At 51.4% G+C, this 141,873-nt stretch overlaps 3 protein-coding genes and 1 long non-coding RNA gene across 8 annotated transcripts; 2 read left to right on the top strand and 2 right to left on the bottom strand.

Annotated features, from left to right (window-relative positions):
* Positions 1–15,130: 15,130 nt before the first annotated feature.
* On the bottom strand, positions 15,131–20,147 carry LOC100847835 (uncharacterized). The gene is made up of 3 exons (NR_046267.1): positions 20,041–20,147; positions 18,038–18,265; positions 15,131–15,423 (listed from the first exon to the last, which is right to left on the bottom strand). It is a non-coding gene; the product is annotated as an uncharacterized lncRNA (long non-coding RNA).
* A 29,619-nt stretch (positions 20,148–49,766) lies between these two features.
* On the bottom strand, positions 49,767–50,813 carry CEBPB (CCAAT enhancer binding protein beta). Its single transcript, NM_176788.1, is given in 1 exon segment — positions 49,767–50,813. A coding segment is annotated over 1 exon segment (1,047 nt).
* A 27,268-nt stretch (positions 50,814–78,081) lies between these two features.
* On the top strand, positions 78,082–104,028 carry PEDS1 (plasmanylethanolamine desaturase 1). Of its 2 annotated transcripts, NM_001100315.1 has the most exon segments (6): positions 78,157–78,303; positions 86,081–86,200; positions 97,291–97,382; positions 98,835–98,979; positions 100,358–100,570; positions 102,587–103,648. In NM_001100315.1, coding segments are annotated over 6 exon segments (816 nt in total). In that variant the 5' UTR covers positions 78,157–78,179; the 3' UTR covers positions 102,709–103,648.
* A 9,416-nt stretch (positions 104,029–113,444) lies between these two features.
* On the top strand, positions 113,445–141,393 carry UBE2V1 (ubiquitin conjugating enzyme E2 V1). 4 transcript variants are annotated; one of them, XM_059892778.1, is made up of 4 exons: positions 113,445–114,050; positions 131,045–131,193; positions 138,397–138,522; positions 139,876–141,393. In XM_059892778.1, exons 2-4 carry the CDS (start codon positions 131,149–131,151, stop codon positions 140,020–140,022), a joined length of 318 nt encoding a protein of 105 aa, XP_059748761.1. In that variant the 5' UTR covers positions 113,445–114,050; positions 131,045–131,148; the 3' UTR covers positions 140,023–141,393.
* The last annotated feature ends 480 nt before the right edge of the window (positions 141,394–141,873 follow it).

Here is a 141,873-nt window from a genome sequence, read left to right as displayed (position 1 = left end):
CAGGTCTGCCCCAGACAGAAGGCCGAGCCACCTCCTCTAGTAACGGATCTTGGGGTTTCTAGATTTGTTTTAGGGCAGCTCTTTGCAAACTTGGCTGCGCCAGCCAAAGATGGCACGAGTCCTGATTCGACAGGGCCGGCGCGGGGCCCAGGATGGCATTTCTTTCAGCCTCTCAGGTGGGCCCGACTGACACTGTGGACCCAGATCACATTCGACCAGCACAAGTGTAGAGGCCTCTGTCAGCCTGAGGATCTGATCGGCAGCCTCGGATCCTCATCCAGGCCGCAGGCCCTGGGGCTCCCTCAGCCCCTTTGGGTCAGTCTTCTGTTCTCAGCGCTTCCTGTTGCTCTGCCTTCAGATGCCTGGGAATTCCCCATAAGCCAACTGCTGCGGCACACAAAGACAGCTGCACAAAGATGTCCATTGTGGCATCACTTATGGGAAAGACGCACTGGAACCACCTAAGTGTCCACCAGCTGGGGACTGTTCAATTACACCGGGATCCATGCGGCCATTAAAAATGGGGGCAGAGCAAAGCTGAAAACATGCATGACACCTGACCCACAGTTCCACTTCTAGGAATACATCCTCCAGACTCGCACATGGACACACAGAGGCTTGCACAAGGCTGTCTGTTGCAATTTGTAGTGGTGAAAGCCTGCAAGCAACTTGATGTCCCTGAATAAGGAACTGGTTCACTAAACAGTTCATTTCTATAAGGGCCTACCCAATGGGCTTTAAAAAAAAAGCAAAAAGGACAGTCCTTTATGCACCTATGTGGACCTTCTCCGAGGTCTACGGTTCCGTGAAAATAACAAGGCATAGAAACAGTGTGTAGGGTCTTCTAATATCTATAAGGAAAACAAGAAGAAAGAAATGATATGTTTTTGTTTATCTATGTGTAGGACTCTTCTGGAAAGCAAAACAAGAAAACATCTCGGCGAGGAGCTGAGGGAACAGGGACAGGCGGGACACAGGCTTTACTGAACTACTTGTACCTCTGGGATTTGGCACCATATAAATGCATCATCGATCAATAAAAATTAATAAATGTTTAAAGAAGTTTAAATGAGAGAAGAGTGCTACATTTGGGGGTGTGGGGAAATGCTTCTGATGAACTGTTGAGGGGAGAAAAAGGAGACGACCCGATCTTTATAATACAGTGTTCACATATACCCATGCGTGTAGGTACAGAGAGAAATGTCTGTCAGGAAACTGTTAACAGAGTCGCTGCTGTTGACGCGCTCTGTTAGTTCATTAATCCTCACAAAGGTGGGGGGAGGAGGACGGGCTGGTGTTGACCCCATTTCACAGGTGGGGAGACTGAGGCCCAAGAAGGGCAGTCTCCTGGCCAAGGTCTCATGGTCAGGGCAGGCAGAGTGAGATGAGCCATGGTCACTGGGCCACAGGGCCCCCTCAATTCCACTTGGGTGATTTTTAATTTTTGCTTTGAATTTTTCAGCGTTGCTGGAATCTAAAACAATGAACCTGCCTATCTGTCTGTCTGTCTCTCTCTTTCTCTCCCTCCCTTCCTCTCCTTTTAAACAAAGTTTTTAAGAAAAGGCCTTCAGAACACCCATGTTCCCACATTAGCCATCCCCCTCGCCTAGCACACATGTACCCCTGGGACTTGCCTTTGAGCCCCAGGTATGAAGAATCCCGGGGACAGCTTTTAAGAAGAGCACATTTTAAGACTTCCCTGGTAGTCATATTAGGTCTTCCCTGATAGCTCAGTTGGTAAAGAATCCGCCTGCAATGCAGGAGACCCCAGTTCGATTCCTGGGTCAGGAAGATCCCCTGGAGAAGGGATAGCTACCCACTCCAGTGTTCTTGGGCTTTCCTTGTGGCTCAGCTGGGAGACCTGGGTTCAATCCCTGGGTTGGGAAGATCCCCTGGAGAAGGGCAAGGCTACCCATTCCAGTATTCTGGCCTGGAGAATCCCATGGACAGTCCATGGGGTCACAGAGAGTCGGACTCGACCGAGCGACTTTCACTTTCAGACTGGTGCTCCAGAGGATGGGGAGTCCGCCTGCCAATGCAGGAGACACTGGTTCAATCCCTGGTCCAGGAGGATTCCACACACTGCGGAACCACTAAAGCCTGTGGGCCGCAACTACTGAGCCCACAGGCTGCACCTCCTGAGGCCCGAGCACCGAGCACCTGCGCTCCACACGAGAGAAGCCACCACAGTGAGAAACCCACGCACCGCAACAAGAGGCAGCCCCCACTCGCTGAGACTAGAGAAAGCCCGTGTGCAGCAAGGAAGACCCTGTGCGATCAAAAAAAAAATTAAGTATATTATATATCAAGCCAGGGCAGAGAGAATGTTCTGGATAAAAGGAGACCAAAGAGATCCTACCAAATGCAGGGCCTGATCCTTGACTAAAGTCCAGACAAGAAAGATAAACACACACACACACACACAGAGCTATTGAGGACACTTTGGAGCAACCTCAGTAATTTGGACACAGACTGGATACTAGGTAACGTGACCAGACCAATGCTAACTTTCTTGGACGTGATCATGGCACTGGGGTTGGGCCTGGGAATGCCTGCGCTCTTCAGAGGTGCTTGCTGAAGTATTTAGGGTGAAGGGTCAGGATGTGTGCAACCTACAAACATGTCAGCAAAAAATCATGCAGAGAGAGACCCAGAACGCCCATGGGGCCAAGTGTTGAGTGCTGACAGCTGGGGCATCTGGATGAAGGCACTTCAGCGGTTCTGTGTAAGGTTTTTGCACGTTTATAGAAAGACTGAAAATCTTCAAAATAAAAATCTGGGGGAGATCACCGGTTGTCCACACGTGGTGGTATTGAAAGAGACTGACCACAGAGGCGCACCAAGGAACCTTCTGGAGCGATGGAAATCTGTGTCTTGATCACGGCGGTGGTTATGCAACGAAATTCGCAAAACTGTGCACCAAAAAAGAGTGACCTCTGTTGTCAGTTAATAAAGTGACCTTTATAGAATTATACTTCCCAAAAGGTGACTTTAAAAAAGAAAACTTGGAGAAGGCAAACAGCCAGCTAGGCCCCAACCCACACAGACTCTGCGAACACAGTGGGTCCTGCCTTGGGCCCGCCATGCCTGAGCATGTGCTGCTGCGGACCCCGGGACTCAGAAATGCACAGAGGCTGGCTCTCCAGATACTGGGACCCGCAGCCTGGCCTCGAGGAGCACCCAGGCACCAATGAGACGCCTCCTGCCTCACCGCGTCGGCCTGACTGCAGGGCCTCAGTCTCCCCAGGACCGGTATCGGCATACTGAATAACTAACTCCCTGTGTCCCAGAGAAAGCGGGTCTGGGTGCCCCTCGTAGGAGTGAGTGACCACTCATCTTCACCACTTGGTCCACCCCGCCATCACTGGGTACAGCCGGATCTACAGGGGCCCAGAGGAGGGAAGCAACTTGCCCAAAGTCACACAGCAAGTCAGGTCGCTCTGTCTGGGATGGATCATTCCTAAAGCTTTGAGCCTGAGGTCGTCACATCCAAGCACCCCCATTTCTCAGATTGGAGGCCCGAGGCCAGAGAAAGTGTCAGCGTACAGGTGAGCCATGTCTTGGGAACCCCAGACCCTGCTGCCCTGGCCCTATTTGGTGTGGTTCCCAGATGCAGACTCCTCGCGGGGTTGCTGGGGAGGTGGAGTGTGAGTCTCCAGTCCTGACCACCATCCTTTGTCATTCCTGCAGTCCCCTCCCGGGCGTCCTCTGCCCCCACCCCACAGGGGCAGAGGGAGGAGGCAGGGGTCCCACGCCCGCCCCCCACCGCCCCAGGGAGTGCCCACATGGCAGAGAGCCACGGATTCTGCCCAGCCCACGAAACTCACCTCACCCAGAACCTGTTTCAACTCCTCCAGCTCTCCTTGGCAGCTGTGGAGGCCTCATTAAGTGATGCCAGTGCCTCCCACACACACCTGAAGAAGGGGAGGGGGCACACACCACGATGGAGCCCTAGGCCACCTTCCCCAGAGACCCCCAGGCCCCCGGAGGGCAGAGACAGCCCAGCACCCTGCCAGCCGGGGCCTGGGTATCAGTGGCCTCGCTGCGAAATGGCCAGGCCACCTTCTCCCCAGGCAGGCCTGTGTGGGTCCTCTGAGCTGTTTAACCTCCTTAATTAACTGGCAGTGATTAAGAGGCCACCTTGGAAGGCCCCCAGGGCTTCGGGGAAGGCTGGGGGCAGGGCCCCCCCAGCCATGGCAGACTCAGAGGCTCCCCGCTCGGCAAAACAGAGAAGAAGCCCCCATCCCACACCAGAGAGCTGAGGGAAAAATAGCCCATCAGCACCCCCCACACCCCCATCAGCTGTGTGATGCTGAGAAAGTGGCCTCGCTTCTCTGGGCCTCGGTTTCCACTGAGAGGAAGGCAGGGTGGCGGTGAGACCTGATTAATGACTGTTTGTGAAAAGGTCCCAGTGATGCTGCTGATAACAGGCCCAGCTATTATTCTGGGAAAGGCATCGAGGAGTGTCTGAGCCCATAATTACCAAGAGGATGAAAACAGTAAGGAACAAGGAGGCCTCGCCCAGTCCTGCCTGCCCCTCATGCCTGCCCTCCTGCCCCGGCAGGGCTCCTCCCAGTACACAGGGACCTTGGGAAAGAAGGTGTCAGACCCCAGCCTGGGCCCTGAGACTTCTGTTCCTCTTCTCAGCACTGAGAGTACTCAACTGTGTCCATCCATTTCTTCACTCATTCATTCGTTCACAAATGTTTATCAAGGAGGGCATGGCAACCCACTCCAGTATCCTTGCCTGGAGAATCCCCTGGGCTGAGGAGCCTGGCAGGCTGGAGTCCCCGGGTGGCAGAGTCAGACACGACTGGAGCGACTGAGCACACAAGCACCCAGATGTCACTCAGTACAGCAGCAAACGAGATAGACGTGGTCATGCCCACGAGAGCTCATTCTACTAGAGGAAATAAATGATAAACAAATAAGAATCCTAGAGGAGTAGGGCATTTTTTTAAGCTGATGTGATAGGGAACAACTGATCTCAAGGGCTTAAGGAGGACTTCTCTGGAGCTGTGACATTAGCGCTGGAAACCAAAGGATGAGATGGAGCTGCCACGGGAAGAGGGTTCCAAGCAGAGTGCAGTGTGTGTGCAAAGGCCCTGGGGTGAGAAACTGGCCTGTTGGAGGAAGCTGGAGCAGGGAGGAAGAAGGGGAGAGTGGTGGGAGGCGACGTCAGAGAGGTGGGCAGGGTGGGGAGCGGACCAGGCAGGCCCTGATGCAAGCGTGAGCCTGGATTGCATCCTCGGGTCAGCGGGCAGCTGCAGGAGAAGTTTAAGAGGAGGAGGGAAGGAGTGGGATCAGCTCACCGTGCAACATGGAGGGCCTGCTCAGTGCACACGAGCATGTGAAGTTAGCATCCAGACGGCTGAAGACCCCGAAGATGACGGCCTTGCCCGTCTGTAGAACCCTTTCCCACTGGGGAGTCAGAGCTTGGCTCTACCACTCCCTGCCTCTGTGACCTCAGGCCTCAGTTCCCTCTCCTGTAAAACAAAGATAACAGGTTCTTCCTTTGAAATGGGGACAGGCCCCCCCAACTCACATGGAGAGGATGATCTAAACCCCCAGACACTGACACAGCACGAGTTTCCTGAGCACCTACTATGTGGAGTGAGGATCTGCAGGATGGACCTGCCAGGAGGACTTTGAAGGGGACGCTCAGTCCTCCTGAGGGCTCTGGAGCATCAGTGCCCGAGTTCAGATTCCAGCTGTGCCCCTGAGAAGCTGTGTGCCTGACTTCCCTGGGGGCTCAGTGGACAGGAATCTGCCCGACAATGAAGGGGACATGGGTTCAATCCCTGGTCCAGGAAGATCTCACATGCCACAGAGCAACGAACCGCATGCCACAACTACTGAGCCTGTGTGCCTAAAGCCTGTGCTCCACAACGAGAGAAGCCGCTGCAATGAGAAGCCCGTTCGCTGGAACAGAGTAGCCCCCACTCACCCCAACCAAAGAAAGCCAGTGCACTGCAGAGAAGGCCCAGCGCAACCAAAAATAAATAAGTATTATAAACAAGAGGGTTCCTTTAAAAAAAGAAGCAGCAGCTGTGTGCCTTGGGCAAATGTCTTGACCTCTCTGAGCCTCAGTTTCCTCATCTACAAAATAAAGTTAATAATAGTAATAGCTACCTCATGCGGTTGTTGGAAGGATTAAATTAGTTAATATATATTATATATCGGGCTCAGCAGGTAAAGAGTCCACCTGTGATGCAGGAGACACAGGAGACGTGGGTTCAATCCCTGGGTTGGGAAGATCCCCTAGAAGAGGAAATGGCAACCCACTCCAGTATTTTCGCCTGAAAAACTCCCGTGAACAGAGGAGCCTGGGGGCTACAGCCCACAGTGTCGCAAAGAGTTGGACACGACTAAGCGACTAAGCAAACAATTGTGTATTATCCATTTCTTAAATCCTTCTTTAAGCAAGCTCCCCACCTCTTCGCCCCACCACCAACTTCCCAGTGCTGGATTTCTTGGCTCAGTCACTGCCCAACAAGTCCAGTCTCACCTCTAGACTGTTTCCTCCCAGCGACAGGAGGGATCCTTTAAATCACGTTCTGTGGAGTATTACTCAGCCATTAAAAAGAATACATTTGAATCAGTTCTAATGAGGTGGATGAAACTGGAGCCTATTATACAGAGTGAAGTAAGCCAGAAGGAAAAACATAAGTACAGTATACTAACGCACATATATGGAACTTAGAAAGATGGTAATAATAACCCGGTGTACGAGACAGCAAAAGAGACACTGATGTATAGAACAGTCTTATGGACTCTGTGGGAGAGGGAGAGGGTGGGAAGATTTGGGAGAATGGCAATGAAACATGTAAAATATCATGTAGGAAAAACAAAAAAAAAAATAAATAAATCACGTTCTGCAGAGGACTTCCTCGGTGCCACTGTGGCTCCCCACTGCCCCCAGGCCAGGCGACCTCAAGCAGACAGTGCATGTTCCCGGCCACCTCTTATCCCACCCTCATCTTCCCATCGTGCCCCCGGCCTGAGCAACTTCCGGTTCTCTGAACGCCCTGCCTCCGGCCCTTTGCACATGCTGTGCCTTTTGCTGGAATGTCCTTCCTCCCAGTATTCTGCCGGAACGAACTCTTCCTCCTATGGGAAGGCATCTGGGGCTCCCAGGGGCTGCCCCATGCTGCCCACTTAGCACCCCGTGCTCTCCCATCATAGCACCTGTTGAGGGACATGTCAGCTAGACTGGGAGGATGCTGGCAGCCGGAACTGAGTCTGGGGCCTCTCTCTTCTGCGAGGCCAGAAGGCTATCTGTGAAGGGGGGCGTGGCAAATGGAGTGAGTGTTTGAGGTGCCTAAGGTGGGTGACCTGAGCCAAGTTGAGCTGAGGGGAGTTAAATCAAGTTTCGACAAGGTGAGTTGAGGAAATGAGGTGAAGTTGAGCTGAGTTGAGCATTAAATTGAGTTGAATTGACTTGAGTGAATTGAAGTGGGTGAAACTGAGGTGAACTGAAGTAAATTAAACTGAGTTGTACTGCGAGAAACTGAACTGAGTTGAGGGAAGGGGAGTTAAGTTAGGATGAGTTGACTTAAATCAAATTCAAGTGGGTTTTAAACTGAATTGAGGAGCACAGAGTTAATGTATGCTGACTCAAAATGAATTGAGATGAGAGGAATTAAACTGTGTGAGTTTAGACTGCCGTGAGTTTTGTTGAGTTGAGTTGAGGGGTTCAGTCAAATCAAGTTTAGGTGAGTTTTAAACTGAATTGAGTTAAACCAAAGTTAACTCTTTTTAATTGCTGCCCCAACAGCATTTGTATGGACTTCCCCAATGGCTAAGCAGGTATAGAATCTGTCTCTAATGCAGGAGACACAGGAGACTCGGGTTCGATCTCTGGGTTGTGAAGATGCCCTGGAGGAGGAAATGGCAAGCCATTCCAGTATTCTCGCCTGAAAAATCCTATGGACAAAAGAGCCCGGCAGGCTACAGTCTATGGGGTCTCAAAGAGTTGGACACGACTGAGTGCCTAAGCATGCTTTCATGCATGCAAGGAGCATATTTAGACAGTTTTTTTTTTTCCTGTCTCCCTGTGAAGTTTTGATGCCTATCTTCTAATGTACTATTGTATATCTGTTTTTTTTTTTTTTTTGTATGCATATCTGTGCTTTAGACATAAAAACATTAAGAGATTTTCACCCCACAAGAATCAATTTCCATCCTCTTGGGGGCAGTATCATCCCCATCACTGCCATCCCATTGCCCTTGAGAATGTTAAGTTAGCCTGAGCTGAGGTGAACACAGTTGCAGCTCTTGGAAGGGCTCCATCTTGTCTTCCTGAAGGTAGAAGTTTCTGGGACAAGGGTTGAGACTCCTGCAAGACTGAGGCAGAGGCCAGGCCAACCTCAGTCCCAACTCCCCTTCTGCTCTGCCTAGTTCCCTTCAGCCCATTCCCTCAGCTGTGTAAAAGAAGGAAAAGGAAGCACACAGCCCTGAAGCAGAGATGAGCTCGAAGTGTAGAGCTTAGATGAGGGAGGCCCACGTGACCGGAAAAGTGAGGAGGAGATGACTCGGGGGTGGTGAGGTTCTTGTGGGACATTGGGATAATTGTGGCTTTTATCCTAAGGCAATGTGGAGCCATGGAAGATTCTGAGCAGGAGAGAGACTTGACCTGCCTGGAACTAGAGTCTGGATAGAGGCAGAATGGACTCCCTCGGGGTCCAGGATGGTGCATCTGATTGGCCAAGCCCAGTCACATGTCTATGCTCTAGCTGCAAGGGAGGCTGGAAACCTAGCTTCATATTCCCAGCATCCTTTGTGGAAAGTAGAATCTGCTCACAGAGCTGGGAATTCTCCAAACGTCAGAAGGAGATTCAGATTCTGGACAGTTGAAATAAGTGGCCCAAAGTGACCAATAGTAACAAAATAAATAAATAGAATGCAATGAGGCTGGTTGGGTGGGAGGCGAAAGGTCAGGCTAAACCTGGTAGGACCTGCGCCCGTCCCAAGACCCTGAGCCAGCCCTCAGATACACAAAGCCGCTTCCTGGTCCCCAGCCTGGGACAAGGACCCTGGGAACACACCGCTGGATCTTGGAATCTTGGGCCAAGAGTTGCTACTTGCACTGCTTTATTTAGCTTTTAAAGGCTGTTCCATCTGTAGCCATGGTGGCCCTAAGGGACCCAGTGGGACATATATCAGTAATGCATGCTCCCAGAGACATCCCCGCCTACAAGAAGACAGGCTCCAGAGCTGAGCAGACTGAAGGTCCAACCTCTGGCTAACAACTTTACGCCCCTGAGTCTCAGTTTCCTCACTGTGAGAGCAGTAGGAACATCCCACCTCAAAAGGGAAGTCACCTCCCCCCGGGATGTCAGGATGGTCTCACACTGGTCATCGGGCACGCAAAGATCCTAATTTCATCCCCCCTGACCACGCACCTACTAAGTGCCAAGCGCCAGACTGGACATCTCACACCTCCAGTCCTAAGCCCCACAGCAAGCCACAGAGGCAGGGCGGAGACTCAGCCCCGGGCTGTGGGACACTGCACCGCGCTACCAAGTCTGTGCTTCAGCTGTGTGCCTGGCCCTGCTCTAGACACTTAATCGGTGTCGGCTCACTTAGTCCTCGCCACCCTCAATGAGTGGAATGCTATGGTTATTATCTCACTTTCTAAGTGAGGCTCAGAGAGAGCGATGGGAACTTGACCATGTTCACCTACTGGGAAAGGGGGCAGAGAGGAGGTTCAAGCCCAGCTGAGCTGACCCCAACAACCAGCCCTTCATCTCCCCTCTGCACACCTGGCTCGACACACACCTCCTCCACGAAGTGTCTCCAAACCCAGTCGCCCCCACCACTGCATGCCCACTGGCGCTCGTTTGGCTTTTCCTGTAGTTGTTTGCCATGACTGTGAGCGCCATCATTCCTAGAGTTTTTCCCTTGATATCCCTCCTCCACCCCAGGTCCCCACCAGCCTGCCCCCGCACACCGCACAGGGGGCCTTGGACCAGCAGAGCCCCACCTGCTCCATAACGATTAATGAAACCCCAAACTGTGGCCTGCACTCTTGGTCCAAGCCTCGTGCCTAGTGATCTCAGCTGGCGTGGTGAGGGTGGGAGGGATGAGGAAGCAGTGGAAACATTCGTGGGATGAAGGGGTCTCCCTGCCCCACCCGCCACTCCCTGAGAGGACCTTTGGCAATCAGACAAGGCAGTAGGTTTACCAAGAAAAGGAGGAAGAAGAAAATGCAGGCAGAAGGCAAGAAGCGCATGGCAAGGGTGAATCAACACCCAGTGGGCGGTGGGTGCCTGGATACCAGCCTCTGGGGAGCGGCTGACCGAAGAGGGGATCCACAGCCCAGGAGGAGGGCCAAAGCCAAAAAGAACCAAGCAGAGAGAGGAGGGGTCCCTGAGCTCTGAGCACCGTGTGCGGCTGTTGTCCACTCAGACCTCCGTAACTCTGCCTAGCAGCCCTGCAAGGCAGGTATCCACACCCCAATTTAATGTAGCAAGACACGGAAGATCAGAAAGGTAAAGTGACTTGCCCCAGGTCACACAGCATCTAAGTGCTGGAGCTGAGACACAACCCATGTTGATGTCAGAAAAGGAGTTAAGACAAAAGCCTTCGCGTCGCACCTGGATTCCAGCGTGGGCTTCCCTGCTTGTGACTGTGTGGCCTTGGCCATGGCCCAGCTCCTCTCTAGGCCTCGACTTCCCAGCACAATGGACAGGGCAACACCCCCAAACTCATTCACTGTCGGTGACATCTGTGAGCTGGCACAAAGTCTGCCTCAAATCAGAGACGGGTACCGTGGGGCTGGCGGTGTGCACCCTATTTGAATGCCCCCATTACTGGGGAGCCCAGTCCCTTACAGAAGTGATTTTCCCCTTAAAACTTCTCCTTATTTTGAGCTAAATAAAACCTGCCTTTCCCAGGACCATCCCAGGCTGGCTGTGGAGCCCTCACTACCCTCCACTCCTCCTTTGACAACATTAAACGAGACCGCTGACCTTGCAGAGAGGGCTCAGTCACTTGACAAGCATTTACTGGGCCCCTACTGTGTGCCAAGCCTTGGTCTTGGCACTAGGGCACAGAAGTAAACAAGACCGAGAAAGTCTCTGATATCACAGGGCTGGTGTTCTATGGAGAAGAGACAGACACTAACCCTAGGAACCCTCAGGAAATACAACCACTGGGTCAGTATTCACTGGGGAAATCTAAAGACAAGACGCATCCAAACAACAGAGAACATTCTGAATTTATTATTCTGATCACCCAATTTTTAAACGACGTCATTGTATGAATGAGATGATATTCCTTCTTGGCTCAAAACCTTTCTGTGGCTCCCACTGTCTTCAGGATCGAGTCTAGACGCTGTACAAGCAACCAGTAGGGTTCCAAATGATCTGGCCCCTGTGGACCTCTCTGATTTTACCCCCTTGCTTACTCCACTCAAGCCACACTAGGCTTCTCCCTGCTCCTGGAATGTGCCAAGCTCTTTCAGCTCTCAGGGCTGCCGTGAGCAGCAAGCTGTCCCCTCCACCTGAAGCTCTGCCTCTCCTTCTCCAACTGGCCGACTCCTCCAACAGTTGCCATCCTGCACCCCAGGGAGACGCATCTGGATTCATTCTTGCCTCTGTGTTTGGCTCACTTGGCCTCCCTCCCCCTGCCCCTACGAAAATCCACGCAAAACGGAAAGAAAAATAGCCAGGAAAGAGCGTGAGTCATTTGTTTACAGGCTAATTAATTACTAAGCTCAAAAACTTGATTTCCATTCTTCCTTTTTTTCCCCTCTCTGCCCTTTGAGAATGTTTGGAATCCACATTGTTTCCCAACGCAAAAGTATGTCAAGTGTATTTTTAGCAAACGCACATGATGGCTCGGACTGTTATTCATCCCCCCCGCGTCAGTAAGGAGCCACTCCGCAGAGCGTGCGGGCAGCTGAATGCTCTTCACATGTGGCTCCGGGAGGCCAGCAGGTCTGCCATAGCCTTGATGGCCCTGGGCTCAGTGAGACCTGAGCAGGGTCCAGGACTGAAGGGCTGGGGATAGACGTTCCCGGCTGCAGTTTCTCCTCCTGACCAGGGCTGGCGCTGTGGTGCCGGGGTGGGAGGAGCGATGTCTCCCAAGCTGGCTGAGCAAATGCCTTTTTCCTGGACTAGCAAGGGGGGTAACTTGGGTATTCTGGTGACTTGTCCCTCCACTTTTTGTCTTTTGGAAAGGAGTGGGAGCAGCCTGGTTCAGTGAGGATGGACAAGCCCTCCTATTCTGTCTAGCTGATACTCCTGTGCCTTCTCTGCCCACTTCCCCACCACACACCCTCACTCCCACCCTCCACGCCTGTCAGCCGACCCTGTCACCCACTCCTGCTCTCTGAGAGCCCAGATTGGAAAGTAGGGGCGGCCTTGTAGTGGGAACTCTTCCAAGGGTTTCCTTCCAAGATGGCTGCTTCCACTTCCTGTCCCAAGATGGAGTCCAGCAGCTATGAAAAATCTACTTCCAGCTACTTCAAGGGAATAAGAAAGGACCTGTCTCCAACAGATACCGTTACCCAGCAATAAAGATGGCATTACGGCCGTGGAGAGCAGGAGACTGTTACCTCTAGAAGGCGGGATGATATCTGTCACACTCTAGTGGTTAGGGTTAGTGTGTCCCTGGGCCTGGCATACAGCAGGCACTCAGTAAAGACTCAGTAAAGGATTTGTGACCTGAGGTCTGGGCTCACGGTGCAATATTAGTTAAGTCACGCACTCTTTCTGAGCCTCAGTGTCCCATCTCGCAAATGGGTAACTGACCTCTAACCCTACAGCTGGGGTCACAAACTCAGCTGCCCGCAAGAGTCAGGGAGAGACACAAAAGTGAAACAGGTTGGGGGCAGCTGTGGCCGGGTAGGGCCCTTGGTGGCAGCCATTCCTCAGCTCCAACACACAGCATTTACGAACCCGGGGTTCCTGGATCCTCTCGTTTCTCAAGGGAAGCCAGAAGTGTGGCTGTTTCTGTGCAATGTCCTTAATTTTTAGGGTTGGCAACTCATTTCAACTTTCAGCAAAAGCACAGCATGGGCCAAACCCAATGTGCCTCGAGGCCGAGCAGGCCCTTGGGCCACCAGCTTGAGCCCTTGGTGGTTAGCGCTCGTGGTTCGGGAGGCCTTGAACAGGCCTGTCCCGCCCAAGCCTGGGACAGGGGTTTGGGATGGAGGAGGCGGTGGAAGCCTCACCCCATGTGGGAGTAGCTATTATCCCGGCTTACGGGCAGGCTGGGCTGGACTCGGTGGGCATTGCCCGCAGAGCTCTGCCTTCCACTTAATTAAGGAAGCTGATAATAATCTAGGTGGAGCGTGGAGATAGGTCGAGAATGAGTTAGCAAACTACGGTCGGTTGATTGTATCTATTGTAAAAAGCCCAGATATAATACCAGATTAGTACACTTTGTGTGCCGTTTATAACACCGTGTCATTACGGGACAGACGTGCTATAATTAAGGCCCCAGCGGGCCCCCTTCTCTCCCTGACTCGGCAGGTCCGGGCACCGTGTCTCCACTTAACTCCTTCCTGGCCAGTGTGCTCTGCTCGCGGGGTTTGTAACACAAATCTGGATCAGCCAGGCCCTGACACATCCCACAGGGTGCCAGACTCCTTGCTGGGCACTGGGGGGCAGCGGGAGAACCAAGGCAGCCATGGGTCTGTTCTCACAGAGCTCCGAGGCTGGGGGAAGGAGGGCTGAGAGTAGATATAGACACAAACAAAACAAGTCAAGTTCATGGTAAGTGCTGTCAGGGAGCTGGATAGGGGGCCCCAGGGGGAGTCGGGCAGTCGAGGAACCATCTGACAGGCTGGCCAGGGAACCGTCTCCAAATACAAGCTGAAGAGGGCAAAGCATGTTCACTGGCCCTGGTGAGGTTCACTGAGGTGTAGTCTAGGCCGACATGGCCCTTCCTGCCCACCCGTGCCCCGATTCAGCAAGACTTTGTGGTGCACCTACTGCGCGCCAGGAGCTTCCCAGGTAGCTCGGTGGTAGACAGTCTGCCCGCCAATGCAGGAGATGCAGGAGACGAAGTTTCGATCCCTGAATCGGGAAGATGCCCTAGAGGAGGAAACGGCAACCCACCCTGGTATTCTTGCCTGGAGAAGGAGGACAAGAAGAGACGTGGACAGAGGAGCCTGGTGGGCTACAGTTCATGGGGTCACAAAGAGTCAGACATGACTGAGCATACAGGCACACACGCGCTACGGGTCAGGCCTGGGCTGAGCACCAGGGAAGGACTGTGAGCAGAACAGACAACAGTCCCTGCCCTGAGGAAGGAGACACGGATTAAACAAATAAAAATATAATATGACAGCGAGTCAGGAAGAAAGAGGGGCTGAGGGTGACACTGGAGGTGGCGCTTCAGCAGGGTAGCCAGGGGAGGCGTCCCAGAGACACTGAGATGAGCTCTGAATGGTGCGCGGGATGCAGCTAGGCGACAGAGCTGGGGGAAGAGCATTCCAGATGCATGGAACAAGGACAAAGCCCTGGGGTTAGACCACACCCGGTGTGTTGGAGAGACCGCAAGGAGGCAACTGGAGTGGAGAAAAGTGAGCTAGGAAGGGAGAGTGGTGATGCGGAGGTCAGAAAGGCAACGGGGCCGACGAGGCAGGGCCCTGCGGGCCTCGGGAAGACTTTGGCTTGTGTTCTGGACGTGAGCCATGGAGGGTTCTAAGCAGAAGGACAAGATCTGACTTAGGATCCACCTGGGTTTAGCAGGATCCTTTGGGCTGTGCGGAGAATGGCGAGATCAGCAGGGAGGTGCTTTGAATCCAGGTGTGGAAGGGGGCAACCTGGTTGGGTCTGGATGTGTTTCAAGGGCAGGGCTGACAGAATCTCCTGCCAACTATTGGGTGTGGGGCAAGAGATGAAACTAGTGACCCCAAGGTTTGAGCCTGAGCACCTGGAAGGGTGGAGCCATCATTTCCTGAGAGTGGAGAGCTGTGGGTGGGCCCAGTGGCCACGTCTGCCCTCTGCCCACTCCCTGAAAGCCCCCTGCTGACTCCCAGCCCACCCCAGCCTCTGCTGGGTCAGGGCACGGAGGGAGAGAGTGAGAACTCGGCTCCACCCAGGCCTCCAGGCAGGAAAGGGGCACCCGGGGCCTGGCCGCAGGGTGACACAACAGTTAATAATTTTGCCGCTGAGAGTTTTGCAATGGGCACTCTTTATCGACTGCTAAAGCGAGGGGGATTTTGCAACCATCCCAACGGGTGATACGGCTAATGCCAGGCCAGAGGGACACGGGACCAAGCCACGGGCATCTCCTTGACCCACAGGGACTGACGCTCCAACAGGCCATCCAGGGCTGAGCCATCATGGCACCACGAAGGGCTGGCAGCGAGCTTTGGCTTCTGGATCACGAGATTCCAATCTCAGCTCGTCCACTTGGCCGGGGACCTTGGGCAAGTCACTTCCCCTCTCTGGACCTCAGCTCTTCCTTTGTAAAAAAGAGAGCAATTAAAGGGATTGTTTTCAAATTACTTTAAAACTATTACCCAACCTACCATTTAACCTTTATTGAACATTGACTGTGTACCAAGACCCATGCTTAGGCACTTCCTCTACATCATCTCATTTAATCCTCATGTCTTTTAAATCTTTTAAACTGCCGTTTTCCTATTTTACAAATGGGGAAACTGAGGCTGAGAGAGAGGGGGTGACTGCCCCCAGGTCAGCCAACCTGTGAGGAGCAGGGGCTCAGACCCAGCCTGTCTGAGTCCAAACCCCAGCTCTGTCTTAGGAAGTCACTGCGGGCCTCTGAGGCTGTTTCCTCATCAGCACACTAGGAAGCACAGAGTGAGTAGAATCGAGCAGTGTTGCCCTCAGTGGGTTAGTGTCCAGTGCTTGGGCCGCCCTGAGAACACAAGGGCCATTGGCATTATCACTAGGATTGCTGTGAGCACCACCCCTCAAGGTGCCCAGCAGCTGGGATGCCCCTCCTCCCTGCTCCATTCAGCCCTGCGGGGCACAGACAGGGCACAGGCTTTAGAATCACAGCCAAGATCCCTCCTGCCCTCTTGCTGTGACCCTGGACACATCCCCCCGTCCCCTAGGGCAATAATTCCCAACCATTCCAGGCCATTTATAGGCCAAAAGAGGCCACTGAGGCAATGATAATCCTGGTGTGATGGGCCTGCCAAGCAGTCCTATGGAAAGGGGTCGTTTACCCCATCCAGCAGAGGAGAACACCAAGGCTCAGGCTGGCACATGACTGGCCCAGGACAGCTATACAAGGAGAAGGGGCAGAGATGCTGCTCCACCACGACAGGGCCTCGGCCTGCTAGGGCGCTGATGCAGAAGCCTTCCTGCAAAGTCTCTCTCTGTTTCTCTCCCCTTCTGTATCTCCCTGCCTTTCTCTTTCCTCTGTCTCTCCCCCATGTCTCTGTCTCTCCCTCAGTGTCTCTATCTCTCCCCCATGTCTCTCTGTCTCTCCCTCTGTCTCTCTGTCTCTCCCCGTCTCTCTGTCTCTCCCTCAGTGTCTCTATCTCTCCCCATGTCTCTGTCTCTCCCCATCTCTCTGTCTCTCCCCCGTCTGTCTCTCCCCGTCTCTCTGTCTCTCCCTCATATCTGTCTCTCCCTCAGTGTCTCTGTCTCTCCCCCATGTCTCTGTCTCTCCCTCAGTGTCTCTGTCTCTCCCTCATATCTCTCTGTCTCTCCCCCATCTGTCTCTCCCCGTCTCTCTGTCTCTCCCTCATATCTGTCTCTCCCTCAGTGTCTCTATCTCTCCCCCATGTCTCTGTCTCTCCCCGTCTCTCTGTCTCTCCCTCATGTTTCTGTCTCTCCCTCAGTGTCTCTCTCTCTCATATCTCTCTGTCTCTCCCTCATGTCTCTGTCTCTCCCTCTGTCTCTCTGTCTCTCCCTCATATCTCTCTGTCTCTCCCCATCTCTCTGTCTCTCCCCCGTCTGTCTCTCCCCGCCTCTCTGTCTCTCCCTCATGACTCTGTCTCTCCCCCGTGTCGCTCTGTCTCTCCCTCAGTGTCTCCACCTCTCCATCGTTTCTCTCTGGCCCTCCCTCAGTATCTCTGGCCCAGGCTCCCTCTTCCCTACATTCGCTCTGGGCCCGCCCACCCCTGCTCCATTCCTGGCGTTATCAATATTTACTGAGGTGAAGGCGTCTGGCCATCTAATTTGCCTGACACCCTCACCCAGCCATACCTTTCCTCTCACAGACACCACCCAAGGGCTCCCTAGAGAGGGAAGGCAGGGTGGGGGACCCACAGCCTCAGTGATGCTCAGAATGCCCCCAGTTCAGAGTCCACAGCTCTGGCCCCAGACCTGGCCCCAGCTGCATTCTCTCTTATAAGTCAAGGGCAGGCTCTGCCCACAGTGCCCTGGGGGGCGAAGGCTGATTGGCCCAAGCCAAACGTGACCCTCTCTCTCCCCTTGCATTGATTGGCTGAGGTTAGTCGTGGAGTGTATCTGTGGCCAGTGAGATGGGGAATTCTGCCAAGGGACTTCTGGGAACAATTTCTTCATTCTTAAGAGGATGTATGAAGGCCTTTGCCTGCCTTGACCATAGCCACGTGAGGAAGAGATGGCAGGAGCTTTGGCAGCCATCATGGAGCTATAAGGAACTGGGCTGAGAAGAGAGGACAGAACCACGATGTAGGAAGAACCTGCGCCCTCAGTCATGTCCAGCCCACCCCAACCTCCAGCTCACCAAACCATTATTCATTCTCTCATTCGACAAATCTTAATGTTAGTGTGTGTCGAGCCCTGTGATGGGCACTGGGAATAGAGCAGGAAACAGAACTGACACGGTTCCTGCCTTGCATTCCGGAGTAGGGAATAGACCTCCACTGAATCATCGACTGAGCAAGTGTAACCATACGGCCATATGATGGCTGCAAGGAGAGATCCACGGAGATGAGACCAGAAGGGGCAGGGAGGAAAGCACTCTAGCAGAGAGCATGAGAGGGAGAGTGGCAGGAGCCTGGGGGGAACGTCAGGCGGCACCTTCGGCTTGTGATTAGAAGGTTAATCCTTATTCTGAGGGCAGTGGGAACCACGGAGACTGTTGAGCAAAGTTGCTGCACGCGGATCCTGCTTACGTTTCCTAAGGCTCCATCGGGCAGCACGTGGAGAGGAGATGTAGGGGTGAGACGGGAGCAGGAGAGCGATCGTCCAGCCTGAACGGTGCCGGGGCGGGAGACCCTGAGCAGTGGGGACTGGAAAAGGCAAGACTTCAGCAGGTGGCAGTAACGGTCTTTACTGATTGCTTCCCACCATCAGGTACGGTTCCAAGCGCCTCACAGACAGTATCCCATGTAAGCACGTCCCTGTGAAGTAGAAACTCTTACGGTCCCTGCTTCACAAGGAGGAAACTGAGGCCATCGTGGGATCAGTGTCCAAGAAATAGCTTAGAGCCTCGCTTGCCAGCACTTTCTGCCTCCACTTCAGTGGGCCTCAGGAAACCTCGGGCATCCAGGGTTCCTTTGGGCTGTCAGTCACCCTGGACTCTCCCCGCCCCCATGGGGTCACATGGGGATCTTGCCATGTGTCACCCCTTCCCTATTTCACTCTCCTTGAGAAGTCACTTCTGTCACATCCAAGGTCTCCCAGCCACAGACCCTATTTCCCCCTCGCCCCTCACTCTCTTCTACGGGGCAGGACCCCACCCCCTGTGACTTGCAACCCGGCAGAGCTCAGGGACTTGCCCGAGGCCACCTAGCATGTCCTCCATGCAGGTGCCTACAGCTGAGGTGAGGCCACCAGGGCCTGTGCTGTTATCTGCGGCCAGAGGCCAGAGCCCAGTGGGATGGCTGGGGCCCCTGATACGGTGGCCTGTGGTCCCAGCCCCCTCGATGTCAGGCAGGCCAGGCACAGCCCAGAGATAATCAGGACCGGATTCTGGCCAGTGATTCATTACAACATCACAGCCATGGCCGCCCTGCAGCTGTGAAGACTCAGACGCAGGATCTTCTGAGGCTGGAACTGCAGGAGGAGCGGGGATGGTGCAGGGAGACCCAGGGGTTCCTCTCAGATCCCTTCCTAGGAGGAATCCACACATCAGAAAATGTCCAGCTGCTTCCTGATGGTCGCTGGCTGGCTCACGGCGGGACACAGCAGTGACCAAGCAGAGCTGGTGCCTGTCCTCAGAAAGCTAACACTTGCGTGGAGGAAGCAGGCATCAGAGCTGGAGTCCCGTTAAAAGGAAGGAAGAAGAGGGACTTCCCTGGTGTTCCCGTAGTTAACACTCTATGCTTCCAGTGCAGGGGGTGTGGGTTCAATCCCTGGTCAGGGAACTAAGGTCCCACACACCACGTGGCTCGGTGAAAAAAGCAAAAAAAAAAAAAGGAGAAGAAGAAGAAAAGGAAGGAGAGGTGCAGGAGAGGCCTCCTGGTGAGGCGACTTTGAGCTGAGGGCTGAAGCACATGTAGGACAGAGCTCTGGGAAGAAGAAGAGGAAGAGAATCCCAGGAGCATGTGCGAAGGTCCTGCTGTGGGCCCAGCGTGGACCATCCGGGGTGAAAGCATAGAAAGGGAGGGTCAGGGTGATGAGGCAGGGCCAGAAACAGATCAACAGGCACCTCTAGGCCAAGGTAAGGGGCTGGGATTTTAGTTTATGGGCCACTGGGAGCCATGGAGGGCTGCAGGCAGGGCTTAGGATAGATGTGCTCAGACCAGGAGTCCAGGGCATTAGATTTGCAGGACGGCCTGGGGGCGCTGAGTAATGTCAGGTTCTCAGACCTGAGGCTCCAGGCCTCCAGAGCCCTCCTTGGTCCGACATTCAGGGCTCTGGCAGCCTGCATCAGAGGCCCAACGGAGCCATCCCAGGGACCCACAGGCAGTTCCAGGCAGCGATTATCTCAGTTTTGAGCAGTAATTAGCCCAGTTTCACCTCAGGCCTCCCCACCTCTGCTCTGAGAGGCAGCCTCCAGGTACAAGGTCCCGAGGGAAGGCTGGAGGGGCAAGAGAAGGGGCCCCCTGAGCCAGTTCCCAGAAACACGCAGAACTGCAACTGCAACCCCGAGGCGTGGAGGCAGCCTGGCTAGCGAGGCCTGCAGCAGGCTCTGCCCCGTGCCCACACCCTCCCACCCCCAAGCTCCCTGTACCTCGGGCGGCCCCAGGCTCCTGGCCACCCACACTCCTGCTCCGAGATCCCCACTGTGTCTCTCCTGCTGTCTCTGGTTCTTCACCTCTCTCAGCGGCACCTGGCTGTGTGTGTGTGTGTGTGTGTGTGTGTGTGTACACGCGTGCGCACGCGCCCGTGAGTGTGTGTGTGTGTGTGTGTGTCTCCTGCTCTCTGTCCTCTCTCTCTCTGTCTCTCCCCGTCTCCTTGCCCTCTAGCCCCAGCTTAAAGCCCAGGCACTCTCCCCTTCCCTGCTGGTCTCCAGCCCGAAGCCCCGGGTCAGGTCGAGGGAAGCCCTTCGGGTCGCAGCCCCTCGGGGGCACAGGGTGGGAGTGAGTGACGCTGAGAGGCCCTAGGCAGAGGAGTGAAGACCGTGTCTGCACTGACTGCTCCAACCCTGCCGGTTTTTCCAGCTCAGCTCCGCCCTGCGGAGCCACCCCCTCCCCAGGGACCCACCCTCCTTGCGCCAAGTGGGGCCTGACCCGGAGCGTCCTGGAAAACAGAAGGGGAGGCAGGATCAGCTCGCCTGGGCCCTCCAGCCAGCCCAGGCTAGGGCTGGAAACTTAACAACCCTAGAAGCACGTGGGGGAAACTGCGACTCAGAGAGCCTTAGGGCCACACAGCTGAATAGGGTCAGACTTTGAACCCAGGACCCAGGAAGGGATGCAGATGTAAACAAAGGTCCCCCTCTTGCTCCTGGACCCCGGGTCTCCTTCCCCAGAGGTCACCCCGGTCCCAGTTTCTTGGGTGTCCTTCCAGAATCATCCAGGCATATCCACATGTCTCTTCTTTTATGAATGTTTTAACATAAGTGGTGGAACAATAGACACTGTTCTGCACCTGCTTTTTCACTTAGCCGTATCTGGGAGATCTTGTCTTATCAAAGCCTTCTTCCTTATTTCTAACGCCTGCTGTGTCCTCCAGGGAGTAGAACAGCCCCAGCGAACTTGCCCCCCAACTAATGGACATCCTGGTTGCTTCCAGTCCTTTCGCATCCTCCCAACACACACGTGTATCCGCACAGGTTCGCACACTCTCTGGGCTGCTGACCTGTAGGATCCAGTTGTCTAGGAAGGTGGCAGTGACTGTAACCTGGGGATAAGCTCAGAAATCATCACAATTGCAGACTTCTGGATGCTCCAAAGCATCCGAAGTGGGAGCTTGGGTGAAGGACCCTAGAATCTGCGTGTTTAGCAAATACCTCCCAGAGAAGAGGAACTCATCGAGCTGAGAGGCTGTGGCAAAATAGTGGACTGTCTAGTTGTGTTTTCCAGCTGTGTTTCCAGCTCTCAGGGCCCAGGGGGACACCCTGCCCTCCCATCTCAGAGTCTCCCTTTTGTTCCATTCATGTGAGGCTCTGGAAACATCGGTGGGGGTGGTAAAAAGGACTCTGCACGGTGAAACGTAAGCAATAATGAAAGCTGAAAAAAATCAATAAAAGGGGAAACAGAGGCAAAGAGAGGCAATTGGACAAGGCTAAGATTCCACTGGCCCTCATGTTGATATGCAGCCAGGCTGAACTTGAACCAAGGTCTCCCAACCCTTAGGCCACGAGTTTTCTCTTGCATGCCACACACCCTGGTCCAATCTCCTGTCAGTTAGCCAGCACTGATCCCCCCACCCACCCAGTGATCTGCCTACCAGCCCGCCCCTCCTCCTCCTCCTGTTCACTGTTCACATCATCACGCAGACCACCCTACCCATCCATCCATCTATCCATCTAGCTCCCTGTTCACAGACCCTCATCCAGCCAACCACCTCCCAACCTCCATGCAGGATTCGGAGCACCTACCAAGTACCAGGTGCCGTTCTAAGCGCTGGCAGCCCAGGATCCACAAGACAGACCGGTTCCTGCCCCAGGATCTCAGCGCCTACGGAAGAGAGTGACCGCAGACAGACAATCACACACATCCGGACCCTGAACGGGGTCCTGGCTGTGAAGACCATGCACAGGGGTGGAAGGGAGCACATGGAGGGTCAGGGAAGTCCTCTTTGGGTGAGGACCCTCTCCAGTGAGGGTCAAGTCAGGAGTAGGCATGAACCTGGGGGAGAGGGGAGGGAAAGGCATTTGTCAACAAGGCAGCAGCATGGGCCGAGAGCAAGAGACAGAGGAGCAGAAAGCTGGGGGCTGGAGGACCGGCCCTCCAAAGAGGAGAGAGGGTGGGAGGTGAGGAGGGGTGAGGCGTAGGTGTGAGCAAGGACATGGTGTGAGCTGGCTGATGGGAGAGCCAGCTACAGGGCGTGCGGGAGAGGGATGCTGAGAGGCCTGGGGTAGGAGCCACAGAGCAGAGGACACCAGCCAGAAATCAGGCTCCCCGGAAGCCATACAGAAGAGGCCCCGGGGAGCGGTGGGGCGCCTCAGGGGACACGGTCTGCTTCCTGCCTCTACCGCCAGAGAACCAGTCACTGTGCTGCCAGCGCCCGGCTCCCTGCCAGCCCCGGCCTGGCCCCTCCTCCCACTCACCAGCCACTCCTGCCCCACCGCAGGGGGTCTTCCCCTGCCTCCCCACCACCCAGTTCATCAGGAGGCACCAAGCCTTCCGTAAGGGGTCCCCTCGGGCCTCACCCAACCTGCAAGGACTCCATTAAAGCTTAGCAGGTCACTCCATTCAAAGCCTCCACAGTACCGTGATGCTATTTATTGAGTGCCTACTGTGTACCAGGCCCTGGACTCAGCACTTCCACCGTTCTTTCATTCCAGTCTCTCCTCTCCTTGGCTGCCACCACCCATAACCCTGGGGGGAGAAATTGAATCATACCCCCCTCTGCTCAGAATGCCACGTCTCCATGACCGCATCCACGCACCACCTTCCAGCACCTCTCCTCCTTCTCCCCTCACTCCCAGCAGCCCCCAGGCAGCCTCCCTGCCGCTCCCCCACAGGGGAGGCCTGACCCCACCCCAGGCCCTTTGCACATGCTGGCCCCTGTCCCACTCTCCCTCCTCCTCCAGGCCTTTGCTTAAATACAGCCTCTCTCACTGAGGCCCTTCCTGACCTCTGTAGTTAAATGCAATGTCACACACACACACACACATACACACACACCAGCATTCCTTCTCTCTTTTTATAATCAAAGTGGTTTTTTTTTATTTAAAAAAAATTATTTTGGCCACACTGCAAGGCTTTCAGGATCTTAGTTCCTCAACCAGGGATCAAACCCAGGCCCTTGGCAATGAAAGCATGGGGTCTCAAACCCTGGACCACCTGAGAATTCCCTCTCCTTCCTCTTCTGAGGACTTCCCCAGTGGCTTAGGCAATGTGGGAGACCTGGGTTTGATCCCTGGGTTGGGAAAATCCCCTGGAGAAGGGCACGGCAACCCACTCCAGTATTCTTGCCTGGAGAGTCCTCATGGACAGAGGAGCCTGGAGGGCGGCAGGCTCTTTATTTTTCTTCACAGCGCTCACCATCTGACTGGCTGTATCTCCCGTCACGAGGGTGCAAATGCCATGAAGACTCGGTCTGGGGCTGTCTTGCTTTCTGCTGTATTCAGGGGCTTAGCCCAGGTTGTGCTCATTCCTGGAGCACATTCCTTGAGAGTCTGCTGTGCGCCAGACACGGGGTCACAGACACAGCAGAGAACAACAGGGAAACGTGGAGAGCGGCATCAGAGGCTCTGGGTCCAGGACGCCGTGCGGTCACTTCCCAGCTGTGGGACCTCCGAAGAATCCTGGAGCCCTGGGGTTCAGCTGATCTCAGAGACTGGTGCCCCCCCGACCCAACGCTATCCCGTCAGCTCCTCCAAGGACCCCGTGACACCCACAGTGTTATTCTTCTCTGGAAAACGCCTCGCTCAGCTGCTGGATGGTCTGTGCTTTCAGAGCTTTCACAACAGATGCCAGTTAACCAAAAGCCGCCCCGACGGGGCCCTCAGTGACCCAGAGCTGGGTTTTGCTGTTGTTTGTTTTTTCCTCTTGTTTCCGTGAGTTCATCTACCAACCACTTACTTATTGGGCACCAAGTGTGCGGCTATTACGGAGGATCACGGATGCTCCACTTACAGACAGGACTGATACACGAGGACTCAGGAACAGAGAGACAGGCTGGAAAATGGGGAGGAGGTGGGAAGCCACAAGAAGACACGCCCACAGAGTGGGCTTTGGGTGGATGCGGTTGGTGAAAATGTACCATCTCTTTTGAACCCAGGTTATACTTCCATAAAAGATTTACCTTTTAAAAAGTATAACAGGAGAAAAGAAAGGAAGGAAAAGACACATTGTGAAAGTGTAAGTCGCTCAGATGTGTCTGACTCTTTGTGACCCCATGGACAACAGTCCACCAGGCTCATCTGTCCATGGAATCCTCTAGGCAAGAACACCGGAGTGGGTAGCCATTCCCATTTCCAGGGATTCCCAACCCAGGGATCAAACCCAAGTCTCCTGCATTTTAGGCAGATCCTTTACCATCTGGGCCACCAGAGAAGCTCTATGAGTGTGTGTGTGTGTGTGTGTGTTAGTCACTCAGTTATCTGACTCTTTTCAATCCCATGGACTATAGCCTGCCAGGCTCCTCTGCCCATGGAATTGCCAGACAACAATACTAGAGTGGGTCGGGGATCAAACCCAAGTCCCCTGCATTGCAGGCAGATTCTTTACCATCTGAGCCATGAGGGAAGCCCCCAAAGTGAAAGTGTTAGTCGCTCAGCTGTGTCCAACTCTTTGTGACCCCATGGCCTGTAGCGCACCAGGCTCCTCTGTCCGTGGAATGAAAGGCACATTGACACACACCTGTTTTTTGGGGGGCTGCACCACACAGCATGCAGGATCTTAGTTCCCCAACCAGGGACAGAACCTGCACCCCCTGCAGTGGAAGCACAGATTATTAACCAGTGGGCTGCCAGGGAAGCCCATGTTGGCACACAGATTGAAGTAATGCATAGACCAAGGTCTGGAAGTTTGCACCCCCAAATCATAAAACCCTCCAAGGAGGGTGAGGAAGGGATTGGCTCTGGGGCAGGTGAGCCTCATCAGAAATGTTTTCACGTCTTAAGAGAATGAATGCATGTCTTACTAGCATCATTTGAAATAAAAGGCAAAGAGGTCACTCAGGGCATCAATGAGCAACTTGTACCTACTAAGCACCTACTGTGTGCTCCAGGGGCACACGGTTAGTCCCCCCCAAGCCCTAATCTTCCTGAGTTTCACCTTAGCTCAGCCACTGATGGCAGCTGGGAACCAGAACATGGAGTTCCTCTCCTGTCTCCCTTAGCCCTGCACAAAGTACTTCTACTTCCCAGGTGAGGAAAACCAAGGTCAGCAAGGTTAGTGATGGTGATACCCACACTCAAAGAACGCTCCTGAAGGTCTAAGGAGAAGCTCAGGTGAAAGTGCTCAGTGACCTCGCTGGATGCCACAAGCCCGGCTCCATGAAAATGAGGAGACCCAGCTTCTGAAACCACTAAGAATCTCAAGACGCAACAGCAGAGCATTAAACCAAGTCCGGGGCCCTCCTGAGCACAGGGCCCTGAGCGCCTGCCCGGGACGCAGGCTGGCGAAGCCCGTGCTGGTCTCGCCTTAGCTTACCAAGAACTTTCTCAAAACTCAGACTGATCCATCCACTGGTACAGAGTGAAGTAAGTCAGAAAGAGAAAAACAAATGTTGCATATTAACGCATATATAAGGAATCCAGAAAACTGGTACTGATAAACCGATTTTCAGGGCAGGAACAGAGACACAGACGTGGAGAACAGGCTTGTGAGCTCATCAGGGAAGCAGAGGGTGGGACAAGCCGAGCGGGAGCGTTGAAATATATACATATATTACCATACGTAAAACAGAGCTGCTGGGAAGTTAGTATATAACAGTGCTCCCTGGTAGCTCAGCTGGTAAAGGATCCATCTGCAATACAGGAGACCCCAGTTTGATTCCTGGGTCAGGAAGATCCGCTGGAGAAGGGATAGGTTACCCATTCCAGTATTCTTGGGCTTCCCTGGTGGCTCAGATAGTAAAGAATCCGCTTGCAATGTGAGAGACCTGGGTTCGATTCCTGGGTGGGGAAGATTCCCTGGAGGAGGGCATGGCAACCCACACCAGTATTCTTGCCTGGAAAATGCCCTGGCGGGCTCCAGTCCATGGGGTTGCAGAGAGTCAGACACGACTGAGCAACTAAGCACAGCACAGTGACAACCTAGAGGGGTGGGATGCAGGCAGGATGAGATGGGGGTGGAAGGGAGGGGATATATGTATATTTTTGGCTGATTGACACTGTTGTATGGCAAAAAGCAACACAGCATGGTAAAGCAGTTATCCTCCAATTAAGAATAAATTTTTTTTAAAAACCTCAGAGTGGGAAATAAGTGAGTTTTCTGAGTAATCTTCAGGCGGTCTAAATCAAGCTCCTTTCTCCAGAACTTTCCATCCCATGCCAGCTGCCTTACCACACTGGTGTTCCTAGGTCTAAGGGCAACACAGACTCCCTCCTTCCTGCAAGTAGCAATAACACCAACAACAGCTGCGGATCCAGTGCTTGGGACGGGCGGGCGTGGTATTGAGATCTGCACACACTGAACTCCTCGAGTCTGCTCATCGGTGCTATATTAGCTAGGTGCTCTTGTGGGCAGGCTCTGGAAGTGGAAACTGAGGCACAAAGTGGGGAGCTGCTCAGCCCAGGTCGCACCAGCAGATGAGGGCAGAGCTGGGATTGGCACCAGAGCCCACACACTGGCTTAGGAAGGAAGGCAAAGGCCGGGAGGACGTGGGCGGAGATTGGCAGGGCCACCCCGGGCCAGAGAACCAGGCTCCTGGGATGGAGTTGCAGGCGGGGTTGCCCTCTGTCCCACTGCCTCCCCTCCACACTTGGAGCCCTGAGTCTGAGCTCTGGGCTGGAACAGCCTTTGCCAGGCAGAGGTTTCATCATCCCCCACCAGGCCCCCGGGGAGCCTGTGGGAGCCCAGCAGGGCTGTCCAGCCCGCTGAGTCCAGGCCAGAGCACTGGGTAAGGAGCACACTCCAGGGCCCCCCAGACCCGGGTTCAAATCCTGCCTCTGCCACACCCACCAGGCAAGGTCATCTCTACCTCTGAGCTCTTGCGGATTTTTTTGGTTGTTGTTTTCCCTTTTCAACCTCAAGGACCAAGAAGGCCAGGTTATCCGAGTGGACTCCTCAGTTCACAGTGGTGTCTTCATTGTCCACACAAGGCTCCTCTCTGGTTTCATTTTTTATTCCCCTTAACCCCACTCTCCACTCCCTGCCCACCTCATTCTCCTATGTCCAATATACGTCTTTAATTTTTTTATTCTTTTACTTTTGAGTTTAACTTATGTAGGATAATGTGCAGAAAAGGAACTTCTCTCAACAAACTTTTGTCAATGAATTCTTATCTCAGCACCTATTTATTTATGTATAAATGCATGTGACCACCAGCCAGATCAAGACATGGAACTTCTGCAGCAGCCGGGAAGGCTGATCCATGCCCCTTCTCAGATGCTACCTCTGCCCACAAAAGGAACCAGTATTTTGACTTCTAGATTTGTCTGACCAATTCTCAAACTTCGTATCGGAGGAATCACACACAGTACGTGGGCTTTGGTGTCTGCCTTGCTTCCCTCCACAAGATGCTTTTCAGATTCATCCATAACGTGCATGAATCCACAGCTCGCTCCACACCATCGCTGAATTACATTCCATTTACAGGTGGATTACAATCTGTTGCTCTTCTCACTTGCTAAAAAGCATCTGAGTTGTTTCCAGTCTGGGGGTCCTATAAACAAAACTGCTGGGAATATGCTTACAGGTCTTTTTGTGGACATGTATTTTCATTTCTCTTGGGTATACTGAAGGTCAGCTGTTTATATTTGTTTTTAAACTTATTTTGGTGTAAGTTTGGTGTAAGTTATTATGGTGTAACTCATAAAAAATGACAAGAGTTACAGGGACTCCTCAGTCAAGCTATAACATCATTCACCCAGATTGTTTATATTTTGTCCCACTTACTTTATCACTTCCCCTCTATTTATATTTCTCTCTTATCCTGAGTCATTTGAGAGCCAGTTGTAGACACTGCTGTTTAGTCACTAAGTCGTGTCCAACTCTTTCGAGACCCCCTGGACTGTAGCCTGCCAGGCCCCTCTGTCCATGGGATTATCCAGGCAAGAATCCTGGAGTGGGCTGCCGTTTCCTCCTCCAGGGGATCTTCCCGACCCAGGGATGGAACCCACGTCTCCTGCATCTTCTACATTGGCAGGAGGATTCTTTACCACTGTGCAACCGGAGAAACCCAGTTATAGACATGCTGTCTTTTTATTCCTAAACCTCCAGCTTTATCGCCTAACCGTCTCCCCTCTCCCCGCCTCCCCATTACACACCCAGTATTACTATCAGATTCAGGACACAGCATCAATGCAGCATGACTATCAAATCCACACACCAATTCAATATGCTATAATCATCCTCTTAAGAGTCTTTATGGTCCTTTTTCTGGTCCAGAATGGTTCCTAGCTTCCCTCAGTTGTATGTAGGTCTTTCAATAGTTCCTCAGGTTCTCTGGGATGTTCTCGTCCTGCTTTTGAGGATGACAGGCTAACTCTTTTGTAATACGTCCTTCACTCTGGATTTGCTCCGTGCTCCCTCCTAGTTAGATTCAGGCTATGCATCTTTGCAGGGACATAATAGAAGTGATGCTGTATTCTTCCTGTGTGTCCTGTTACGCAGCACACAATCGTGATTTGTCCTATTGCTGGAAAATAAAGATAATAAAAGTTCCCTCCTCCTAGAGGTATTAAAAGGATTAAAGGAGACACAACCTAAGGCCTGATTTTGTAATTATTCTCTCTCCTGCCATTGGAGGGAGGGCCAGACATGGCCTAGAAGAACAAACACAGGGCTATCCCCACCCAGATCTGTCTCCTGGGCTCTAATCCTCACCTTACCTCCTGGAACTTGCAACCAAGATGCACAGAGAGATGGGAGTACCCAGGAGCCCAGAATTCTAGTCAGACCAGACTGGAGGCCCCTTTGTGCTGGTTCAGCCTGATCCTGAGGGACGGGACCCAAGGCCCTGAGTGTGCAGAGGACTTCTCCAGTGTCACACGGCAAGCCAGTAGGGACTCTGCCCGCCTCTGCACCCTCCACACCAGGGGCTTTAACCCTGGGTGGTTTTGCTTGGCAATGTCTGGAGACATTTTTGGTTGTCACAGCTGGGGGCAGGGATGCTACTAGGCATCTAGTGGGGGAGGCCGGGGATGCTGCAATACCCAAGACTGTGCCCCACAACAAAGAATGATCCCGCCTCGCATGCCAACACTGCCAAGGTTGAGAAACCCTGGTCCACACTCAACTCGTGGCAGCAGGCACCACGTGAGCCCGGCCAACTTACGCTGCCTACTTTCTCCCAGGAACCAACTGACTGCAAAGAAAGGGCAGTTTGGACCTTCAGCTATGTCTAGGGCTTAAAAAGAGGAGTCCCCGTTGCACAAATGAAGGTTTGCTGCCTGAGTCCGATTTTCCCTGAGTTCACAAGGGTTCAAGCTTCCCAGGTGGCACTAGTGATGAAGAATCTGCCTGCCAATGCGGGAGTTGTAAGAGACACAGGTTCGATCCCTGGGTCCAGAAAATCCCCTGGAGAAGGAAATGGCAACCGCCTCCAGTATTCTTGCCTGGAGAATCCCATGGACAGAGGAGCCCCGCAGGCTACAGTCCATGGACTCACAAAAGAGTCGAACACAACTTAGCATCCGAGCAGCGTGAGGGTGCAGATCAGTGCTGTTGGAGAAGGTCTGAGGCTGTCACAGCGTCTGAGGAGCTGGGTGGTGGGGGCTTACAGGGCATCAGCCAGATTGCTAGGTGGGGGTGGTTACACCCTGAGATCATGTCATCATTTCTGGGCTCTGATTTTATAGACTCTGAGTGAGCTCCAGGTGGCTCTAGTTGTTGGCAGAAAGAGACAACTAACCCTGGCATGTAGCAGATTCTCAGTAAACGATTTGTTGGCAAAATTACTTGTGATAATAACTGATCTTTCCCGAACAGGTACCATGTGCACTGCTCGAAGCAGTTTGCCTGTATCATCTCATCTAATGTCACCGAGCCTGGGTACTATTATTCCCATTTTACAGAAGAAAAACTGAGGCACAGAGAAGTTAAGTCACTTGTCCAAAGTCACAAGCTGTTAAAAGAAACATAAATGAATGAATGGATGAATGAATGAAAGGAATACCCATCCCCATCTAGATGAGCACTTTTGCTTCAAACGTTACTGAATTGAAAGTCTGGTTACAACACTTCTTGGCATCATAACAACCCCAGTTCAACACCCCTGACTCCCTGGTCCTCCCCCTCTCACTGCCTTGAGGGACTGTGTCCCCAGATCTGAGCCTGAGGCAGAGATTTATGCCACAAAGATCTGGGCACCCTAATTTAAGGGGACCCTTTTGTTTATCACACACACATATGTGTGGGGAAGGAAATGGCACCCCACTCCAGTACTCTTGCCTGGAGAATCCCATGGACGGAGGAGCCTGGCGGGCTACAGTCCGTGGGGTCGCAAAGAGTCGGACACGACTGAGTGACTTCACTTTCACTTTCACTGTTGTTTATCCAGGGCTTACTTTCCACCAAGCCTCATGCTACACAACAGGCAGGAATGTGAAAGACCCATCGCACGGATGAGGAGACGGAGGCTTAGAAGGGGGAGGGCATTTATTCCAGGTCAAACACCTAAGTGACAAACACCGAGTGAGCCACACCCACCCGAGTTGTGAGCCCCACGGGGAGTCAGCAGAAGAAAGGGCAATGAGAAAAACTGGCAGTGGCAAGGGGACCACGGAGGGTCAGCCTCAGTTCACACTAGTTTCCAGAGAGTCCCAGCCTGCCTTCCCAGGTCCCCAGAGGCTTGCCCCTCTCCAGACTATTTGAGAAATAACCCAATTGTATCGAGTTCATCTTTCCTCTCCGCCCCCACCCCCCCCCCCGGAATAAAGTCAACAGTTATAGCACACAGTTCAGTCAGTCAGTTCAGTCGCTCAGTCGTGTCCGACTCTTTGCGACCCCGTGAATCACAGCACACCAGGCCTCCCGTCCATCACCAACTCCCAGAGTTCACTCAGACTCACGTCCATCGAGTCAGTGATGCCATCCAGCCATCTCAGCCTCTGTCGTCCCCTTCTCCTTCTGCCCCCAATCCCTCCCAGCATCAGAGTCTTTTCCGATGAGTCAACTCTTCACATGAGGTGGCCAAAGTACTGGAGTTTCAGCTTGAGCATCATTCCTTCCAAAGAAATCCCAGGGCTGATCTCCTTCAGAATTGACTGGTTGGATCTCATTGCAGTCCAAGGGACTCTCAAGAGTCTTCTCCAACACCACAGTTCAAAAGCATCAATTCTTTGGCGCTCAGCTTTCTTCACAGTCCAACTCTCACATCCATATATGACCACAGGAAAAACCATAGCCTTCACAAGCATCACTATGAACAAAGCTAGTGGAGGTGATGGAATTCCAGTTGAGCTATTCCAAATCCTGAAAGATGATGCTGTGCAAGTGCTGCACTCAATATGCCAGCAAATTTGGAAAACTCAGCAGTGGCCATAGGACTGGGAAATGTCAGTCTTCATTCCAATCCCAAAGAAAGGCAATGCCAAAGAATGCTCAAACTACTGCACAATTGCACTCATCTCACACGCTAGTAAAGTAATGCTCAAAATTCTCCAAGCCAGGCTTCAGCAATATGTGAACCGTGAACTTCCTGATGTTCAAGCTGGTTTTAGAAAAGGCAGAAGAACCAGAGATCAAATTGCCAACATCTGCTGGATCATGGAAAAAGCAAGAGAGTTCCAGAAAAACATCTATTTCTGCTTTATTGACTATGCCAAAGCCTTTGACTCTGTGGATCACAATAAACTGTGGAAAATTCTTCAAGAGATGGGAATACCAGACCACCTGACCTGCCTCTTGAGAAATTTGTATGCAGGTCAGGAAGCAACAATTAGAACTGGACATGGAACAACAGACTGGTTCCAAATAGGAAAAGGAGTTCATCAAGGCTGTATGTTGTCACCCTGTTTATTTAACTTATATGCAGAGTACATCATGTGAAACGCTGGGCTGGAAGAAGCACAAGCTGGAATCAAGATTGCCGGGAGAAATATCAATAACCTCAGATATGCAGATGACACCACCCTTATGGCAGAAAGTGAAGAGGAACTAAAAAGCCTCTTGATGAAAGTGAAAGTGGAGAGTGAAAAAGTTGGCTTAAAGCTCAACATTCAGAAGATGAAGATCATGGCATCTGGTCCCATTGCTTCATGGGAAATAGATGGGGAAACAGTGTCAGACTTTATTTTCTGGGCTCCAAAATCACTGCAGATGGTGACTGCAACCATGAAATTAAAAGATGCTTCCTCCTTGGAAGGAAAGTTATAACCAACCTAGATAGCATATTCAAAAGCAGAGACATTACTTTGCCAACAAAGGTCTGTCTAGTCAAGGCTATGGTTTTTCCTGTGGTCATGTATGGATGTGAGAGTTGGACTGTGAAGAAGGCTGAGCGCCAAAGAATTGATGCTTTTGAACTGTGGTGTTGGAGAAGACTCTTGAGAGTCCCTTGGACTGCAAGGAGATCCAACCAGTCCATTCTGAAGGAGATCAGCCCTGGGATTTCTTTGGAAGGAATGGTGCTCAAGCTGAAGCTCCAGTACTTTGGCCACCTCATGCGAAGAGTTGACTCATTGGAAAAGACTCTGATGCTGGGAGGGATTGAGAAGGGGACGACAGAGGCTGAGATGGCTGGATGGCATCACTGACTCGATGGACGTGAGTCTGAGTGAACTCTTGGAGTTGGTGATGGACAGGGAGGCCTGGCGTGCTGTGATTCATAGGGTCGCAAAGAGTCGAACACGACTGAGCGACTGATCTGATCTGACCTGACTAGACAGACCTTTGTTGGCAAAGTAATGTCTCTGCTTTTGAATATGCTATCTAGGTTGGTCATAACTTTTCTTCCAAGGAGTAAGTGTCTTTTAATTTCATGGCTGCAGTCACCATCTGCAGTGATTTTGGAGCCCAGAAAATAAAGTCTGACACTGTTTCCACTGTTTCCCCATCTATTTCCCATGAAGCAATGGGACCAGATGCCATGATCTTCATCTTCTGAATGTTGAGCTTTAAGCCAACTTTTTCACTCTCCACTTTCACTTTCATCAAGAGGCTTTTTAGTTCCTCTTCACTTTCTGCCATAAGGGTGGTGTCATCTGCATATCTGAGGTTATTGATATTTCTCTCGGCAATCTTGATTCCAGCTTCTTCCAGCCCAGCATTTCTCATGATGTACTCTGCACATAAGTTAAATAAACAGGGTGACAATATACAGCCTTGACGTACTCCTTCTCCTATTTGGAACCAGTCTGTTGTTCCATGGCCAGTTCTAACTGTTGTTTCCTGACCTGCATATAGGTTTCTCAAGAGGCAGATCAGGTGGTCTGGTATTCCCATCTCTTTCAGAATTTTCCACAGTTTGTTGTGATCCACACAGTCAAAGGCTTTGGCATAGTCAATAAAGCAGAAATAGATGTTTTTCTGGAACTCTCTTGCTTTTTCCATGATCCAGCGGATGTTGGCAATTTGATCTCTGGTTCCTCTGCCTTTTCTAAAACCAGCTTGAACATCTGGAATTTCATGCTTCACATACTGTTGAAGCCTGGCTTGGATAATTTTGAGCATTACTTTGCTAGCGTGTGAGATGAGTGCAACTTTACGGTAGTTTGAGCATTCTTTGGCATTGCCTTTCTTTGGGATACACACATACACAAAATCCCTCCATCAGTCACCCCAAACTCCATCTCAGCATTCAGACAATCCACCGTGCACAGAGGCACATTCAAGGACATCATTACAGTGTTTGTGGCTTTGGGGACTTGGAAGCTGTATCAGTGTCCATCATAAGGGGGAGGGCACATTAAAATGCGGCCGACACACCACAAGAATGGTATGCATCTGAGCAAAAGGCAGTGAAGGGACCAGTGCAGCATGGAGACGTCTCTAAAACATCGTCTGCCAGAACAGATTGGAAATGGTTGTCCGTTGAAGTATCGTCTGAGCTAGAGAAAGGTGGAGACAACTTGAATCTCCATCAAAAGAGGACAGGCTACATGACTGTGGTGCATCCATGCAATGGGGTACTGTGTGATCACTAAAAAGATCGAGGCAGCTCTACATTGCTGATATGATACAGAGCTGGATGAGAAAAGCAAAGCACAGCCCACAATGGCAAGCGGTGTGATATGATGTGTGATGTGAACACGGGGTGCACTCCAGCTCACACAGCCATCTGAAACAAGAAACACTGCTGGGAGCTGCAGTGGCCTCTGGGGAAGGGAACTTAGAGTGTGAGGGCTGAAGTGGAAGGAGGACCAGCTCTTCACTGCAAACTTTTTCATATCCTTTGAATAATGAGCATATGTTATATATTCATATATAGAGAGAGTTTTGCCAAGAAAATGCACTGGTCATAACAAACACCCTCTTCCAACAACACAAGAGAAGACTCTATACATGGACATCATCAGATGGTCAACACCGAAATCAGATTGATTATATTCTTTGCAGCCAAAGATGGAGAAGCTCTACACAGTCAGCAAAAACAAGACCAGGAGCTGACTGTGGCTCAGACCATGAACTCCTTATTGCCAAATTCAGACTTAAATTGAAGAAGGTAGGGAAAACCACTAGACCATTCAGGTATGACCTAAATCAAATCCCTTATGATTATACAGTGGAAGTGAGAAATAGATTTAAGGGCCTAGATCTGATAGACAGAGTGCCTGATGAACTATGGAATGAGGTTCATGACATTGTACAGGAGACAGGGATCAAGACCATCCCCATGGAAAAGAAATGCAAAAGAGCAAAATGGCTGTCTGGGGAGGCCTTACAAATAGCTGTGAAAAGAAGAGAAGCGAAAAGCAAAGGAGAAAAGGAAAGATATAAACATCTGAATGCAGAGTTCCAAAGAATAGCAAGAAGAGATAAGAAAGCCTTCTTCAGCGATCAATGCAAAGAAATAGAGGAAAACAACAGAATGAGAAAGACTAGAGATCTCTTCAAGAAAATCAGAGATAGCAAAGGAACATTTCATGCAAAGATGGGCTCGATAAAGGACAGAAATGATATGGACCTAACAGAAGCAGAAGATATTAACAAGAGATGGCAAGAATACACAGAAGAACTGTACAAAAAAGATCTTCATGACCCAGATAATGACGATGGTGTGATCACTGACCTAGAGCCAGACATCCTGGAATGTGAAGTCAAGTGGGCCTTAGAAAGCATCACTACGAACAAAGCTAGTGGAGGTGATAGAATTCCAGTTGAGCTATTCCAAATCCTGAAAGATGATGCTGTGCAAGTGCTGCACTCAATATGCCAGCAAATTTGGAAAATTCAGCAGTGGCCATAGGACTGGGAAATGTCAGTCTTCATTCCAATCCCAAAGAAAGGCAATGCCAAAGAATGCTCAAACTACTGCACAATTGCACTCATCTCACACGCTAGTAAAGTAATGCTCAAAATTCTCCAAGCCAGGCTTCAGCAATATGTGAACCGTGAACTTCCTGATGTTCAAGCTGGTTTTAGAAAAGGCAGAAGAACCAGAGATCAAATTGCCAACATCTGCTGGATCATGGAAAAAGCAAGAGAGTTCCAGAAAAACATCTATTTCTGCTTTATTGACTATGCCAAAGCCTTTGACTCTGTGGATCACAATAAACTGTGGAAAATTCTTCAAGAGATGGGAATACCAGACCACCTGACCTGCCTCTTGAGAAATTTGTATGCAGGTCAGGAAGCAACAGTTAGAACTGGACATGGAACAACAGACTGGTTCCAAATAGGAAAAGGAGTACATCAAGGTTGTATATTGTCACCCTGCTTATTTAACTTATATGCAGAGTACATCATGAGAAATGCTGGACTGGAAGAAACAAGCTGGAATCAGATTGCCGGGAGAAATATTAATAACCTCAGATATGCAGATGACACCACCCTTATGGCAGAAAGTGAAGAGGAACTAAAAAGCCTCTTGATGAAAGTGAAAGTGGAGAGTGAAAAAGTTGGCTTAAAGCTCAACATTCAGAAGACGAAGATCATGGCATCTGGTCCCATCACTTCATGGGAAATAGATGGGGAAACAGTGTCAGACTTTATTTTTGGGGGGCTCCAAAATCACTGCAGATGGTGACTGCAGCCATGAAATTAAAAGATGCTTCCTCCTTGGAAGGAAAGTTATGACCAACCTAGATAGCATATTCAAAAGCAGAGACATTACTTTGCCAACAAAGGTCTGTCTAGTCAAGGCTATGGTTTTTCCTGTGGTCATGTATGGATGTGAGAGTTGGACTGTGAAGAAGGCTGAGCGCCAAAGAATTGATGCTTTTGAACTGTGGTGTTGGAGAAGACTCTTGAGAGTCCCTTGGACTGCAAGGAGATCCAACCAGTCCATTCTGAAGGAGATCAGCCCTGGGATTTCTTTGGAAGGAATGATGCTAAAGCTGAAACTCCGGTACTTTGGCCACCTCATGTGAAGAGTTGACTCATTGGAAAAGACTCTGATGCTGGGAGGGATTGGGGGCAAGAGGAGAAGGGGACGACAGAGGCTGAGATGGCTGGATGGCATCACTGACTCGATGGACATGAATCTGAGTGAACTCTGGGAGTTGGTGATGGACAAGGAGGCCTGGCGTGCTGCTATTCATGGGGTCACGAAGAGTCGGACATGACTGAGCAACTGATCTGATCTGATCTGATCTATATATTCAGATTAAATAAAAATTAAAAAGAAAAATGCATAAAGAACATGAGGGAATGGAACTGAAATCATCCACAAGATAGGTGACACGGCGAAGGGCCAGAGGAGGCATCCAAATGGGGCATGTAGGGTGGCGGCGGAGGGCGGTGTGCAGAGATAGGAAGTCGGTGACATGCAGGGGGCCGTCAAATAAGGAGATATACTGAGGGTAATGGGAGCCAATTTTCTCCCTGTTGAAAAGAGAGTTCCCAGTTCGAGAGAGACAAACAGAATCAGTGTTGTGGTGCTGGAGTGGAACTAGAGTTATCAGTTGGAAACTCATAGTCTTCTAATAGATGATAGCCGATGATGATGATAGACAGGTGCAGAAATAGTGATAATATGTATGTAAATGTATGTCTATATACATACATAAGAATGTAAATATACATATGTGTGTGTGTATATATTTATAGACACACAGCCCTAAGACAGCCTGGGAGTAGACAGACTCCAGCAGCGATAAGCACACTTCCTGCCAAGATATTGGCTTCTACTGTTCGTTACAAAAAGGAGCCCAGGATCCTTGGAGAAATGGCTGATTCCAGGGCTGGAGCAGGGAAAGCACTATCCGAATCCGGAACACCTCCTGCTAACAAGGCTAGTTCAGTTCAGTTCAGTTCAGTCGCTCGTGTCCGACTCTGTGCGACCCCATAGACGGCAGCCCACCAGGCTCCTGGGATTCTCCAGGCAAGAACACTGGAGTGGGTTGCCATTTCCTTCTCCAGTGGCTACAAGGCTGGGGAAGTGCTTAAAGAATGGTGCCAACAGGTGAAAAGGGCAAGAAACTAACAAAAATAAATTAGTAATTGACAGCTTGATGAGCAATGGGATAGTTACGTGGTTTCAAAGTGCCTCCCCTCAAACAATTATCAATGGCAAAGGGGAAAAAAAGTAACTTCACAGACATTCATTGTCACACATAATCTCTTCAAGTGATGGAAGTAAGCACCACCATCCTCACCACAAGGAAAAAAATGTTATAGCCATGTGAGGGGAGGGGTGTTAACTTACTGTAGTGATCATTTTATAATATATGGATGTATCAAATCATTCTGTTGTACACCTTTAACTTCAGTTCAGTCACTCAGTTGTGTCCAACTCTTTGCAACCCCATGGACTGCAGCACGCCAGGCTTCCTTGTCCATCACCAACTTCCGGAGCTTACTCAAACTCATGTCCATTGAGTCAGTGATGCCATCCAACCATCTCGTCCTCTGTCATCCCCTTCTCCTCCCACCTTCAATCTTTCCCAGCATCAGGGTCTTTTCCAATGAGTCAGCTCTTCGCATCAGGTGGCCAAAGTATTGGAGCTTCAGCTTCAGCATCAGTCCTTGCAATGAATATTCAGGGTTGATTTCCTTTAGGATTGACTGGGTGGATCTCCTTGCAATCCAAGGGACTCTTAAGAGTCTTGTCCAACACCACAGTTCAAAAGCATCAAACCTTTAACTTATACAATGCCATCCATCAATTATTTCTCGGTAAAAGTGGGGGCAAGGGCTGGGAGTAAATACCATCAACCATAGGACAAAGAAAAGAACACAGCATCACTACCGTGATTTCTCTGCATGGTGTGAAGAGGCATGACCTGACTCTAACTACAAGGAAACAAGAGACAAACCCAAGGTGAAGGATATGCTACAAAACAGCTGGCCTGTCAACCTCAAGAGAGTCAAGGTCATGAGAATCGAGAAAAGACTGAGGAGCTGTTCTAGATTAAAGGAGACTAAAGAGACATGGAAGCTAAATACAGCATGTGCTCTGAACTGCATCCTCATACTGCACGTTATTAGGACATCTGGTGAAACCTGAGTGGGTCCGAGGGCCTGGCAGTAATGCAGAATGTTAATTTCCTAATTTTGATGGTTAAATGGTGGTTATATAGAAAATGTCCTGTTTGTAGGAACTATACATCAAAGTATCAAGGGGTGATCAGGCAATAGGTCAACAATCAATTCTCAAATAATTCAGGGAGGAAAAATGTTCTTTTACCATATTGGTAACTTTTCTATAAATGTGAGATCTTTTTTCAAAGTAAAAAGTGCTATAAATTCATGCATGGAACAACCCACTCCAGTCTTCTTGCCTGGAGAATCCCAGGGAGGCTAGTGGGCTTCCGTCTGTGGGATCACACAGAGTCAGACACGACTGAAGTGACTTAGCAGCAGCAGCAGGTATTTAGAGGGAGGGCCTTGAGGAGGTGATTAGGTCCCTTTAGGAATGAGATTAGCACCTGTGAGGACCCAGACTCTAGGAATCAGGACCTCACCAGACACCAGATCTGCCGGCAACTTGAACTTCTCAGCATCCAGAACTGTGAGAGAGAGATTTCTCCTGTTTAGAGGTCACTCAGCCTATGGTATTCTGTTATGGCAACCAAACCGACCAAGACAGAAAGTATTTTTAAAACAGAAAAAAAAAAAAAAGAGAGAGAGAGAGTTAAGAAATGGAATCAGAACTAGGACTGAATATGACTACCAGGAATTAAAGCACATACTCATAGCATTTCCTATGACTCAGCAAGGAACTCCTGGGTATATGCCCAGCTGAAATATGCACACATGCTCACCAAAAGACATGTATTCTAGAATGTTCACCACAGCCTCAATCCTGAAGACCTAAAAGCTGGAAACAACCCCAATGTCCCTCAGCAATAAAATGGGTAAAGACGTCGTGATATTTGGTGTCCATGCAGTAACAAAAAGGAACAAACGCCAATACACACAGAAACTTGGATCAATGTTGCAGATACAATACAGAAAGGAGTCAGACACTGGGGCTTCCCTGGTGGCTCAGCCACAGAGAAAGAATCCACCTGCCAATGCAGGAGACAGCGGTTTGGTGTCTGATCCAGGAAAATACTAGTTGCCGAGAACCAGCTAAGCCCGTGCACCACAACTATGGTGCCTGAGCTTGGCCACAAGAGAAGCCACCACAGTAAGAAGCCCGCACATCGCAACTTGAGAGTAGCCCCCGCTCGCCACAACTAGAGAAAAGCCCGCACAGCAACCAAGACCCAGCACAGCCAAAAATAAATGAACAAATTGCTTAAGAAAGAAATCACACACACACACACACAGAAAGAAGTCAGACACAAAAGAAGGCATATTGTGTGATCCCGTTTATACGAAGTGCAGAAGCAGGCAAAATTAGCGTTTGCTGTTAGAGAGCAGGACGATGATTGCCCACAGGTGGCGGAGGTGACGGGCGTTCTGGGCAAGCCGTCTGGGGGTCTCCATGCTGGTCACACACGGGTCCGCACGGGGAAAGCCCACTGAGCTGCGAACCTGTGTCGTGTGTACTTTCCCGTATGTGTATATTTCACTAGGAAGAAAAGACACGAGACGATGAGATGCATGAATAAGGATAGATATTAACCACATTAGGTGGGGGTGGGGGGGGAGGTGTGCGTTGAGAAGTGGGTAGAATGGATGCGGGGAAGCCAGGATGGAGGCAGAAAATGAAACACAATGCCCTGCAGAGCTGGAAGGGACTGACGGCAATCTCACCCCAAGAACCGGGAAGCGTGACTAGCTAATGTGCTACACCGGAGTTTGAAGACGAAAGGAAAAAAAGACATCACCTGTGTGTCCCTCCCCAACCGGCAAGCGATCTTGATGACTGGCCCCACTTGGCACGAGAGGCCCGAGGCCTGGCTTGCGTAAGGCGGCCCGGGCGGCCCGACTCCTCGCCCAATTCTGTCTCCTCCACAGCCTACTGACCCCCACCCACTGGTCTCTCCGGGGGGCTCGCCTCCTCCCCGGCCACCTCCCACCTCCAGGGCTCCGCAGGCCAGGGCCCGTGGGGCAGGAGTCTGGGGACAGCTACAAAAGTCAAAGCTCGCCCGCCCAGCTCCGTGGCCTACGGACTCACCTCGCAGAGACCCCAGCCGGGCCGGCCCCGGGCGGGCTGGCTGAAGTGCCTTTCGGCCCTGGCGGACCACAGGTTCAGTGGGGCAGGCAGGGGCGGCCGCTCGGGGCAGAGGGGTTGTTTGGGGTGGTGTGGGGTGTCTGGCCCCAGCGCAGCTGCCGGCAGGCTCTGTGAGCTGCAGCGGGGGGCTGGCCCTCTCCGTTTCCAAACAGAGGGCCTCCTGGTGGCTCATGTGAGGACAGCGTGGAGCCGGGTGTGAGCTCACTGGGTTCAGTGGAAGAGACTCCGTCCATTCCCAGGTCCCGATTCAAGCCTGTCCGAACAGGCGCTGAGGTTCAGAGTCTCAGGGGAGGCACCTGAGGCTGGGAGAACACTTTCCTGACCGATTCCTTCATGTGTTACTTCCGCAACTGAAACGAATCGAAAGAAACCCTGCCACCCCATTGTCTGCTGTTCAGTTGCTAAGTCATATCCAACATTTTTTGTGACCCCATGGACAGTAGCCTCGCCAGGCTCCTCTATTCATAGGATTTCCCAGGCAAGAATACTGGAGTGGGTTGCCATTTCCTTCTCCAGGGGATCTTCCTGTCTCAGGGATTGAACCCCTGTCTCTGGCATTAGCAGGGATTCTTTACCACTGAACCACTTAAGAAGCCCCACAATTTAGGAAAGTGCAGTTTATTCTATTCCAGTTATAAACCAATAAAGCTGTTAAGAGAGAAAATGGTTCCACATAAAAATCTGGATCTCCCATTTCTTTGGGAAAATCAACCAACGCTATATTGACACAACCATCTCCCACTTTCCGTGTCTTGGTAGGGGCAAGCTTGCCGCCATAGCACCTGAAATTGGGGAACAATTAAGTCCATGCCTACCGAAACACTGGCTGGGTCACGGACCCATCCAAGACCACAGAGAATCCCCCACATTGCACGGAGATTATTCTTTCTAAGCAAAGAGCAACCTCCTGCTTTGAGATCATGTGCAATAGAATGTTCTCAGACAAGGAAACACTGGGGCATCACTAAGAAATTCAAGAAATGCAGGTCACAAACAGCCCACACAGGTTGATTCCGTTTTGGCAAACGTATCAGTTAGAAATAGATTCAGCTGCTGGTAATGGGAGGCCAAAATGTCAGGGACCTCAATAAGCACAGATTTATTTTCCAATCATGTAAACAAGTCCAGAGCGAGGCAGGCAAGGACTGGTGTGGCTGCTGCGTTACCATCAAGAACCCAGATGTCTTTTATCTTTTGGTTTCACCACTCTCAGCGTGTGTCTCCCAGGCTTCAATGTTTGCCTCGTGTTCAAAGTGGTCCTTGAAGCTCCAGCTATCACATCTGAGTTCTAGGCAGGAAGCAGAAAGAAATGGGAGTTGGAGGTAAAAGGGGAGGTGTCTCAAAGCTGAGTCAGCCCACTTTAAGTCTTCCTGGAAACCTCACCCACGATCTCTGTTTATATCTTATTGGTCATCCCTAACTGCAAAAGAAGCTGGGAAATGTAGTCTTAGTAAGGCCACTTGCCCCTAGCAATAGAGAGGTCCCACTGTTAAGGAAGAAAGGGAGGCGGTGCACATCAAACAGACATTTGCTATATTGAAGAAACAATACACACAGAACAAAAATTCTGGAAGAAAATAACTGCTGCGTACAGAAGTCTCTATCTACAAACACCCTGCACAAATTAACCTGTTAAAACTTTACAAAACGCTATAAAGAATATTATCCTCTTGTGACAGATGGGGAAACAGACACAGCGAGATACAGTCACTTGCTCCAAGTCACACAACCAGGAAACCGTGATTTTGGAACTAGAATTTTGTTGTTGTTCAGTCGCAAAGTCAAATCCGACTCTTTGTGACCCCATGGACTGCAGCACGCCAGGCTCCTCTGTCCTCCACTCTCCCACAGCTTGTTCAGATTCATGTCCATTGAGTCAGTGATGCCATCCAATCATCTCATCCTCTGCCACCCCCTTCTCCTTTTGCCTCCAGTTTTTTCCAGCATCAAGGTCTTTTCCAGTGAGTTGACTCTTGGTCTCAGATGGCCAAAGTATTGGAGCTTCAGCTTCAGCACCTGTCCTTCCAATTAATATTCAGGGTTGATTTCCTTTAAGATTGACTGGTTAGTCAATTGATCGACTCCTTGCAGCCTAAGGGACTCTTAAGAGTCTTCACCAGTACCACAATTTGAAAGCATCAGTTCTTCAGTGCTCAGCCTTCTTAATGGTCCTAATCTCACATCCATACATGACCATTGGAAAAACCATAGCTTTGACTAGACGGATGTTTGTCAGCTGGGTGGTATCTCTGCTTTTTAAAAGACAGTCTAGATTTCTCATAGCTTTTCTTCCAAGGAGCAAGCGTCTTTTAATTTCATGGCTGCTGTCACCTCCACAGTGATTTTGGAGCCCAAGAAAATAAAGTCTGTCACTGCTTCCACTTTTTCCCCTTCTATTTGCCATGAAATGATGGGACCAGAAGCCATGACATTAGGTTTCTTAATGTTGAATTTCAAGCCAGCTTTTTCACTCTTCTCTTTCACCCTCATCAAGAGGCTCTTTAGTTCCTCTTCACTTTCTGCCATAAGAGTGGTGTCATCTGCATACCTGAGATTGTTGGTATTTCTCCCCACCATCTTGATTCCAGCTGTGATTTATCCAGTCTGGCATTTTGCATGATATACTCTGCACATAAGTTAAATGAGCAGGGCAACAAAATACTGTCTTGTCATACTCCTTTCCCAATTTCCAACCAGTCAGTTGTTCCATGTCCAGTTCTAACTTCTGCTTCTTGACCTGCATACATGTTTTTCAGGAGACAGGTAAGGGAGTCTGGGATTCCCTGGTGGCTCAGACAGTAAAGCATCTGCCTGCAATGCAGGGGACCTGGGTTCAAGCCCTGGGTCAGGAAGATCCCCTGGAGAATGGAAATGGCACCCCACTCCAGTACTCTTGCCTGGAAAATCCCATGGACAGAGGAGCCTGGCAGGCTACAGTCCGTGAGGTTGCAAAGAGTTGGACACGACTGAATGACTTCACAAGAGGGTCTGGTACTCCGAACTAGAATACAGGGGCCAAATTCTAGCATCTGGGCTCTTCACCCACCGAGACGGTAATGATGTTATAAATAACACCATTGTTATTGTTAGTGATGATGGCTATTTCTGACTGTGTGCTGGCACCGTTCTAAATATGCTGCGTGGATTAACTCATTTAACTCTCGCCACAACTTTACGTGACAGGTGCTATTATTATTCCGTTCTATAAACAAGAAAACAGAGGCTCAGAGAGGTAAACTAAATCCCCCAAGGCCACACAGCAAGTGTCAAGAGGGTCTGTATTTCTGGGTAGGAGAATGACGGGTGCTTTGTATTCCCTTCTCCTACTGACACTCTGTGTGCTCCAACCCTCCTACCACGATCATATGCTACTTAGGAAATCAAGTAAGAAAACACTCCTCCTGGAGTCCAGCTCTCGCCTCCCCTCTGACCGCCTACTGCCCCCCCGGGCCGCTGGGAGGCCTGCCCACCCCCCGCCATCAGCGCCCTCTCCCCTGCTCTCACCGCTTCCCAGAGAACTCTCCCTCTCTTGGCTGCCTGCCTCCGCTCCTCCCAAGCCCCACTCCTGGCATGGCCTTCCCCTCATTCCTGCCTGCTGAACAGCTCCCAGTGGCTTCAGGCCCTGGGTCAGAGGCTCCACACCAGCAAGGTCTCCCGGGCCCCGGCACACAGCCTCCGTGTGCCCTTCACCCACTGCACGTTGCCTCACCCAGAGGCCGAGGGACATGTCTCATTCCACCAACAAACTTGTCAAGAGCTTTCCAGGTGCCAGGCCCTGACGGGAACATCTAGCTGTTCATCCCCAGACAAGCCCTCTGAGCCTCACTCCACGGCACTGCGTGAGGGACCCAGCCACCCCCGTCTCCCCCGCCCCACCACACCCCTGGCTACCTCCACGCCAGCCATACAGGCTTGTCACTGTTTCCCTAACACACTGAGCTTGGTCCTGTCTCAGGGCCTTCGCACCTGCCGCTCCTTCTGCCTGGAATGCCCTGTAAACAGTCTCCCCGGTCACCCTCTACCACTTTCCCCCAGGTCTTCATCGTGCTCTGAAATTAGCCTGCTAACCCATCAACCAGCTCCCCCAGCAGAAGGTCAGCCCCAGGGGCACAAGACCTGCCTTGGGCTCACTGGGGGCTGGCTGAGTACATGAACCACACTGGTACTACTCTCTGTTCATGGGGGAGGAGGCCCCAACCCACAATGGTTGAGCATCTTGCAGGAGGTCACCCAGCAAATAAGGGACAAAACTTGGAGGCTTTTTTCTCCCCCTGCCTCTTACTCAAAGATGGGCTAGAGAGTACAAAACCGAGGTCTGCCCATCTGTTCCCCCACATACAGCAAATAACTCACCACAAAGTGGCTTAGCCTGGGTCTCAGACAGACATGGATTCAAATTCTAACTTCACTGCTTTTGGGCAAGTGATGTCCCTTCTCAAAGCGTCAGCTCCCCACTCTTTGACGTAGGACTCCTACCTCTTGGCCTCAGTAGGCACCTGGGAGGGGCTCCAACTCCAGTAGGCTGGAGCCTCAGGAACTCCCCGATTCCCCAGCCCTCTCTAGCCCCCATCACCCCACTATACGTGGCCATGGTCAGTACAAGGTTGAAAACCCCTAAGGAGGGGCGGCTAGCAAACTAGCCAGCTGGGGCCACTGGGACTCCACCACTGGTCATCCAGGTGGTCAGCCAGGCTGAGAGAAGACTAAGTTTGTGGGGGGGCAGGTTGTCAGGAGAAGAAAAGAGCAGAGGAAAGCTTTGGGGCAGGGAGAGGGAAGCAGGAGAAGACTTCATGCTATCACTTCCCAGCCACAGGGCCAGTGCCTTCGCCTCTCTGGGCCTGTTTGTCCAACCAGAGAAGGGGTTGTTAAGCAGCACCCGAGTCATTGGATTAGCGCAGATAAAAGGCACAGGTGGTGATGCCTGGAGTAGGGCGAGGGCTCTGAAAACCGAGGCTCTTCCCGCCCCCCATGCCCCACCTGACCCTGGCCTCTGCGGATGCCTCCTCCCAGGAGAGGCCTTCCCGGATGACCCCACGCCGCCCTGCCCTACCTGCCTTCCCTCTGAGCCCTTGTCCCCATCTGTCATTATCTTGTCCTCGTTGTCTGCCGCCCGTCCCCAAAACTCATCATCTCCGTTTTGGGAATGTGTCCCCAGCACCCAGCATAGGGCCTGGCACAGAGCAGGTGCTCAATAAATGCTTAAGGAATAAGTGAAAAAAATAAAAATAAAACTAGTGTCTCAGAAACAGGGACAAAACAGTCCCAGAGAAGTCTAGATAGGATTTAGGGGGAGGACACATTCCTTAGGTGTTTAGATGGGGAAGTCCCCCTTCCCTTTCCCATCCTGACTGTCACGATCCTTAGCTGTGCAACCTTGGACAGGTCACCTCCCCTCTCTGAGCCAGCTTGATTGGCAGGAAAATGCCAGTAACAAAAGCCAGGGCCTCCAAGAGGCTGATAAGCCAGTACGTGGTGAGCAGAGGGTCCGGCGCCCACCAGTGTCTCCAGCTTCAATTTCTGACACTCACTTCTATCCCTGGTAAAAATCGCCCGGCTGTGGGGCAACTGCCTAAGATTACAAGGCACCAGTGTATTCTGTCAACTCTCCTGTCCTAAGCAAACATTGGTGAGGGTTTCCAGCTAGCCTCAGTGGTCAACCCCACTAAATGGGTCTGTGGTTAACGTGACCAGGCAGCTGGGAGAAACCAGCAAATCCATCTGTGCGTAGGTCTTGCTCACTCTAAGTACGAGTGTGCACCCACTGTGATTCCCGCTCTTTGAGGCACACCCCTGGCCTCCTCCTGCTTCACCCCATCCTGTTCTCTCTGTCTCTCTCTCTCGTTTCCCAGCTTTTGAACAGACCCTCCCTCTTCCCTGTGAGCCTGCAGCCTGGCGATGCACACGCATACAGTGGGTGTCCCCCATTTATGACATCCCCAAGTCCTCTGGGCACAGCTCTGTCCACAGTGCCCTCATGTGCCGCCTGGAGCACCATCAGAGCCCTCAACCTGTTAACTGTTTCTCCAAGCCCTCTTCAAGGGCCGTCAGATGGCTCGGGTTTAAATTCCTTTAATGCTGCTTCCGAACTGTGAAACCATAAGCAAGTCACTAAACTCCGGCATTCGAGGTGCATGAGCTGGGGGGCAAGGATTCCTCCAGGCAGGGCCCAGGACTTGGGTGGGGGCTGAGGTTACCAACCAGGCTTTCATCCCCAAGCTTTCCCCAGAGACTTCGGAGCCGAACTTGGCTAACTGGCTCCACCCTTGTTCTTCCTGAGCAGTAACCCCGCTACCATAGGCCTCAGTTTACTTTTGTCAAACCAGTGTAGCCCCTTCCCCGGGTGCTTGTGTCAATGATAGGAGGGTCTGAGTGTGTGAACAGTGACACTCCACACTCGCTGTGCAGCAGCGCTCAGGAAACAGGAGCTTGGGGCCACTCTCTGCCCAGACTTCTTGCCTCTCACCTCCTTTGCATCCTCTGGTGACAAAAAATGGGTGAGAAGTGGCAGTAACCAGCCAACTCTTCACGAATGAAGGAGCGAGGATTGGAGAGGTTCCCTCCTAAATGGCGACTTCCTCCCCCCACCCCCCGAGCCAAAGACTGAGCTACCTCATTCCCGAGGTCAGCCCCCCACCCACTCTGCCCCTCAGCAGGTAAATCCCAGAGGCAGGAGCTGATGTGCTGGTGCTGGTACTGAGCGGACTTTGACACTGCGGCTTCCCATCAGTCTTCCGGCTGCCCAGGGCCTAAGTTACGTGTGCCCAGCGCCCAGGCGACAAGCGGGGTTAGGGCTGCCCAGGGCCTAAGTTACGTGTGCCCAGTGCCCAGGCGACAAGCGGGGCTAGGGAGGTGGCGTTTGCTTTGGTCCTTGGCTCCGTAACGGTGGGGGCTGAGTGTCTGTTTCCCACAGGCTTCCACGGGGAGGGGGGGAAACATCCAGGCACCCAAAGGGCAATGGAGAGGAAGCACATTGCCCCTTCTCAAACCACGGTATCACCAACTGCTCCTGAGATCCCAGGTCCTCAGCAAACTCATCTACAAAGCCCCCCTATTCCACCCTCCCTCAACCCCTGAATTCCTAAAGCAGGGCTCCCCCCACAAACATATTTCTCACCCTTACGGGTGTGACAGCCAAAAGGCAGATTCACAGCTCTGAAAGCAGGCCATGTAATGGTAGCAACCTCTTTGAAGGTGGCTGTGAGATTTAAATGAGATGGGCAGGTCCAGGGCTTACTGGACACTGGCCCCTGGCGAGCGCTGGCCACACTCGCGCTGCGCTGAAGATTCAAGTGCCAAATGCCAGGAGCCTCCCAGCGAAAAATAATAACAAGAGCAAACGCTTATATAACACCTCCTGCATGCCAGGCACCGTGGGACGCTGTAGGGGTATCCACAAACCCCTCCGTCTACATCCTCAACTCTCAGGAATGCCATCCAGGGCTGGAACGGGGGTGCAGGAGCCATGCAAAGGGGCAGGCAGGAGTGTAGCAGGGGGCAGGGAAGACGCAGCCTTGCCCGGGGCCATTTCTGTCACAGGGAATCAGGGACGGCAGTCCTGGGTTCACACCTGGGCTCAGCGTCCTTGAGCAGGTAAGCCTAGGCCTCAGTGTCCACCGTAGGTACAAGCAGGACAGGTGGTGCTAGGAAAAGGAGTGAACGTATAGGAACCCTTCCCCCGCCTCCCCAACAGAGCCCGATTCTGGATTCTCCCCTCCCTCTGGCCAGAACACACAAACACAAGCTCACCCACACACCCAGGCTACTCTCTTAAAAATATACATACGCACACACACTATTTTCTAAACACCCTGCCCGGCTTCACTTTCGAAATAGTCTGCTCCGACTTGGGTTCAGTAGGACCAAGACCTGTACCCCTTCTCTTTCAGAGTCACAGTCCCGTGGACTGGGTCCCCAAGCACTGTGCAGAGATCAGAACCCGCCAAGCCCCTCCAAACCCAAGCCCTGCACTCAGGACCAGCCGGAGGCCCTGCAGGCCCTCCCCAAGCAGGGCTCCTAGTCACTCCTCCCCAGCACTCAGCGGGACTGAGTCACCCTGAAAGCCTGACCCAGCACTCCTCTGCCCCTCCCCCGAGCCAGGCCTGATACCCCGATCTCCAAGCACAGGCCCTGGGGGCGGGGCTGGGGGGCGGGAGTAGCAGAGGAGAATAAGCAGCTGCAACACCCCCACCCAACCACCTAAAATGCCAAAAATAATAGCAGCTCTCTCTCTCTCTCTCACACACACACAACAACAACAACAACCCCACACAACAGAAAGGCAACTATAAATCCAAAATAAAGGGGAAGAAAAAAAAAAAAAAGCCAACTACTGCCCCCAAAAGGCTTTTTAAACAATCTCAAAAAAAAAAAAACAAAACAAAAGTTTATTAAAAGTGTTCTTAATGCTCGAAACGGAAAAGATTCCCAAATATACAGATGCCTCTTTTCTCATAGAAATAGATTATTTTTTATGATACAAAAAAAAGGCCAAAAAAAAAAAAAAAAAACCAACAAAAACAAAAAACAACATCAACAGCAACAACCCCGTAGGAACATCTTTAAGCGATTACTCAGGGCCCGGCTGACAGTTACACGTGGGTTGCGTCAGTCCCGTGTACACACGCGTTCAGCCATGTTTAAACCGATTGCATCAACTTCGAAACCGGCCCGCCCGCCGGCGCCCGGAGAGGGGGGTGGGCAGGAGGAGAGGCAAGAGTTTATCATTCATCTGTACACATAGACATCTCTTCTTTAAATAACACCGCGGGCGGGCGCCCCGTCTGCACGTGCGGCTGGTGTGGACAAAAATATAGATAGATATATATAATAAAATATTAAAATTACCGACGCGCTCCCCGCGCTGCCCAGTGCCCCAGTGCCAAAGTTCTGCCGGCGCCGCCAGGGGCGCGGGCGGGCGCGCGGGCGCTCCCCGGAGTCTCGGCGGCCGCGGCGCGCCCGGCAGCGCGGGGGCCGGCCGGCCGGCCGCGGGGGACGCGCGCGGGGGCCGCGCTAGCAGTGGCCGGAGGAGGCGAGCAGAGGCTCGGGCAGCTGCTTGAACAAGTTCCGCAGGGTGCTGAGCTCGCGCGACAGTTGCTCCACCTTCTTCTGGAGCCGCTCGTTCTCGGCCGTGAGCTCCAGGACCTTGTGCTGCGTCTCCAGGTTGCGCATCTTGGCCTTGTCGCGGCTCTTGCGCACCGCGATGTTGTTGCGCTCCCGCCGGATCTTGTACTCGTCGCTGTGCTTGTCCACCGTCTTCTTGGCCTTGCTCTTGACCTGCGAGGGCGCCGGCGCCGCCCCCGCGTAACAGGCGGCGGCGGCCGGGGTCGCCTTGGCGTCGGCGGGGCTTGGCGTGCCGGGCGGGCTGGACGACGAGGACGTGGACAGGCTCCCGCTGCTGCCGCTCGGCACCGCCTGGTAGCCGAGGTAGGCGCGCAGCGCGTACGGGAAGCCGGCCGCCATGCCCGCGGCGCCGCCGCCCGGAGCTCCGGCCTCCTCCTTCCGCTTGCAGTCCGCGGGCTCGAAGCCCGGCTCCGCCTTGAGCTCGGCCGGCGGCGGCGGCGGCGGCGGCGGCGGGTGCAGGGGCGCGAAGCAGCCCGGGTGCAGCGCTCCCTTGGCGGCCCCCAGGCGGCCCAGGCTCACGTAGCCGTACTCGGCCGCCTTCTTGCAGTTCTTGCCCCCGTAGTCGTCGGAGAAGAGGTCGGAGAGGAAGTCGTGGTGCTGCCCGGAGGAGGCGGGCGCGGGGGCGGGCGCGGGCGGAGCCGCCTCGAAGGTGTCCGAGGCCGTGGTGGGTGCCGGGGCCTGCGGCGCGCCCAGCGGCTCCAGGTAGGGGCTGAAGTCGATGGCGCGCTCGTGCTCTCCGATGCTACCCAGCTCGCCGGCGGGGGGGCGCGGCCCGGGTCTGGCCGCCGGGGGCGCCGCGGGGGCCGCCTTGCCGCCGTACGCAGCAGCCAAGCAGTCCGCCTCGTAGTAGAAGTTGGCCACTTCCATGGATTTAAAGGCGGGCGGCGGCGGCGGCAGGGGGAGACATGCTGGGTCCCAGGCCACCAGGCGTTGCATGAACGCGGGTGCCCGGGGAGGGGGCCTGGGGCTGCCCGCGCCGGCCGGCCCGCAGGTGGCGCGGCCTCCCGGCTCCGAACAGTCGCTGCTGTGTCGCCGCCGCCGCTGCTGCCGCCGCCGCCGCTGCTCCGGGGTGGCCGCTATCAGTGCAGGGGGCTGCCGGCCGGACCCTCGGGTGGGTCCCCTTCCCGGTCCCGTGCGCGGCTCTGACTCGCTAAAGTTTCTCCCGAGCCCGTTTATTTATAAAGGCGGGCCATAGCAACGGCTGCGTCACGCCCGGCGGCGGCCCCTCCCTCCCCGGGCACGCAGAGGACACGCCGCGGCCGCCCGGGACCCCCGGGCGGGCGCCGGCGGGCCGGCCTGGAGACCCGAAGCGCGCCCCCGGGGGTCCCCCGGCCTGCGGGGCCGGGGGGAGAGGCCTCGGCCCCCCCTCCCAGCCCACTCCCACCCGGCGGCCCCGAGATGGCGAGCGCGGAGAGGCGCGAGCCCGCCCCCGGACCGCCCCCTCTGGGCCGGCCGCCGGACGAGAAGGGAGGGGGAGCCCCGGGAGGGGGCCGGGCGGCCGTCTGCTCCCACCCCGAACGCGGCCGCCGCCCGCCCCCTGCTGGAGGAGGCGCTGGCCTTCGGGAGCCGCGGCCGCCGGGCCTGGCTCTCCAGGGAAGGGACGCGCCCCCCTCCCCCCAGCCAGGGATGCTGGAGACCCCAACACCTCCCAGCTCGGACTCCCGGAGGGGTGAGCCGCCTCCACAGCCCTTCCCCGAGTGCGGCATCGCCCCTAAACTGGCACCCCTCCCCAGATCTGGACAGGAGGGACTGTCAGGCCTGCGGTGACTCCCCTTCTGAAACAGGAAGACCTGGGGTTGGGGGCTTGGGGAGATGCAAGCGAGGGGGCAAGCGCCCCTCCCCCGGCCCCGCCCCCCGCACCTGCCCGCCTCCTCGAACCACACCTGGGTCTTCTCCAGCCCCACCCTGCGCTGACCTGGGGCCTTCTCCCCGGAGGGTGGAACAGGGGTGGGGTGCCCCCCGACCACACGCTGTGTGACCTTGGGCTAGTCACTTGGCTTCTCCAAGTGTCAGTCTGCGACGGTGTCCTTCCTGTTTTCTTTATTAGTTGTATTAACTGTCTCCAACGCAGACTCCCAAACGCTCACCACTCTGGGACGCACATCAGAAAGCAAGGCCTCCTCCCAGGGTACAAAGAGGCCCAGAGGCCCACAGCACACCCAAGATCACACAGGTTCATGTTCCCCACTGTTCTCAAAAGAAAAGCCCTTATCCGGGCACCCTCAGAGCTGTTTGTCACCCCCCTCCCAAAGCACCTGTATCTGAGGCTGGTGGGTGGGGGTCCAGGCAGGACCGGGGTGGGGCGGGGGGGGTGGGGGGGAGTGGCATGCAGAAGAGAGGAAGGAGTTCTTCTCTTTCAGCAGGCCCCTGCTGTGCGGTGAGAGGGGTCCGGACCCAGAGCTTGCTTTTTCACCCTGCCAGGAGGATGCCCTCGCGGCCCCTGGTTCACGGAGAGGGAGACGAGATGGCCCACCAGGATGGGAACGCAGGCCCCAGGCCCTCCCTGCTGAGTGGGTGCCAGCCGCCCCGGCCCTCTCATGCACCATTCCAAGGCCATTTCAGCAGCCCCTGGGCCTACCCCTCTGCCACTCCCAGCCCCCAGCGCCCCAGGCAGGAGCTCCCAGCCTGCCTGGTGCTGACCCCCGACCCACTGACCCCAGCCCTGGCCCTGACGGGCAGGCGGGCATTGCTCAACTTTCAGCGTTATCTGCTGAGCTGGGGTGACCTCCGCCCCGGAGAGCTGGAGAAATGACATCTCTGAGTGCCCTTGGGGGGTGGGGGGCAGGGAGGGACAGGGTGAGACACTGGCCCAGCCTGCTGGCTTTCTGGGCCTTCCCAGCAGCCTCTGGGCCAGGGAGGGACCTAAGGCCCTGGGGCCACCCAGCCAGGCCTCCCGAGCTGCAAAATGGGACACTCAGAGCTGAGCTGAAGGGCCACTGCCCCCAGAGGCCCTCCCAGCCCCACCTGCCGGCGAACTTCCTTCCTAGCCCTTATCTGCAGCCACCATGATCCTCGTCTTGTCTGCCTCGGTCCCCCTGCAGACTACCCGCTCCATGAGCGCTGGCCCTCAAGTACGGGGAATCGCGGGTCAGGCATGCTCAAAATTTACGGGGAACAGAATACATTTGCATTTGCTGTTACCTCTGGACCAAGAACACGGATTCCCCAGCTCTGCCCAAGACAGCTAGCTCTGCAGGGCTCAGCCCGCAGGTGGCCTCCTCTGAAAGCCCTCCCTGACTTCCGGGAGGGATTGCTGTGTGTTTTGCTTACTGCTGTTCCCCCAGTGCCTGGAACAGTGCCTGGCACAGGAAGGGCTCAATAAATGAAGGTAGAGGAGGAGATGGTGAGGTTCCCCCCACACCCCGTTAACTGGACTATGTGATCTCTCTGAGACTCAGCACCCGCCCCCACCTCTCGGGGTTCTGGGGAGATGCGGTGAGACACGGGGAGTCTGCAGCTAATTGAAGGATTTGTGTGTGATCTCAGGTCAGTCTTTCACGCTCCCTGAACCATATTTTAAGCCCTTTGCATATACTAACTCATTTAATCCTCCTGATCATTGTTAAGAAGCAGGTCCTATTATCATCCCCGCTTTACAGATGAGGAAACTGAGGCTGCGCAAAGCTCAGGGTTTCTGTTCAAGGTCACATCCCAGGAGGTGGGAAGGATTAACGTCTTCCTGGCCCAGCCTTCCCCTTTGGGTTTGTAATAAATCATAACAGGTCTGATGTGAGCCCCATTTTCCGAGTGGAAAAACTGAGGCTCAGAGAAGGGCGGTTGGGGGTTACACAGTGAGTCAAGGGGCCACCCAGGCCCTGGGGACCAGCCCCCAAGGACAGATTCAGTCCCATCGGGGTCTCGCCCTCACCTACCAAACACTGAGCCCCTGGCTTCCCACCCTGCTGCCCCCGGCGCTGGGATCAGTGGCGATTCCCACCCCAGCGCCTCTGCAGGTGTCCTGCAGGGAGGCTGCCTGCCCGGATGACGTAAGCCCTTGTTTTCACAAGGCTGGTTGCTCAACAGGCCCTGCCTGCTGCCCTGCCACTAGCGCTCAGCCTTTCCCGGAGGAGGGGGGTGATGTGAACGAACCACTATGGCCCAGAGCGCCGGAGCACGGCCCAGCGGCCCTGCAGGCGGTGAGGGCCCAGAAAGCGGGACCCACCTATCACCTCCCACAGCGACCTCTCCCAGGTACCGGTGGCGTAGGTATCCCTAGGAACCCGGGGCGCGGAAGGGTCTCAAGGCAGCAGCCAGCGCCCAGATCCAACCCAGAGATGCGTTCAGCTTGACCCCCGCCCCGGTGATTCGCTTCAGATTTTTTTCTCTGTCTCGTTTTTTAATGACTGTGTTGCCAACATTTAACAAAATCAAGACATGTCACATCAAAATTCAAAATTCTAGCTTCACTTTTAAAACCGGAAGCTGTGGGCTGGGCCCGCATGGCTGCAAATGGTGGGCAGGAGCCAGGGGGGCGACTGGGGAAGAACAGGCCCTTTCCTGCTCCGGTCGGTGTCCTCCTCCGCCCCGAAACTACTTTCAGAATTCCTTCTCCCGGTCTCTGCCGCTTTTCTTTAGCCCCGTTTCCAGGAAGAGGAAACCAAAGGTGTCCATTGTTGCTTCTTTGACAAACAGTGGTCAAGGTGTTCTCAGCGGAGCTTAGAAGTCAGCCAGCAGGTCGAAAAATAAGGCTGACGGGGGAGCATCAGAGAGAGTCGGGAGAGACGGTCTCTGGAGGCTCTGGAGCTGGGACGCCGTGGGGCTGGCCTGTTCCTGCCCTTACCCTGCAGGCCGTGGCACTCTGGGGTCCCCTCTAGACCTCAGCCCCTCATCTGGTCAATGGGGGTACCGCCATTCCCTCTCTCGTGGGCATTCTGGGCCCACGGCACCCCCTCACACCAGCCCACCTCAGCACAAGAGAGTGAAGGACCTCCCCTGAGCCCCGCAAAGCACCTGACCGTGCATGTCCCAGAAGCCTCCCAAAGCAGGCAGGCCTGCAGGCCCAGGGCTGGTTAGGACTGCCCCTGGAATCACAGTGAACTGGTACAAGAGCAAAAGCCAGATCACCTCTGATTCCTGTGTCCGATGTTTTCCCCCACCACGCCTCCTCTGCCAGACCTCACTTTCCCCATCTGCCTAGATTAGATCTCGGAGAGCTTCCAGGTCCAGTGTCCTGGGATCCAGAATTTTGGAATCCGTGCGAGACCCTCGGGGCTGCTAGTGAAACTTGTCTGAGCGCTTGCTGCCACCACGTGGCCAGCTCTGGAAATGCAGTCAGTTCAGTTCAGGTTGCTCAGTCGTGTCTGACTCTTTGCAACCCCGTGAACCGAAGCACGCCAGGCCTCCCTGTCCATCACCAACTCCCGGAGTTTACCCGAACTCATGTCCATTGAGTTGGTGATGCCATCCAGCCATCTCATCCTCTGTCGTCCCCTTCTCCTCCTGCCTTCAATCTTTCGCAGCATCAGGGTCTTTTCCGATGAGTCAGTTCTGGAAATGCAAGAGTGATTTAAATGAATCTTTGATGGAGGACCTACTTGGGCTTATGGGCACTGTGGATACTTGCTCAGTGGTCAAGAACTCGCCTCCAGTGCAGGAGACACGGGTTCAGTCCCTGGGCTAGAAAGATCCCCTAGAGAAGGAAATGGCTACCCATTCCGAATATTGCCGGGAAAATCCCATGGAGCCTGGCGGGCTACAGTCCATAGGTTGCAAAGGGTCAGACGTGACTGAGCACGTAACGACTTTGGCTTTTACTTGGGGTTCAGGGGAGCGAAGGTGAGTTCTGAGCAGAGGAGGGACAGGAGCTGACTTAGGTTCTGATAGAATCCGTGGGCTGCCTATGGGGGATGGACTGTCCTGGAGGTAAGGGAGGAAGCAGGGAGCCCAGCGAGGAGGTAAATGGAGTCATGCAGCCAGATAACAGTGGACTCCACCAAGCCATGGAGGCTGTGAGAGAGAGTGAATCCACTTTAAAAGTAGAACCTTCAGGATTTGCTGAAAGATCCAGTTACAAAACAACCACACAATGAACCATTCTATAGCCACTTAAAGGGACAAGGTGAAGTGAAGTGAAGTGAAGTCGCTCAGTCGTGTCCGACTCTTTGCGACCCCATGGACCATAGCCTAAAAGGCTCCTCTGTCCATGGAATTTTCCAGGCAAGACTACTGGAGTGGGTTGCCATTTCCTTCTCCAAAAGGGACAAGGTATATGACACCAAAAGCCCTAGCAACCAACAGGGAAAAAGGTAGATATATTTGATGCATCAAAATTAAAAACTTCTGGGCAGTAAAGGACAAAATCAACAGAGTAGAAAGATGGTCTACAAGATAGGAGACAATATTTGCAGGTCACATTTCTGATGTTGAAGCTGAATCTCCAATACTGACCACCTGATGCGAAGAGCCAACTCATTGGAAAGACCCTGACGCTGGGAGAGACTGAAGGCAGGAGGAGAAGGGGATGACAGAGGAAGAGATGGTTGGATGGAGATATCCATCAACCAACTCAATGGATATGAGTTTGAGCAAGCTCCAGGAGATGGTGGGGGACAGGGAAGCCTGGCGTGCTGGAGTCCATGGAGTCACAAAGAGTCAGACAGGACTTAGTGACTGAATAGCATCTGAAAAGAGGTTAATATCCAGAAAATATAAAGAACTCCTACAACTGAACAGAAAAGTTACTCAATTAAAAACAAGCAAAGGCTTAAAGTAGACATTTCTCCAAAGAGGATGTGTGAATGACCAATAAGCACATGAGAAGATGCTCAAAATTACTAATTATTGGGGAAATGCAAATCAAAACCACAATGAGAGACGACTCCACACCCTCTGCTGCTGCTGCTGCTGCTGCTGCTAAGTCGCTTCAGTCATGGCCGACTCTGTGCGACCCCAGAGACGGCAGCCCACCAGGCTCCCCCGTCCCTGGGATTCTCCAGGCAAGAACACTGGAGTAGGTTGCCATTTCCTTCTCCAATGCGTGAAAGTGAAAAGTGAAAGTGAAGCCACTCAGTCGTGTTCGACTCTTAGCAACCCCATGGACTGCAGCCCACCAGGCTCCTCCGCCCATGGATTTTCCAGGCAAGAGTACTGGAGTGGGGTGCCATTGCCTTCTCTGCCACACCCATTGACTACTGTAAAAAAAAAAAAAAAAAAGAAGAAACAGGTGTTGACGATGATATGGAGAAATTGGAACCCTTTTGTGTTGCTGGTGGGAATGTCAAATGGTACAACCCCTGTTAGGAACATTAAGGTACTTCCTCAAAAAATTAAAAAGGGAATTACCATATGATCAAGCAATTCCATTTTCTAGGCATATACCCAAAAGAACTGAAAGCAGGGTTTTGAAAATATATTTAACACCCATATTCACAGCAGCAATTATTCACAGTAGCCAAAAGGTGGAGGCAACACAAATATCCATTGAATAAGCAAAACGTGGTCTATACACACGAGGGAATATTATTCAGCCTTTAAAAAGAAGGCAATTCCGACACAGCCTGCAACATGGGTGAACCTTGAGGACAGTATTCTAAATGGAATAGGGAGGACACAAAAGGACAAACACCGTCTGATTCTATTTACACGCAGTGCCTCGATCAGTCAGACTCAGGGACAGACAGAACGGCGGCTGCGGAGAGGGGAGTCGGGAGTGGTTTGTCAGGTACAGAGTTTCAGCTCGGGAAGATGAGGCAGTCCCAGAGAGGGATGGTGGTGTTGCTTGTACAACAGTGTAAATACACTTGATGGCCCTGAACTGTAGTTGTGTGTGTGTGTGTGTGTGTGTGTGTGCGCGCGCGCGCGCTCGGTCGCCTCAGTCGTGTCCAACTCTGCGACCCTATGGACTGTAGCCCGCCAGGCTCCTCTGTCCATGGGCATCTCCAGGCAAGAATATTGGAGTGAGTAGTCATTTCCTCCTCCAGGGGATCTTCCTGACCAGGGACTAAGCCCGTGTCTCACGTCTTCTGAGTTGGCAGGCGGATTCTTTGCCACCTGGAAGCCCAAACTGTAGTTAAGATGGTTCCTTTTTTTGAACTTTTTTTTAACTGCTGGTTAATTTTAACTATTTACTTGGTAACAATTTTTGGTTTCTAGAAGAGTTGTAAAGTCAGTACAGCATTCCCATAAAGTCTTTGTACAGCCTCCTCTAATCCTAGCATCTTACATTGACATGACACATTATCAGAACCATGGGATCATAAGATGGTCAACTTCGTAGAGCTACCACATGATCCAGCAGTCCCGCTCCTGGACATGAATCCGTAAAAGACGAAAACCTAATTCGAAAAGATTCAGGCACCCCACTGGTCACAGCAGCAGTACTCACAAAGCCAAGACAGGGGAGCAGCCTAAACGCCTATCGACAGATGAATGGATAGAGAGGAGGTCGGAGATATATATTTATGTGTGTGTATGTAATGACTCTGCCAGCAAAAAAAGAATGAAGTAATGCTATTTGTGGCGATGTGGCTGGACCTAGAGAACATTACACTTAGTGAAGTAAGTCAGGCAGAGAGACAAATACCGCACAGTGTCACTTACACGCGGAATCTGGAAAACAATACAAAGAAACCTACACACAAAGCAAAGACACACTCACAGACATAGAAAACACACTTATGGTTACAAAGGGGACAGAGACGAGGGATAAACCAGGAGTGTGGCATTAACAGATACGAACTACTGTGCGTAAAATAGATGGGCAGCAAGGATCCACTGTACACCCCGGGGAACTCTAATCGGTATGTTTTAACGCCCGGTAACTGAGACTATATATGTATATATACCTGAATCACTTTGCTGTCCACATGAAATTAACACAATATTGCAAATCAACTCTACTTCTGTTTTTTTTTAACGATGGCAAACTTTATGCTATGTGAATTTTATAATACCACACTTTTTTTTAAAGGACAAGGTAGCTTTTTACGTCAGCATGGAGAGACACCCAGTGGGATTGTTGAGTGAAAGACGGGCCTGGCAGAGCAGCTTCCTGGTAGAGTCTTGCTTTTTGTGAAAACCTTCACCATTAGCTAAAAAAAAAATTCTGAATTCCACATGCATTGATGAAGCAGCTTCGAGAAAACAAACAGGTTTACACGCTTTTAGTGGCTTTGCAAAGTGGCTCAACGTCTAGTACTTTGGCCATAGCTATCAAAATGGAAGGCTTCATCGGGCCCAGACATGTTGGGCATTTATCCTACAAAGACACTCAGACCTGCACAAAGATGAACGGATGCTGCAATCGCAAGTCTTGCGCTCTGGTGTCAGTATTTCCAGGAAAGACTCTGCAGCTGCTAAAAATAACGGGGCAGTGCTATGGGGGGAATCCAGACCAGCACTGCCCCGCAGGACTCCCTGGGCTGGGGGGAATAGCCCACATCTCTGCTCTGCCGCGTGGGAGCGAGCTGCCGGCTGCAGGAGGCCGCTGAGCCCCTGAGGGGTGGCTGGTGTGACTGGGAACTCAGTGTTTTTGTTTCATCCAATTTCGCTCCCATGGCTAGTGACTACTGTATGAACCATACGCGTCTAGGACCATCCCTAAGGTCTGCGGCTAAGAGAAAAAGGCCAGGGACTTCCCTGGTGGTTCAGTGGCTAAGAATCTGCCTGCAGGTGGAGGAGAAACGGGTTCGTTCCCTGGTCCATGGAGATTCCACATGCCAGTGGAGGGCGGTGGGGGCAACTAAAGCTGGGCACCTCAATACCTGAGGCCATTGCGGCCTGGAACCCACGCTCCGCGACAAGAGAAGCCACGGCAATGAGAAGTCCAAGCATCAGAGCTACAGAAAGGCAGCGCGGTGGTAAGGAATCGATTTTTTTTAAAAGAACGTCAATAAACAAATGAATGACTTTCAAATAGAGAGAGAATGAGAAGGGCCGGGCCAGGATGTGTGGCGTACGAACCCCCACCTGAAGGCGGACAGACACAGAAATGCACTCTCGCGTGTCTGTGTGAGGGTGCGGTCTCCTGCTGGGAGGGCCGGAAGAAACTCGGGGTGCTCGGGATGCCGTGAAATAACTCACCCCACAACTTAGCAGCTTGCCACCACCCGCATCTGGTTCGCTGACGACCCTGTGGGTCAGGACTTCGGACAAGGCGTGGGTGGGGGCAGCTTGTCTCTGCTGCAGGGCTCATCCCCGCGTGTGGGACCGCGGCTGGCTTGGCCTGAACGGCGGCGGGCTGCAGGAGCCTGTCTGCGGCGAGCCCTTGGTCCCCATTCTCCATTACGTAGATCCCCCTCCACACGTGGCCTCTTCCACTGGCCTGTGGACGTGTCCATGATCGTCACGGGGCTTTCTCACTGGCCCCTGCACGGGTCCAGCTCTCTGCTGGAATGCTCTCCCGTGGCCCCCCAGGTGGCTCCTCCCTGTGGGCTCCCTGCCACAGTGGCTGTGCTCCCAAGTGCAGAGGTGAGAGCTGCTGGGTCTTCTCAGGCGGAAGCCCCACGCTGTCCTGCTGGACAGGCCAGGTGCAAGGCCAGGGGGCTGCACAAGGGCGTGCCTTCCAGGAAGCTGGTTTGTGGGGAGCCCCAGAGGACGTCCGCTACGGTGGGCTGGGGTCCTGAGGTGGGAGGAGGGGGGGAAACCACATCCTCTTGTAACTTGAAAATGGGCACCAGGGATGGGCATTGTTTCGTTGTTTAGTTGCTCAGTCGTGTCCGACTCTTTGTGACCCCACGGACTATGACCCACCAGGCTCCTCTGTCCATGGGATTTCCCAGGCAAGAATATTGGAGTGGGTTGCCATTTCCTTTTCCAGGGGATCTTCCCCACCCAGGGATTGAACCCGTGTCTCTTGCATTGCAGGGGGGTTCTTTCCCAATGAGCCACCAGGGAAGCCCTGGGTCCCTGCTGCCTTGTTGCTATTTGAGTCTAGAAAGCCACGCCGGGCATGGTCCCGCCACCACGCCTGTGGTTCCCTCTGCTTCTAACACACTTCTCTCTGCCTCCAGCTGAGAAATGCCCTGAGAAACTTCCCCTGAATGCCCAAGTTCTCTCTGCTTCCTCTGTGCTCCCTACACCTTATGACTCCAGGATCTTCTTCTGACCCTACTGGAGTTAGTTTTGTGTAACCTCCCTCTCCTTCAGTTCAGTTCTGCCGCTCAGCTGTGACCTCATGGACTGCAGCACACCAGGCCTCCCTGTCCATCACCAACTCCCGGAGCCCACCCAAACTCATGTCCATTGAGTCGGTGACACCATCCAACCATCTCATCCTCTGTCATCCCCTTCTCCTCCTGCCTTCAATCTTTCCCAGCTTCAAGGTTTTTTCCAGTGAGTCAGTTCTTCATATCAGGTGGCCAAAGTACTGGAGCTTCAGCTTCAGCATCAGTCCCTCTCCTTTGACCCCTCAAAGTTAGCCCAATGTAGGTCATCTCTGTATATACACACTCACACAGGACTCATGCCAGTGCTGAATAGGTGCTCAGTGACTCAGAGGCACAACCCTGGAAAAGACACACTGATTTGACCCCCAATCTCCCCACCCAGCTGGGCGCAGGGCTGGCATCGCTGGTTGCACTTATCTAGAATGACCACCAGGTGGCGACAGAGCCTAGCCTCCAACTTGCCCTCCAGAGCCCAGACAGGAAGGCAGGTGTAGGTGGCGAACTTGAAGTCAGACATTCCAGGACAGGAGGCTCCAAGCCCAGCTTTGAAAAGAAACTTCCCATCCTTATTGCCTACCTCCCTCCTCCTCAACTTCAAATTTTGCTTCCCCCTCAAGCAAACTGACTTTAATCATAGGTGTACCAACCTAGGTGCAACCACCTGATCACACCAGTCCGTCCTAAAGGAAATCAATTCTGAATATTCATTGGAGGGACTGATGCTGAAGCTGAAGTTCCAATACTTTGGCCACTGGATGTGAAGAGCGGACTCATTAGAAAAGACCCCGATGCTGGGAAAGATTGAAGGCAGGAGGAGAAGGGGACGACAGAGGATGAGATGGTTGGATGGCCTCACCAACTCGATGGATATGAGTCTGAGCAAACTCCAGGAGTTGGTGATGGCCTGGCGTGCTGTGGTCCATGGGGTTGCAAATAGTCAAACACAACTGAGCAACTGAACAACAAACCACCTGGCTATCTCTAAAATTTTGTGCCAAGTGAAAAGCATCAACACGAAGGAATACATCCTGCCTGATTCCACTTACATGAAGCTGTCTAACAAGCAACATTAATCTATGCTGGAAAGTATCAGAGCGTGATTTCCTCTTCTGAGGAGTGGGCAGGATTTTGTAGGAAAGCAGGAGGGTGCTTTTGGGGGTGATGGTAAATGTTCCGTATCAGTTTTTCCAGGCTGTCATCACAAAGCATCACAAACCAGGGCACATAACACAACATGCATTTATTCTCCAACAGTTGTGGCAGCTGGCAGTCTGAAACCACAGCCACGCTGGTGCAGTCTCTAGTGCTACTTGCCTCGGAGCCACATCACGCCTTCCCTGTCTCCCTCTTGATGGGGCCTTCTTCCCCTTGGGCATGTCTGTATCCACATCTCCTCCTTTCTCTTATAAAGACGCCAGTCAGTGGGTTTAGGGCCCACCCTCATCCAGTATGAGCCCTTCTTAATTTGGTTACATCTGCAAAACCTTGTTTCAGAAATAACCCAAAGTACACCTAACATCTGTACCTTTCATTGAACGTCAGTTTTACAGACAAGAAATATTTCATATATCCCAAAGGAAAGATCTTTGGGGTGCATATTAGATATGTTAAGATCAGAAGAGCAATGGCCCCTGAATGGCTCACAATGAAACAATCTGGCAGTAGAAGTGCTTTACAAAGGAGAGGAACACTCTCATAATGAACATGTCCGGGGCAGCTCCCTTGGACTTGACACCTCCAATTGTGATTTCCCCTACAGGAGCCCTAGAGAAGGAAATGGCAACCCCACTCCAGTATTCTTGCTTGGAGAATTTCATGGACAGAGGAGCCTGATGGGCTACAGTCCATGGGATCGAAAGGAGTCACACACGACTGAGCAACTAATATTTATTTGTGGAACTTTAGCTTCTGGTGTGGAGAAGGCAATGGCACCCCACTCCAGTACTCTTGCCTGGAAAATCCCATGGATGGAGGAGCCTGGTGGGCTGCAGTCCATGGGGTCACTAAGAGTCGGACACGACTGAGCGACTTCACTTTCACTTTTCACTTTTATGCATTGGAGAAGGAAATGGCAACCCACTCCAGTGTTCCTGCCTGGAGAATCCCAGGGATGGGGAGCCCGATGGGCTGCCGTCTCTGGGATCGCACAGAGTTGGACACGACTGAAGCGATTTAGCCGCAGCAGCAGCAGCAGCAGCAGCTTCTGGTGTCAATGCTGAAGTATTTAGGGGTGGGGTGTCCTGGAGTTTGCAACTTACTCTGCATTTCCTTGCCCTATCTCTTTGGTGTCTGGGAAACAGTTCCTTGGTCTGTCTTTCCTAGAAACTGATAACCTTGACGCTTTTGAAGAGGCCTGTTATTTCACAGAACGTCCCTCCTGTGGTTCGGTCCAAAGTCTCCTGGTGGTTGAGCTCAAGCTGTGCACCTTCATCAGGAGCCGCCCGAGTGGTGTGGGTCCCTTTCGGTGTTTCCCATCAGGAGGACCTGGGAGCTACGTGCGCCCTTACTGGTGATGCTAATATTGATCACTTGGCCGAGTGATGTCGGCCAGGTTTCAGCACTGCCAGAGAACTGTATTTCCTCTTTGTAATGAATAAGCATCTCATGGGGAGATACTTTAAAACTATTTCAATATCCTATTGTTCCTGCAGTGTTCACTCAGTTTTTCACAATTTCACTACCTTTAGCATCCATTATGATGCTTGCCCCAATCAGTCTCTTGCTATGTGTATAATGACCCCAACACTTAGCAGCTTAAAATAGTAATCATTCATTTTCTCACTGGTTTTTGGAGTCAGGAATTCAGCATTGTTTGACCCGAATGTTCTCCTTAGAATCTCTCAGAAGACTGAAGACGTTGCCTGGGGGCCTCCCTGGTGGTCCAGTGGTTATAAGTCTGCCTGCCAACGCAGGAGACACAGGTTCGGTCCCTGGTCTGGGAAGATCCCACACGCCCCGGAGGGAGTAAGCCCGTGAGCCACAGCCACTGAAGCCTGAGCACCTGGAGCCCGCGCTCTGTCCATGTCAAAGAGTAGCCTCCACTCACCATAACTGGCCGGAGACCAGCAGCAGCGACGACCAGCACCGCCAAAGATAAATGAATAAAGAAACCTTTAAAAAAAAAAAAAAAAAAAAACCATGTTGGCTGGGACTATAATTATTTGAAAGTTCTGCTGGGGCTGGAGCATCGATGTCCAGCAGGAAGAGCAGAATGAGAGCCATATGGAAACCCCATGGTTAATGATTGATTTTAGTGATATATTTTACCAAGCCCACTATATCTAAAATCTTATCATTTCAACATATTGCCAATACAAAAAGTTGTTAATGAGATATTTGACATCTTTTTTTTTTTTTTTCAGGCTTCTTTGAAATTCAGTGTGTATTTAACACAGCACATTCCAATTTGGGCCAGTTATACTCAAGCCTTGAACAGCCCTATGTGGCACAGTGGACAGCTCAGTGCTGAGGGATCTGCTTCCAAATGCCTCTCTTACGTGGCCCTTGGTGGCCTTGGCTCCCAGCACACGGGCCGATTGCTAGGGCTGCTTGAGTGTCCTCGTGATGTGGAAGTTGTCCTCCCCCAAGCAGAAACTGTCACAGCCTGGCTGGGAAGTTCTCGTTCATCCACTGTATTCACCAGACATTACACCTTCAGGTTACCATTTATTTCAGTCTTTACAAAATTCTCTTAATGGGAAAAAAAAAAAAAAAAATTCAATTCCCTGGAAGACTGTAAAAGGCACCTGGAACAGTTCTTTGCTCAAAAAAAACAGAAAGTTTTGGGACAATGGAATTATGAAGTTGCCTGGAAAAGTGGCAGAAGATAGTGGAACACAATGGTGAATGAAAGAAAGAAAGTGAAGTCGCTCAGTCGTGTCTGACTCTTTGAGACCATGGACTGTAGCCTACCAGGCTCCTCCATCCATGGAATTTTCCAGGCAAGAGTACCGGAGTGGGTTGCCATTGCTTTCTCCAGGGGATCTTCCCGACCCAGGGATAGAACCTGGGTCTCCTGAATTGCGGGCAGATGCTTTACCATCTGAGCCACCAAGGAATCCCACAATGGTGGATACATTGTTCAATACGAAAAGTGGTGAAAACAAAAAATGTGTCTTTTATTTTTACTTAAGCTCCAAAGGCACTTTTTGGCCAACCTAATATTGCCGAGTTTCCCGATAGTTTCCCTTCTGCCATATTCTACTTATTAGAATCGAGTCCAGCCCCTACCAGGAGGAGGTGACTTTGGTCCCACCCGTTGAGGAGCGGCAAAGACCTGGCTGTTGTCGCTGCTGTTGTTCAGTCACCCAGCTGCGCCCAACTCTTTGCAACCCCATGGATTGGGATTTTGCAGGCAAGAATACAGGAAAGAGTTGCCATTTTCTTTCTCCCGGGGAGAAAGAGCTCTTCCCAAACCAGAGATCGCACCCAGGTCTCCTGCCTGCATCCCCTGCGTTGTAGGCAGATTCTTTCCCACTGAGCCAGCAGGGAAGCCGGAAGAGTTGGCAGCCATATCTTAAAATCACCTCACCCCCGTTTATTTATTTATTCACTTACGTCAATATGGACTCCTGGATTTTATTTTATTCCATTTTTATTGTCTTCCATCATTACTATTATTTGATTTGGTGCTCAAACGGGCCCTGGCTTGGCTTCTGTCAGCCCCTTCAGCTGGCTCCTGTGTCTTTTTATCACATCCCCACTATTCTTGGAGCGTGACCTTATTTTCTGACACAACGATTTCTACTTTTCTTACCCCAGCCTCGATCCTTTCAGTGGCGAAAATCCGGGAGCCGTCCAACCTGAATTCTGACCAGTGTTACAGTGGCAGCTCCTCTTCTCGTCTCCTCTTGCCTGTGAGCCTGGGCTTTCCTCCTGTGCTTGCCATTTCCTCTTCTGCAAATTGATCTTCACGTCCATTGCTCTTTTTCCACTGGGGCTGCTGTCTTCTCTGCCATTGTTTCCAGAAGTGCACGTTCCAAACACTGCAGTTTTAGACACCGTGATGTGTTCACACTCAACATCTATTAACCTCATCCATAGGGTCCTTTGGTCAGAATTCCTTCATTTAGACATAATCAAGATAAATTTTATTGGGTTTTTTTTTTTTTGCCTTTTATACATCATGCTTTTTTATTCTGGTAAAATATAGACAATATAGAACTAACCATTTTAGTCATTTTAAGGGTACATCCATCATGTCGTGCAACCACTATCATTGTCCACATCCAGAGCTTTTTCATCCCAAACAGAAACCGTCTCCCCACTGAACTCTACCCCTCCTCCCATCCTCCTCCCAACAGCCTCTGGAAACCGCTAATTTGCTTTCTGTCTCTATGAAATTGACTACTCCAGGCATCAGAGAAATGGTACAATATTTTCCTTTTTTATGACAGGCTTACTCCCCTTAGTGTCCTGTCTTCAAGGTCCATCCATATTGTAGCACGTGTCAAAATGTAATTTCTCTTTATGGCAGAATACTATTCCACTGTGTATATATAACTTCTAATTTTTCTAACTTTGCACTTCATATTGTCTTTAATCCATCTAGAACCATCTTTGTTTTCGGTATGAATGGAAGATCTGGTTTTAGGGACTTGCCTGGTGGTCCAGTGGCTGAGACTCTTTGCTCCCCGTGCAGGGGGCCTGGGTTCAATCCCTGGTCAGAGACCTGGATCCCGCATGCAGCAACTAAGAGTCTGCCTGCCACAATGAAGGTCGCAGATCCTGCCGCAACTGAGACCCTTTACAGCCAAATAAATATTGTTTTGTTTTAAAAAAAGATCCAGCTTTATTGGGGTCCACTTGCCCAACACCATCTTCTGAACAATTTCTCCTCTCCTCACGGGGCTGTGGGGCTACTGTCCTTGTGTCTTTATTTCTCGTATCCCCACGAGATGTAGTCTTGTATCCCCACGAGCTCCCCCATCCCTTTGGCCTGTGGTCCTTGCACCAGCACCCCCACGGCCTGTTATGATGGTTACACGTCTTTTAACTGCTGATGGGGACGTCTCCTTCTTTACTCCTCGTTTTTAAGGTTGTGGCTAAGCTCTTTCCACATCACATCTCGTCAAATCCTCAAAACGCCCTGTGTCAGTGGGTTCCACCCTGATCCTCACGTGACAGGTGAGGAGACAGAGGCCTCAGGGAGGGCACGTGGCCTGATGGAGCTTACAGGGCAGAACTAGGGCAGAGAGACGCTCACCCGACTCTAGGGCCACCCTGTGGTCCCTGGAGCCCAGATGCCTCGCCCGCTGTGGTCTGCCAGGTTCTTATCTGTAAGAAGGGCGAGGGCACTGGAAAGGCTTCTGGGCGGGCCACTTGCCAGCCTGCTTTCATATCAGGATGGGAAACCACTGAGCATTTAAGCAGAGCCTTTCCAAAAGGGAACTGGTTACAAAGATGATGCAGGAGCCCAGAAGCCAAGCAGGAAGTGGTTTAGAACTCACAGCTCCCCTCCGCCCCCCCCACCCCAGGCCCCCTCCCTACAGGGATAATACAGTCTCCTTCGAGGATGCCCCAGGACAGGACCTGCCTGTGAGTACCTTATTGAAACATTAAATGACAGTTCACATAAGAAGCTCTTCAACGTACCTAGATTTGGAAGCACTGAGAGTGGAATCATCAACGGTCCACTGATTGGAGTTGCTGACCAGGGCGTGGTTTGCCCTGGCTTGCGCACCTGCCTTCTTGGCAGACCTCTGCAGGCGCCTGATCGGAATCAAACCTTTCACTGAAGCCTCAGAAGAGTGACCTTGGCGGAACCCCAGGGTATTGGATGAAGCCTTGACTCTACTGACAACTGAGTAACTTTCTCAACCAGGCCACTGAAGGGAAGACCTATTTAGAAGAGTGATTTAGATCATTCTTTTCCAACTTTTCGGTGAAAAGATAAATTAAATGCCTAAGCTACTGCAGTTTTTGAGGGAGGTTTTCTTCAAACTTGGGTGTTTTGGTTTTTTTTTTCTTCTTCTTACATTGGTTAAGATTGCTTTTGATTTTTCTATAGATTTTGACAGGGTAAATGTTCTAGACTCACAGTATTTTCATGCATATTGTGAGAAGATTAAGGTATTTTAGAGTGTATTTTGGAGAAGATCCCTATCTTAGAATTAGGTTGCCATTTAAAAATAAAGAGTTCACCAAAAAGACAACAACAAGAAAAGAATTCACAGCAGCGGAAGGTCATTGCCATCTCTAAGCTGGAGGGACCAAGGAGGAGGTGATGTGACAGTGGCCCAGGGCCTGCGGTCACTCAGCAAAGCTGGAAACACAGAGGACGGTCCTGTAGGAGCTGGAGCTGTGGGGGAGACTCAGCTTGGAGACGCAGCCCAAGGTGTGAGGAGACAGTGAAAAATACCCTGGCTTCTCCCTTCCTCAAATCGCCAATCTCCCCCCAGGACCTCCTGTCGGCCAATAAGAAGTCCGAGGGAAGTGCAGCCTGCAGAAGTTAGCCCTTCTGCAACTCAGAGCAGAACCAGGGAAGGGCAGCACAGGGATCTGAGGGCAAAGAGGACCGGTCCCTCCCCAGCAGGACTTCCCTTCCCAGTCCTAGTTCCTCCCAGCAGTTCCCACCATGGCTCCAGCCCTGGCTTCTTGGATCTAGAGATACCACACCGTCCCTGTGTCTCTCTGCCCTCCAGCTGTAGCTCAGCCCTGGACGCCTCCTCCTGCCTGTTTAGTATCTCAGCTCTTTCATCATCTGTATAAGCAACTCCTTGTTTTGATATCCCATCTTCTGTTTGAAACCCCTTAGAGTGGTCTCCATTTTCCAGACTGGACCCTCGCTAATACAGCCAGGCCACATTTCACAGAATGGCCACAGTGCTACCTGCTAAGTCTGTGGATCGACTGACTAATGAACCAGATAGGAGGGCAGAAATCCACTGAGCAGAGTCCTGGAGGCAGGGCCCATCCCAGGCACCACGTGGACCAGGCTGCGGAGCAACCACAGCAATCCCACGGCGGACTCTGGTTTCTACCAAGATGCCAGGATTCACCAGTCAGGACTCGGGCACAGCTGAGAGGCTCCTCGTGGCTCTGGGCCAAGGGAATCAGCTTCTGTTAAGGGCCTCGGGGTGCCTGTCTGTATTCATACATCACCCTGTGTTCGCTTGCCAGGGCTGCCAGAACAAAGCACCACAGACCTGGCCTTTTAAACCACAGAAACGTCTTTTCCCACAGTTTTGGAGGCTGGAAGTCGAGAGCAAGGCATCCTCGGGGCCGTTTCCTCCTGAGGCCCTCTCTCGGCTCACGGATGGCCATCTTCTTCCCTCTGTGCATCCGTGTGTCGTAATCCCCTCTTCTTACAAGGTCCTATTGGATTAGGACTCACCCTGTTGACCTTGTTTTAACTTCATAATCTCTTTAAAGACCTCATCTCCAAATAGAGTCCCATTCTGAGATGCTGGGGGCCAAGACTTCAACATATGACTCGGGGCCTCGTAGAGGAGGGGAGCAGTTGGTTTACAGTTCAGCCCATGACAACCCCAATCTCACAAGGTGGACATTTTCAGGCCCATTTTCCAGATGAGGCAGTGGAGGCCCAGACAGCAATCTGCCCAGGGCCACCCAGAGCTGGGTCAGCTCTCTACCTGTCAGGCCCCCCAGACTCTTCTCTCACTCTTTGTGATGGCCTCAGACCCTGGGATATGCATTCCAGTCTCCCCTTTAACTCCTTTGTGTCATAAGACAGTGATCCACCATGTACTGAGCACGTATGATGGACCAGGCTCTTCCACTGGCATTTTGTATGAATTCCGTGTACACAAGATGCCCTTCCCGCTAGCCTCCACTCAGTCTTCTTCAGACACGCCCCCCCCACCCTGGAGCCCCTCATTTGTAATGGTGCCACCACCCACAGATCCATCTCCTGCCTTATTTTCCCTTATAGTGTCATCTGTACCTGAAAGGATCCTGTATGTGTGGTTTTTGTGGGACTTTTTTTTATAGTCTTCCCCCAACAAGACTGCATGAGGGCAGGATCCAGGTCCTGGCATATCTTTATTGCCTAAGTGAGATTCAGTATAGTCGCTTAATGTTGGTTCAGTAAATAATGAGTGATCAGTAAAGATGAGGGCCGTAGGATTCTCACTTTATTGAAGAGGAAACTAAGCTCAGAGAAGATACCAAGCTCACTCGGTAGTAGATAGTAAAGCTGGAATTCGAACCAGGTCTGTATTCTCAACCTCCCCAGCCAGGCCAACCTCCTTGTCTTGGCCTTCCTTCTAAATCACTCCTTGCTCTATGGCTTCCCAAATGACCATCACGCTGAACCTCTTCTGGAAATTCCCAAATCTGCACTGAGCTGAGTTGCAGTATCATTTTGTGCCAGCAGGTGTCATAAGAGAAGTCATCATGGCCACAATCAGCTGTCCAGAACTCCCCAGCAGGAACCTGTCAGAGTTTATTTAATCACCTTTAAGGACAAACTTTTGCTCCGTAATCAGTCTGAAGCCACATCCTTACACCTGTGTTTATGGGCTGTCAGATGAGAATTTCTCTGGGAATAGATTCCTGAAAAATGGAATTCCACAGAGGCCTGGCGTGCTGCGATTCATGGGGTCGCAGAGTCGGACACGACTGAGCAACTGAACTGAACTGAACTGATGAACACTTTTACGGAGAAGGCAATGGCAACCCACTCCAGTACTCTTGCCTGGAAAATCCCATGGATGGAAACCCCTGGTAGGCTGCAGTCCATGGGATCGCTAAGAGTCAGACACGACTGAGCAATTTCACTTTCACTTTTCACTTTCATGCATTGGAGAAGGAAATGGCAACCCACTCCAGTATTCTTGCTTGGAGAATCCCAGGGATGGGGGAGCCTGGTGGGCTGCTGTCTATGGGGTCGCACAGAGTTGGACACGACTGAAGCAACTTAGCAGCAGCATGAACACTTAAACTGCATAGATTCCATGCAAAGCCGGGAACCTAAGAGTCTGGTTTACAACCCAGGAATGTGGGGCCCAGAGAAGGCACATGGGTTATCCAGGGGCACACAGCAAGCTAGCACAAGGGCCAGGTTTGAAACTGGCTCCACTGGCTTCCACCTAGGCTCGAACACCATCTTTGTGCACTCTTATATGTCTGTGGGCCTAGATCTGACTCCTCCTGTCATTCAATCATCCATCTGTTCATTTAACAAATGCATTGGTGAAATACAGGCTCGAAGCTGTAAGAATGGCTCAAATAACAAATGTCTCCTAGACAAGAAAATAGTTTATTTTCCTCTCTCACATCAATCTGAACAAAAGCTGTTCAGAGCTGGATGATGGCTTTGTGGTTTTAGAGGCCCAGACTCTTTCCCGCAGTTTCCATCTCACGGTCCAAGATGGCTGCCCTAGCACTGCCATCACATCTACATTACCGCTCGTAGGTAGTAGAGAAAAGGCAATAAAAGCCAACCTCTTTAAGGGCACAAACCAGGGTGTTTTGTGCCACTTTCATTCTCATCCTATTGGCTGAAACCAGTCACATGTCCTATACTGCTGCAAGGGAGTCCACGAACAGCAGTCATTAGCTAACATAGCTAGGCAGCCATCGTGTTTTATTCTAAAACTCAGGGCTCTATTTCCAATGAATATATTGTCCTTTCTCTGCCACTCGTACATTTTCTGAGCGCCTACCATGTGTGGAGAAGGTGCTGCTGCTGCTAAGTCGTTTAAGTCGTGTCCAACTCTGTGCGACCCCATAGACGGCAGCCCACCAGGCTCCCCCATTCCTGGGATTCTCCAGGCAAGAACACTGGAGTGGGGTTGCCATTTACTTCTCCAATGCATGAAAGTGAAAAGTGAAAGTGAAGTCGCTCAGTCATGTCCGACTCTTCTCGACCCCATGGACTGCAGCCTTCCAGGCTCCTTCATCCATGGGATTTTCCAGGCAAGAGTACTGGAGTGGGGTGCCATTGCCTTCTCCGGGAGAAGGTGCAGCAGACTGGAAATAACACAAACTTTGGAATCTTACTCCTCTTGTCTGAATCCCAATTTTGCCTTTCCCTGCTGTGTGGCATGACCTCTCTGAGCCTGTTCCCCCATTTAAAAAATGGAGACAGGAAAATGAGTGTGTTAATCCCATGCGGAAGTTTTGTGAGAGTCACAGTGTAGGCTTAGTGTTGAACCTGGTCTGTACTCGGCACTAAGAAAACAGCAGCTGCTGCCACGTGTATTTTCTGCTTGCAGCATATCTCAATTCAGACTACCACATTTCAAGTGCCCAGTAACCACTTGTACTGTACGAAGGGTCTAAACCAGCAAACAAAAGGATGAATGTTTTGAAAGAAAGAAAAGAAATGGCAGCTGCTTTTAAAATGAGCCATACCCAGAGCCAGCCTCCCATGGCCAGAGGTGACTCAGCAGAGGCCCTGCCCTCCATTCCAGTGGGGAGACATTCCAGGGCAGCCTCCTGTCAATAAAAGCTTGGAGACATGTCCACGCATAATCCCAATATGTCAATCATGCATGAGTCAGAGAGTGATGCCCATAGTCACAAAGCAGCAGCTGGGCCCAGGATTCCTGGCATCCTTCCACGCCCAGGAAGCTTCCCTGGTAGCTCAGCTGGTAAAGAATCTGCCTGCAGTGCAGAAGACCTGGGTTCCACCCCTGGGTTGGGAAGAACCCCTGGAGAAGGGAACGGCTACCCACTGCAGTACTCTTGCCTGGAGAATTTCATGGACAGAGGGGCCTGGTGGGCTACAGTCCATGAGATCACAAAGAGTTAAACATGACTGAGCAACTTTCATTTTCCAAGCCCATCTCCCCAACCCCATTTTACAGAGAAGCAAACAGAACCAAGGGCTTTTCAGGTGGCGCTAGTGGTAAAGAAACTCTCTGCCAGTGCAGGAGATGTAAGAGACACGGGTTAGATCCCTGGGTTGGGAAAATCCCCTGGAGGAGGGCATGGCAACCCACTCCAGTATCCTTGCCTGGAGAATCCCATGTATCGAGGAGCCTGGTGGGCTATAGTCCATGGGGCCGCACAGAGTCGGACACGACTGAAGTGACTTATCGCGCACGAAAACAGGGCCAGGCAAGAGCTTCGAGCACCACGTGACCACAGTTTATCGGTCTCCTCCTAATGGGCCGTGGGGGCTGGTTCCAATCTGAAGCCATCGCAAACAGACTTGGCTGACCCTTCCTATGCCTATAGGAGCAGCGTTTTCCAGGGTAGCTGGGGAGAGGGAATTGCTGGGGTGAATTGTAGATCTGGGGGTGCTCCGATTACAACTGAGGGAGGCGTCTCTCCCCAGTTTACCCACAAGTCACAGTCTCTCAACCTTAGCCCTACTGACATTTTGGGCCAGAGAATTCTCGGTTCTGTGCCTGGCAGGGTTTGGCAGCATTCCGAGCCTCTACTCAAGAGATGCCAGCAGCATATCACCACCCCCAGGTATGACAGCCACAAGTGCTTCAAGGCATTACAAATGTCCCCTGCGGGGCAAAATCATCCTAGTTGAGAAGCACTGCTCTCAATGCGGAGAAGGCAATGGCACCCCACTGCAGTGCTCTTGCCTGGAAAATCCCATGGACGGAGGAGCCTCGTAGGCTGCAGTCCATGGGGTCGCTAGAGTCCGACACGACTGAGCGACTTCACTTTCACTTTTCACTTTCATGCATTGGAGAAGGAAATGGCAACCCACTCCCATGTTCTTGCCTGGAGAATCCCAGGGACGGGGGAGCCTGGTGGGCTGCCGTCTGTGGGGTAGCACAGAGTGGGCCATGACTGAGGCCACTTAGCAACAGTAGCAGCAGCCGCAGCTCTCAGTGTACAGAGCCTGCAAGCAGGGTGTATGAGCACAGATTCTTTCAGCAGAGTCACGGCTGCCATTGATTTTCTTCTCTTTGGACAGGTGCACGTTTTATCTCTTTGGAGGAGGTCCATGACCTTGGTAATCACTAGTGTAAGAAAAAGGATTTCAGATAGATAACTAGTAGGAAGTTGCTGTACAGGGAGCTCAACTCTCTGGGCTCTGTGACAACCAACAGGGGTGGGATGGCGGGGGAGGGAGGGAGTTTCAAAAGGGAGGAGATGTGGGTATACTCATGACTGGTTCACGCTGTTGTACAGCAGAAACCAACACAACATTGTAAAGCAATTATCCTCCCACTCAAAGTAAATTTTAAAAAAAAGAGTAAGGATTTCAGGTATTGGGATGATTAGTGGAATTTGAATATGAACAATAAGAATGGTGCTATAAGACTGTATCAACATTGAAGGTCCTGATTTTGGAAACAATAGGACAAGAGAGAATGTAAGTCCTGTAAGAGAATGTCCTTGTTCTTAGGAGATGCACACTGAAGTAATTAGCAGTAAAAGAACACTGTATCTTTATGTAACTGACTCTCAAATGGTTCAGAAAAATTAGAGAGAGAGAAAAAATGATAAATGCAGTAAAATGTTGACAATTGAAGGATATGAATGAAGGTGATATACAGAAATTTATTGTACTGTTTTTGCAACTTTTCTGTAAATTTTAAATTATTTTTTAGAAATTATTATTTTAAAAGGGTTTTTTTTTTTTTTTAATCATCGATGCTTTACTCTAGTTTTTAAACATAGTTTTCATCTGTTATTCCCACTTGTTCCCAGCGAAGCGAGGCATGATTATGCCTAGGAACTGGGCCCCACAGAGGTTGCTGCTGCTGCTACTAAGTCACTTCAGTCATGTCCGACTCTGTGTGACCCCAGAGACGGCAGCCCACCAGGCTCCCCCGTCCCTGGGATTCTCCAGGCAAGAACACTGGAGTGGGTTGCCATTTCCTTCTCCAATGCATGAAAGTGAAAAGTGAAAGTGAAGTCGCTCAGTTGAGTCCGGCTCTTTTGCGACCCCATGGACTGCAGCCCACCAGGCTCCTCTATCCATGGGGTTTTCCAGGCAAGAGTACTGGAGTGGGGTGCCATCGCCTTCTCCACCCCAGGAATCTCCCAGAAAGGGTTCTATTTGCTTTTATTGGTGTCTGTAAATCGCCCAGCAGGGGGATGACCATCGAGAGTCAGCAGGGCCTTGACAGCCAGGAGAGCGTGTGGATCTCACTCCACACCCTCATGATCACATGCAACAAACATTTCTGCCAAGAACCCCCCCTCTCACAGCGCTCACTGTGAACCTTACAACAAAGCTATCAAGTGCTATTCTTTCCATTTCGAGGAAGGAAAATGGACCCACAGAGGCTCAGAAACACAGCCGTGAGACTCCAAGCTTCAAAGACCAGGCTTCTTCCACTGCCCGTCACTGCCCCTGGCCTTCATCCCCATCTTAGGCATGTAATTCTGTGTCTTCCCTCATTTCTGGCTTTGCTTTAACTTGATGATCAAAATCATGTGTCATTCTCTAGGTCAGAAATAACTACTTGATGCCACTGGATATCGCTACTTCGGATGTCCAACCTGCATCTCACATGCAGCATGCCCAGAACATAACTCCTGGGCTCCTCCTCCCCAAACCTGCTCCCACCTCGTTCTTCCCCAGCTCAGTCAATGGCACCTCCATCCTTCCAGTGGCTCAGGCTAGACACCTGAGAGTCATCCTTGACCTCTCTCCCTCACCCCCCATGACATCAACCAGCAAGTCCTGGCCACTCCACCTTCAAAATGCATCCAGAACCCACCTCCACAGTCACTCTAGTCTGACCTTCCAACTTCTCCTACTTGGGACTATAGCAGTCACCTCCTCTCTGGTCTCCTGATTTTCCTCAGTCTCTGAGCCCACCTCCCACAAACAGCCCAAGGATCCTACTAAAATGTAAGGTCAAGGTCACTGTACAATTCTTTACTAAAATTTGCCCAATAGAACTTTCTGCAAAGGTGGAAATGTTCTATATCTGCACTAATTCATTAGCCTCCAGCCACGTGTAACTATTGAGCACTTGAAATGTGCTAAGTATAATTGAAGGACTGAAATTTTAATCTTAACTTAATTAGCCACCCTCTTTTGGCAAGACTGTGGGAAACAGGCATGCTTGAACACAGCTAGTGGGACTATAGTTATATGATTCCAATGGCAATATCTGCTTACCTACCTACCAATGGGTTTATCCATATCTACCAAAATGGCTAAGCAGTTAACATTTGTCAAAGCAATCCCACTTCAGAGTGAGTTCAATAGACCTACCTTCACGTGCCAATATGACATTGAGCAAAATGTCTATAACATTCAAAGATAGGAAATGACCCAAGTGTCCATCAATAAACAACTAGTTAAATGAATTATGATCTAGCCACACAGTGGAAAACGACAAAGTTATTTTAAAAATGAGGAAATAATGACCCCTAAAGCACAAAGAAAAAAGTAGGTAAGACTTCATCAAGAGTAAAAATATTTTGTGTATCAAAGGATACCATCAAGAAAGTGAAAAGACAATCACAGAATGAGAGAAAATATGACAGTCACGTTCCCTGCTCTTTCCCTACAGCAACCTGGGTCAGGTTGGTGCTTAACAAATGTGTTCCCTGAGCAAATGAATAACCTGTCCATCATCCATCTTGTGCTGGCCACTAGGGGAGCTCCCGACACCGGCAGGAACCAGCCACCTCATCCTGCTTGGAGGTTTGGGACACAGGCAGAGCTTGGAAGGGTGTGTCCCTGAAATCTGAGATCCAGCCGATCTCAACACAGGGCACCTTAATCTCCTGGACTGAAAATCTGAATTGTGTAAGCTACAAGAAGGCAAACCCAGTAAGTTTTGCCAGAATTCAGCAGAATGTGAATTGCAGACTGCAATCTCCCCCTGCCAAGGAAGCGCGCTTTTCTTTCCTGGGAGGTGGTATATACAAAGAAACAGAAAAGGGGCGTGGGTCTGGCGGGGGATCGTGGCCGCCCTGGGTGGGAGCGCCCAGGAAACACTCCTGGGGTGACTGACTTTTCCTAGCACCGGGACAATCCAGGGCTTAAACCTTCAGAGAACAAGGATGGAGCCTCCAAAAGACCTTACAGAATGAGGTCTTACCTCCCCTCCCTGTTCCCCCTGGGTACCTCTCGGGTCCTTCCACCACCTCTTGAACACTCTTAGCTCCCATTTGGCGGGTGACGCGGTGTGGAATTTATGTGAGCAATTACTGTGTGCTTTGTAGTGGGCTAGACCGGTCGAGTTCCAGCTGAGGTAATAAATTCATTTGAGACTTAATTCACTCCATAAGCATTTACTTGAGCCCTTTGGGAAGATCCCCTTGGAGAAGGGGAAAGCTACCCACTCCAGTATCCTGGCCTGGAGAATTCCATGGACTGCATAGTCCATGGGGTCTCAAAGAGTCGGACACGACTGAGGGACTTCACTTAGGCTGATCGGGACGTGGGAGAACAGCTGTGAACTCAGCAAGTCTTAGCCCTGGGGATCTTGCTTTCTAGGGAGGGGGGAGCCTGGCACCGTCCGTTCCGACGAGCACTGGGAAGGCGGGGTGATGTCACAGTGACCGGAGAAGGGGGCACCTCCGGGCGCTGCGTGACAGGGCCTCTGAGGCCACCCAGCTCCTGACTGTGAGTTAAAAACACCCTGCGGTCGAGCTCTTGGCCCGGCGCCCAACAGATAGTCAGCGCTCACCAAATCTGACAGAGACTCTTATCACTTTCCTGTCTCCTCCCTCCGGGGGACACTGCCCCCACCCCCCTGTCAGGCTTGTCCCCGGGGGCACCGCGCGAGCTGAGCCCACGGTGGGGGGTGACGCTCGGGGTCTTCGGAGACCCTGAAACCGGCCCAGGCCAGGGACCCTCCAAACGGGGCCTCCCCTCCCCGCCCAGGGGCCCCTCCCCGCGCGTCCCCGGCCCGTCACAGACGCCGGCCTGGGAGTGCCCAAGAGACGCCCGCTCAGACCTCGGCCCTCGGCACCGGGGGGCACCGCGGGGGTAAACACAGCCCGCCCGGGGCCGTCAGCGTGCCCCGACCCGCAGGGCGACTGCGACGCGCAGAGAAGCGCGGGCGGCCGAGACGCACCGCCCCCCGGCTCTTCCGTACGCTACTGGCCCGCCCCTCGCGCGCCGCGGTTGGCTGCGGCTCAGCGGCCGCTGATTGGCTGGCGCGGCCTCAGGCGCGCTCCCCCATTGGCTGTGACGCCCGGCCGGGCGAGACCCCCGCCGGCGCCGCGGCCGCACCCCGGGCCGGGCCGTCATTGGGCGGCGTGATCTCGCCGCGGTTCCGCGGCCCTGCCGCCGCAGCCACCGCCGTCGCCGCCAGCTGAGCGCACCGGGCTGGCCGGGCGAGGGGCCATGGCGGGCGCCGAAGACGGGCCAGGCCAGCAGCCGGAGCTTGAAGACGATGAGGCGGCGTCCTGCCGGCGCTGGGGCGCGCAGCACGCCGGGGCCCGCGAGCTGGCCGCGCTCTACTCCCCAGGTAGGACCTCCGGCCCCCTCCTCCCGGCCAGCCTGGGCTGCGGGGCCGCGATCCCGGGTCCCCTGGATCGGAACCCCAGCCTCAGGCCCCGATGCAGAGCTCTAGCCGCGGCTCCTAACTTGCAAGTAGCTCCCGTAAGTCTGGGGACCCCACCCCAGCGCCCCTTCCAAGCGCAAACCAGAACCCCAGCCACGGGACTTTCTGGATGCAAAGACAGCCCCCGGATCAAGGAGCTGCCATATCAACCCCTCGGGCTACGGACAGCTCCCATCACGCTGTCGGATCCCAATCCTAGCCCGGAGTCCCCGCGGCTGTAAAGAGCCCCTAGTCTTGGGGATCCACCATTCCAGGACTCCAAGCCGAAGGCACCCCCCCCTCCCCCCCCGCCAGCGACATGCACTGGCCCCCTTCCTAAGAGTTACACCCTATCCCAGGTTCCCCAGATACAGATTTCACACCCTAGGGCCCTATCTGCACCCCTGCCAGGGCCCTGGGCTGTAGTGACTTCACCCCACAAATCTGAGCATATCAGATCTGCTCTGGGAACCTCAACTCAGGGGGCCCCAGGTACCGAGTGCCCCAGACGCCCTTCCTCCAAAGCCCCATCCTAGATTTATAGCTTCAGTTTACAGACCCTCATCCCTCCCCCCGCACCCCCCGAATTAACTCTCACCCTGTATTTTGAAATTCTGGGTGGTGAGGGCCCTCCCTGCACACCTTCCAGTTTAAGCTTTCTTTCAAAATTTAAGCCCCAGTCCCAGCCATTTCCTCTCTCCCGTGTAGATCTTTATATTAACCTCCTGCATAAGGACTTGGGGGTATCCACAGACCAGACTGCAAACTTAAGAGACCCTTGCTCTGCTTCTGCCCCCAGGACAAGGTCCCTGTGTCTTCCTGCTGGGCTTACCATTTCTGCTCTAGCAAGCAACGACCTCCACCCCCTTCTCTGACTTCCACTTGAGCCTCAGGAATCTCATTGCCAGTCCCCAGCAGAGCCAAATGTCCGCAGGGGTTAAGGAATTACCTTTGAGAACTCCAGAGTCAGGTGACTGGGAGGTCCCTATGCTTGGGTGTCACCAGCTCATCCAGCTTTATTTATTTGTCAAACATTCTGACATCTTTCCTTTTGCCCCGGGCAGGGGGAGGGGGACACCAAGCATAGATATCCCTTGCCTGGGATGAGAATGAGTCTGCCACCACCTTTGGCTTTCTGCCCTGACTGGCCAGGGTTTGCATACCATCTCTGCCATAGCTGTCTGTATGACCTGAGCCCTAGATCACCAGTGACCTTTCTGGATTTGCAGTTTCATGTTCTGTGTCTGTTTTGCTTTTTTTTTAATACCTAACTTGGGCACCTGGCCCATGATACCATAGTGTCTTCAACCTGTTCCCCCAGCACCCAGCTTGTGGACCTAAAACCTCTGGTGCTGCCTTGGGCAGCCTGGACTTAGCATCCTGATTCTGCTTCTTAACTATGTGACTTGGGCCAAGGTGCTGGCCCTCTCTGAGCCTCAGTTTCCTCACCTCTAAAATGGGTACATGATAAAGCTTATCTGTTCCTTAGTGTCACTGGGAAATGGAAATAAGATCATCCATCTTGTGCAGTGCCTGGCATACAATAGGGAATCCCTGTTATTAATGCCATAGCCCAACCTCTCCTGTGAGTCTTAGGGTACACTGCCTCATCTCTGTGGTCCTCAGGCTCACCACCTGGAAATCCAGGGTAAGATTCAAAGGCCCCCTCCTTTGGTGTCCAGCTCCACCTACTCGAGTAAACCCTACAGACCTTGAAATCATAAGGGTGTTCTGAGCCTCCCCTGTGGACCCCCACTTCTCATTCCACCATGATTGCACCTTTGTCCAGTTCTGGTTTCCCCAAGTGCCCCTCACCGTCTGAAGGACAGCCCCTCAGGGATTTAAGGGTGCACACAGTCTCCCGGTGCCCCAGACCTGCAATCAGAGGCCTTTTCTCCTCCCGATTTGGAGTTTGGGTGGGGCAAGGGGAGTGCCTGGAGAGGGGGAGTGAAGCAGAAAGAGACTGGCTTCTCTAAATTCCATAGGCCTCCCTCTGCCTGCCTCTGTCCCTTGACGTTGGAGAAGCACCTCCATCTCTCTAGGCCTGGCCTATAAAGTAAGGGACCAGGCTGAATACATATTGAGCACTGGGACCTTTGTCCCAGTCCCTGTTCTAACCCCTGGGGGAACAGTGGTGAACAAAACAGGGAAAACAGAGCTGGGCTTTTGTAAACCCAGTAAATAAGGGAAATAGCTTACTTGCCCAGTGGTGGCAAGTACTGCGGAACAAATAGCCAAAAAGGGAGAAGTTGGGGACAGTCACATTTTAGGGGGGGCAGTTAAGGCCTCCCTAAACAGGTGACATTTGACCCGAGACCAGAAGGGAGGGACGCCTGAAGATATTTGAGGAAGGATTGGTCTAGACCAAGGACACAGCAAGTGCAGAGGCCCTGAGGTTAGGAGCAAGCCTGAAGTGTTTGTGGGAGACTGAGGCAGCCCGTGGGCTGGAGCAGAGGGAGCCAGGGTACAGTCAGGAAGGGTTCTGGGTTCCAGGACGGAATTCCTGAGATTCACGGGGCTAGAGGTAGGTTGGTACGGCGACAGCTGGCAGCAATAACAAGGCAGTTAACATAGTTGACATTCATTGGTCCCTGACTGTGTGCTGGGCGTTTCCCTCCTACGCTCTCATTTCAGCCTCCCTACAGTTGTCTCTGTAGGAAAGTTGACTTTCCCTGGTGGCTCAGAGGTTAAAGCATCTGCCTGGAATGTGAAGATCCCCTGGTAGAAGGAAATGGCAACCCACTCCAGTACTCTTGCCTGGAGAATCCCATGGAGGGAGGAGTCTGATAGGCTACAGTCCATGGGGTTGCAAAGAGTCGGACACGACTATCAAGCCTTCATATATATATATATATATATATATATATATATGCATGCTTGACTTTGCCTAGTTTATAACTTATTATATATATATACAGGGGTCTCAGGGGTATCCTGGTATCAACTCCATTTTACAGGGAAGGAAACAGAGACCCCTAGAGCCTCCTCATAGCCCACCCCCCACACATGTTCTTCCCAGTGCTTGTCCTGCCTGGGACTCGGCTTGCTTCTGCCCACCAGAGGGGAAGGTCAGCCTCGCCAGGGACACCATATGTTTGGCTGGCCTGGAGTGGCTGCACCCTGTCCATCTTTAAGACCTTCCCTGAGGCTTAGCAAAGAGTGATGATCACGGTCACACAGAGAGTTAGCAGGGCCAGAACCTGAACACTGTTCAGGGGCGTTCTGGGTTCCGTGTTCCGAATCTTTGCTGTGGAGGTGAGCCCGCCCGGGGTGGGGGTGCGGGAGGGGGCCCATGTTCCAGGGTGGCAGGCCAGCATGCCCACAGGGCTGGCAGCAGACACGGTGGGCCTCGTGTCGGCTGAGAGCCATGAGGGGTCTGATCGGGGCAGCTTGAGGTGAAGAGCCTCAGCCCAATCCCCTGGACCCTGAGAGTCTGCCCCGAGGATGTGCCTGGGGCCTGGGAGCCATAGAGGGTCCAAGTGTGGGTTTTGCAGACCCTCTCCCAGGTGCAGCCTTTGTGAAGGGTGGGCGGGCTAGGCAGGCCCTCACGGGCACGCCCAGAGGCGAGGTGGGTGTCCCGCCTCCTGGCAGGTACCAGCTGACCTCTGGCTATGTGGCTACGCCGGCTCCAGGGGTAGATCTTGGTGGGTCCCCGGAGCCCCTGTTCACCCCCCGGCCTGTGGGACGCAGGCACTCAGCGTGGGTGGGGGGCGAGGTGAAGGGTGTCAGGAGTGCCAGGTGGGGGTCCTGGCCTGCCGTCCGGGGGCTGAGCTGGGCTTTGTCCCCAGAGGGCCTCCTGAGGCCCTTTCCTGGCCAGGCTGGTCCGTCAACACTCCTGGCCCGGTTTCTGTCTCCCTCGTTTCCGTGTCTTTCTCTCTCCCTCTCTCTGGCTACATTCATTCTGTCCACCTCCATGTATGTAGAGACCCCCATCTCTCTCTTTCCTCCTCTTCTCCCTGTCTCTCACCTTGCTTTGTCTCTGATGCTGTTCTCTCCCATCTGTCTCTCTTCCTCTGCATCTCTCTGGTCCCCGCCTCCCCGCTACCTCCTGTCCCCCCACCTCCCTGAGGCCGAGGGTCTCCTAGTGGCCCTGGACCCACCTTAAGGTTAGGTTCCACGGCTCGTCTGACTGAAACCAGAAGAGGCAGGCCCGGTGCCAGGCCTCCAGCTGTGACCTGTCCCCAGGAAAGCAGAGATGCCCCCCGCCCCGCCCCTGCCAGCCCTGCACAGCCACCACACGCCAGCCCGGCCCCGCCCCAGGCCAGCAGGCATCACCTCTGTCCCTCTGCTCCGATCGTGGTCAGGCCAGGGGCTGGCTTGGGGAAGCAAGACCCAGTGCTGTGCTGGAGGTGGCCTGAGCCCTCTATGCGGAGGAAAGGCCTTCCCCTCCCCAGCCTCAGTCTGCCCATCTGTGACGTGACACCATTTAGACCCCTTGACCGTGCGGTCCTGGCCCGGCTAACTGTCCATGTTGACTTTGGTGACTCTCGAGGGACTTTGGACACCTCATCTCTCCAGGCCTAGCTTGCTCCTCTGAAAGTCGGGGCAGATAGCCCCCAGCTTTTGGTGTACTGCAGGCCGGGCTGGCTGGGATCCTCCCTGGCAGTGCAGCTGGTATAGAAGAGGTGCTCTGTGAATGCTCATTGTAATAGGTGTGTTTTTCCGGGTCATAGCTGAGGCACTTGTTCTGCAGAAGACTCCAGAGCCTAGAGGACAGTTTAGATGGGAAAATATTCAGATTTCGGGACGTTGTCCATGGCAATGGGAGAGAGTTGGGCTATCTTTGGAATCAAGACAGCCCCAAACGTCCAGGCTAAGGTCTCCCCCTTATAGGCACAGGATCCAAACTCAGCTCTTGGTTTTTTCCTGCTGAGCCTCAGTTTCCTCATCCAGGAAGTGGGATCACACAGTTCCTCCCTCGAGGTACTGAGACTTGAATGAAAGACTGGGCCTCACCTTTGAAAACCCAGACGACTGCAGGGGCCTGGCCAGCACTGCCACCAGGGGAAGCCCCCCAGGATGAGGCCTCAGGGAAGAGAGAGGGCTGGGGAAGCCAGGAGCTCTGCCCCCATCTGAGGGGGGCTCAGACCTGGGGTGCCAGAGCCTGTGTTCTTAAAGGAAGCAGGAAAACAGGAATTTAGGGTATTTTTTTTTAAGTGTAGCTCCTTTTTTAAAAAAAAAACCTAAGAGCAAAATATGGCAGAGGTGGGGACTTCCCTGGTATTACAGTGGTAAAGAATCTGCCTGCCAATGCAAGCGACGTGGTTCGATCCCTGCTCCGGGAAGATCCCACATGCCACCGGGCAGCTAAGCCCATGCCCCACAACCAGAGAAAGCCTGTGTGTCGCCAAGAAGACCCAGTGCAGCCGTTTGTCGTTCATTCGCTCAGTTGTCACCGACTCTTTGCGACCCCATGGACTGCAGCACACCAGGCTTCCCTGTCCTTCACCACCTCCCAGGAGCTTGCTCAGACTTATGTCCATTGAGTCAGTGATGCAAAGCCATCCAACCATCTCATGCTTAGAAAAGACCCTGATGCTGGGAAGGACTGAAGTGCAGCCATAGATGGATAAATGAGACAAGACAGGGGGAGTGGGTCTGCAGAGTGTCTGGTGTGGGCTGCACGCTATACCCAGCCCGCAATTGGCCTGGTTATTGTTCCTGTCACTTAATCTCATTGCTGGCGCTGCAGGCTTGGGGGCTGCAGATCATACTGAGGAATCTCCCGTCCCTGACCACCGGCCCTCCCAGCTTCCTGCTTCTGAGCTCCCCCCGTCCTGACTGCAGACCAGAGCCACGAAAGGGAAGGCCCTTCAGGGTCCCGTCATGGTGACCCCAGGTGGGGGCGCTGGGGTGGCAGGGCCCCGGGGTGCCAAGGAAGAAGCCCCTGACTGTGGAGTGGGCAGCGAAAGGCTTCTGCACCTGCCACCTTGTGAGGCCTGGAGGATCCTGGCCCTGTTGGGCCCCAGGGTCCTCGTCTGTACGAGGGATGCGACCCTGGGCATGTCCTTGGCCCACTCAGAGCCTTGGTCTTCTCACAGGGCGGAAGTTCTGGCTCTGGCTTGGAGCGCAGTCTGCTCTGTGCAGCCTGGACAAGGCCCATTCTCTCTCTGAGCCTGGTCCCTGTACAGCGCTTTAGTGAAGGGTGCCCAGAAGCAAAGCCTGGCAGTTTTCCTCTAGGATCGTGGTTAGGAATTTGTTATTCCACAAGCATTTATTAAGCACCAAAGCACAGGGCCCTGCTGTGGAAGGCAGGCAGGGTCCTAGGCCTCCTGAGTTGACATTTAGGGAGAGGAGGATGGAAGTTTTGCAGGCAGAGTTTCCCATGATGGGCCCCATGGTCGGGGAGCCCAGGCATTAAAGGAGGAATTGTGGATGGCTTCCTGGAGGTGGAGGTTCCACGGAGAGATCTGCAAGAGGAGATTTGTCCTTGAGACCAGCTGCCTGAGAAAACAGTGTTCCTGGGGGCCATGTCATATGCTATGTCACCCAGGCGGTGCTTTTATTTCCTTTTGCGTTTTTAAATTTTAATTTATAATTGTGAGATTTTTGCTAAAATATCGCATTCATAAATTTTAAATTCAAAAGGAGGCGAAAAGACAGTCTTAACTCTACAGTTGTTTGTGTGTTTGTTTTTTCTCTTTTTTTATGTAAATGGATGTTCGGCACTTTGCTGTTTGCACTTACCAGTTTGTCCTGAATTTCCCGTCCCTCCGTCGGCCACATAGGAACAGCCACCCAGGCTTTTTGCCTGGCAACAGAGACACTGTAAACCAAGTTAACTTGTCTGATTCCCCAGGCAGTGGACACTGAGGTTATTCTCAGTGTCTCGATATGGTCAACAAAGCTGCAGTTGAGTGAATCAGCCTGTCCCAGCCCACAGGATATTAAAAATACGTGCCTAAATTATAGAGAGGGTTTCATACCTGCATCCTGATTTCTGGCTCCTCTTGAGAATTCGAGCCTCTGACCTCCCTGGGCCCACACTCCCTGTCCTGGGAGTAGTCAGCCAGCTAGTGCCTCCCGCTTTAGGAGGGGCACATGTTCTGTGGTATCCCACTGTCCCCACCCAGCCCACCTCACTGCTTCAAACCACCTGTCCAGCCCCTGGAGATGTTAAGAGCTTGAGACCTCCTCCTCAGCCCTGTGGCTGGAGCCATGGAAGTGATAACCATGGTTGGTTTCTCCTGAATTCCTGACTCATTGCCTGGAGCCCCGCTTGATGGACGTGGGACAGGGTCTGAACGTGCATAATTAAAAGCTGTTTGTAGCGCTTCCAAATGATTGCCTACCAGAAGGGGGCAGGTGATAGGATAATGAGAATTAAAAAAAGAAGCTCATTAAAATTCCTTCAGGAGTCTCCAGAGAGAGCCCGAAGGGGCCCACGAGACCAACGTTCTGGTCCTGCCTGCCAAAGACTCAGCCCATGTAAGGCCAGCCTCATGGGCAGCAGGCCTGTGCGCAGAAGGGTTTGGTTTAACACAGCCGGCCCAGAGTATATGACGTTGGACAGACTTGTCCCATTCTCTGGGCCTCAGTGACACTCTGTGAAATGGGCAGGCTGTCCCTGCATTCACCCTGCAGTCTGCACTGCGGATTCATGGAACACAGCCCTCTCTAGACCGGCCCCGCCTGCCTCTGATCCTTGATCCGCGGCCTTGGCCTGCCGCCCTGCACTCACTCTCGCCCCTTCTGCCCGCAGGCAAGCGCTTCCAGGAGTGGTGCTGCGTGGTCCTGTGCTTCAGCCTCATCGCCCACAACATGGCCCACCTCCTGCTATTGGCCCGCTGGGAGCACACGCCCCTGGTGATGCTGGGCATGGGTGAGTGCCGCAGCCCCGCTGCCTGCCTCGGTTTCCCCAGGGGCCAGGGACCTACCTAGTGTCTGCCCCACGCTGATGGCAACTCACACACCCGTGTGTGTACGTGCGTGCACAGGACTGGGGTTCGAGCTGTGGGGACCCTGTTGCCCATTGTGCACACGTGGCATTTGTGTCCAGCTTGGCCCAGAGACCTGGGCATCATCCTGAGCTCCTCCCCTCTGTGACTCCACATCCACCATCAGCGAGTCTCCTGGTTTTCTGCTTTGAGTTGTATCCAGCATCCCCCATCCCCTCCCTGGTCCCCACCACCCTCCAGGCTGGACTGTGGTCTCCCCACCTCCACCTCAGCCCTCCACGGTCCACTGTCCATTGTCCACAGGCAGCCGGGAAGATCCCATCGGATCCCCCATGAGGTCATACCACTGATCTGTTGTCCCCAGTCTACTTAGAACAAAACACCAGCTCCTTGGCACAGCCCCCATCCCTCCTCCCGTCACTGCCCTCCTCCCGTCAGCTCACCCCGCTTCTGCCACACCAGCCTCCCCGCTGTGCCTCCCCGGGCACCGTCAGACAGGCTGCTAGCTCAGGGCCTTTGCACATGCTCTTCCTGAGCTTGAACTCTTCCCACAGAGCCCTGCATGGTTCATTGCCTCGTGCCCCTCAGGGAGCTCCTCCTGCAGCAACAGCAGCCTTGCCATGCACCCCGCACCCCACTCTGTTCTATATGCTGTTTCTTTGTCCCCTGCCTCCCCCAGTCACACACCCGCTCCCTGAGAGTCAGGACTTGTGCGTCTTTGCTGCTGTGTCCCCGGACGCGATGCCTCACACAGTAGGTGCTCTGTAAATACTCACCAAAGCAGTGAGAGAATGAATGGACTAGCTGCACGCATCAGTGCCTGCCGGTCCGCCGGTTTCCGCCGGTCCATCCTCACGCGTCCACGGCCTGGGCAACGGGCGCTGCCATCTTTGGCATCGTTATACAGAGCAAGAGACCGAGCCTCAGAGCGGGGACCAGCTGGAGTCACCCCTCAAAACGGAAAGCACGACACAGTTTCTAATTCAGTGTCTCCACACCCAGGTCCTGGAGTGGCGTCATTCCTCCCTGTCCGCACTCTGCCCCTCCGCTCTCCCCTCTAACTCCAGTGCTTGTCACCCCATCCCCAGGCTCAGTGGCCGTTGCGCCCTTGGTCCAGCCAGCCGGCCCCAAGTGTTCAGCTTCCACAGTCTCATTAAAAGCATCCTGGCCGCTCAGGCCAGTAGCACTTGGGCCTGCTAATTGAGCCATCAGGGTCTGCGGTGGGAGTGGGCATGTGCTGGGGGGCTGGACCAGCTGGAAGGGAAAGAGGGTAACCCATTAGTGCTGAGGAGCCAGGCCCTGCCCACAGAGCCGGACGTGCCCCCTCTGTCCAGGGGCAAGAAGGACCTGCACCCCCGGCTTCTCTGCCTCAGAGGAGCACATTCAAGGGCGGGGGTGTCGACAGTGTGAGCCCCAACACCTCATCTGGGGGCGATCACAAGCAGACTGCTACATCCTGGACTCACATCAGCTCTGCCACTCCCGGGCTCTGTGGCTTTGGGCAAGTGTTGTTACACCCCTGAGCCTCTCTGCCCCATCTGGAAGGTGAGGTTGTTCATAGTACCTGCTGGCTGGGGCCACTGTGAGGGCCAGATGCATCCCTGCTGAGAGGGCAGCGGCTGCGTCGAGGTAGGGAGGGGCACCACCCAACATTCCCCTCCCCGGGGCTCAGACCTTGCCTCTCAATGGTCAGTTTAACTGTGGATATTTCCCAAGGCCGCTGCATGCCAAGGGCTTCCCAGGCGGCACTAGTGGTGAAGAGCCTGCCTGCCAATGCAGGAGGCTCCCTCGCAGGAGGAAGTGGTAACCCACTCCTGTGTCCTTGCCTGGGAAACTCCATGGACAGAGGAGCCTGGCGGGCTGCCGTCCATGAGGTTGCTAGAGTCGGACACGACTGAGCGACCGCACAACACAGACACCACCACATTCCGAGTCCCACCCTGGGCTCTCTGAACTGTAGGCAGCAACCGAGCGAGAGAGTGTAGCTCTGGGACCGGGTGGTTGGCCTGTTGGGCAGCAGCAGGGTCTGGGATGGTACATCCAGACCTGCCCATCTCCTAAACCACAGACTCCCTGACTAGAGACTGTAGGCCTCCACTAGGAGGGAGCGCGTGTTCTCAGCAGTGGGCCCACTCCGGGCAAAGGACCCATAGCTCCAGAGCCCCTGTGTGTGTTGAGTGAGCCAAGAGGTTGGCACCCCGGGTAGGGCACCACCTCCTTCCCCCGACTGGGGCCAGATCTTCCAGCCCTGGGGTCAGGAGATTTCTCACCTGCTTATCAGCCAAGCTCTTCCAACAAGCACCTTTGCCTCTGGACTGATAACAGCCGACAATCCTCTGATAGCAGTGTTTGCACACTTGCTGATCGATTTAAGTAGCCACTCTGATTTCTGTGTTGACACACCGGAAGGAAGGGTACTGTGCCAGCCTACAGAAGCCACCCCTAGCCTGCTGCTATCTCCCAGGGGTTCTGGTGCCCCTGGCAAGCCCCAGAAAGCCAAGGAGCCAGAAGCCTTGAAAAGGTGCCCAGTTAATAAATACAGATAGATGATGCCATCCTGGGTAGCAAAGTCAGAATTGGCGGAAACTGGCAGGGAGGATGAGGAAAGAGGTCAGGGAAGGTCTCTGGAAAAGTGACAGGCGCACAGAGACCTGAAGGCGGTGAGCGAGCTGGTCAGGTGGTTCTGTCTGGGGTATTCCCCGCAGAGGGGGCAGCAGGTGCAAAGCCCTTGAGTCTGGAGTAAGCCCCAGACTCAAGCTTGGAGTAAGCTTGAGTAAGCGCTTGGAGAAGAGAAAGGAGGCCAGTGTGGCTGGAGAAAATTGCCCAAAAGAAAAGTAATTGGGGGGAGATCAGAAACTCGTGGGGACCCAGCCATGCAGGGCTTTAAAGGCCGTGGTCTGAACTTGGAGTTTTATTCAAGCCATGAGAAGTCACTGACGATTGTCCCCTTGGAGCCAGTTAGGTTCAGTTCAGTTGTTCAGTCGTGTCTGACTCTTTGCGACCCCATGGACTGCAGCACGCCAGGCCTCCCTGCCCATCACCAACTCCGGAGCTTACTCAAACTCACGTCCATTGAGTCGGTGATACCACCCAACCATCCCATCTTCTGTCATCCCCTTCTCCCGCCCTCAGTCTTTCCCAGCATCACGGTCTTTTCCAAGGAGTCAGTTCCTCGAATCAGGTGGCCAAAGTACTGGAGTTTCAGCTTCAGCATCAGTCCTTCCAATGAATATTCAGGACTGATCTCCTTTAGGATGGACTGGTTGGATCTCCTTGCAGTCCAAAGGAATCTATAGTCTTCTCCAACACCACAGTTCAAAAGCATCAATTCTTTGGCACTCAGCTTTCTTTATAGTGCAACATGACCACTGGAAAAACCATAGCCTTGACTAGATGGACCTTTGTTGGCAAAATAATGTCTCTGCTTTTTTAATATGCTTTCTAGGTTGGTCATAACTTTTCTTCCAAGGAGTAAGCGTCTTTTAATTTCATGGCTGCAATCACCATCTGCAGTGATTTTGAAGCCCAAAAATATAAAGTCTGACACTGTTTCCACTGTTTCCCCATCTATTTCCAGTGAAGTGATGGGACCGGATGCCATGGTCTTCATTTTCTGAATGTTGAGCTTTAAGCCAACTTTTTCACTCTCTTTCACTTTCTCACTTTCATCAAGAGGCTCTTTAATTCTTCACTTTCTGCCATAAGGGTGGTGTCATCTGCATATCTGAGGTTATTGATATTTCTCCCGGCAATCTTGATTCCAGCTTGAGTTTCATCCAGCCCAGCATTTCTCATGATGTACTCTGCATATAAGTTAAATAAGCAGGGTAACAATATACAGCCTTGACGAACTCCTTTTCCTATATGGAACCAGTCCATTGTTCCATGTCCAGTTCTAACTGTTGCTTCCTGACCTGCATACAGATTTCTCAGGAGGCAGGTCAGGTGGTCTGGTATTCCCATCTCTTTCAGAATTTTCCACAGTTTGTTGTGATCCACACAGTCGAAGGCTTTGGCATAGTCAATAAAGCAGAAATAGATGTTTTTCTGGAACTCTTGCTTTTTCAACGATCCAGTGGATGTTGGCAGTTTGATCTCTGGTTCCTCTGCCTTTTCTAAAACCAGCTTGTACACCTGGAAGGTCACGGTTCACGTATTGCTGAAGCCTGGCTTGGAGAATTTTGAGCATTACTTTACTAGCGTGTGAGATGAGTGCAATTGTGCGGTTGTTTTGAACATTCTTTGGCACTGCCTTTCTTTGGGATTGGAATGAAAACTGACCTTTTGCCCTTGGAGCCGACATCATCTGATGCAGCAGGGAGGGCGGTGGGGACAGGGAGGGCTGGAGGGGAGGCGAAGGAGGTGGCCCAGACCCCAGAAGGGCAGCGGAGGTGGTGAGAGGTGGTAAGAGCCGGGTGAGCTGTCGGAAGGTGCTGACAGGTGGCTGTGGTGGTGAGAGGGAGAGGGGTCAGCGCCCTGAGAGAAGTGACCGCCGACATCCCGGAGGGAAGTGGAGGAGCCTCGAGCTGCCTGGGGTGCTGCCTGCCGGGCCGCCAGAAGGCCTTCAGCAGGAAACCGGAACCGGAAATCCCGGTGTTCCGGGAGGAGAGACGCTGTTTGAAGCCCACGCACGTGCTGGCGGAGGGACCCTTGGGGGTTCTCTGTGCGAACAGAGAAGAGCCCTGAGACTTCCAGGGCGGGAAGAGGAAGAAGAGCCAGCCAAGAGGGAACATGGGGAGCCGGGCAGGGTCGCGCAGACCTGGACGAGAAGGTGTTTCAAAAGACTTGGGGTTCAGCGAGGAGCACCCACCAAGCAGGGCAGCAGGACGGGGCCACGAGGGACCGTCGGAGTTATCCCCCTGGAGGTCTTCAGCGGCCCGCACAAGGACGGCGTTGGCCGCAGCGGATAAGTAACCCAGGAATGACCTTGGGAGCCCTGAGCAGTTTGCAGCACTTGGGGAAAGTGCAGGGAAAATGGGGTGGTGAGCTGGTGCCCGGAGGAGGGACTAGAAATTCCTGGCAAAGGAGGGCGGGGCTTCCAGATGGAAGACACAGTGAGTGCAGATCAGGCAGTCACAGGGCCTCGGGTCGTGGGTGGCCTCTCGGGTCAGGAGTCTGGCCTGGAGGAGGAGTCTCCCCTGGATTTGAGCTGAAAGGTGGTAAAGACAGGATTTGGCCCCAGGACCGGAGGGACCAGGGCTTCCCTGATGGCTCAGCGGGGGAAGAATTTGCCTGCATTGCAGGAGACGCAGGTTCAATCCCTGGAGGAGGAAATTGCAACGCACTCCAGTATTTTTGCCTGGAAAATAACACCGAGGGTCGGACACAACTGAGCGACTAAACACACACACACACACACTACACCGTAGGGACCAGCCCTTAGCAGTGTCTGTTTCTGTCTCACCCCGTCTCCACACCAGGCCTCAGGGTGGGCGGGGCAGAGAAGTCCCAGCGCATGGCCTGTGGGGAAATGGAGGCCCCAGGGGGCTGTCTCAGGGTCTCAGGGTGAGTCAGGGTAGCTGGGGTGAGTCATGGTCTCCTAGCCTGGCCCCATGTCCTGCAGGCAGGGTGGTGACCAGGCTCAGGCCACCCCCAGGGTGATCCAGCCAGTAGGCGCTGACACCAGCCCTGGGACAAAGAAGCTTCTGTGTGCCCGCCTCTGCCAGCCCTGCTCCCATTAAAGAGGACTTGGGCAGCAGGCCTGGAGGCCTGGACTTGTGCTCTGAAAACGACCACGGCCCATAGATCACAGAGCCATTTCCTCCCGGGGCGGGGGCGGGGGGACTCTCTTCTCTCCAAAAATAATTCCTGGCATCTCCGTAAAGGCCACGTCCCTCCTCCCTGCTGGGCAGCCAGAAAAGGCCAGGGGCTGGTCGCTGGACAGATGACACCGCAGATGCTGCAGGAGGGGAGCGGCATTTAACTACTGACGGTGGCTGTGTTGGGGGCCGTGTACTGTGTCCCAAGGCCTGCACTGCGTGCTCGGTCGCTCCTTTGTGTCTGACTTTTTCAGCCCCATGGACCGCAGTCCGCCAGGCTCCTCTGTCCGTGGGATCTCCCAGGCAAGAATGCTGGAGTGGGTTGCCGTTTCCTTCTCCAGGGGATCTACCCACCCCAGGGATGGAATCTGCATCTCTTGTGTCTCCTGCACTGGCAGGAGGATTCTTTACCACTGCGTCACCTGGGAAACCCTTAGGACCTGCATTTGCCTGTTGTTAGCTGATGGTACTTAAGCGACGTAAATACCGTTCCTGTCTCAGACCTGGACATGAAGGCTCAGCAGCATCATGAACAGCCCTGTCTCTAGTCTCTGGCCACTGACCAGCAGCTCTGACCCCTCCTTACCCTCCAGGTCTCATTTCTTCCTCTGGCAAGTGGGATGTGGTGAGGCCTATCACAGTGGACATGAAGTGAGATGACACACTTTTTTTTAATAGACTCTCTTTTTTAGGACAGCTTTAGATTTACAGGAAATGAGCAGATAGTTACAGCAAGTTCACATATAAGTTCACATATAAGCCCTGGCCCCAGTTCCCCTTATTACTGCCTCATGTTGGTATCATATGTGTGTTATAATGAATGCACCAATATGCATTATTATGAAGTAAAGTCCATAGTTTATTCAGAGGTCCTTAAGTTTTTTTCAGTTTTTAAAATTTTTTTAGGTAACAGCTTTGTCGTCATATCGTTCACACAATATTGCATTCACCCGTACAAAGTGCACAATCGAGTAGTTTTTAGTAAATTTATCAAGTTACCTAATCATCACCACGCTCAATTTTAGAACACTTTCATCACCCTGCAAAGAAACCCTGTACCTCTTAACCATTAAGTCCTAACTGATCTCCGTTCTGTATCAGATTTTCGTATTTTGGAGATCTCATGTAAGTGGAACCCTAAGCTGCGTGGTCTCTTGGGTTTCTTGTTTGGCCGGCTGGTTGTGTCTTAGCTGCTTGTTTTTTGCTGGAGAACAGCCAGTTGCCAGCATTGTGATAGTGTCAGGCGTGCAGCAGAGTGCCTCAGCCGCACAGATCGTCCTCCCCCAGACGCCCCTCCCATCCAGGCTACCGCTCACTGAACTGAGTTCCCTGCGCTGTGCAGTAGGTCCTTGTTGGTTATCCATTTTAAATACAGCAGCACATACGGATGTCCTTAATTTTTAGTTACTGCCCTTTCTCTACCCCAGGATCCCATCCACGATCCCACGTCACGTTTAGTTGTCATCCGTCGAGGTTCCTGAGCTGTGGTTTTCTCGGATCTTCCTTGTTTTCAGTGACCTGGACAGTTTGAGGAGTGCTGTGTCTTGTGGGACGCTTGTCTGCTGGGATTTGTCTAGTGTTTTTGTTAGTGGGCTGTGTGTCTTGGGGAGGAAGAGCCCAGAGGTCAAGTGCCATTTTCATCACCATCTATAGCAAGGATATATACTATCAGCGTGACTGATCCCCGTGATGTTGACCTTGACCACCGGGCTCAAGTGGTGTTTGTCGGGTTTCTTTAAAGTTACTCTCACCACCTCCTTTTCGTATTGTTCCCCTTGGAGAGAAGTCGCTGCATAGCACGTGTTTAATCTGTGGGGATTTATATTCCCAATAATACACTTTTTTAACACTTTTGACAAAGGACCCAGCGCACAGGAAGCACCCTAGTGTTAACTGTAATTACAAAACATTTTTCTAATATTGTTTTTATTATCATTGTCATCTGTAAGGAGTTTCTCAGGTGGCGCTAGTGGTAAAGAACCCACCTGCCAATGCAAGAGACAGATGCAGGTTCGATCCCTGAGCTGGGAAGATTTCCTGGAGGAGGGTATGGCAACCCACTCTGGTATCCTTGCCTGGAGAATCCCATGGACAGAGGAGCCTGGCGGGCTACAGTCCGTGGGGTCGCAAAGAGTCGGACATGACTGAGCGACTTAGCACGCACACATCATCTGTAAGGATTAAGTGCTTAGGACGATTAAGGAGATGAGATCTGTAACCAGCTTAGGACTGGCCTTGGTACAGTTTAGGGATTAAGAGAGATAAAACATTTAAGGTGCTGGAACAGAGCCTGGTAACTATAAGTGCTCAATAAATATCAAGTAAAACTAAATAAGCAAGTGGGTGGGTAGATGGATAGATAGGTAGATGGCTCGCATCTTTACCCAAAGAAGATGAGGGCATATGTCCTCACACAGGCTTGTGGATGGCAGTTCACAGGAGCTGAGTCATTCCAGCCCCAACCTGGAAACAGCCTCGTTGTCCACCAGCAAAATGGATGAACGTACCGTGGTACATCCAGGTGGTGAAGCACTGTTTGGCACTGAAAAGGATGAACTCCTGAGACAACCACATGGATGCCTCTAGAAGCATCATGCTAGTGAAGAAAGCTAGACCCAAAAAAGCATATCCCATAAGGATCCATCTGTGTGAAGTCCCAGAGTTGGCAAAACCAGTGTGTGATTATGGGAAGCAGGTTGGTGGTTGCATGGAACAAGGGTGAGGAGGCAAACTGGGCACCGTGAGGGAGCCTGCTGGAGGGCTGCGTTCTCCTGAGGCAGCGTTAGCTCAGGCTGATGGCACGGGGGCTCAAGAGGTACCTCCGCTGACCCTTCGCTGGCAAAGGGAAGATGCTGAGGCCCAGAGCAGGCAGAGTTTGCCCAGGGTCACACAGCAGTGGCTCCAGCTCTTGGTCTGGCTCCCCCTGAGCTTGGCTCCAGTGCCGCTGTTCCCTCGTGGTAGACACAAGGCAGTGTGTAACGGCATCCTGTGGTATGCAGTAGGAGCTCTATTAATACCCCGGACCTACTGAGGCAGAGATTAAGGGCATGAAAGGGAGCTGGTTTTGGAGACTGGTAGACTAACCTCTTCTCAAACCAGGTCTGCCACTCAGGGAGGTGGTTCAACCTCCCTGAGCCCCCTTCCGCATCCGAGAAGTGGGGAAAATAAACGAGGCTGTCCCCTCAGATGGTGACCAGTGCTGTGAAAGCAAGCAAGCAAGGAGACGTGACCAAGAGCACCTGCCTGGGAGGATGGCTTTAGCCGGGGGCTTCGTGATGTTTACCCTGAGCTAGAAGACGGAGGAGGAGCCAGCCCTTCAGGGGTCTCAGGGAGGGGGTGGCGCGCCGGATAGAGGAGCAGCAAGTGCAGAAGCCCTGGGCTTCCCAGCCTTCACCAGCCCCTTCCCCAGCCCGGCCCGCCCTCCCTGCACCGCCCCTGAGCAGCACGACTGCCCAGCCCTGTGCGCCAGCCTTAGAGCCCTGGCACGGCCTCCCCCTCCCCAGCGTGGCCCCCAGGCAGTGTCACCCCTTCCTCACTCTGTTGTCTTTTTTTTTTTATTTCTGGCTGCGCGGGCTTTCTGTAGTTGCGGCGAGCGGGGGCTTCTCTGTTTGTGGTGCCCAGGCTTCGTTGCCCTGTGATATGTGGGATCTTCCCAGACCAGGGACTGAACCCGTGTCCCCTGCACTGGCAGGCAGATTCCCCTCCACTGTACCACCTGGCAAATCTCCTTGCCCCTTATCTCTCTGTCCCAGTGACATGAGCTCAGCCAAAGTCCGGTGCATCTCTGGCTCGAGTGTAGGGCACACAGTAGGTCCCTGGCAGAATGTCGCCTTTATGGACTAAATGAACAACAGCAAAGATAATGATAGTATTGAGGGCTCCCTCTGCACTACACACTGTACTTAGCACTTCCCATCGATTCACTCAACACGTGTACCGACCCATATTGTGTGCCAAGAAGTGGGATGCAGCCATAAACGAAAGACGAAAATTCCTGACTTTGTGGAGCTGACGTTTTTTATAGAGGAAGACAGTAAACAGAAATGAAGTCCAAGGTGATAGGTGTTTGGAGAAGAAAAGAGACAGGAAATGCTGGGAGGCGGGGGTGCTTACGGTTTTAGATGAGGTGTCCTCGGGGGACCTTTGAGGCAAAGATCTGAAGGAAGTGAGGGAGTGAGCTGTGTTACATTTTGGGAAAGAATGTTCCAGCAGGTTTCAGAGCAAGTGCAGAGACCCAGAGGCTTGTAAGGGGGTGTAAGGAAGGGGACTATGCCAGCAGGGCTGAGACGCAGGCGTGGGGAGCAGGATGGGTGGTACTGGGGCGTCTCCTTGGGCAGCGGGCTGGCCACTCGGCCTTGGTTTCCCCTTGTGGACGATGTCATGGTGCATCCTCCCGAGATACTTGGGCCCCAAGGTAGCTTAAGCGCCTAGCTCTGCCGCTTGCCATGTATGCGACCTCAGTCTAGTTAGTTCTGTTCTCCAAGCCTCAGTTTCCGCCTCTATAAAGTAAAAATAAAGATGGTACCAGCTTCTGATAGAGGTGAGAATTTGTGAAGATCGAGCGTGTCTGGCACTGAGAAAGTATTCAGTAGACGGTAGCTGCCGTGTTCTTTTTAAATCATTCTCATTCTCATCCATCTAGAGGGAACTGGGGCACAGAGAGGTTAGGGAACATGCCCAGTGTCACACAGCTGGTAAGTGACAGCTGGCACGTGAGTCTAGGCGTAACAGCACTTACCCTCTGGATTATACTGAACCCTCAAGTGAGCATGTGGTTTCGGGGCTCTCTGAGGGGTCTTTGTTCTGAAAAGGCTGCTGGGGGCCCAGTGATCACATTGACTGTTGGTAAAAGCTGGGTTGCGGGGGTGTGGCTTCTGTCTAGACCTCGGGTTCTTCCTGACACCAAACCCCAGAATGACCTTGCCGTCTGTCACCAGTAGCACTGGAGTAGAGCGGGGCAACTGTGGGTCAGAGAGAAAGTGCCAGCCGGCTCCTAACAGGGAAAGGCTGGGCGACCTGAGCCCAGTTTACTCCTCCAGACTCACCTAGCAAGTGAGGCCCCGCGTCTCCCTGGGGATGACCAAGTAAAGGGACAGACTGCGGCTCCATTCACAGGCAGCAAAGTGTCCCAAGAAGAAGAGGGAACACCCTAACCTGAATGAGTGAGCGAGTGACTTCCTGAATTGGGGTGGGGAGTGGGTAGGGACGTGCCCTCGACTCCCCCCACCTCCGGCTTACCCTCCTCTTGTCCACAGTGGCAGGGGCTCTCCTTGCTGACTTCCTGTCCGGCCTGGTGCACTGGGGAGCCGACACCTGGGGCTCCGTGGAGCTGCCCATTGTGGGGAAGGTGCGTATGTTGACCGAGCCCTGAAGCCCAGCCTGTCTCCTCCAGGAGGAGGTGGGGCTGTCTGAACTGGGCTGAGTCCCCTTTCCTCTCTGAGCCCATTTTCCTATCTGTAATGTGAAAACTGTGGTTCCAACCTGACCCCCACTCCCCCGCCTTCAAGACCAGAACAGGAATCGCCTGTGATTTCCTGGAAGTAAAAGCATCAGGCCTGGGACAGAGAGCTCTGATACATGTCCACCTCACTGGACCCCCTTGAACTTGGGGGCCACACCGCATCTTGTTCTCCTCTGCCTGCCCTGCTGCACCTCACTGTTCATTTCCATTGAACTTTATCTGGTGTCAGTCAGACGTTTTGATTGTGATAGAAAATCTGGTACACACTTAACCACAGAAGGGAGAAGGCAATGGCACCCCACTCCAGTACTCTTGCCTGGAAAATCCCATGGACGGAGGAGCCTGGTGGGCTGCAGTCCGTGGGGTCGCTAGGAGTCAGACACGACTGAGCGACTTCACTTTCACTTTTCACTTTCATGCTTTGGAGAAGGAAATGGCAACCCACTCCGGCGTTCTTGCCTGGAGAATCCCAGGGACGGGGGAGCCTGGTGGGCTGCCGTCTATGGGGTCGCACAGAGTCGGACACGACTGAAGCAACTTAGCAGTAACCACAGAAACGTACCGATTTGTGTACTAAAAATTGTAGAAGTGAAACTAGGGCGTGGTTGGGTCCAGTGGGACGAACAGACTGTATTCTTTGGAGCCCGTCCCTCTCCACGCCTGTCTCTGCTTTCCCCTCTACTGGCTCCACTCTCACGCGGGCTCTCCCCTGCTAAGGTGGCCGGGATGGCCGTCCGCTGCCTCAAGGTCCATCCTCCCAGCTCAGCGCTCCCTGGAGACCGCCCCTTTTCCCATAGTTAGGACCGAAGTCCCACGACTCATCACCATTGGCCTCGCTTGGGTCACGTGGCTGTCACACAGCCAGTCACTGTGGCCAGAGGAATGGGATGCTCTGATTGGCCGGGCCAGGGTCCGAGGAGGCAGTCTGATTGGGGCAACTGGTACTAAGAGAAGAAGCGGAGGCTCTTACCAGAAGGAGGGGTTGGATATTGGAAAAAATAAAAGGGTCCTGTCTGTCAGTGTGAGGGGTCTCCTCAGTTGCCTCAGGGTAGGAGAGGAGGGTGGAGGTTGTCGCCAACCCCCCCTCCGTAGCCCAGGTCCGGAGACTGAGGCCCACAGAGGGGCAGGCAGCCGGAGGTCCCACCAGGTCATTTCCACCCATCTTCTGCTAAAGCTGCTAGACCTGGAGCCTGAAGGCTGGGGGACCCCCAGCAGTGCCGTGCTGGGGCGGCATGCCAGAGACAAGGAGGTGCTCCCGTGCGGAGTGTGTGTGCAGGAGGTCAGGGAGGGGCTGACTGGTCGGCTGGGCCCCCTCTCCCATCCCCCCACCTCACCTAGGCTTTCATCCGGCCATTCCGGGAGCATCACATCGACCCAACAGCCATCACCCGGCACGACTTCATCGAGACCAACGGGGACAACTGCCTGCTGACGCTGCTGCCTCTGTTAAACATGGCCTACAAGTTCCGCACCCAGAGCCCAGGTGAGCATGCCAGCGGGGGAGCCTCCAGGCAGCCCTCGGGGACAGGCACACACACCCGCCTCCCACGAGCCTCCCGTAGCTGGTGTGGGTGTTTCGCCCCTCGGTGTTATAAAAGTTTAGTTAGTTGCCCTCGTATAAAATTGGGATATTTGACATAAAGATCTATGTTTCCAACTTCTCTGGAACAATCCGACCTGGCCACCTGGATCCTGGCTCCCACTTGGCTGCACTGGGCCGGAGCTGAGCTGTGGGGCCCCCCTTGCACAAGAGGCACGCTCTCCCGTTTGCCGCAGTCCCCGCTGCTCCCTGCAGTCATAACCTCCCCCCGCCTCGTTCATTTGAATTCACCTGCCTGGCCCTGGGGGCTTCTGATCTTGCTGCCTGGGCTTAGTGGAAAGAGTATGTATAGCCTGATCCAAACTCAGTCCTGAGTTCAGATCTCTGCCCTGCCTGTTTGGGGAAGGGAACCTGTCCCAAGGCGAGTCCCATCACCTCTTTGAGCCTCAGTGACCTCAGTGCGGGGGAATGTGGGGGAGGACCCTTCCTCTGAGCCAGCTCTTGTTCTAGCAGCTTGACACCTTGCTGGTCCTCAGAGCAGCCCCCTGTGGGGAGAGTGTGAGTGGTGTGGTGTCCGACCACATCCTCTCCCCGCTGCTCTGAGCCGCTGTGAGCTCCCTTCTGAGAACTGCCAGCACAGGTCCCGCCCCTCCCCTTGGGATAAGCCTGAAGTCAGTGACCCAGAAAGCCTGCAAAAGACCAGCCCCTGCCTCTGAGTGGGACCAACTCTGTGGAGTCATCAGCATTTCAGAATCCACCCTCCGCCTCCCTGGATCAGGCTGAGACAAGATTCCCCCCATCCCATCTTTGCTTAATTCTTCCCCTGCCCTGTCTTGCTTTCATCACTCCCTTGGGTGTTTTTCAAAAGATTCCCCTCCCCAGTCAGATAGATCACATGCACATGAGGCCTTGTTTTAGTGAGGCTCTGCTTCTAGGGAATCCGGACCGAGATTTATTCCCATTTCATTGATGAGGAAGTTGAGATGTAAAGAGGTAGAGTCGCTGACCCCTGTTCACACAGTCAAGAAATGTCAGAGCAGGGACCTGCACCCAGCCCTGCCTCACTCCAAAGCCCACATTCTCAACCATTATTTCTGCTTATTCCCATTCTGCCCACTTAGCAGAAGGGAAGACTGAGGCCACAGGGGAGTCTGAGCCTGCCAGAGGCCATGTGGGAGATTAGAAGGAGGCCAGGGTGCCTGCCATCCCAGGAAGTTTGCTGCCCAGGGGCAAGGGGTGAGAGCCAGGCTGGCAGTGGGCCCCTGCCCTATGTGACAGCTGTTTGGGGCCCGTGGGCACCCACCCTCTCCCCACCCCGCAGAAGTCCTGGAGCAGCTGTACCCCTGGGAGTGCTTCGTCTTCTGCCTGATCATCTTTGGCACCTTCACCAACCAGATCCACAAGTGGTCGCACACGTACTTCGGGCTGCCATGCTGGGTCGTCTTCCTGCAGGACTGGCACGTCATCCTGCCCCGCAAACACCATCGCATCCACCACGTTTCCCCCCACGAGACCTACTTCTGCATCACCACGGGTGCGTCCACAGGGTAGAGGGGCGCGCTGCCCCCACCCCGACTGCTGCTCCACCCTTAGGGTTGGGGGCAGGGGTCACCGGGAGGCAGCACAGCCCTGGAGGAGCTTTCTCTCAGAACACGCATTTCTTGGGCACCTACTACGTGCTACGCACCCTTCTAGGTGCCAGGGACACGGCCATAAATAAGACAGACACACACACACCCTCCTCATAGAGTTGTGATTCCAACCACCCATCATCTAGCAAATATTTATTAAGTGCTACTATGTGCCATGGCACTGAACAAAACACAAAAATCCCTACCTTTATAGCATTCTAAGAGGGGACATTCCAGGCAATAAGTCCTCATCTGACAGTCCTAACTGCCAAGGAAGAAAATAACACAGAAGGGGGTAGCAGAGGGAAGAAGGGAGCTTTGCCCCTTTAAATGAGGTGGTCAGGGAAGGCCTCCTGGAGAAGGTGGCATTTGAACTGAGGGGGAGAGTCCTGAGACCTGGAGGAAGAGCTCTCCAGGCAACAGGAGCAATAGGTGAGGGAGGCAGGAACACACATGCCTGGTTTGTTTCAGGAGCAGCGAGGAGGCTGGTGTGGAGTAAGGGCCAGGATAGGAGAGCTGGCAAACTCCAGGTGTGAGAGATGCCTCGGGGACAGACAAAGCAGGGTGAAGAGCAGAGAGTCAGGGGGAGATCAGAAATCTGAAAACCGTGAGAGGGGCCCTGCGGATAAATGACAGATCGATCCAAGCAGAGGGAATAGCAAGTACAGAGGCCCTGAGGCCTGTAACATGTGCCCCGGGGGCAGTCAGGAGGCCCACATGGGGAGTCGGTGAGCCAGTGCCAAGGACGTGAGGCAAGCAGGTTTTCCGGGGTCCGTGGGTATCTTTTTAAGGTTAAGTATATCATGCGTGCTGTTAAGTCAGGCCAACTTGGATAACCTTCAGCTCCTCCGTATGCAACTTTCAGAGGCTCACAAGCCTCCCTGGTTATCAGTTTTCTCATTCACAAGATGGGGCTGCAGCCACTCCCTCACACAGCCACCCCCCAGGGCTGCGGTGTGAATGGTCAGACGGCGGATGCAAACTGCCTGGCACAGAGCGGTCTCAGGAAGCTACACCTCCAGGTTTGGGAGCAGGGGTTGGGTTTTGCTTTGGTTTAGTTTGGTCAGGTATTTTGTAGGGTTTTTTGTTTTTGCCTTTCTGAAAGCAGAACTGAGAGCCACAGAAAATATTTTTTTGTACATCCTAAAGTCATGCTTTTTAGGAGCAGGTGGAGAGGTAAATTTTAGGCTGTTCTGGAGATCACTTAATTGTTCAGCCAGGGCTTGGATCAATCTTGGTTTGGCCAGGTACTAACTGGGAGACTGTCCTCCAAGACAGTCTTCTCATGTGGAAAATGGGACTGTTAATAATACCTAGTTCGAGGTTCAGGTGGGAGACTGTAATACAGATTAAATAAGATTATGAGACTTATTTAATGGAAATAAGACTATTCACTTAGCACCTACCATGCCAGGCATCATCCTAGGCCCCGGGATCCAACAGGATCAACAGTGAAAGAACATGGGGTTCTGGTTGGGAGCTGGAGATCAAAACCAACACTAAACAGGGAAGTGACAAGTTACTGAGGATGGTTACAGGTTATCATGAAGGCTGTAAAGAAAGGATGGGTGATGTGACAGGCCTGGAGAGCTGCTAAGTGGTAGTCAGGGAAGGCTTCCTGGAAGAGGTGGCATTAGAGCCAAATGATAGGAAACACTGCCTCTGTGCCTGGCACATAATAAGCGCTCAATAAGAAGGTGAGTGAAGGGATGAAGGTGTATGTCTGAGCAGCCCCTCAGCCTATTGATGGGAAGCCCCCATCCCCATATTCCTTGGTCAGCCCTTTTCCCCTGCCCCCTGCAGACCTACTCCCGGTTCCTCTGCTGCCCAAGGCAGGGCCAGCTGTCTCTCTCTCTGCTCTTCCTGTTGCTCTCCCATTCAACCCCTCCTCACACCCCCCTGCCCTGTCTCTGCTGCAGGCTGGCTCAACTACCCTCTGGAGAGGATGGGCTTCTGGCGACGCCTGGAGGACATTATCCAGGCCCTGACAGGCGAGAAGCCTCGGGCAGATGACATGAAATGGGCGCAGAAGATCAAATAACTCCTCCAGGCACCACCTCGTTGCCAACCTTCCCCAGCTCCCCCAAACTGAAGCCATCTGCCAAATTCCAGCCTCCTCGCGCTGGCCACTCCAGGTGGAGAGGACACCTCCTGGGCTGGGCCCGGGCACCTCTAGCCCACCCACCCCACCTTGTGACAGAATACTTGAGCCACTGATTTTTTTCATTTCCTTCATTTTTTTTCCCCTTGGCCCCTCCCTAGCCACCTGAGCTGCTCTGTCTGCCAAGCCTGACTGCAAAAAAAAAAAAAGAACCCCACCCTTTCAGCCATCCCTTGGGTTGAAGACAAGCTCACCAACTCCCCACACGCCCACCACCCCCCTACCCAACTGGGCAGCCCTTCAGCGTGGCTGGTATGGAGGCACTGAGTCATCTTACCTGTTCCTGTCTGTCTGCCCGCAGGGCTCCAGGAGCCCCCAGGCACAGCTGAGTGTCCTTGGACCGTTACCCCGCTATGGCCCTGCAGACTTGATTCCAAAGGCCTGGGTGGACAGCCCGCCCAGTCACCACCTTCAACCTAGCTTGTCCACCCAAGGGCGACAAAGTGCAGCAAGGGTCTGGGGGCAGCCGGCCAGACAAAGCCGGAATTTCCTGATCGAGTCTGGACTCTGTTTTCCCTGACCCTTCCCCCACCCGCCTGTGTGATTCCAGCCAGAGCTGACGTTTCTAATCGGAGGATGTCTTCGAAGGGCACAGCCCCTGCAAAGGGTCTTGGTCATTGGAAAGGGACATGGTGTCCCCTCTGACTTGAGGGTATGTCAGAGAAGGAAGGGTGGGGCTTTTTTGTTTCGGTTATTATTTTTTTTAACGGTGCTTGCTTGTTTAATGTAAATAATAGAAAGCCTTAATATCTTTTCTGTAACACGGAGTAATATTTTAATGTCCTGTTTTGGATGTACATAATATATTTATAACAAAGCAGCAAGAGTCTACTTAACCTGGGCTGCCTCCTGTTTCCTGATTGCCTGGGGGAGGGGAAGTAAGGAGGCTGGAGGGTGAGGCCCCACCCACCCCTATTCCCAGCTTCCCCCACGGCTCTCTGCTAGGATGGAGGCTTTGTCCCCTGAGACAGTGAATCGGTGTTGACATCTGCTCCAGACCCTTTTGGAAGGGGGACCCATGGTTCCGTGAGGAATTTTCATGTAGATCGTGGTGGTAGAGACATGGAGGCAGAATCCTACTGAGGAATCCCTTCTGCAAAGGTTTACTGGCACCAGGCATGGAGATGAGTCAACAAAGGAGGACCTCCCCTGGTGGAGTTGGCTTCCTGGGGGGAGAGACAATAAACATACATAAACGCACTCGGACATTCAGGTGGTGATTTGTAAAGAAAATGAACCGCTTTGGATGACACTGGAAAAGCGGGGTGAGGCTGCTTTGGCAGGTCAAGGAGGGCCTCTCTGAGCAGGTGACATTTGAGCTGAGACCTGGAGGAGGAGATGGAGCCAATTGGGGAAAGAACTGTGGGAAAAGCCCTCCTGGCCAGACAGTAGTACAAAGGCCCTGAGGTAGGGACATGCCTGGGGTTTTTAAAAGAATGTGGCTGGACTGGAGTGAGCAAGGGGACAGTGGAAGATGAGGTTTGAAAAAGAGGACCAACTATATGGACAGCCAAATGGGGAGACTGGACGTGTTAAACAAGTGTCTGGTTCATTTAGTCACTGAACAAATGCCAGGTGCCTCCTGTATGCCAGGCGCTAGGATTCAGCAGTGAACACACAGGCATTTACAGTTAATCTAGTCTGGGCTGGATAGTTTCTATAATGTTCACAAGGAAAAACATAAACCTTTTGGGGACAGAGAATGATAAAAGACTAGAGCAGTCACAGATAAAAGTTTTTTTTTAATGTGACCCATAACTTTATTTTCCTTAAACTCTGCCCACCACTAGACTTTTGAAAAAAGTTTTATTTTGAGATAACTACATTCTCATGTAGTTCTAAGAAAACCACCAGTGTAGACTTGATTTGAGACTATCTGAGGGGACCACAAAAGGAAGGGGTGTTAGAATTTATCAACTGTAAATGACAGAAACTATAACTGTCGGGCAAAAATCAGTAGTGAAAGTAATTCATGTAACTGAAAAGTTTAGAGGTTTCTGACTTAAGCTTTGGTGGGACCCCGGGGTACACGATTCATCAGAACTGGTCTCTGTCTAGCTCTGTTTTCTGTCAAGCAAGTTGAGGTTGACATTGGACCAGCTCCATATCTCAGTAGAAAATGTTTTCCTTCCCAGCAGATGCAGCCAAAGTCCCAGGGCAGGCTCTTACTGGCCTGGACTGGGTTACGTGCCTGTCCCTGAACCAACCATGTTGGAGTGGGATGGTGAAGTGTTCTTATCGGCCAGGGCTTGAAATATCCACCTGGAGTTGCAGAAGTGGGATCAACATTTCCCAACCACAGGATGAGAGGAGGGAAGGATGGTTGCCTGAAGAAAAATTAAGGTATTAACCAGAAGTCTGAGTGGGTGGGGCAGAGAGCCAAAATCAGGGCCAGATAAGCAGCCTTGGGGCTACAGGGCTTGCTTTCCTATTCCCTGCACTAATCACTGCAGATGTTGCAGTGCAGACAATGCAGATGATCACTGCAGATGGTGATTGCAGCCATGAAATTAAAAAACGCTTACTCCTTTGAAGGAAAGTTATGACCAACCTAGACAGCCTTGGAAAATCCCATGGACGGAGGAGCCTGGAAGGCTGCAGTCCATGGGGTCACTGAGGGTCGAACACGACTGAGCGGCTTCACTTTCACTTTTCACTTTCATGCATTGGAGAAGGAAATGGCAACCCACTCCAGTGCTCTTGCCTGGAGAATCCCAGGGACGGGGGACCCTGGTGGGCTGCTGTCTCTGGGGTCGCACAGAGTCGGACACGACTGAAGTGACTTAGCAGCAGACAGCATATTAAAAAGCAGAGACATTACTTCATCAACAAAGGTCCATCTAGTCAAGGCTATGGTTTTCCAGTAGTCATGTATGGATATGAGAGTTGGACTAGAAAGAAAGCTGAGTGCTGAAGAATTGATGCTTTTGAACTGTGGTGTTGGAGAAGACTCTAGACTTGGACAGCAGGGAGATCCAACCAGTCCATCCTAAAGGACATCAGTTCTGAATATTCGTTAGGACTGATGCTGAAGCTGAAACTCCAGTACTTTGGCCACCTGATGCAAAGAGCTGACTCAATGGAAAAGACCCTGATGCTGGGGAAGATTGAGGGCAGGAGGAGAAGGGGATGACAGAGGATGAAATGGTTGGATGGCATCACTGACTCAATGGACATGAGTTTGGGTAAACTCCAGGAGTTGGTGAGGGACAGGGAGGCCTGGCGTGCTGCAGTTGATGGGGTGGCAAAGAGTCGGACACAACTGAGCGACTGAACTGAACTGAACTAATTCCTATACCCAGGCCCTGAGGGCGGTATATTTCTAGAGCCTCCCAGAAGCCAGCAAGAACAAACACCCGAGTTCAGAGAGTGAAGTGGCTTGCCCGAGACCACACAGCTAGTAAGACACAGCCAGGCCTCAGACTCAGACGGTCTCGCTGCTCCTGAATCCCAAGGACTGGAAACGAATTTTTTTAAACCAGAGTGAAGTATGTTTTGTGTCACGTGTGGGAAAGTTGGGGTCACTTGTGAGATGGGAGTTTTCCAACAAGTTCCCACTGAGAAATGGGGCAGGAAATGCTGACTAATACCCACTGCACACTTAGCAGAGGACAGAGGCAGAGAGCCCCGAGCAAGAGTCCCTTTGGGTGGTCCCTGCAGCTCTGAGGTCCGTACACTTAGCCCCATTTTTTTGCAGATGAGGAAACTGAGGCACAGAGTCAAATAACATATCAAACGTCACCCAGATGGTCGATGGCGGGGTTGGAATCTGAGTCCTGCTCTGACGCTGAGCTGCAGCAGGCTTCACACGCACCTGCAGCCCCGGTGGAGGGAGGGAGGGGGGAAGGCAGTGTTTCCAGTGTGTCTCCCACGAGAAACCAGGAACATCGCCGGATGAGAAACGGCCACTGACACTGAGGAGTGGGGTGCCCCGGAGACATGAGACCCCAGAGGGCAACGACCACTCACATCAGTTGATTAAAGAAGAGCCAGAAAATCCAGATGCTTTAAAACGCTGGCTCTGTTCTTTAATCATACCATGGGCAAAATAAAACAGGTGTCTAGGTCAACGTCTGCCCACAACTTCCCAGCTGGTGGGCGCTCAGTTGCTCAGTCGTGTCTGACTCTTGGTGACCCCCATGGGCTGTAGCCCACCAGACTCCGTTGTCCGTGGCATTTTGCTGGCAGGAATGCTGGAGTGGGTGCCACTTCCTCCTCCTGGCTGGTGCGGGGACCGCCTGACTTTAGGTGGGTGTGTGCTGCTATCTGCTGGTGGCCTGGGGCAGGTGGCAGCGCCAACAGATGGGTTCCCAGCGCCACTGGGAAATGTTACGCATTCCCCTATGCTGATTTGTCTTTAGAGGGGTTCTGGGCACCAAGTCTGTCCCCAACATTAACTTCACCCACTTTTGATAAACCTAACAATTTGGAGCTACCCTTTTAAACATAATTTTGTAATAGGTAATGCATGCATAAGGTAAAGAGTAATAGGGGACCTTCCTGGTGGTCCAATGGTTAAGACTCCACACCACCAATTCAGGGGGCCCGGGTTCAGTCCCTGGCCAGGGAACTAGATCCCACATGCCAGCAACTAATAGATACTATATGCTGCAACGAAGATTCCACACGCCTCAACTAAGACCCCGCATGCACGCTCAGTCTTAGTCATGTCCGGCTCTCTGCGACCCCATGGACTGTAGCCCGCCAGGCTCCTCTCTCCATGGAGTTTCCCAGGCAAGGATACTGGAGTGGGTTGCTATTTCCTTCTCCACTAAGACCCAGCACAGCCAAATAAATAAATATAGATAAGTATTTTTTTTTAAGAGTAATAAACAATACAGGGGTCAGCTGACTGTGGCCAGTAGGCTAAATCTGGCCCACCTGTTTTTCTGCTGTCCCCATGAGCACTTTTTTTTTTAAATAGTGGGGGCAATAAAGAATATTTTCCTAACAAATGACATTCAGATTCGGTGTCAGTCATAAAGTTTTCTTTGGCACACAGTCACAACCATCATTTGCATATTGTCTATGGCTGGTTTTTCAATACAGCAGCAGAGTCAAGAGACCAAAGGACCCAAAAAACCTAAAATACTATCTGGCCCTTTATAGAGAAAAATGGACTGACTCCAGATCTACAGTGCTCCCCACTCATGCTCCCCCAAGCCCTCAGTTCTCCCCAGAGGCCACCATTTGGATGAGACACTTGCAAGTCCTTTCCACAGTCACAGAGGCGTGGCTGGCCCCCACTTGTTTCACACAATGGGTAGAAGATTACATACACAGTTCTGCACTCTGCCTGCTTCATGCAGTGTTTTGGAGAGAGTATTATGTCAACCACTTCCTTATTTCCTTCCTTATTTCTTTCTACAGCTGTATAACATTCCAACCTCAGGAAGGACCTTTCTTTTTTAACGCATCACCTGTTAAATTTTGAGGTCATTTTCAGTCTTGGGTAATACAAATTGCTGTGGTGTGCACTGAAGGACTTGGGTCTTTGCTCATGAGGGCCAGTAGACCTGAGGGGTCAATTCCTGGGGATCAATGGCTGGGTTAGGGATGTCTGCGAGTTACCTTCCGATTGCTCATGCCAAAATTGCCTTTGACCAAGGCCATGCCCATTTAAACTCTCAGAACTTTTGAGAGCACCAGTTTCCTCACACCCTTGCCAACACAGGGTGTTATCGAGTGTTTTGTTCTTTGCCAATCTGATAGGTGGTTTTAATTTGCATTTCTCTTACTGTATTTCATTGAATCTAAGATATCATTGATTGTACCATGCACCTGATTTCAGAAATGTTTGAATATAAAATTTGCCTCTTAGAATCACTGAAATAGAATATGTTGAGTGGAATTGGCTGTTTTATTGCATTTTCTTACTCTGCATGTGTTCTATTCTGATTTCTTTTTTTTTTTTTTTGCCGGGGGTGGGGGGGGGGGTTTGAGGTGGGGTGGGGTGGGGAGGCAGGACAGTGGTGGTTAAGAGCCTAGAGTTCAAATCCCAGCTCTGCCCCTTACAAGTGTGATTCTTTGCACAGGTTACTTAATCTTTTCTGTGTTTCAGTTTCTTCATCTGTAAGGTGAGTTCCTGTGTCATAGGGTCATTATGAAAGTGAAGTGAAAGTCACTCAGTCGTGTCCGACTCTTTGCAACTGCATGGACTATATGGTCCATGGAATTCTCCAGGCCAGAATACTGAAGTGAGTAGCCTTTTCCTTCTCCAGGGGATCTTCCCAACCCAGGGATTGAACCGGGGTCTCCTGCATTGCAGGTGGATTCTTTACCAGCTGAGCTACCAGGGAAGGATTGTTATGAAGGTTAAATGAATTAATATATACAAAACACTATGTTCCTATAACATACTAAATGCTCCATAAACTCTTCCTATGATTATCATGTTTCCTTTGAGATCTCTTTTTCTTAATGAGTTGCAAGGGCTCCTTATAAATAGAGTCAGACATGACTGAGCAACTGAACTGAACTGACTAAACTGATAAAGCAAAAGTAGATGTTTTTCTGGAACTCTCTTGCTTTTTTGATGATCCAGCAGATGTTGGCAATTTGATCTCTGGTTCCTCTGCCTTTTCTAAATCCAGCTTGAACATCTGGAAGTTCATGCTTCATGTACTGTTGAGACTGGCTTGGAAAATTTACATGCTGTAGTGTGAGATGAATGCAATTGTGCGGTAGTTTGAACATTCTTTGGCATTGTCTTTCTTTGGGATTGGAATGAGAACTGACCTTTTGCAGTTCTGTGGCCACTGCTGAGTTTTCCAAATTTGCTGGCATATTAAGTGTGGCACTTCCACAGCATCATCTTTTAGGGTTTGAAATAGCTCCACTGGAATTCCATCACCTCCACTAGCTTTGTTCGTAGTGATGCTTTCTAAGGCCCACTTGACTTCACATCCCAGGATGTCTGGCTCTAGGTGAGTGATCACACCATCGTGGTTATCTGGGTCATGAAGATCTTTTTTGTATAGGCCTTCTGTGTATTCTTGCCCTGTCTTCCTAATATCTCCTGCTTCTGTTAGGTGCATATCATTTCTGTCCTTTATTGTGCTCATCTTTGCATGAAATGTTCCCTTGGTATCTCTAATTTTCTTGAAGAGATCTCTAGTCTTTCCCATTCTGTTGTTTTCCTCTATTTCTTTGCACTGATTGCTGAGGAAGGCTTTCTTATCTCTTCTTGCTATTCTTTGGAACTCTGCATTCAGATGCTTATATCTTTCCTTTTCTCCTTTGCTTTTCACAGATTTTGTAAGGCCTCCCCAGACAGCCATTTTGCTTTTTGCATTTCTTTTCCATGGAGATGGTCTTGATCCCTGTCTCAGGTATGACTTAAATCAAACCACATGTCTTAAGAACCCTATAGGTAGGCAGCTCTGAGATTTGTTCAACTGCTCAACTACATCATCCAGGTCCTACCTAGCTCTTGCCATTTTTCTGTGCTGGCATCTTTGGTTTGTTGGCTTTTCAGCATCAGGCTTGTGCCTCATGGTATCTTAATGATTGCCACAGCTCCAACCATCACAACATCATGTTATACAGGGAAAAAAGGGGGACAAAAAAGGCTTTCTCCCCAGCTATTTTCATGAGAGGAAACTTCCAAACATGCCTTCTCCCCAATTCACTGGTCAGAAAGAACTAGGTCATAGGCACACCCCTGGACCAACCATTGGCAACAGAAAATGGCAGTGCCTGTGACTGGCTTGGATTCACACCTAGAAGCCAAACCTTCGGCCTCCTAAACAAAACCAGGCTTCTGGAGGACAGAAGGACGTGACGGGCCTGGCAGTTGAAAAATGTACAGTACACCTTCTCTCTGAACCTCTCACCTCCAGTCTTGCTGCAGCCCAGTTCAATTTCCCTGAGGTAGCCAGGCTGCACTTTGTTAAAATGCAAACCTGCCCACGCCATTTCGCTTAAAACTTCCCAGGCTTCAGCTCCCTCACCGCAGAGGGAACACCGAGCGCCCAGGGTTAAAGGAACTGGATTCCAAACCTGATTTTACTTCTCTCCTGTTGCCTGACCTGGGGAAGCCATCTTACTCCACCGAGTCTCAGTTTCCAAGTCTGACAAATGTGGAGATAACAGCCAACTCTGCAAAGGTTATTGAGGAAATAAATAATGACAGCAGCAGCCAATACTTCTATAGCCCTCCCACTGTGTCAAGCTGTTTTCTAAATTCTTCAGTTGTATTAGCCATTTTCACCTTCCCACGCATCTGATAAAACGGGACTCACATCGGCATCAGCAGAAGCTACCAGCTCAAGCGCAGGGAGAGGCTGGGGCGCAGGCGCCAGAGCGATGCGGCTCTGGGGACTAGCTGTGAATCCGAGAGCGCATTAGCACGCGGAGGACTACAACTCCCAACAGGCTCTGCCGCGCCGCTGGACTACAACAACCAGCATGCCCCGGGCTGTCGTGCTTCATCTAGTCCTCCTGCTAGGCGGACTGTGCAGAAATTCTCTTTATGGTCAGTTTCGCTTGACAGACATTCCCCACGGGAACCAACGAATCTATGCTGGTAAACACATATGCACATCATGAATAAGAGGTTTTTGTTCTAACCCTAACTCCTCCACCTGTTAGCTCTGCTTCTGTTTCCTCATCTCTAAAATGAGGATATTCCTAGGACCTGTCGTGTCATTGAGCTGTGAGGATTAAAAGCTGAATTTGACAGCTTGGTAGATGTCCCCTCCTCTCTGGGTGCCCAAGCGTTTATCAACGCATTTTATCTCCATAGCAACCCCCTGAGATTGGTATCCTTATCACCCTTTTCAGAAGGGGAAATTGATGCCAGGAGAGGTTCAAGTCTCTTGCCTCAAATCACACAGCCAAGCCAAGTGAGTGGTGAACTCGAACCCAGAAAATTTCACTCCAGAGGTGAGTCCACTTTAGGAACCCAAATGCTTCCCATCTGTTATTTGACATTGTACAGTGACTGAAAGTCCAGGGCAAATATTTTGTGTGCCCTTCAAGGTAAATTTGAATCACTTGATACAGGGTATAATGTCAAGATGACTGCATGTGACCAGTGGTGGGAAGGGGCTTCCCTGGTGGCTCAGACAGTAAAGAATCTGCCCACAATGCGGGAGATCTGGATTCCATCCCTGGGTCAGGAAGATCTCCTGGAGAAAGAAATGGCAACCCATCCCCTGGGTGGGGAAGATCCCCTGGAGAAGGGAATGGCTGTCCACTCCAACATTCTTGCCTGGAGAGTTCCATGGACAGAGGAACCTGGCAGGCTACCGTCAGACACGACTGAGCAACTGAGCAGACTCAGGCTGTCACAAGGAGAATGGAACATGGGGGCAAGAATGGAGGCTGCTGGGATCCTCCACGTGGGAGACAAGGGGAGCCTAGCCGTGATGGGGCAGAGAGATGCTCGGGAGGCGCTGCCGTCAGAACCGGTGAATCGGGTGCAGGTGTCTAGCTTCCTCGTTCCTTTGTACTGAAAGTTCTGGTCCTTTCTCTGCCAATGGGTAGCTGTGCCACCTTGAGGCAAACCTTTCATCTCTTCCAGCCTCAGTCTTCACATCCACATAAGGGTTTCTCAGACCACTTATGATAGAGGAGTCAACTTCTTGAATTTAACATTTGCAAATATATGTCTCCTGGGCCTTTGCACATGTCACTCCCACCACCCGCTTCCCATCGTTCAGGTCTCTGTTGAAATGTGACTTCCATAAGAGGCCTGACCACCCTCCCCTGGTTTATTTCCTATCCTATTATAGCGAGGTTCTTCCCTATTTGTTTACTTGCTTCCTGCCTCCAACTAAAATGTTTCCTGCCTCCAACTAAAATGTAAGCCCATCAGAGCAGGAGCTTGCTTCTTCAGGGATGTATATCCCTCCACAGCACCTATGAAAATGTCTGGCACATAGTAGATGCTTAGTAAATATTTGATTGAGTGAATTAGTGAATAATGAGTGAATGTTTTCGCTGCCATGCCCCCGAATCCTTTAACCGTCCTGCTTCAAGCCCCTTCTGACCTGGGAGCATTGATCTTGGAATATGGCCTGGGTTCAAATTCTGACTCAATTACTTAAGGGCTGAGTTTATATAAATGTCTTAATCCCTCTCGCCCTCATTTTTCACTTTAACGCAAACCTCACAGAGGAAAATGCCCAGGGCAAGATAAGTGCTTTTAAACAATATTATAAATTTGCATCTATTTACTTATTTTTATTGAAGTATAGTTAACTTACAACATGGTGTTAGTTTTAGGTGTACAGCATAATGATTCAGGTTTCTGGGTTTTGGTAGGTTGTTTTTTTTTTCTTCAGATTACATTGTATTATAGATTATGACAATAGGCGCTCTTTTAAAGCTTTCTTTTCTTTTAGTCACACCCTTCCAAGTATGATCACCCTTGCCCTTCTCACCAAGTACCTCAGTACCTGCCTCGCACCAGAATCTGGAGGGCCTTGCAGGCTGCTGGGCCCTCACGCACGCAAATGTTTGCTCGCTCTAAAAGGGCAGGGGAAAAAAAACCTTCCAGGCAACGCGTCGAGAGGCCCGCGGAGCAGGCGTCAGTGAGGCGTCCGCGCCTGCGCACGCGCCGGCGCAGAAGAGCCCGGGGACGGTGGGGGGTGAAGAAGGGGCCGGCCTTTGAGCGACAGCGACGCAAGATGGCAGCCACCACGGGCTCGGGTGAGCGGGGGCGCCGGGCCCAGCCGGCCTAGGGGGCATGGGCTTGGGCCGGGGGCCGGAGACCCGCACAGGCCCCTGCTGCAGGGCCAAGGGCCTCTGCAGGGCCGCTGTCCGCTGGGCCCCGCGGCGGCGACGCGGGCGGCCTGAGCGGGGAGGAGGAGCAGGCGGTGGCCGGAAGCACGGGCGGGGGCCTGAGGGGCCTGTGGGCGGCGCGGGGAGGCCGAGGCTCCCCCGGGCGGCGTGAGGGCCCTGCGGAGAGGAAGGGCCCGGCCCTGAGGCGCTGCAGAACGGCAGGAGCGGGCGAGGGGCGAGCCCAGGGCCACTCCGGAGGAGTCGGGGCTGGCGGCTCTTTGGACGAGATCGAGGGGTCCCCTAGAGGACAAGGAGGCGCCCCCAAAGAGATGGAAGGCCTTTATTGGATGCTGGGTGTCTGAGCGGGGGGAGGAGCCTTGGGGATGTCCGTTTGGCCTTGACTTCAGAGAAGCCCCTGAGGAAGAATGAGGGAAGGAAACAGGATCCTGATGGGTGACTGATAGGATGCCCCGTTGGTTAAGGGCATGATCCGTGTAAGTTTAGGGGATTGGGTTAGCTGAGAAAATTTTTACGCCTATTAGAAAGGAGTCGTCTTGGGATGGCAGCTTTTGCGGTGGGGGACCTGGGATTAAGGGCATCTCCACAGGATACGTGAGAAGGGGAGAGGGATTTCTCAGATTCCAGAGGGATTTGGTTGGAGCAGCTGAAAGTGCAATGGCCCCATCATTACCAGGCCCCTATTTGAAAAGATAGATGTTAGGTTTTAGGAGGCGAGCTCTGAGTAGGGCGGTCGGTGGAAGCTTGAGATCCTGGGTGAAGAACAGATGAGTTGGGAGCCCTGGAGGTGTGTGTTAGGGGAAGGGTCAACTGAGGGAAGCCCCATGCAGTGAGTGAGACTGGAAATCAGGTTTCAGAGGTGTTCTTCTCAGAGGAGAAACATCTCTTTTATTTGGGTAGGGGAGGCATACCTTAGGAGTGTCTCATATGGAGACTGTCTCTTCCACTCTTTCAGGTATTGGTAACATATGGGAGTTCAGGTCAGAAGTTCCCCAGTGGCTGGATGGTCATGGGGAGAGGAATAAATGAGGTGGGAGCTAGAGAAGAAAGTCTAGATGCAAGAGGGATTGAGGGGGCTGCACTCTGGGCCAGGGGGAGTTCTTCCAGACTCTGGTAGGTAAATGGAAGCAGCATTTATTTTGCATTCCCTGCTCTGTACTCCCCTAAGGTGCTCCAGAGGATCAGGTCCTGAAGGAATCTGTTTCAGAGTGAACATTCACAGTTAGGGATCAGGGGATGGACTCAAGTGGCCTTCTGGAGGAGACAGGGTGATGATTGTTTGGGGAAGGTCCCCCAGAGGGGCCAGTGAGGCAACACAGTCAGATTCTGGAAGTGCAGGATTTGGGAGTGACAGAGTGTCTCCCTTTTGGCGAGCGGGGTGTCCCCTGAGGTGTCTGGCAGTGAAAAATGAGGTGACCATGGGCGACCTCTGATGGAGGAAATGAACAGGACCACCGAGCTGGGTGCTGAAGTTCTCCAGCTGTATAAGGCTGCAGCAGCACTGTTAGGAGAGGTTGGTGACCTAAAGTGAGCGGGGTGAGGGAGTCTGTCTTTCCCGCATGTGACTCCTCTAGTATCCTGAGGGGATTCTTTGTCTGGTTGCTAGAGTGGGCATGGAAGGAGTTGGACGTCGGGGGTCTGACCGAAGTCACCTACCACAAGCTGTCTTTTACACTGAAAGCCATAGGGTCTTCCTGAAGGATAGAGGAAACCGTACCTCCCTTTCTTGGATTTGGATTCAGCTGGAACAGTGCTGAGTCAATTCATTTACCAAGAGACTGCCACAGACATTCTCAGAAGAGAGGGGCTGAGTTAGGCCAGACTGCCGTGAGGCTTCTCTCAGTGGAGTAATACCCGGCCAGGTTGCTGTGGACCGGGGAGGCCGTTCACACGGCTGTGCCCGTAGCCCCTGTCCTTACGGTGGTATTGCCGCTCAGCTCCTTGGCAGTGACTGGAGATTGGCTATCTATAATCAGATTCAACAGCTACTTAATTCCAACTTCTTGAGATCCTGCCAGTTGAAGAGTGCTTCATAAATGCTGTAGTCATCAGATGAAACATGGTCAGCTGCTGCCTGGTGGCATACAAGAGCACTTGGCATGGTTTAGGTAACAGGGAGCAGGTTTTGAGATGCCCTGGAACTGGGCTTCCCAGAACTCCTTTGTGTGTTCAACAGATACTTGTTAAGAATTTACTGTGCCCCTTTATGGAGAGTGAACAAGGTGGACATAGCCCCTGTCCTCGAAGAGCTTCTAGTCTAGTCAAGGAGAAGCCCATGAAAGGAATGCATAGTAAGATTTCAGATAGCAGTAAACGCTATGAAGGAAGTTGTGTGATATGGTGCTGTCTGGAGAGGTGGTCAGGGAAGGCTTCTCCAGGAGCAGGTATTTGAACTGAAGCAGATGATGGAAGGAGCTGGCGGTGTGTGTCACAGGCTGGGGCTGGGGGACAGCGAGTGGAAAGGCCTTGTAAGAGGAATCCGCTTGGCAGATTGAAAGAACCGAAGACCTCAGTGTGCAAGGGAGGCTTGTTAAAGAGATGGGTTAGAGAGAGAGGGCTCTGGATTTTATTCAGTGTGAAAGGATGCCACTGAACAAGCACCTGGTCTGAAGTAGGCATTCAGTAAATATTTGGTGAGCGCATGAATGAGGGTCTTAAAAAGAGCGGAATGACAAGATCTGACCTCTACTCCCAGGCAGTGAGAGGAGTGTCGAGTGCTAAAGTGGGAAGCAGAAAGATCGTACTGCTACGACTTGGGGCAGACTGCTGGGTTGAACTAAAATAAGTGTACAGGGCCCTCTGCTTTCTAACCCTGAGAAGTCTTTCAGGTGTGGTGAGCGGCCCCGAGGCCTTCCTTAGGCAGCTTTAGAATAAGCTTCTTGATGAATCTGGGTCTCTGGGTCCCAGGAAACAGCTGTGACGCCTTTGAGTTCCTGTCAGGGCTGAACTTAGTTTTCTGTGGTCACTGCTTTCAGCAGTTGATGACAACACCTTTCTACCTCTTTTACTTCTGCAGCGTGTGATTTCTGCGTAGATCTTAGAGAGTGGAACTGTGAAAAACCCACCAGAATCCTCAGGATGCTCGTGTTAGAACAGGTTATTTACTCCTGCCTTGACCAAGATTGCAGGGCCTCAGAGAGTAACCCTTGGCAGCCAGGTCTTTCCTCTAACCCAGCATCCCTCAGGCTACCCTGACAGTTAGCCAAAAACGTAGTGCCAGAGGAGTAAGCCCGTTACACTTTAAACCCGCATGTGTTGGAGCGGCTCATACAGCCCTCTTACGAACATGTCACCACATGGGCGGTGGAGGTTACGGTCTTCCGTTCCGTTCAAGAGTGTTCCCCAGCAAGCTGGAGCTGGCAGATGAGAACCTGTAGTCTCTTAGCTGGTCTCCTTCCCGTGTGTCTCACTGTGTGAGCATCTTCTTCTGCTGGTTGTAGGTAGGTGCCTTTTCTACGACAGGGATTCTGCTTTCAAGACAACGTCACGTGGTGCTCAGCTGAAGACATACCAGTCTGCCCCAGTGATGGAAGGAAATGCTGTGTTGGGCCAGAACAACCTGTGGTTCCTCTTAGGGACTGCCAGGGTGTGATGGTCACGATTTTCCCCTTCACAGAACTTTAAAACCACCCTCTTCCCCCCACTAGATTCTCTTTCCCTCGCCCTCGCTCAAGGCTCGAATTCTAAAAGTCCCCAGGGAAGCACAGAGCAGCGCATTGGGTGACGGAGAGACGTTAAAACCATTACTTTTACATTGCGTATAGTGCTTTAGAGGTTTCCTCACGCTGTACTTACCTGCTATATCATCTCATTTAACTCTCCACGACTCGTGTGCTCTCCAGGGGAGGTGTTGGCCCCGTGGCATTCCCGAGGGACATTGGTGGCTGGCCAAGGCGTGGTGACACTCAAGATTAGAGCCGGGGGTTTTGACTCCAGTTCCTTTCCCAGCTTACTCCAGCACCTTCGGAAGGAAATGGAAAGGTGTGGATTTGGCCGTGTGCTCTTCCTTGGTCTTGGCGTGTTTAGTCTTGGTGAGAATGGGCTTTAGTAAGAAATCAGTGCGACCTGTAGCAGGAGCTCTTCGCAGCATCCCTGACCACCTCTTATCCCGTCCTGGGCTGTGTGGTGTCTGATGAGAGCGAGGGCCACTGCTTGCCCTTGCTTACACTGCACACGCAGTAACTCGCGCTCTCTGGGCTCCGGGCTCCGTGATGTCGTGTACAGAATCTGTCAGTACTGGTCTTCAGGTACATGCAGGCCTTTCAGACTTCTTTTTAAATGGCACTTCTAGGGCTATCTATGTGCTAGATGCTATATTAAATACATCATCTTGTTTCTGACAGTAACCCTTTGAAGCAGGTATCTGTTGTGAAGATGAGAAAACTGAGGCCCAGAGAGAAGAAATGACTTGCCTGAAGCCCAGAGCCAGGGCGGGGGATCCGGGGTGCAGAACTGGGACAGCTCTGCTCCACGGCATGCACTTTGGCCACGGCAGCATTTTTCCAGCTCCCGTTGCCTGTTCTCCAGCTGGGCATCTCAAGTTCCTTCAGCCGTTGGCAGGTCTGTCGACATTCCTGCCTTGGCAGATTGGTCCCTTCACGGGTGGATAATAATAACACCAAGTAGGGTTCTTTCTTCATTGTCACTTTGACCCTGTGCAAATCCATAGGTGTAATCCCAGAATAGATGCCAAATCCTCCTGCTCTCTCTTGGCATTATTGCCACCAAGACAGTGGTTCCTACCAGAACCACCTTTCTTTCGCCTAGAAGACAGCAAAGACCTCCTGCTTACAGTCATGCCTTTTTCCAATCCATTCGCTATAGAGGAAGTAGAATGACTTCTCACAGATGAGAAAACAGAAACTGCCACTCCCAGCAGAAAGCCCTTCGTGCTGCGCTTAGAATAAAATCCGTCTCTCTTCCATGGCCCTCAAGGCCCGCCGTGGTCTTGGGCTTGCCTGCCGTGACCTCTTGTGATACAGCACCTCTGCTCCTGCCCTTCCGCTTTGGGCAGCTTGGCCTGCACGTGACTGACTGCCTGCTTCTCCGCCTTCAGGTCTCAGCTCTCCAGAAAGGCCGTCCTTCCCACCCTTTTCAGCCTGGTCTTCTCACTCATCACAGCTCTGTTCTGTTCTCTTCTAAAGTGCTGAACCTTGTCTGAAGGTTTCTCAGGGTGTTCTGTTTGTTTGGGAGTGTTTTTTCTAAGCATATTTTCTGGGCCTCTCCAGTAGGACAGGGTTCTGCCTTGCTTTTTGCTATGTCCCTAGCACTCGTATGGTCCCTGGCAAATAGCAGACACTGAGTGTCACAGTGAACTAATCCGGGAGGACAGAGCGAAAATGCCTGTTCAACCTTTCAAAAAGGAAAGCTCTTGCCCTGATTAGTTGGTATTTACAGAGGGACTTTAGAATAGCATTAACTCTGTCCTCTCCTTCCCTAATGTCCTGAGACACTTACCACACCTTATTCTTTGTCTCCACCCCTTTCAGAGAAAATACAATCTTTGGCCTTCGTCACCCTCGCAGCAGAGAAACGTGGGGCCTTGCATTTTGTCACCAGCTGTTGTTGCATCGTCTGGACATAAGGATGATAAAAGGGGGGATGTTTCTTCCCCTAGATGCTGCTAAGTCGCTTCAGTCGTGTCCGACTCTGTGCGACCCCAGAGACGGCAGCCCACCAGGCTCCCCGATCCCTGGGATTCTCCAGGCAAGAACACTGGAGTGGGTTGCCATTTCCTTCTCCAGTGCGTGAAAGTGAAAGTGAAATTGCTCAGTCGTATCCGACTCCTAGCGACCCCATGGACTGCAGCCTACCAAAGCTCCTCTGTCCATGGGATTTACCAGGCAAGAGTACTGGAGTGGGGTGCCATCGCCTTCTCCGATTCTCAAACTGGAACACATTAGAATCACCTGGAGGGCTTGTTAGGTTGCTGGGCTCTACCCTCAGTTTTTGATTGGATAATTCTGTGCTGTAGTTTAGTGTTCTTGTGTCTGGCCTGAGAATTCACACTTCTGGTGGGTTCGCAGGTGATGTGAAGGCCGCAGGTCTGGGGACCATACGTGGAGAATCATTGCTGTAGAGAAGAAGAGAAGAAATATCCCTCTCTGGACAGGCCCTGAGTAGGCACCCAGATTGACTTGCTGGTTGCTCAGAAATAAAAGTTCCCTGCCCCCTCACTTTATGTCAGGAGTGTTTAATCCAGGTGCTTCACCTTCCAGGCATCGTTATTTTCCCAGATGGTGGCACCACCAAACTCTTGGCTCAGGTCACTGTCTTCCCTGGATGGGCACCCAAGTCAGGTTCAGCTAGTAGCTTTCTTTGCAGAGAGACCTGTGAGGCGCTGCCATTTTAAATCAAGACCCAAGCCAGGCCAGGGTTTTCCAGGGTTGACCTGCTGAGATACCTGCCACTTTGTAGCAGTGATTTTCCCAAAAAGACGTTTTAAAGGGCTTCAAAATTCTTTTTGTACCACAAATATTTTAATATGTTCTGTGTTCCACATTACTGCATTAAATGTTTTACTAGGACATGATGTAAAACCCTGTCAATTATTCATGCTTTAACCTGGTTGTCATCTTTTCTTAGTGATATCCTGCAGCTGCTGACTTTTCAGTTTATATTTAGCCAAGAGAATAACTGGCTGACTTTTAATACTGACACAGATCCAGGAAAAATCCTTCTGGAAAGAAGAATTCTGAAGTAACAGTAACAAATGCTTTCTTTTTATAAATCTTGGGTTGCTGTGTTTTTTTAGCACCTTGATAAAGTTATCTTAACATTTTCATAGTTAACCTTTGAATAGTTACAGTTTATTAAGATTAACAAGAGTCCATTTTTACATACTCTTGTAAAGGTATTGTCTCTTGAAGCTGTTTCTTCAGCTGCCTTTTAGGTGAAATTTTAGGAAATTTTAGAAATTTTAGGAATCTTAAAATTTAGGTTAATTCAGTGGATTGAGTGCCAGAGGAAGAAAATATGTTAGAGTGTTACTGAGTTTTTCTAACCTGTTAATACTTCTGGGTTTTGACATATATGGATTTAATTTTTAATATATTCACTGAGGTCTTTTGTTTAAAGTAACGTATCATGATTTTGAAACTACTCTCTCCCGTTGGGATGGGATGAAGTCCCCCTGCGACTGATACACTCACAGGGTCTGTAGGATCTCTGACAAGTATTTGGATTTTTATCCCTGGAGTAGCCCCTGAGGTTCTAGAAGAAGGGTGTGGTCAGGCCATTCAGAGCTAAATGCTCTTGCTTTGTAGAGAATATTGGTGTATTAACTTTGTAAGCAGTTTCTAAATGGTTTGAAATATCAGTAACATGCTTTCATATATATTTAATGAAGCAAAGTTCAATTTGTAATGAAGAATCCTTGACTTGTGTGGTCTGGGGGGAGAAACAGTTTTCCCTCTTTAAAAAAAAAGGGGTTCTCTAAAAGTCTTGATCACACTTCATTAAAAAATAAAACTACTTACTGAATTTTAATTACCTCAAAATAAAGAACCTTTGGTGTTTCACTTATATAGTATCAGTATTGAGTATTTTGGCCACAGCAGACCATATTAGAGGCTGTGATAGGAGAGGAAGAGGCGCTGGCTTTTCTTGAGTCAGGAAGCATTAATTGAGCACCATTGCATGCCAGGGAGCATACCAGATCCTAGGGACGCGGGGTGGAATGAGTCACAGCTCTTAGCTTGAGAAGCTGTGAGAGTGAGTCAGACAATAAAAAAGAAAGAAAATGAAATTTAAAGAAAAAGAAAAGGTACAGCGCAGTCATTGTGTGAAGGACCACTGGGTGGGGGACGGGAGGCTCTAAGAGACTGCCCAGCTCCTCGTTGAAGATTGGTGTTTTTTCTTCATATCCTCACATTCAAAATTTAACATATAACCTTCGTGGGTGATTTAAAATCCGTATTAGTCCCTTGGATGATCTTTATAATATTAGACTTCTTTTAATAGTGCTGTGAATGTTTCCCTGCCATGTTTCCAGAAATAAACCAGAGTTAGAATTTTGTGACACTGAGCATTGTTCATTCTCAAACAACATCCGTAGCTAACACCCAGCCACCCATTGATTCATTCCGCAGGCATTGGAGTACACGCTTTGGCAGAGCACTCTGACGTATTGGAAATTCAGTAGGGAACAAAATAGAAGTTTTACTCTCAGGGAATTTATGTTCTGATGGGAGACAGACAATAAACAGCTAATGAAGTGGAAACAAATACTGTACGTTTAAATGTCAAGTGGTAATGGTGCTGTGAAGAAAAATAAAGCGTGATAAGGGAATGGGAAGTTAGACTTCGGATGAAGAAGAAGGAGCCCGCCACCATGCCCAGCTCTGGGACAGAGAATTCTGGGGTGAGTGAGCATCAAGTGCAAAAGCAACATCAGATGGCCTGTTCAGAAAGCTTAGGGAGGCCGGTGTGGATGGAGGAGGAGGGTCAGCAGCGAGCGAAGGGAGGCAGGAAATGATGTTGGGGAAGTCGGCGGGGCTCTGTGGGTGAGCCCAGGAGTTTGGGGCTAGTAGGAAGGGGCAGCCGGGGGAGGGTGGTGAGAGGGGGGCCGTGGCATCTAAGTTACCCTTAAAGGGCTCGCTGTGGAGAATGGTCAGTAGACAGAAAGCAGTCGGGGCTGAGGCGGCTCGCGCTGCAGTGCTTGTGGTCCGGACGGTGAAGATGGTTGTGTTGGGGATATATTGGGAAATGGGTTAAATATGGGGTATAAGGGAAAGATTTCTTACTGTAACTCCAGGGTTTCTAGTCTGGGAAATCTGTACCATACACTGAAATCGAGGGGTGGGTAGTTTTTGTTTTTTGAGGAGTGCAAGGGAGTTTTTTTGGAATTAAGTTGGAGAGGCCTGTTAGGCATCTAAATGGAGATGGCTAGCAGGCAGTTAATTAGAAATATAAATTCAGTTCAGTCGCTCAGTCCTGTCCAACTTTTTATGACCCCATCAACTGCAGCACGCCAGGCCTCCCTGTCCATCACCAACTCTTGGAGAGCACCCAAACCCATGTCCATTGAGTCGATGATGCCATCCAACCATCTCATCCTCTGTCGTCCCCTCAATCTTTCCCAGCATCAGGGTCTTTTCCAATGAGTCAGCTCTTTGCATCAGGTGGCCAAAGTATTGGAGTTTCAGCTCCAACATCAGTCCTTCCAATGAATACCCAGGACTGATCTCCTTTAGAATGGACTGGTTGCATCTCCTTGCAGTCCAGGGGACTCTCAAGAGTCTTCTCCAACACCACAGTTCAAAAGCATCAGTTCTTCAGCGCTGAGTTTTCTTCACAGTCCAACTCTCACATCCATACATAACCACTGGAAAAACCATAGCCTTGAGTAGACGGACCTTTGTTGGCAAAGTAATGTCTCTGCCTTTTGATGTGCTGTCTAGGTTGGTCATAACTTTCCTTCCAAAGAAGGAATCTTAATTTCATGGCTGCAGTCACCATCTGCAGTGATTTTGGAGCCCAGAAAAATAAAGTCAGCCACTGTTTCCACTGTTTCCCCATCTATCTGCCATGAAGTGATGGGACCTGATGCCATGATCTTAGTTTTCTGAATGTTGAGCTTTAAGCCAACTTTTTCACTCTCCTCTTTCACTTTCATCAAGAGGCTCTTTAGTTCTTCTCTTTCTGCCATAAGGGTGGTGTCATCTACATATCTGAGGTTATTGATATTTCTCCCGGCAGTCTTGATTCCAGCTTGTGCTTCTTCCAGCCCAGCGTTTCTCATGATGTACTCTGCATATAAGTTAAAGAAGCAGGGTGACAATATAGAGCCTTGACGTACTCCTTTTCCTATTTGGAACCAGTCTGTTGTTCCATGTCCAGTTCTAACTGTTGCTTCCTGACCTGCATACAGGTTTCTCAAGAGGTGGGTCAGGAGGTCTGGTATGCCCATCTCTTGTAGGATTTTCCACAGTTTATTGTGATCCACACAGTCAAAGGCTTTGGCATAGTCAAGAAAGCAGAAATAGATGTTTTTCTGGAGCTCTGTTCCTTTTTCCATGATCCAGCGGATGTTGGCAATTTGATCTCTGGTTCCCCTGCCTTTTCTGAAACCAGCTTGGACATCTGGAAGTTCATGGTTCATATATTGCTGAAGCCTGGCTTCGAGAATTTTGAGCATTACTTTACTAGCATGTGAGATGAGTGCAGTTGTGTGGTAGTTTGAGCATTCTTTGGCATTGCCTTTCTTTGGGATCGGAATGAACACTGACCTTTTCCAGTCCTGTGGCCACTGCTGAGTTTTCCAAATTTGCTGGCATATTGAGTGCAGCACTTTGACAGCATCATCTTTCAGGATTTGGAATAGCTCAACTGGAATTCCATCACCTCCACCAGCTTTGTTCGTAGTGATGCTTCCTAAGGCCCACTCGACCTCACAGTCCAGGATGTCTGGCTCTAGGTGAGTGATCACACCATCATGATTATCTGGGTCGTGAAGCTCTTTTTTGTAATTCTTCTGTGTATTCTCGCCCCCTCTTCTTGGAGAGTCATTAGCGCCCTTGGTTTGGGTAAGATCACTTGGGGAGTCAAGTAGACAGAAAAGGCTGCGGCCAGTGAGCTGTGCGCTGAGGCCTGGCAGCCAGCGGTGGGAGGCCAGGGCGAGCGGCTCCTCAGTGCACGAGGCTGCGGCCAGTGAGCTGTGCGCTGAGCCTGGCAGCCAGCGGTGGGAGGCCAGGGCGAGTGGCGCCTCAGTGCATGAGGCTGCGGAGAGAGCCCAAGGCTTCGGGAGGAGTCACAGGAGCAGCTGGGGGCAGAGCCCCCACGCCACGGGCACTCCGGATCGGGAGGTGGGGCCTGAGCGTCCATCACTGCTGGGAGCAGTTTGGGTGAGTGACTCACTAGAGAACCTTGAGTGGAGTAGGTGCAGGTCAGGTGAAAAATTGCAGACAAGGAGTCAAGACAGCTCTCTTGAGGTTTATTTGCTAAAAAAGAGCAAAGAAATGAGCCAGTAGCTAGAAGGGGATATGGGATCACGTGAGGGTTTTTTATACTATGATGGTGTGCCTATGAAGGTGATTCAGTCTCTGTGCCTGGTATAACACCAGGTGCTTCATAGGCTTTAGCTCGTTGATTCTTCCTCACCTCCCGTAGAAGCCGGAGTATCAGGACCCCTGATGTGCTGAGGCTCAAGGTAACTTGCACGGTCCCTCAGCTAGATTGCTAGAAAGTGGCCGAGTGTAGACTGGAGCCTAGGGCCATGCTCTCTGCTGAGAGATTGTAGAGTTTTCTCTAAAGTTACGTTCTGATTCTTGCTTGTGGGAGGTAACTTCGCCATTACTCTGACCAGCCTTTTCAAAATAGAGTGGTCAACCAGATATCCTTACATTTGTGATTCTACTTCCATGGCTTCCATGATGGCTCAGATGGTAAAGAATCTGCCCCCATTGCAGGAGACCCAGGTTCGATCCCTGGGTCGGGAACATCCCCTGGAGTAGGAAATGGCAACCTACTCCAGTATGCTTGCCTGGAGAATTCCACGGACAGAGGAGCTTGGCAGGCCACAGTCCATGGATTCGCATAGAGTTGGACAAGACTGAGTGACTAACACTTTCATTTTTTTCACTTTCCATGGCATCGAAAGATAATTTATGTGAGTACACACATATAAGGGGCTTCCCCAATGGCTCAGAGGAAAAGAACCTGCCTTCATTGCAGGAGATGCAGGAGACACGGGCTCAATCCCTGGGTCGGGGAGACATGTAGGGAAGCATGGGTTGACTTTGTGTTTATCTTTTACAAAATAGACTGTACATACCTTTTTATTCTTTGCTCATTTTTTTTTAATTGTCAACAAATATTCATCTAAAGGCTACCATGTAAAGGCCAATTGTTTTAATATCTCCTTATAAAAATGAGAACCACCACCACAGTCATACAGATTAATCTGTACTACCTTAAATCTTTTAACGTCCCACCCGCCTCAGCCTGTAAGTTGCTCAATAGCCTGTTCTGTTGCCAGGGTATTTGCTCCAAGCAGATGCTTCTGCCTTTATATCCTGAGATGTTCAGAGTAACACGTCCCTAACCTGGCCTCTAATCCTTCAGCACATCCTGAACATTACCTGGGAGATTGGCCTTATCTCTTGCCCTGCTCAGAGCCTTTTGCAGCTCCCCACTAATTACCTTCAGGATAAAGTCCAGTCCCTCTTAGAAACGCAGCCCCACCTCTTTAGGGTTCATCATATTCCGAGGGGTCTATGACCTTCTCAAAGGTTAAAAAAACATTGTCTTATGATTCTATTTCTCTTATATGTTTTAATAGTTTTGTTTTATTGGACTTCGTGTGTGTGTCTTGTTTCCATAGTGAGACTTCGTACTCTGATTGGGAGGCTCCTGTTTTTTATTTCTTTCATAGCCCTTGTAAGGTCTATCATAGTGTAGAATGAGTGGTAATTATTGTACTGAAAAGTGTGTGTACATATATATTACTGACAAGTTTATGGGTAGGGGAATGTTGAGAAACAGTTAAAAAGCCTCACCAACTTGCAAAATTGCGGTCCTAAAATGTGTGGATTTTGCTTGTGAACGTGGAGTGAGCTCAGTTTTAGACACATGGAACATGGAACCCTAGACGGTTCTTTACTAGATCAGTTCAGTTTAGTCGCACAGTCGTGTCCAACTCTCTGCGACCCCATGGACTGCAGCATGCCAGGCCTCCCTGTCGATCACCAACTCCCAGAGTTTACTCAGACTCATGTCCATTGAGTCAGTGATGCCATCCAACCACCTCATCTTCTGTCATCCCCTTTTCCTCCTGCCTCTTAGAGTTCAGTGTATCAGCTAACCAGGTACTCATCAGCCACTTCTCTTTAAATATCAGAAAAAGCTAAATGAATCGCTGCATACTTGTATGTTTTTTCAGTTCCTGATTTCTGCTGGCTGTTCTTCCCCAGGCTTTTAATCAGTTTTTGAGTGAAAATAAGTTTATGGCTTAGGGAAAATTAACTAAAAAATAAAAAGTAACAGCCCTCTTAAAAAGCTGTCCACTTTGTGGACTTAAATTCTTCAAGATTTAGCTAAATAAAGGTTAACTGAGTGCATAACTGCCTGATGCCAGATTGCAGCCTTTATCAGTCTTTACTTACTCTTACCCTTAGAGGGTTTAAAATACCCTCTGAGCTAAACCTCGGGTGTTAAGGTTCAAAGGGGTTTTTGAGAACAATTAGGTGACCTCAGATGTTGCAGAATGGTGGCACATAAGCAGAATCTGAACCACAGACACTTGGCCAGAGCAAAGGAGTGACTGTCCCCTTTAGACAGGACATGTATTCTCCAGTTCACGTCAGTTCTTAACACTTCCTGTTGTTTTGAGCCAGACATTTTAAAGAAATTTGCAAAGCCATGCCACTCTTCTGAGCAATTTATTTTCGCTCTTTGGAAAATATAGGTGTCTGTTATTTATCTAAACTCACAGTGGTTTGTTGTGGTTAGTTATTAAGTCAGTTAAATATTTTTACAATTTCTCAGCTTTAATTGTCTAATTTGATAAATAACAATAGCTATAACCCACATAAACAAAGACTCTTTGAAATCTTCAGTAATTTCTAAGAGTATAAAAGGGTCTTGAGACCAAAAAAGCTGAGAACTGCTATTCAGATAGACTAAATGCTTACTGTAATTAATCAGTATATATTACAGTTATTCTGATATTTATATGTATATTCCAGCTCCTGCTTGGACTATTTCTAGACTGCCTAGTAGATACTGGCCAATCCAAAGTTTGTCATTTATTAAGCTGTTTTAATGCCTGTTTCATAATTGACTCAAACTGAATCACCCTATAAAGTCAGTATGGAAGTAACAAAAGCTGACTGTCCTCTGTGGTGCTCAGTTACTGTTCCAAATGCTAGCCTAAAACAAATTTAACTTCCTCGTTTTTTTGTTGTTGTTCAGTTGTGTATGTGGGCTTTGCGTGCTTTAAGTAATTGAATGTCAAATTCACTACCTGCTTTGAAACTAATAGCAACGAGCTTGTGATATTTGGATGAAGATTTCCTAATCGGGGGACCTCCCTGGCGGTCCAGCAGTTGAGACTCTGCTTCCCCCACAGGGGGCTCGGGTTCAGTCCCTGGTTGGGAGCTAGGATCCCACATGCAAAGAGGTGTAGCCAAAAAAGTTTTTTTACAAAAAGGATTTCCTAATTAGACCTGGTTGTTAGATGAAGAGGGAACATTTACAGCCATAAGGATATTCTTTGCTAAAGTTTACAGGCGGAACAGTTACACCTGAAGTAATTAATCCAACCTGACTTTAAAGATCTGACACCAAAAAAATAGCACAATTTTTTTGGAATTTCCTCGCGCTCCAGGGGTTAAGACTTAGTGCTTTCTGGGACCTTCCTTGGCTTCAGTCTCTAAGGTCCTGCAAACTGGCGCAGCTCCCCCCACCCCCACCCCCCAAAAAAAAGCCCATTTTTTTTTATCTTGCCAAAGAGAGTAAGTTGAAATAGAGGTCACATGTATAACTTCATTCAGTGATGAAGGTCTTAGCCATGGCAGCTACTGGACTTTGCTGTTGATCATTTGAACAGGGTTTGGTAACACTAAAAAACACAGACCACTTAGAGAGTTAGTCTCTTAGGGAATACCATTAGGTGAGATTCCCCCTCTCAGGAAATCCTCAGTCCTTACTTCAACCAGGTGCCAGGTAACGAAAGGCTTGGAGAACGTGAGGGAGCATGACCCGTGTGACTCACCTGGGGGAGGCGTGCGAGGCAAAGTGGATCGCAAGTGTGCTTTGGTTGACATGGTTCCTAAGTGTTTTCTTGATCAAATACCACAATCGTGGTTTTGGTTTTTTTTTTTTAAATCATAGAATATAGAAAGGGGGTTGGAGTCACCCATAATTCTTGCACCGAGAGATAATCACTGTCACCATCTGGTCTCCTTTCCAAATTTCTTAAGATGTCACTTAGCGTCTATATTAGTTTGCGAGGGCTGCCAGAACAGAGTGCCATAGACTGGGTTGCTAAAACAATGGAAATTCAAAATTCTGGAGGCTGGAAGTCCAGGATCAAGGTGTCAGCGGGTTTGATTTCTTTGACTTGCAGGTGGTTGCTTTCTCACTGGGTCCTCCTGTGGTCTTTACTCTGTACAGGTGTGCATGCCTGTTGGGCACCTGGGTTTCCTCTTCTAATAAGGACACCAGGCAGACTGAACTAGGGCCCACCCTCGTGGCCTCATTTCAGCTTAATCACCTTCTTGAAGGCTGTTTGCAGACATGGGCACATTCTGAGATGCCAGGAGTTAGGGCTCTGTGTATGAATTTGAAGGGACACAATTCAGCCCTTCACCCCGTCTGGGAACAGGTACCTCAGATATTTACCAGTCTTCCTATCAGTACAACTCTGTGCTGTAGGGATATTCATTTGTATTAGTGCGGGGTTATAAATTAACCAGGAGCAATAGCAGTGGTGAGGCACAGTGATTTTTCTCCCTGAGCCGAAGTAGTTAGGATTGTTAATGATTTAACTCTTTCTAAACAAAAGGCATTGTATTGTCTGCCTTCTTGCTTATAATATCAAAAACCTCCTTCAGTTTTGTGTTTGCTGGAGGAGACTTAATTATTCAGTGTAGCTGAATAATCCAGTTGGCTAGTCTTTGGGTGAAAAATGCTAGTGTTTTCCAAATGGACCATTCAGGAATGCTTTCAGGATTTTTCTGTTAAGTTTCAAGTACCATCTGTGCTGTTTAATATTTTTCTTCAGTCAGATGACTCTCTAGCTTATATTTATTTTTAAAAGGAACATTTTATCATTGTCATAAATGAAAAATTAGTATAATATTACCTGCCCTAAATAGGTTATTCTCAAAAATAAATACATGACTAGAGAGTGAACTATCCATTCATGTACCATCTTCAAAAAGCTTGGGGGCCATAGACGCTTCTTTGTCACACTTCGTAGGCAGCCTGCCAGCACGTCTCACCACTCAGACCTCTGAAATAGCGAGACTTCTCACCACCGTCGCAGCTGTCACCTGCGAATCACTGCCACAGCCTCCTGTCTCTGCCCTGGCTCCCCTCACTGCGCTCTTCATACAGCAGCCAGAGGGACCGCATCACTCCTGCTCACAACTCCAGTGTTTTCTTTCACAGTTGGAGCCCCTGATTTCCTACTAATCTTCCATCTCACTGACTTGGTTTCAGCTAAATTGGTATCTTTGCTGTTCTTTGGCACTCTGGGCAAGGTTGTGCTTCAGGACCTTTGCCCCTGCCTGGAAGACTCTCCCTTCAGCCACCAATAAATCATGCTCCCTATTTAAAATTGTAACTTCCCCCATCAGTACTCTCTGCTCCAGAGCACCGCCATCTGTCATATTAATAATTTACATGTATTTCCATCTAGGATGTAAGCTCCATGAGGGCAGGCATTTTTGTGTTGTTCACAGCTTATTGCCTGGTGCCTGGAAAAGTATCTGATGTCCTCAGATATTTATTCCAGTCAAATTAATAGTAGCGGGTTCTGCACTTTGGAAAATACTAAAATATAATGGAAACACCTCCCACAGCTTTGAGTCCCTCCAAGTGGGTCTTTCTTCACAGTCATCTGCGAAGTGCTGCTTGGCTCTGAAGAGTCTGGCCTTGGGGGCTCAGTAAAGAAAGCTGGTAACTTGCCTGGATCCCGAGTTTTTCCTGGAGGAAATAGTCTGAGTGCCAGGGGAGGTGGGGGACAGGTGGACAGGCCTGGTTGGGAGAGCAGCATCCCCAGCTGGCCCTGGTACCTGGACTCTGTTCTGGAAGACACCCAGAAGCAGTGCGCGCCTCAGCCTGAACTCGGGCACAGCGGCATGAACCTGGAGAGGTGTTTGTGTGCCTGCTTCCCTGAGCTGCTTGCCAGGCTTGGGGAATTTTAGAAACAGGTAAAGCAGAGAACCGGCTACCCTCCTTTAGCTTTTTCACGAGAAACTGTGACTTAAATATTTGAAAATTTTCATCCGTGCTGCCTTCACTTGACTCTTGAGTTGATGAAGGGGACACTTGTTACATGCTCGGAGTAGGGCAGCTGTTCCTTCTAAGGTAGTTTTAAGAGTCATTCCAGCAAAGGAGCACACCCTTAGAGATGTAGAACAAGAATAAAACAAAAGAAATACCCTCTGTTCTTCCAAGGCACTTTTATCAACACTTTATTTATGGTTTTCATGTCAAACTCAGGGGCGCAAATTAGCATTTCTACTTGTAAAGCCTTTGTGACGTCTGTCAGCGCTCCAGGGACGGGGGCGGGGTACTCTAGGTTCTGTCACCCAGCCGTGGTTTAGTCGCCAGCGCCCCTCCTTCTGGTGTGCTCGTCGATACAGGTAGCTTCGCGAGCAGCGAGCTTGAGGCGCGGCAACTTACAGCAGTGTTTTGCATGTAAGCATCTTTATTGTCAGGTAGAGGTAATGAGCGACTAGCTCTAGGCTTACAAGTTCCCCTGGAGTTGCTAGTATCTTGAATCTCTTTCCATTTATTTTAGGAGTAAAAGTCCCTCGCAATTTCCGACTGTTGGAAGAACTCGAAGAAGGCCAGAAAGGAGTAGGAGATGGCACAGTTAGCTGGGGTCTAGAAGATGACGAAGACATGACACTTACAAGATGGACAGGGATGATAATTGGGCCTCCAAGAGTAAGCGTCGAGCTACGGCTATAAATGTCAATGTCTTACATTCACTGTGCCTCCTTTAAAACTGTTACCTTATCACGGGAAAAGCTCACCAATGGTGTAGTTTCTGAAATGTGGCTATTCTTTTTTGACCAGTTTCAGTTTATATATTTGAACCTCCTCTGATGCTGTTTAATCCCTCTAAATGGTAAGCAAAAATCTGTTCAGACTCTTAGTGTGAATTTACGTGATGATGTAGGCAGTGAGGCTTGAGGTAATTGTACTGTTAGATGTAGTTTAGAACAAACTCTTGGGCTTATCAAATAACAAGGCTCCAGATACAGCCGGCATTCCTGAAGGCAGGGTCTAGACTGTGGAGAGCCTCCTGGGTTGTGGTTTTTATTCATCGTTTCCCAGTCCTGTCACGTATCTGTGTCCTGGTTCGTTGGGCCACTCAGCAAAGGGTCATTGCCTGCGTGGTCTGCTCTGGTCTGTTCAGGCACTGTTGAGCCCAGAGACCTTTGCAAAGAAGACAGAGACAATGGGGATGAGGAATGTGACCTCTCTTAAGCTGTGTAATTAGCAAGAGTTCCCAGTCTTCGTAATGCCAGCTAACCTTTTTTTATGGCATGAAGTCAACTCCCCAGAAACATCATTTAATTCTCACAAGAGCCCGTTGTTAGGATGCTCTTGTTGTGTAGTTGCGTTCCATTTTACAGAAGCCAACTTGGAGAAGTCTGCACAGAGTCACTTAGCTGAGAATTCCCAAACCAGGTCTCACTCCAGAGCTTGTATTCCTAACTACTAGCCTATATTGTCTCCTTCCTATTTATGTTTTGAGTTTTCAGCTGTTCCCATTATAAAATTATCTAGTGTTAAGTAATAATTTGATGTGGAAGTGAAGAGATAGACTCCAGTAATGTGACACTCGTTTCAGACAAGCTGTAGGAGATTTTGAACATAGCAGGCCCTTTCCTGGAGAAGGCAATGGCAGCCCACTCCAGTACTCTTGCCTGGAGAATCCCATGGATGCAGGAGCCTGGTGGGCTGCTGTCTACGGGGTCGCACAGAGTCGGACATGACTGAGCGACTTAGCAGCAGCAGCAGCCCTCTCCTGTGTCTGCTTGTGCTTGAGGGTGGTCAGTCGTTCTGCTCACCTCGTGCAAGGCTCTGCACTAGTTCTGGGAGGTAGAAAGACACGGGGGCTCTGGCCCTGGCTGAGAAAGGAAGCGTGTGGGGCTCGCTCAGTGTCAGGACCAGCTGTTGTTCATCTTGGATTGTCATAGGTGCTCAGGGAAAATGACTGGCTTTGCCATGTACTTTTCTGAGTCATTTTTGTGACCCTGTAGCTTTGTTTGTGGGGGGGTGGGGGTGGTTAAAAAATGTGCAATCTGTATTTACTCATTTCTTGATCTTTTTTTTTTAAATCTGTGAAAATCAGGATTTTCTGAATCTCATTAAGTACTAGGGAAAACCTGATGCAGAAGGCTTTTGTCTTCACACAGATCATTTCTTGCTGTCTCTGAAAGCCCTTAGTATAGTGATGGTTTCCTTCACTGCGTTTCATCTCTTCTTAAGAATGCTTTAGGTTTTTTGAAGATGAAAACTATTCTTCCCTCCTCTTTACTCTCCAGAACACCTGGAAATGACTCAGAATGAGGTAGTTGTTCAATAGATTTGTTAATCAACAGACCGATTTTCAGACTTGAGCGTAGTGAGGATGAACCAGCGTACAACAGTGACTACCCTAAATTACACCACAACTGGGTGTGGTGAGTGAGCACACTCAGCGGTGCCGCGGAGCCACTCAAACACATGAACAAATGAACGCTCCGTTCTGTAAAAATAGCCTATTCCACCTAAGACACTTTAGAGTACCCTGAATTTCAACTGGCCTCTTTGCAGAGGAAGCTGTTAGTGAGTAGCTGCAGTATGCAAGGTACTTCCCATATATCCTCTCCATCGTTTCTTTGTTTTTAATTGAGACATAATTCACAATGGAGAACACACTTACCGTAGAATTACTTTTAAAGTGTTCAGTTCAGTGGGTTTTTTTAATCATATATTCAGCACTGTGCAACTGTCATTAACTTGAGGGCATGTTCATTACCCAAGAGAGAAACTCCATGCCCTTCAGCAGGCGCTCCCATTCTGCCCTCTGCCCTCGCGTTCCTCGCCCTTGACAGTCACTGATTTTCTGTCTCTCTGAGTTTGCCAATTCTGACATTTCATGTAATTGGGATCAATATGTGGCCTTTTGTGACTGGCTTTTACTTATCATGGTGTTCTCAAGGTTCATCCATGTTATAGCACTTACCAGTAGCTTTTTCCTTTTTATGGCTGAATAATATTCTTTTTTAATGGATATACCATGTTTTGTTTATCCATTAATTGATGGACATTTGAATTTTTTTCACCTTTTCCTATTACGAATAATACTGCTATGAATATTTGTGTATAGGCTCTTATGGGGACAGATGTTTTCACTTCTCGTACGTATATACGTAGGAGTGGGATTGTTAGATCACATGATAACTTTGTTTACATTTTAAGCAACTGCCAAACTGTTTTCCAAAGCAGCTGCACGTCTCACATCCTGCCAGCAGCGCATGCGGGGTGCGTTTCTCTGCATCTTTACCAATTCTTATTATCGTGTCTTTTTACTCGTACACTTTCTGTTCCTTAAGGTTAAAAGCAAAGACATAAAGGAACTACCTGCTTCTAGGCGCTTCCTGTGACCAATCTATTTTGTGGTTAATGTACAAGGTGTATGCTGTGCAACTGGAGTGTCAGCCTCACGATTAAAGCGTCTGAATAGAACACTGAGGAACTCCTCTCCCTGTTACATTTTTGTTGTGTTACTCAACAGAATCCTCCACCAGTATTTAGAAAGCATGTACCGAATGATGCAGCAGTCCTACTGGGAATTTACTCCTCTTTTCTTGAATGTATTGCCCCAAATCCTGTATGTACAAAATTATCTCATGCCTTATTTTCAGTACTGGCAAAATACTGGAAACCGCCTGAGTGTCTCTCAGTAGACCGTAGTATGTACTGTGTAGCTTTTCAAAGGAATGAGACAGATTTGTGTGTGCTGAAATGGAGTGATCTCCATGATACTTAAGTGGGAAAAAGGTACAAAGCACACAGAACGTGCTGTCACTTGGGGTCGGGCTGGGAGAGGGAGGCGGAGGAGGTGGACACGCTTGTGCTTCCGTGTGCTGAGAATACTTTGGAAAACAGAGAAGAAGCCCATGTCGGTGGTTGTGTTCTTCAAAAGGAATCACTCGCTAGGGCCGGGGCGGGAAGGGAGACTTATTCCCAATACCTTTTTGTACTCTTTGAGTGAGCTTTAATCATGTGAGTGTGTTAGCTATTTGAAAATAGATATGTATATATATTTTTTCTTTTTGTAAAGCAAATCTTCCAAACCTAAAAGCAAAGCTTCCTGTCCAAGTGCCCCTTGAAAAATTCGGCAAACGTATCTGTCCACGGCATTGCATGTAGAGGATTTCTGCTCTGCCCGTGGGGTGTAATGGTAGCCGGGTTACAGAGCGGAGTCTCTCGGCCTTGGCACTGCTGACGCGTTGGGCGGGTGGTTCTTCGTTTTGGAGCTGTCCTGCCACTAGCGGGTGTTAGCAGCGTCCCCGGGGTTGGGACAGCCATAAACATCCTCAGGGGCAGCCTGCTTCCCACCACTTCGGGAGTGGGACAGGGACGGGGGTCGCCCTGGTTGAGCAGCACCGTTACACCTCTGGAGTTCTCCGTGATGGTGTTTTTATGGGTGGGTTAGAGCCTAGCTGTGTGTTCACTCACATACTTATCTAAAAGTAGACTGCGCATAATTAGGAACAAACAGAATTACAGGAGTGTGTGAAGTAAAAGAGCAGTGATCCATTCCCCGTTTCATTATACTCTCCACAGAATAAAAACTGATCATGTGGTGTGTGGTGTGTTTCTACTGGCATTTACTGTGGGTACACAAACCTAAATACATAACCATTTTAATAAAAATGAGACCTTGCTGTGCTTAATGTTTTGCAGCTTTTTTTTTTTTTTTTTTACCTTAACAGACTGTGGACATCTTTCCATATCAGTATATATTGACCTGTCTCCTCCTGAAAGCTTTCAGCTACCTGTCTGATACGTGAATATATTCTCATAGAGTTTTTCAAACAATACAGATTAAGCAGTTCACTTTGTACCATTTAATTCTTTGTGTCAGTCAGGAAAAGAGAAACCATACTAAATATTTCAACAGAGATAATTTAATATAGAAATTGATCAAATAGGTGTTGGGCTGAAACAAAGCCTACTAGGGGAACACACAGAGAAGACAATGGCACCCCACTCCAGTGCTCTAGCCTGGAAAGTCCCATGGACGGAGGGGCCTGGTGGGCTGCAGTCCATGGGGTTGCTAGGGGTCAGACACAACTGAGCGACTTCACTTTCACTTTTCACTTTCATGCATTGGAGAAGGAAATGGCAACCCACTCCAGTGTTCTTGCCTGGAGAATCCTGGGGACAGGGGAGCCTGGTGGGCTGCTGTCTCTGGGGTCGCACAGAGTCAGACACGACTGAAGTAACTTAGCAGCAGCAGCAGGGGAACACAGATAACACTAAAAAATAACCACGGCCTGGGTCTGGAAGGCTGAGTCAGGGGACGCTAGGACCACTGAAACCTATCACTTGGAGGACAGGCACCCTCTGTTGGTCCCTGTGGGGCCCACAGAGCTGGTTGGACGAGCCCCGAAAGGCCAGAGGCTTAGCCCAGAGACAGCTCTCACTGCCAAGACGGGGGCCTTGGGCCAGAGTGACCCTGATGGGAACAGAAAGCAAAGGGGAAGGAAAGAGGGCCTCCTTTTGCCTTTTTATTTTTTATTGCAATTGTGCAGTCAACACAGCAAGTTAAGTCTTCAGCTGTACAATATTCAGGTAGTAATGTGATTGAATTCAAGAAATGAATAATTAATGCTGCCGTCAGAGGATCTGTTCCCTGACTGACGGGAACAGAGTTCTTGTGCAGAGGAAGTCTGTCTTGCCTGGTCCGGAGTGGGCTGGGCAGTTGCTGGGTAGTGAGCGCTAAACCCACCTTCCCTGCTCTGCTCTGGATCCTGGCACTGGCATCTCTGAACTCCATGCTTCCTCTGTCAGCTGGCTTCCTGTCAGGCGCCAGGGGAGGACACAGCGGAGAGCCTGAAGGGCAGGGAGGAAGCCTTGTTCCTTCCTGCTTGCCTCTGCTCTGTCTGTGCCACTCTGGTGATTGCCCTTCATCCTGGCATCAGCCGTGGGTCCCGGCCTCCAGGTTTTGGGGGTTCCTCCAGCCTTTGGGGGCACCCCCAGCATCAGCCTCACAGCAGCCCCTCCTCAGAGACCTGGGTTCAACTCTGGAGCCCTCTTCCTCCGAGCCTCTAGATCGGATCAGCTACAGCTTTCTTCCCTTGTCCCCCAGCCTTCAGGGGTAAAAAAGGCAATAACCCTGAACTAACACAAAGGTAGTATCTGCTCCCTGCAGTCCTCACCTCTGTGTGTGTTCAGGTTCCTCTTTTAAAACTTTTCAGTCCAGTGGTACCTGTTTAACCGATTTCCTGTATTAAATTCTTTGTTAAAATACCTAGTGTGGTGTCTTTTTTCCCAAGCTTTTCCCTAATTTTCAAATCCCCACCTTCATGCCCAGATTCACTGTGAGCAATAGTTTGACATGTCTCCTCCCACTCCTCCTCCTGTACATTACTGCCTGTTGGTGGCGTCCGTCATGGAGATCCTCTCAGGCTGTACCCTGCCTCCCGTTTAGAGGCCCCAGCCTTTATTCTGACAGCGTATGCCCACCTTGTACGCTGAGCGCACCTGTCATGTAACTGCAGCATTTGAACAGTTACAGATGCCTGATGCCGGGGATAAGAAGTGAGGGAAAGGGAGTCAACGGCTGGCTGCCCTCTTGCTGTAACTGCAGGATGGTGCTCCTGCTTACCAGGGAAGAAGGCAGGTAGGGGGAAATCCTGAGTTGAGCTTTTGTTACAGGTTGGGGTCGCTGTGAAGTGGATGTGAAAATCTTATATGGGAATATTATGCCTTCTGAATCTTAAAATATATGTTCCAGTTTTTAAGCTAGGGACGGGCCACTATTTTAGACAGAATGTTTTCAAGCCTTTAAATCACCTTTCTTACTGTGCTCCCCGCAAAGGCCGCTAGATGTCACTGTTCACACAGGAGCCGTTTCTTGTGCAGCACGGGGTGCAGTGGGCACGGGGCGCGGGTGAGGGCCCCAGAGGAGGCCGGTCTCCCCCACGGGGGCCGGTCCGACCGGGAGGTGTCAGCCACGCTTTGGTGTGGTCTTCAGACACGCAGGTGATGATGACGCAGCTGCACATGAGAAAATCGTGAGCAGCCTTCTGTTTCACACGGTGCTTGAACTGGGTCTCAGAGGCTGGGGTGCTTCGGGTGGGGGTCAGCGCTCTAGGCAGAAAGAACCGCCTGGAGAAGGGGGCGCGCTCCGCCGCTCAGCGGGCGGAAGTGTCAGGGAGCCGTTCCCTGCCGTGAGGTGGGACTCGTCGGTGTTTCTCAGCGGAGGCTCGGTTGGCGCTCGGAGAAGGACCGTTTCTCCTGGGCAGGTCTGGCGTCCTCGGCCCCCCGCCACCTCCTCGATGCCGGGCATCTTGGGTGGTCCTAAAGGCAGCAGGGACGGAGTGCCCGTGGCTGAGATCCCTTCCCAGAGCGCGACCCCGGTGCTGAGGAGTGGGAGGCGACCCTTGTGTCTGTGCCCACCCGACCTTGTGCCTGAGTTCAAAGTTCTCTAGAGTTGCCTGTTGTTTACTCTGTACGTGGCGGTGTTTAGTGCCTCGGCTGATGGTCCCTTCGTGAGTAGACATCGGTGTGACTTCCCAGAATGAAGGATGCCTCTTACACTTCGTTTCCCAGGGTGTAGACACATGAACGTAAAAGCAAGTCCATCTGATTGCGCCTAATGATACCAGCTTAAGACTTCAGTGACCCTAGCTTAAATTTCCTGGCTTCTTTATATTCCCCCAAAGCCAAGATTCATGGGCGCTAGTGCAGGGACCGATCACGACTAACTTACCAAACCGCGAGCAGACTCTATGGTGGCAGTAGACACACCAGCTCTCCAGCAGGAATAAATGGGGAATAAATGGGGTTTCAGAAGTTGTGCATTTTTTAAATTCTTTGTAATTGCCTGACATGGCTATACCTTCTTTTTTTTTTTTCCAGACAATTTATGAAAACCGAATATACAGCCTTAAAATAGAATGTGGACCTAAATACCCAGAAGCACCCCCCTTTGTAAGATTTGTAACAAAAATTAATATGAATGGAGTTAATAGTTCTAATGGAGTGGTAAGTTGTTTCTGCTGCCCCTCCTTGTCCCCTGGGGTTCCCCAAAATTCTTTGTGCTCGAACGTCAGGGGCACTCGGGGCCTGATTCCGTTTGTTCCTTGATTCTTGGATGACGACGTGCTGCAGGACGCACACGTGCTGTTTGGAGTGAGGGCCTGTTTCCCAGTTGTGTTTAAGCACAACTTGTGCGGCGTTTGCTCTGGGCTGTTACCACTCAGCCTGTGCCGGTCACTTTGAAACGAGCGCGCCTTCAGCCTCCCTGCTACACCCCCAAGAGGTAGAGGCGGAGAGGGGAAAGACCGCCCCCAACACCATGCTTCTCTCCGTGGGACTTAATTGTGCACCACAGGCATATAATACTTTTTCCTGGTAATGGCCTTGCTTTCTTATTTTTGCCACTGTTTTCACTGCCATGAATGGAGACCAGTCTTGTTTGCCGTAAGCAGGCACTGATGGGGACACACCAGTAAATGCTGTAAAAGCGGAGCAGGGGCGGCAGATTGCCCCCTGCCGCGCGCTGAAGGCTCTCGAGCCTCTAAGGCCGCTGTCCTGGCCAGGGGAGAGCAGGAGCCTTAGAGGGTGCTTTCGTGCTAGCATCACAGGAGCTTCTAAGCCCTCTGTTTTGAGGTATTCAGAAGACTGGAATGGAAGCTGAGAAGAGCTGAGCCTGTTGCTCTGGTCAGTGTTACCTCTGAGGCCCACCTGATGTCCTGAACCCAGGAGAAGTTCCCATTTGGAGGCGTTTCTCCAGGGAGCGCTGCACTGACTTGAGGGGGCATGGCTTGGGCAGGCCCTGGTCTGCAGAGCCCTTGCCTTGCTCTCCCTACTGCCCTGAGCTGTGGCCGCCACGTGGGCACAGAGTAGGGGAGGACAGGCCCTGAGCATCACCCGCCACTTGGGCACAGAGTAGGGAGGACAGGCCCTGAGCATTGCCCGCCACCTGGGCATGGAGTGAGGAGGACAGGCCCTGAGTGGTGGCCGCCACCTAGGCACAGAGTGGGGAGGACAGGCCCTGAGCAGTGGCTGCGGCTGGCCCAGCAGGCGAGGCCGTTGTTTCACAGCCAGTTGAGTCTCACCAGGTGTCGGTGCCTCATCTGTAAGAGCGGCTTTTACTTATCCGTAATTTCCTCCTTCCAGACCGTGAGGGTTTGGGACCCAACAAGGGAAAAGCAGACTAACGGGAGGGAGGGAATCCTGTGGGCATTCCGCATGTCAGATCCTGCTGGGTGATCAGCGTGTTCCACCTAAAAAATGCTTCTTACTCACTTTTCTGCTGTAGCTTAGCTCCAGCACACAGCATTCCTTTTGTTTGAGAGCCTGACAGTAATTTGTTTTATCTTTGCCTTTCTGTAGGTGGACCCAAGAGCCATATCAGTGCTAGCAAAATGGCAGAATTCATATAGCATCAAAGTTGTCCTGCAAGAGCTTCGGCGCCTAATGATGTCTAAAGAAAATATGAAACTCCCTCAGCCGCCTGAAGGACAGTGTTACAGCAATTAATCAAAAAGAAAAACCACAGGCCCTCCCCTGCCCCCATTCGATTTAAAGTCTTCATTTTCCACAGTAGTAAATTTTCTAGATTCGTCTTGTAGACCTCAAAGTACTGGAAAGAAAGCTCCCATTCAAAGGCAGTTTATCTTAAGATACTGTAAATGATACTAATTTTTTTGTCCATTTGAAATATACAGGTTGTGCGGTAACAAATCACCCTGTCAAGCGTAACCACTGTCCACATAGTTGAACTTCTGGGATCAAGAAAGTTATATTTAAATTGATTCCCATCCTAACCGGTGGGGCACATCTAACTCAACTGTGAAAAGACACATCACACAATCACCTTGCTGCTGATTCCATGGCCTGGGGTCTCTGCCTTCTCCCCCCTCCCCTCACCCTCCCTGCAACAGCCCTCCAGCTCGGGGTGGCTTAGTAGAGTACACATGAAGGTTTCAGGTCACAGCCTGGGGGACACTGCTGGCGTGTGGGCTGCTCTGTCCGCATCCCTGGTCTCTCTCTCTAAGTCTTAAGTGATGCCCCCCTTCCAAGCCATCAGTCCTGCTCCCCCCACCCTCCACTGCTGCCCTTGGCCGAGGCATAGATTGTAACCCCTCTGCTTCCCTCTGAAATTGGCCTTTGGTGAGGAATTCAGGGCTTTCCCCATATCTTCTCCCCCCACCTTAATTGAGGGGTGCTGCTTTTTCCTTCCTCCTCCTCAAGTCCCTTTGCACCACCACCACCCAACACTTTCCATGACGCTTCCTTGCTTTGGCCAGAAGCCATCAGGTAAGGTTGGAAAGTCTCTGACCTCCCCTCATTTAGCCTTGGAACCACAGTTTACTCTCCACCAGCCTGGGAAATGAATATTGGGTTCTCAGCCTTGCCACCCTCTGCTGCCATCATCAGCTGATGCGTTTCTTTAGCTCAGGTTTTGATAAGGTGAAAAGAACAGTCACCAGGGTTACTCAGACCTGCCAGCTCGCGACCTCGGTGGTTAAACTTGGAGAAAGGCCACAGAAGACACTTGTAAGCACACACGACCCCTCTGAATGAATTGTTTTCTTTTCCTGTAAAGGCTTTGGCTTTTTAAAATTGAAGTTTTAAACAGGGCTCTCATTGGGTCATCCTTTCAGTCCATTCGGGTCTAGTTTGGAAGCTGACAACTGGAACAAAAAGAACCTTGAATTCGGTGCATACTTTGGTTTTGGTGCTGCTGCTTCTCCCAGTCCTCAGCAGGGATTACGAAAGACCTCGGTGTGCACGGCAGATCCCCGAAATTCCTGGCAAATCGCTGCGTTTTTCCACTTTTCTGTTCAGGACCACTAAATGCTGAGATGTGGATGCATACCGAAATAAAATCAATTCATTGTGTTCCAAGGGTTTTTTTTGTTTGTTAGTGTCTGTGTAAAATCACCTTTTGAAGCAGCAACTATCAAGTCTGAAAAGCAATTGATGTTTCCATTAATCTTTTTCTGGGGGAAACCTTAGTTCTAAGGATTTAACATCCTGTAAGTAAAGTTTAACATAACAGTATTCCATAAGCAGCCTTTTTATTGTCAGACCATTGCCTGATTTTAATATAATAAAAAGAAGTGTGCGTTAATATTTAAGAAGCTGTGCTCTTCTTCCTCAGCATATACTTTATTCAGGATTAGAATTTAATGTCTTAGATGCTTTGGTATTCAACTTGACTTCCAAAAGCAGGGGCCGGGGAACTTTTTCTACAGTGGGTCCAAGTTAGTAAACATTTAGGCTTTTTTTTTTTTTTTTTTTCCTTCTGGCTTGTGAGACCTTGGGTTGCACCCAGGCCCTCAGCAGTGAGGGCAGAGTCCTAACCACTCGACGGCCAGAGAATTC

This window comes from Bos taurus, chromosome 13, assembly GCF_002263795.3.
Source record: "Bos taurus isolate L1 Dominette 01449 registration number 42190680 breed Hereford chromosome 13, ARS-UCD2.0, whole genome shotgun sequence".
NCBI lineage: Eukaryota > Metazoa > Chordata > Mammalia > Artiodactyla > Bovidae > Bos > Bos taurus.
This window is presented reverse-complemented; position numbering and strand designations above follow the sequence as displayed.

Coding starts and splice junctions, on each gene's coding strand:
- PEDS1 (XM_025000432.2), top strand. CDS start 78,180: ATGGCGGGCGCCGAAGACGGGCCAGGCCAGCAGCCGGAGCTTGAAGAC. Junction 78,304..86,080: donor GGCCGCGCTCTACTCCCCAG/GTAGGACCTCCG, acceptor TTCTGCCCGCAG/GCAAGCGCTTCCAGGAGTGG. Junction 86,201..98,834: donor CCTGGTGATGCTGGGCATGG/GTGAGTGCCGCA, acceptor CACCTCACCTAG/GCTTTCATCCGGCCATTCCG.
- UBE2V1 (XM_059892777.1), top strand. CDS start 137,362: ATGTCACTGTTCACACAGGAGCCGTTTCTTGTGCAGCACGGGGTGCAG. Junction 137,518..138,396: donor TGTGGTCTTCAGACACGCAG/GTGATGATGACG, acceptor TTTTTTTTCCAG/ACAATTTATGAAAACCGAAT. Junction 138,523..139,875: donor TTAATAGTTCTAATGGAGTG/GTAAGTTGTTTC, acceptor GCCTTTCTGTAG/GTGGACCCAAGAGCCATATC.